Genomic DNA, 144,179 nt, shown 5'->3' on the forward strand with positions numbered 1-144,179 from the left:
ATACTGGCTGATAGCTGCTCAAGTTTACATCCAAATTTGTGAATCAGAATGATTTTAGCACACCATCAATCTCGGGGAATATCTGATGTTTCTAAGGATATTGAATACATTTTCTGCAGGTGTTTTGACACAAAAGGAAGCATATCGCTTCAAAAATGTGTTTGTAATGGCATCTGGACTGGGTGCCTTTTTCATATCAAGATTTTTCAAGAAAAGTAAGATTCCTTGAGTTACGTTTGAATTGGCTATCGCCTGTTGTAATGTGTAACATGCTATTGTGATGCACAGGGTTTTTTTTTTTGTGTGTGTGCGTAAATACTGACTGTAAGAAAGCTTTAAAAGCAGTAGCAATTGATCCAGGCTTTGTGAGAATTCTGTTTGAAGCAGTAATTTGTGTTAGGCAAGCATTTTCATTAGACAAGTACCACCACAACTTGTGAGGACTGTTTATCATTAACTATGGCAAGGTGGTGCCACAAAAATGGGCTTAGCTTCTTGAATGTTATCATGCATGCAGTTGATAAGATGGCATCATGCTTGCACTGTTTAATTTTGTTCAAGATTAATTATTTCGTGTGTCATCTACAGATAATTCCCATTAATGCACTTTTTGTTTTTCTTGTCAGGATGAAGTTATTTTCACCAGGTCTTTATTGTGTGACCATAATTCATGCACGTTGTTCAAAGCCTTGAACTGATTAAAATAGAATTGCAGAGCATTTAGCGCAGCATCATTGTTTGCTCGCTGTAGGCCTTAACATAAATGAAGGAGTGCTTGACAGGCACACATGCAGTTGTGATAGGACACATCATTGAAAGCAATTTGGTGATCTGAAATGCCATTATCAAATGTTAGTCACCCTTGCAACGTGTAGCTCACAAACATGAGGTCAAGTGAAGAGGAAGTATCAATGACTTGCAGGTCAATGTCGGCTGACTGTTGTAATGAAAAAATGAATGCTGTATAAAGTAATAAGTGTACGCTTTTAGCTTTTTTGCTGCCAAGGCTCAGATTGTTCCAATTCATTTCCAGCAAGTTAAAATCGTCAGTCAGGATAACTTCTGATCTGGAGTTTGTGTGCTGCAAAATGAAGTCATGCATTTCTTCTGTAAGACCAGGTGTGGCATTCAGAGGATGGTAGACACCTCCAATAAGTATGCGCTCTCCAGTATCTGTGATTCTGCACCATAACCTTTCATGATGAACAATAGGATCTAAGACTGATGGTATCAGACTTGCCAAGACTGAATACTGTATATTGTTTTTTATAGTGATGGCTACTCCTCCTCTACTTGACCTGTCCCAACGAACTAGTTAGTACACGGCTAGAACCGCTTTGCAGTCTTACACTTGTGCATGTAGCCAAGTTTCGTTTAATTAAGATATGAGGGTCATAAGAAAGGATTAAATTATCAAGTAAATTGAGCATTTTTACTTCACAATGGCACATTAAAATACACAGCCCTTAATGTCTTAGTTTTATTCTGTCCTTTTTTTTTGGTGTAGTTGCACAGTTGTTCTTGATCGAGAAGCATGCACAGGCGTTGTGGTCATGTTTTTTTCTATTCTCAGTTTTTGCACCTGTTCCCATACATAAGTTATGCTATGCCGTGTATTATCAGTTTATCAAAGAAAAGCAAGACTTTCGCGTGTCTCTCCTCTCATTTGCAGCTGACTGCCAAAGTTTGTGTCGCATGTTCCTTATTCTTTTTGAAAAATCCTCTTAAACCAATATTTTGACTACCCTTTAGACTACTTTTTGACTACCAGCTGCAGTGGGGAAGAATTTCGTGAAATCATACAGCTGAAGAATGATGGGGAGTGCGCGAGCTCTGGTAGCTGCCAATTCTATGAGCTCGCTCTAAAGAGTTAAGTTAGAGGCAGCAGCATATTTTTGAATATGTTTTGTTTGACTTTGTTCTCCATATGTGGTGTCTTATCTAGCTCTTTAGTTACACCGTAGATTACAATTATGACAGCTTCTATTTTCAAGGTCTTCAACCTTGTTTATGAGTTCACAGAGACCGTTGCTCATGGCTGCACATTGTTCAATCTGAAGCCTTTTTTGTTCAGGTTGCTGAATATAAACCTATTCATCCTCAATCATGTTAATCTTGTTTAAATGCCAGATATGGCGTGCCTGACTTGTTTTGGATTGGAAACTAGTTACTTCAAGATTTTGTTTGTTTTCATTTGTTAAGTATTTTCCATAGAATTTCAGTGTTGTAATTTGTATCACTTTCAAGTCTAAAGATGGACCCGGGTTACGTTCAAAATCACCAGATTTCATAAGCAAATACTTCAAGACTCATAAAAATCACATACTGCAGCAACGAGAAACTGTCGACCTGGTAGCATCGTTAGAGTAACATCATTATCTTTTACAGATGATACTAAATTTTTATGACTAACCTGTATGACAATAAAGAACTTTATGAGCATGTGTCTGTAATTGCTCAGTGGGCCACCAAGCCTACTGAGCAGATGGATGGGATGGTTCTTCCTTACATCCTCACACTGAGGTGGACCCACTGACGTCACTGAATTTAATGTGTAAAAATGTCGTGGAAGGCTTTCTTCCGTCCATAGTTAGCACGTGTCCTGATGCTTCTTGGAAAGGCAGCCGAGCGGCCATTCATCGAAGCCTTGCTGCCAGATGGAGTATATGTGCCAGAGCCTGTGGCTAGGAAGACCAGCTTGCCACACAGTGAGCTGTATGACAAAAAAGAAGTTTATGAGCAGGTTTCCTGGATTGGTGTCACCAAGCCCACCAGTGTAATATTATCAATCTTAAAGTATTTTTCTGTCTTTAGGCCTCTTATTGCACAAAATTTGGACTTCTGTGCGTGCGGCCATCGGCATGTTTTGTGGATAGCAACTCAGCTAGCAGGCATTAGTCTATGAAAGGTGCAATAAATGCTCTAGTGATTGTTTGCACTACTGTGTTGTCGTTCCTTTGTCCCAAGAGCACAGGTGAGAACCCCACAAAGGATATATAGTAATCAATAAAGCACTAGCTTAAAGGGACACTGATGACCAAAGGAACAGTAAAAAAACAACACTGAATCACTTTAGAATGGTAAATAATTATTTCAAAGCTATTTTCACTCATTTAGCAGTAATAGGTTCATTCTTAAAAAAAGAAGTAAAAATGGAAGATTTTTCTTTTTTTCCCCGACAGAAGCTTAGCGTCAGGACTTGGTGTGATATGTCACGGATATGAAAGTACTATATACTCTCATATTTGGGTCGTTTCGGTGTGAGAAAAATTACTGCAACCTGGTAGGCCAAGTCCTTCATTTCTTTGAGATACCATAAAGTCTCCCTTTAACTATACACTACAACTGGACCTCAGTAAGTACTCAAAATCCATGACATTAAGGCAAGCTGGTGCAAGAAATTCAGGGCAGTGTCGTCACTTGTCTTCTGTTTATGCGCTCTTTCTGTCATAGCAGGCCTCCACTCATCAGAAAAAAAGTTGTTCTGCTAATGCAGAAGCATAATTTAATATTACAGATGAAATTAATGTTCCTGTTTAGTGTCTCTTTAATTTAAGAGTTACTGAAATGAACAAGGATATGCTAATATCCCAACTTCTAAACACAAGTTAAATAGCTGCCTTGCTATTTGATTATAGAATTCACTATTCAGTCGAATACTTCATTCTGTTGGAATATAAATGGACAATGTAACGGATAATGGATATTTGCTGATAAAAGTTTGACACAATGGATAATAACGCTTATTGGAATCTCGAGGGGGAAAGGTTTGTGCAAGTGATTACTGTTCCAAATGATTCTGCAGGAGAGCCATGGTTGCTGCCCAGAGTTACAAGCTCCAGAGTGAACTCATAGGGCAGATCACGTCTGCTCAATAATTTTTAGTCATTCAGCAAGAATGCCTGTCTTATTAGGAAGGTACAAGTTTATTGTCACGATTAGGGTAAGTCAAATTATTATTTGGGCAGTCTCATTGGCCAGTCTTTTTTTTATTAGTGATATTGTCCGCAACATTCCTGTCAAAATACGATTGTACACCGATGACTGCATGATTTACACGAAGTGAACAGTACAGCTGACCAAATTATTTTAAATGATACACTCAACAAAATTGTTCAGTGGTGTGATATGTGGCAAATGTGTATTAACTATGAAAAAATAGTGTTCATAATAGTTACTCACAAAAAAAGACCATTAACCTTTATTGATTCTATCAACAGCAATGTTCTTCACGAAGTACCTCATTACAAATACCTGGGCCTCTGGATAACAAGTAACTTAGACTAGACCGAACACATTGATTATGTCGTAAGAAATGCAAACTGTAAGTTGTTCTTTTTACGAAGAGCTTTAAAATTTACTACTCCTGATGTCCACATACCACATATAAAGCGCTTATTCTCCTATCATTAGATTATGCAGCCATAATCTGGGACCCCTTCACTCGAACCAATATTAACAAGATTGAAAGCATACAGAAAAAGGGTGTGCGATTCATATGTAACAGCTATGGATGTTCTTCTGTTTCTGCCCTTTTAACCAGAGCCAACTTGCCACAAATAACCCAAGGAAACCGGTCATCTAGGCTAAAATTTATGTGTCGAATTGTAAAGGGGCACTATAATTTAGACACTTCAGACATAATAACCTTTTCATCCAGGTATGCCACTAGACAAAGACACCTATTAACAATTGCTCCATTTTGCACACGTAACAACACCTATAAATACTCTTTCTTGCCGCGGACAATAACTGAATGGAACCAGCTTACTAACACCCAAGTTCAACAGCCCTCACTTACCTTGTTTACATCGTGTCCAACTTAGTACTTACCGTATGCCTGCTATTTTAGTTTATATTAGTTTATTTACTCTTATGTATCTATGTATTTGTTAGTTGCATTTTTTGTGATGTTTTCAACATTTGTACGCTTTTGCCGAAATCCCCAAAGTGAGATTGCAGTATCAATATATAAATAAATAATAAATAAGTGTTTGCATCCCTTTTAAAACGATGTGCTATGCCGTAGCATCACACTTTCAACAAACGCAGTATGTGCACTTTGTGACGAGCCATTCCGTTGTTTCATTACTGCCAGCCTTTCATTGAAGTCAGCCACTCTATCTCTACTACCATTGTCAAGGTGCACCAGATAATGAAAAAAAAGCTGATGATTATTTGGGATTTTAATGGCACAGCAGTCACGCAGGCTATAATGTGCCAAGCACACATTTTTCGAAGTGTCTTATTTATTCAAATGTGGTAAAATGGTGTAAATGGCCAAGTAAAAATATAAAAGCATGAAATGTGCTACGGTTTCTGTAGGGTTCCTGCGGCTTTTAAATAATTAAAGGTATCTTCATATGGTACAAGTCGTTCATCCCTCATTAAGAGTGTAGGATGGAAAGGGATTCTTTTTTAATGAAAAATTTTGAATCAAATCAAAAATAGTTGTTTCTCATTCAGAGGCTCCTTAGTTGAAGGGACGTCCAGTCAACGCAGGCACCACGCGCCCGCATCACTTAAAGGGGCCCAAACCACCCCTCGGGCTTGGTGAAATAACATAGTCTGCGAGTAGCATATGCTTCCGTGAACATCTCAGCCAAGTTTTGCTGTTGCACGTGGTGCGTGGAGCTCGCAAGCAGATTGTGAAGTCACCTTTCTCTAAAATGCTCTCTTTTCAATGGCAGGCCACGTCCTCAATCTCTTCTAGACACACTATTTCATCATTCCTTTAGACAGCTGCTATTGGCCGATAGCTGACAGCAAGCTGCGGTCGGCTACATGGCATAGATACCACGGCCACTACAGGGTGCCGCCACAAGTCCACTGGCTAAGTGCACTGCGGCTCGCTGAGCACAACCGCGTTTGGCTTATGTTTAGCACGTCGTAGGCACCAAAGACGGGAGTCGTAGCATCTACGTTAACATTCAAAATGAAATTTGAACTGCATGCCACAGTGACATTTAGAATGCGGAACGTTGTGGGCACGCCCCACTGCGCCATAGCATTCGCAGTGCAACGCATTGAAGAAGGAACAGGAGCGCAGTGGAGGCCGTGTTTGATTACCAATCACTCCGCTTCTTCTGAATGCACTGAAGTACTTTTTGCAGCAAAGTGTTTCTGAAATAGCCTATTTTTACTTCAAGTGCCCTTCTCCACTTTGATAAAAAGTGGTTCAGGGCCCCTTTATTGCAACTAAGCTTTTTTCCTTTTCTTTCTTTTTTTCTTTTGCCATATGGGCTTTATGCAAACTTCATATTTCAACTCATTTAGAAATGAGAAAACATGCAATATTTGAAGATTATTTTTCTCAAAAATTTGTATTTTACACAAATTTGGAGATTCCACAATTCGAGCACCCCTAGACAGCACTGTCAAATAAACTAGAGTCAACATAAGGAGTGCGGTGCCAAATGGCAAAGCTTTTAAATTGCAGCTGTCTTCTGTAAAAAAAAATATCCTTTACCATAGTGATAGAACATGGAAGGCACCTTCTCTGAATGTGGCTGAATGAACTCCATAAATTTTCAAGAGAACTTCACTTTTCCATTGCAGAGTAGCATGTAGACAAAAATGCACTGGCTAATCACACTGCTTTTTCAATAAAGAATGCTCTCTCTTTTACCCGCATGGCACTTTTCATTGATCTGTTCATTTAGGGAGTTCAAATGGTGAAATTTACGACTGAATACAAATATTTGTGCGAACAGACCTTTGGATATCCCAATTGATGTAGTACATTTTCTAACTTCTAAGCAAAGTAAAACAAATTTTGCGTGGAGTCCTTTATTTCATTATTTCATACAAGCATGCAATGATGTTTGCAACTGGACATCTGGTCAACTGGAGAGCTCATAAATAATAAACAACTGCTTTCAGTTCTGTAGTATACTATGAAAGTAATATTAACGAAGCAACTGAATAGCACCTCATGAGATGTACCTATAGTGTTGTGTTCGTTGAAGGTGAAAAGTTTCATAGTACAGCACTGTAGATTTCTTAAAGGAATGGGAACATGGTGAGATTGGCCAAATAATAAATTGCTTTGCATAAATTACAACAACAAATTCCTACATAGGCTGCCTCGAAGCAAAGCACTCTCACTGAATGATTGGAAATTATTAGGCAGACGTTATCTGCTCCATGCATTCAGTCAGTAACTGGCACCATAGGTGGAAAGTTTTCATTTTTCCAGGGGGGGGGGGGGACTGGGGCCCGACCAGCTTTCCGAACCCCATATTATACATACATATATATATATATATATATATATATATATATATATATATATATATATATATATATATATATATATATATATATATCTTGCACTTGAACAAACTTTGTGCGACCTCAAAGAATTGTTAACTGAAGTGACCACCTTATACGATAATTTACAAGACCGCATAGTAGGAGACAGTTCAATTTCACAGCCCAAGTCCTCTCCCACCACCAATAATCTGGCTTCTCTTGGTGGTGTAATCTTCCTTTGTTTATTCGTTGTACACTTCGTTATCACTAATACTGCTTTGCCTTTCCGGCGAAACTGCTGCCTCTCTCCGTCTTCCTTTTTTTTTTCTTTGAGTCCAAGTATAAGTGCTCTTGCGCATGACTGCTGTTGATTCTGATTTAAAGTGAATCCGGCTTGGCCTCATTTCTGTTACTGAGTGAATTATACAGAGTGCCTAAAACTATGATGCATCAAGAGTTAAAAAAGAGCAGTTGCGTTATTTAAACAAAACCTATAGCGCATATTGTTTCGAGTACAGTGGAGTAGCCGCCAGTAATTATTTCGTTCCTGAAATCTAATTCAACAATTGCAGTTAATTATCTCATTTGAGAAGTACTGTCCTAATTATCAAAGTGTCAGTGAGGCATTTGTAGGCACCCTCAGGCACCCCCAAATAACATCTAACTGCTGTGTTTTCAGTGTCGTACTAATTGCATGAAATTTTTTCTGACTGGCAAACAAACCTCACGAAATAAGAAAAATACCACGTGACTGCACTCCCACCTGCATCATAAAGCAGCGTCCTCAAATAAGCTGATTGAAAGCAACTGCATTGCCTGTTGCAAACCCGAAAAGACAGCGGATCACCTTGATAATGGTACAGAAGGAGGACCAACAGCTGGTTGCACGGCTTCGCAGCCATTCCTTCCTCTCATTTCCACATCAAAGTTATTATCCGTCTCTCAAGGCCAACTGATCACATTGATAACGAAAGGCCCTTGATAACGCGGCCAAAGCGCAGCTCTGACTACACACGAAATGCGAAAAGCAATGAAATAGGCATAGCATGTTTCAAGATCGCGCTTTGCTCGCACCGCATCGACAAAGTGCGCCTGCAACTATATTTCGCGCCAGAAACTTGCTTTGGACCAAAGCCAAATTAAAGTGACGGTTTTAGTTTTCATGAGAGTGCATACATGTTGTAAAAACAGGTTCATGGCATGAAATAAAAGCGAAATAAACAGACCGGGAAGCGGCCCACGTGTTAAGAAAAGGCAAAACCGATGCGTTCAAGAAAGTAAATAACCACTTCTAAATGATCTGAATTGGCAATCGGGACGCCTGCACAAAAAACAAACAAAAAATACATCAGATTTCAGTCTGCCCTTATTATATATGGATTCATAAGTGCTGCTGAACACATGCTGCTGCTTAGAGGACGTGCTCGAATAGGTGTCTTTCTGCAGCTACGCAGTACAGAGTCCGCTTTATCACATCTTCAGTGGCTTTCTTGATGACCGACGCTTGAATTCTACAGCAGACATGTGTTATTCTTGTCTTGAACTAATCTGATGCCCGTCTCGATCATGTAAGCACAATCTTTCGCATAACCCCAAAGAAAGAAATCGAGTGGAGAAAGGTCAGGTGACCTAGCCGGCCAATTTACAGGCCCGTGCCTTCCAATCTATCGCGCATGAAAAGTCACATCCAGCCAGTTTCATGCTCGGCTGCTGCTGTGTGCTGGTGCTCCATCTTGCTGATAGCACAGAAGTGGAAGATGTGGCAGCAGGACTTCGCTGAGAAACTCATCCATCACTACTTCAAGGATTTCGTTCATGTAACGCTGTCTAGTCAGTGTATGATCGAAGAAGATGGAACTGATTATAGCACCAACGTAAATTCCACACCCTACATTGAACGACCACTAGTACTGGTGCCGATTGCACTTCACCCAGTGTGGATAGGAGTCCCTCCAATAGCATGCATTATGAAAATTTACCTGGGCGTTTGTGAAAAGTAGCTTCATCTGTGCACATGATGTTGCTCAAGAAGTCCGGTGACTCATTGGTTTTGTGAGGACCCAATTTGAGAAATCTAGACGATTCTACAGGTCCCTATTTTCCAAGCATTGGTGCTGGTTAAGGTGGTATGGGTGAAAGGCTGTCATTTAGAATCCTCCAAACTGATGACTTGGAAATTGGTACCTGGCAGCCACGTCCCGCACGCTAGCATGAAGGTTTGAGGCCATAAATGCTAGAACATCTGCGCGTGGGCTAGGACTCAAAGATGGAGTCCTCCGCCACTGTTTCTGGCAGCTGCTGGTTTGTCTCAGGTTTTCATAATTTCTGATGATAGTTGATGCATTTGCTCTACCACCACACTTCCATGACTGATATATATTTGCGGTCTTCCTCCTGTTGCCATTTGCAGCTCCCAAGGCAAAGATAATCTTTTCCTTCTGCTCATTAGAGAAAGACATAGTGACTGGGACAAAACAAAGCGCACCTTTAAACATTTGCATTGACATTGTCAATTCGCTTTTGTGGTGATAGATTCTGCGACAAAAAAAGAAAAACCACCCGTGCATTTTATCTACGCTAAATCAACAGCTATCACAGCTTGTTTCCAACTAACACCAAATGTGACGTGTTACATGAGCCGAGGCACGGTAGATAAGGCACTAGCTCAATCACTATGTTTTACAGCGAAGCTGTATATGGCGAGCCGATTCGTTTGTCTGTCCCTCTGTCGCCTGTATGCCGAAAACACCTCCGGTGCAACCGCATACGAATGCAAGAAAGAAAAAAAAAGCGATAGAGAGGCGCGCGATTGGCTGTGCCAGCAGTGCCGTAGTTGCTCTCCGTCGTAGCAAAGCGGGCGTGCAGCAGTTCCTCTCCAGCTCCGAAATGGGTAGGCCTCGGATTATATGTACTCCTCAGGAGTGGGCAGCTTTCGATCAGCAATACGGCGAGCAGAACCGTGAACGAGCTCGTCTATGCCGTCCTGATGCTGCAGCCCGAGCACAAGAACAGGCTCATGCAGCCAAGCACAAGCAGCAACTGCGTATCGAGTATCCGGCAGCCTACCAAGCCGTCGTTTAATGAACCGTCGGGATTAACCCAGTGATAAACACCAGGGCCACACATTTAAGCTTCGCTGGTTAACCATCTGTACGGAGTGCTTTGGTAGTGATCTTTCCTTCATTTCCTTCGTTTCATTCTGGCTAACTCAGAAGGAGCCTGTTCGAGGTAGCTGCTTTATGATGCTTGTGGGAGCGCAGTCACAGGGTATGCGCCATACTTCACAGGGTTTATTTATCAGTCGGAAAAAATTTGCATGCAATTAGTATGTTGCTGAAAATACCACAGTTAGATGTCCCTTGGCTGTGCCTACAAATGCCTCATTGACACTTTGATAATTACAATAGTATGTCTCTGTTTAGATAATTAATTACATTTACCCAATTCAATCTCAGTAACTGAAAAATTACTGGCAGCTACTACACTGTACTGGAAACAATATGCACTAGGTTTTCTTCAAGTAACACATTGCTTTTTTTTCGTCTTTGTGCATGATAGCTAATTGCGACACCCTGTATATGTTTATGACCTCTGCATGCAAGCGACGATGTCTCCATCTCTAATAAATGTTGTAACTTACTGTAATTGTTTTTTAATGAGTCGTTAGCTTTGCTTACTGGAAAGAGAAGCGATACTGAGACACATGTCATTCACCTGCACTTCATACGCCGTTGATAAAAGGCTCTGCCGAAGGGGTCACTAAAGTCCACAGGTTTTTTCATGGTCAAAAAAGCACACAAAGCATCTTAAAGCAAGGACAACATACAGAAACATATTAATTTTCTAGGCATAAGCTATCCATACCATTAGAAATAATTGTTAATTGGCTAATTGGCTACCTCCTTCTCTTTAAAAATATAATAAACTTTGTCCTGTGTATATGTTTAAGTATATTGTGTATGTGCATGATGTTTACAGTGGAAACAACGTTGAAGTGAGGAAATACAGATGAGGCAGCCGCCGCTGGTACATTTAATGCGTTTGTCCTCCTATTGTCAGGATCTGCAGAAATAAAGCAGAGTATGAATTAAAATCAGTGTAGGTATGCGCCAAAATGATGCAGTAAGCTATTAGCCACAATAAAATTATAAGTGAAAAGGTTGGGGCGTCAAAAGAAACCTCATGATGTGGGTGACAGAACTCTGGCAAGGACATCTTGGGGGGAGGGAAGGGTACGCTTCGGCATTGCCGGGGTTGGGGGGGGGGGGGGGGGGCTCGGGCGCCGGAAGTCCCCCATAGTTGGTGCCTGTGACTGGCACATCTGCAGCTCTCCTGAAGCAGAATAATGCAGGACAGTTTTCACTTTCGTGGGCCTCCCTCACTCAAGACTCCAATAAGCTAAGTTGTCCCTTATGTTCGAACAGAAACAAATATTATTCGGCAATTTCAAACAGTGAATTCTCAAACTGAATACAAATTGAATAGCAATGACTCTTCAATTTGTATCCAATATTTCAAATACTTGCACACCCCTAGTTTTAATTTAGATTGCATTCCATAAACATGAGACCAACACTGCATCAGCCAACCATTGTTTCTAAAGGAATGAACACGCAGCTCCACCATACAGGAACGCTTATTCCCAACAAATCTTTCTTGATAAATACGTATGAGCAAAATTCTGAGAGAGATCAGCTCTTTACTGGTACCAAACTAATACGCAGAAAATTCCCTAGCGTTTGCAGATATATATATATATACACTTTCTTAGGAAAGAATGGAAAATTGCAACAGATCCAATAAATCCTTGTGCATGGCACTTATTAATTTGGCCAGTAAACTACTGAACTTTTGTCCGTACATATATCTATCAACCAATGTTTGTTCGCAATAGGCAGTCTGGCATTGCTGGCATTGTAGGGTGAGTTGTGAGTACACATATGGAGGGGTACTGCAATCTTTGGCAGAAGGGACACTGCCAAAAGCAGCCCAGTAGTCTATTATATTCCTTTCCTTTCTGTGTATGGAAAATTTTTCTGCATCACGTTTAGTGCTTTTACAAAATGGCGAAAAATGTACAGCTGCAGAAAAGATAGACAATTTAAAATTTTTTAAGGTGATTCATCAAGTTTACAGAATGTGAACTTCATGAAAGAACTCTCTGCAGAAACATCAGATGCGAGAACATCAGCTACTTCATGCATAGCATACTTGGCAAGCACTTATCAATTTACTTGAAAAATGTCGAGGTGTGTGAATGAAAAACAATGACAAAAGTCAACCCACTAAATGACAACAGAGGGAGACCAAGAGCAAACACCAAGCTTTCCATCTTCCAACTCGCTCTAGTAAAACTGTTTGCAGGTATTATTCAAGTTTGCTGCACAAGTCCAATCATAAGTTTCAAAACGTATAAAACTTGTTTTAAATATAATTATTTCCATAAATACTTTTGCTTCACTATCATCTTGACGTGCACAACTGTGCACACAGCTCTTGGTGGGAATATACCTTTCAGACACCATGCACACAATTGTGTACAGCAACATTGTGCATCGACAGCAAAAGCACTGGTGAAAGTAATGATATTTAAAATGTGTTGCATACATTTTCAAACATTTATGATTGGAAATGTGCTCCAATTATGAATAACATAGGCAGAATGTTCTAGCAAAATGAGTGGAAAGCTAGATGGTTGGGTGATTTCTCTCGGTGTCAGTACGTTGTACGTAGGGGGTTCACTTCTTTCTTTGTTTTTCACAATGTCATACACCAGGCATAATTTTCAAGTGGCTGGATAAGTGCTTTTGAAGCTTTTAAAAACACATAATATGAGGTGACATGTATGCAACATCTAACAAGTATGTGAGTCAATGGGTTTCCCAAAACCCAATGGCACAATGAAGCATGGAGGACCCTCATGGGCTACGTTGCGACCGTACAGGGATCCAACAAAGGGAGCAGCAACAGCCCATCCCACTGCTCACTCGGAGCGAGAGTAAGAGCACACACGTTGCCACTCAAAAGATGATGAACTATGCCCAGGCAGGATGAGGTCTAAAGTGATTCTGATGTGCAAATTGATCGTCCAACCTGGGTATAGGGGCAAAAGACCAATCGAACCATCTAGTAGCTGGTTCCCTCCGAAGTTTCCCTCAGGATAGCTGGTGCTCGATGGAGCAGCAGTCACACCTGGTAAAGCGAATGATTAGAGGCATTGGGGTCGAAATGCCCTCAACTTATTCTCAAACTTTCAATGGGTGCGCGGGAGGCCTTCTGGGTAGAAGCCTCCCACTGTGATGAGAGTGCCAAGTGGGCCACTTTCGGTAAGCAGAACTGGCACTGTGGGATGAACAAAATTCCGGGGTAAGACGCCCGAGTCAGGACACTCACAAGGGCCACTTTTGATAAACAAAACTTGTGCTGTGGAATGAACCAAATTCCGGGGTAAGGCGCTCGAGTCGGGATGCTCATGAGTGTCCTGTCTTGGGTGGGCACTGGCAGCGCCAGAGCGTGGCTGCATTGAGAGAATACTCTCACCCACAGGAATTGATGCTATTTGCGTGGTGCGGGGTTCTTTCCCAGAGTGATTCACCTCTGAAGAAAGCCAAGTGTCAGACCGGTGGACAGCAGTGCCCATTTGGATAACTAGTGGGTGAGTAACTGACAGCAGCGGTTTTGAACCCACAAGCTCTGCAGCCGAGGAGAACACTCTACCACAAGGCCATGGATGCAGATAATCCGAGTGAGGGAGTGTGATTTTCGTGCCGGACCCTACCCAGATTTGCAGCTGGTCTCCAAGGTGAACAGCCTCTAGACAATAGACCAATGAAGGTAAGGGAAGTTGGCAAAATGGATCCGTAATCTTAGTAAACGGATTGGCTCTGAGGGCTGAGCCGGTCGGGCTGCAGGCCAGAAGCAGAATCGGCACTGCACCAGGACTGGGCAGGGCTCGCTGCCGTAAAGAGCAGTGCGGCTGAGCCCGGACCAGTGTCGGGACCTTCCTGTGGAAAGCCACAGCTGTGTATTTTTCGTGGGCTTCACACCTGAGGTTTTTGCTTCGGCCGGCAGAAAACAGCCAACTCAGAACTGGCACGGACCAGGGGAATCTGACTGCCTAATTAAAACAAAGCAGTGCGAGGGCCGTTGACAGTGCTGACACAATGTGATTTCTGCCCAGTGCTCTGAATGCCAATGTGAGGAAATTCCGGAAAGTGTGAGCAAATGGTGAGAATGACTACGACTGTCTTGTGAAATTGAGAATTCTCAATTTTTTCTGCAGCTGTAGATTTTCCATGATTCTGAAGATGCAAGAAATGTGGTGAAAGTAAGTTTTCAATCAACATTGTAAAGTGGTGTCTGAAGGGAGTATGCATGCAGCTAAAAGGTCCTGCAGGAGGCACATCTCACCAGCCTTCACAGTTGATCTGCCTAACAGCCATACCAAAGACTAAAGAACTATGCATGAAAGAGCTTGGTAGCCATCAGTTCAACATGCACACTTTGTGGCTTCGGAAGGTACACGGGGCGCCCACTCCACTGCTACTTCAAACTTAGTGCACAGGATGCATCAAGTTGCATGCTTGATTGTTTGTATAAAACAGCACAAGATTAGTTTTCCCAGGTGGTGGCGTACGCTCATCACTGAAACCTAAATGGCTTTACCAACATGACCACCTATAGCTCCTAGCATCTGTGAGGTTCAGTGTTGTGCGCATGGATTCAGCAGCATTTTGACAGGGAGAACAAGTCACATTTATTAGGATGCATTTACATAATTTTCTTTACATGCCACTTCTACTTTGAATAGAGTATTATATTCTACTATATTCATGATGCCTTCACCTCTAACGAGTTGATCTACTTGCATCTACGAGGCAGAAATGTCTGACCTGATGCTACTTTAACTGCAGGCAACACATTGTCATCAAATCCATCAGCATCTTATTCAACATCCATGGCCAGTGCATATCCACACTGACTTGCTTAGTGCCATGAAGCACTGGAAACAAATTACTCCATTTACAAATACAGATTCCTTAATCTACTTCATCTGAGACACTAGTTTCCCTTCATCTGATACACACTCTCCGTTAAGCCCTAAGGATAACCACCAATGAGAAATTTTCAAGTTGACACTCTGAAATTCCCTGAGTTTTACAGGTTTTCCCCGAGTGCCTCTGCAAAATTTTCTGAATGAGGCAGAAGTTTGTTATATGCCAAGACGGACTGACACCATGTTTCCCGATGCTGTCACTCTTTAGTAAGCATGCTGAAACAAAAAAATGACTTAATCCAGTTTGAACAGTAAGGTGTAATGTTTATTTTAGTCAAAAAGAAAACAGAAGCAATGTGTTAGTAAAATGCACAACAAATAAAATATACTTGAAAAAAATGGCAAAACCCATTCCAAATCGAGTCAAACATTTTCAAATACCAATAAAAAGGAGATGCATACACAAGCAAATATTTTTGAATATGAGCTATTTCTATCAATTGATAGCAAGCTCATTGGTATGAGGCCTGAACTGTCACAACTAAGATTCTGTTCAGCAGCTGGAAAGTCAACCTCAACTATCCTAGACATACTCTCAGCCCGTACACAACACCTCAGTGATGGGTTGCACTGCTTTAAAGTTTAGCTTGATTAGGATGAGGGACACCTGCACCTTGGAGTCAGCCAACACTTTGTTTTTTGAGTTCAAGCTTCTTCAAAGAGGCGGTGGCACACTTCCTCTCTTATTCATCCCTCAATGTATGGACCCTTTCTGTTCTCGTCCTCCTTGCACCATGCGTTCGCCCCACGGACCATTTGAAGCATTCTCTTCCTCAGCTGTACAGTCAACGTCCGATTTTTCGGACTCCCTAAGGGGCGCTAAAACGACCGAAAAATCGGGCAGTAAAAAAAATGGATGCATGTCTAAGGGCTTAAATCCCCACAGGTACGTCCGAAAAAGCTCTGGAGGCCTACCAGTAAACTTATTAGGCATATCGGTGCTCACAGTGCGACAGGAAACGGGAATGCATGCATGTATAATTAAGGAATGCATACTGTGTTCAGTGACAATTGCCCCTTCTCACGCTTTTAAAGCTTCACCGCAATACTTTCGCGTATGCTTCACAGCGTAACATTGCTGTATCGAGGTGAAGCTGACTTTCGAGAACCGGCATTACGCAACGCATTGTGCTTTCCGAGCTTCAAAGCCAATCGCGGGGACCACAAAGGCGGAGTCGGTGCCATTGCTGACCGCGGCGAATTCTTTCAATGAAAAACACGACACCTAAAGGCAAGAAGATTAATAGCGAACGTCAAAGCAGCTAAGCCTAGCGTTGCCGCAGTGGCGGCTACGGCTGCCAGCGGATCTGCGTGCTAGAGCGCCGGTCGAGGCGGCGGGATAATCAAAATAGCGGCGGTGTTGGCATTGATTAATGCCGTCTCGGACCTGCAGTCACGGCAAAAAGCCCAAAATATCGGTCGGCGAAGTGTTCTAGTATCTCAACTTTCAGACGTGTTTATACTGGAAAATCGGTCGTTTACTGTACTCTGGAAACTCCTCCAGCCAACGACACGGCGTCAAATACGATTTGTTGCGATTCCTCTGTTACTGGAGCCAGCATTAGTGCGACTTTCGTTCACTTCAAATAAAATTACAGCTACTTTTCTCTGATAGAAGCACAAATTCCCCACATTTTCCCTGAGTATTTCCAGACTATTCAAGTTTCCTGAGAATTCCCGGTCTTCCCCATTGGTAGACACTCTGCATCTGCACTGTGATCTCCTAATGTGTTTGTTTCTTTTCATGTAAACTCACCAAAGCACAGGACACATCTCTCTGGAGGCTTCAGCCGGGGCAACCCTGGCGACATCTGTCACACTGGCATGAGAGCCGACAAAGGAATGCGGCCCAAGTGCCTAGCTCCCGTAGCTACGACAGATGCGCAACACCTGGCTTGGCTGTGCCCTAGTATGTGTGCCAGCAGGCTGAAGAGGCTAAGAAAAATCAGTTTAAAACAGCCGGATGTACCACAAAACCACAAAAAACTGTTGCAGTTCCTGCATGTTGCAAGACCACAAACTTTAATTTCCCTTTCTTATTATGCCCTGCAGCAAATCCTTCAAATTAAAGAGAAAAAAAGAATGCCGATCTGACAGAAGGTGGTTGCTTAAGCTTCTTTTGGGCGAGTGTCTTCTCTACGACTTTCCTGGGAATTGTGCGTCAATGTGTCTTGCACCTAATTTAGCTACTGCGCTGGTACTATGGATTCCCAGATGGGTGGTGCAACAGAAGGTTGCATAACATGAGCCTGAGGTGTAATGATGGAGGGCACTGTTCTACATGAGCATGGCACACATACTTGAGTGAAGTTCTAATGTCATTCACATTCAAATGCACATTCAAAAGAATGTTTTGGCAAATATTCATGAGCAGATGCATTTTAATAACCGACACGTTCCACACCTTTCATAAAAGGTATTGCATGGTCACTTATGGAAAGCGAAACAGGTGGCTCCCTTTGATACATCACAGGCCAAATGATTTGCAAACATATCCCAGCATCTTTGGAGATGAATAAATGCTTTCATGCCACTTGCACCTGCACAGAACAATGGTAAACATGCTTCCAATAAAAATGTTTCTGCCCTTTTTACCTCACAAGTTTTAATAGTGGAAATTAATCTTTCTCAACTATTTTTACTTCTACAGAAATTCTTTACTACTGCCAATCCTCTTCAAGACAATGGAAACTTTTTCTGCATTAGTTGTTGTACAAGTACATTTATATTCTTGACACTAACTCGACTACAGTGCATTTTCCCATCACAAATGGGCAACAAGTGTATGTACATATGTTTCACTGATCTTCCTAGTGAAATCTTTTAGTTTGCACAATCAGCTTTGTCTTGAAAGGACATTTGCTGTAATTCTGCTTATCAAATACATTGGTTCTCACCAATACATTTAAAAGAAGAAACAAAAATTTACTTGAGGGGCAGCAAATGACTAGAATGCTGAAATTTGGCAAGCATGAATACAAGCAAGAGTAAGGCACAACAGTCACACAGTATAACACTGCTCCCACATAATATCCATACCTGTCCATGGCAATGCTGCCATCCCTATCAGTTGGTTGCACTCATTCTATGGCTACCTGTTCTGCTCAACATGGCAAATGGTGGGATAAGAAATATAAACAAAACACAAGTGCTCTTTTATTTGTATTATGTCTCGTCACACTATCTGCTCGTTTGCCATACTGAACAAAAAACGACTAATTCAGCTACAAACTCTTGTGCTGTTCTGCCGTCCTACTACCCTCCTTTAAATGCACCTTTTATTTATTTATTTATTTGTTTGCTTATTTATTTACGATACCCTCAGGGTCAACAGACATAACAGAGGGGAGTGGTATAAAATACAGAGAAACAACCAAATTTTAACTACAAGAAGCAGCACCATTATGTCATCTATGACATGTGAACCCCACCTATCTGCAAGCTTAATAATTTTTAATCATAATAATTACATACTGTCAGAGGTAAAAATTCTTAGCCACTTGGCAATGGTAACCAATGAGAAAGCTTTTCTTTTTTGCTGAAGTGATCAAATTAAGCAAATGTGCAAGTCATATGTAGTAACATGATGTACTACAATGTTGGCTGCTACTCGCATACTTTAATTACCCCACTGAAAATATTACATACAATTTAGCTTTTATATTACCATTTAACTAATTGTATTGTACTAAAATCTATTAATTACTGACACTGATAACTAACCACTAAGCTGCTGAGAGCGAAGCTCAGTTCCTAATATAACCAAACCAGCAAAGTTACCATTCAGAATAAACTAGACTTGGCCAATACATTGTATTTCTCCCAGCGGTTCTTTCAGTATTTACCTATAGGTGACTATCTCTATTGTGATAATTACAAACAACACTATATTCTGCACATTCTACCCTTTTGAAGGCATGGAAACCTCTTCGTGTTACAAGAATAGAGTGCCTTTAAAGACAGGCACTTCAGAAAATGGGACCGCAATTCAGGCTGTCACCACAGATTGACATGTTTGGAAGATATTTCGATTGCAAGGCAAGGACTGAATGTATTTTTGCAATCACATCACATATTTGCAACTTCTAAGCCGCGCAGGTAACAACAAGACAATAAAATTTATGTAATAATGTTTTATGTACTTCTTTGTCTAGTCCTATTACGCATATAATTCTGTTGAGTACACATCTATGTGTTTGTGAAATAAGGTTACTTATGTATAGACACTACGTTGATTAGACATGTAGCTCTGGCATCCGAGTGTTTGCACAATGTTTCCCTTGTGGGCTGGTGATCCTTTTCAGTGCAGAGAGACTTTTTCATAAACAAAAATGAACAAAGTCTTTTTTTAAATATATTGTACAGGTCCAACACACACCTTGAAATCTATGTGAATTGGCGCTTTTGTGAAGCAGTTATTCAAACGTTAAAAATTAGCACATTTCATTCCTCCGTTTGTCGTGTAAAGAAACTGGAAGATGTGCATCTTCTCACACCCGTGCTACACATTGTAACCTATGTGACGACCATCTCAAAGAGTTAGTCGGCACTGGTACAATAAAGTGTACGTGCGGCTGTGGCCCAATGGTTAGAGGCATCGGGCTGCTGTGGAGCGAACCTCGGTACCCTAGACCGACGGTTTATTCTGCCATCAGGCATGTAATTCAGTTTTCTATTTTTAAGTATGAGCTAAACAGCATCACAGCAGCACCCAGCCACTGTCAGGGAAGTCCAGAATGGTTCGCAAATAAAGCTGCAGTAGATAATTGAGATTACAGGCAACAATGCACTGCAAAGATAGCAGGCCACAGACATGTTCCTGGTGAGAAAAAATTGTATGCAGCATTAGTTGTAACATTGTTCTGACTTCAAAAATATATTTTTAGTTGCGAGGCATGCAAGTGCAAGTAGTGAATAAAACTCTGGTAGACACTACATAAGACAATGTTATCAAATTGGTCATCCCCCAGAGAGCAACACAAGTACGCTCACCAGAATGAGAACATTAAGCGTTTTCAGGAAGCTTGAGATTAGGATTTTTACTTTTTTCTTGAAGTGATATTCACTTGTTTGCACTTAACCTACTCTTGACTAGGGATGTGCGAACATTTAAAACATTCGAATAACAAATCGAATAATCAATATTTGTAAGTGCGAACATTTTTCTTATACTTTTTGAACACTTCAATATGTCAACTACACCCAGTTAAACATAAAATTTCAGCAAAAGCACAGTAAATATTCACCCCCGCAGGAATAGTATCAACATAAAACATGAGAACTTGCAATGTAGGAAAGAACACATGTCGCTTAGGCAGCCACGCTTTACAGGCTGTACAGCAATCATTCGCACTCTCTACAGAGTCCTGTGCATGCGAAGATACTACTTGTTTGCTCGTAATACTTCATTTATGCTTTTAATAAGCAATGCTTCATAACATACCGCGTAACGACGGAAGCTTGTTAACATTAAGCATAGTGGGATGTGAACATCATTTTATAATAATTATGATGATGGCTATTATTTGAAAAAAAATTTGGTTCAATTTTGGCACTATTTGATTCATATTCAATTCGGTCTCAAAAATCAATATTCACACATCCCTACTCTTGACCTAACAGTGCTCACAGTGGCATTATTAGAGCCCCACAATATCGACAATGCTTTAATTATGCCTCTGAAAAGAGCACTATGGATTGTTTCAGATTAGAACCGCGGCGCTAAATTGAACTGCTAAAGATTTTGAGGGGATGTGCACAAAACATTGCGACCTGCCTGGTTTAAACCACAAGAAACGTTCCACTGAAGTTCCCAGCTTGTTTTACTTTGATTTTACAGAAGCTGGCTAAATAAGCCTACGCCAAGGAAAGGTGCTCGCAAATTCGAAAATCGCAGATGCGTATGTGAAACGGCAATGCTGCAGTGACTAGCAATGCGAAGTTCGCACTTGCGGAAAGCGCAGTGCAATATCGAGGTACGTGAAATGGGCATTAGTTGAAAAACACGTTGTGTGCAACCGTCTATAGTATTACTACGTAAGTTCGGCTATTACTAAAATTTTACAAGGCAAACGAAGATGTTGAAACAAAAGTGCTGTCCCGACATTCAGGCCTTTGAAAATGCATGCTCGTGACCTTCAAAGAATAACGGACAGCGATATATGTGGGAACATGGCAATTCAAATGCCTAAAAAGTCGTGCAGTCCAGTAATGATAGCTACATATTCCTGGCTAAAATGCTTCAAATTGATCAACTTGCCGCCTTGATTTGCCACCTTTTCTGGTCGTGACGCAATCTACGCTGATGACGCCAGAGAACAAGGTTGCTGTGCATAAAACTCAACCTCTCCAAAGGTGTAGGTTTTACGTAGAAGAGCCACAGCTTGATTGTTTGTTTCTGGAGCAACAAGGCAGTTCTCAGATCAGCCTTTTGTCATGGACTACCAGAAAATCAAGCCGGAACTTCTTAGAGGACATGATGCTAGTAACAAACTTGAAAAAAGGTATTCTGTGGTCCCCTGTTGCTACCGAGCATGCGCGCACAGAACTAAAGAGTATTACAAAATTTACTTCTCAGCACTTTCCGGAAGTGTGGATGCTGTAACGATGTGTTTAACGAAACGGTGCTATCACTCTAGTAACATTTATTTTGATAGAAAACGCCCTGGCACTCATGACATTTCATTAAAAAAAAGCAGACGACCAAATGGTTTAAGGTTGCCAGACTAAACAAGTAACAGCTCTATATTTAGGGAAAGAAAAGTTTAGTGTGCCTTCAAGTGCGCATGCGCAGTTCATTCGATGTCGACCAGTTGGGAAGCAGCGGTGGTGGCGGTTTGTCAGGAGGAAGTTTTGTTTTCCCAAGCAGACGCCGCCAGCCAGCAGGAGGGTCTTGAGCGTGTTGAAATCGTGCTGCTACAGGCCGTCGATTCACGTGTATTTTTCCCGCGGTGTTTTTGTGGGCGCCACGGGCCTTTGCCGGCCAGCGCGGACGCACAGTCCGGTCCCTCCGGCGTGCTCGAGCGCTGCACCGTGACCCCGATTCGCGTTCGCCGAGAAAATGGCGATGGCGGCGGCCCAGGCGACGGCGACGATCAACCCTCCTCGACGCAAGAGCAGCGGCCCGAAGCGTCCTGCTCCTGCGGCAACCCTTGATGACTCGGACAGCGACGGCGCCACAACACCGAAGCGAACCAAGAACGGAGATGGCGGGGCCCCTGAACACAGCGATGGTAAGTGCTCTCGCCTGCCGGCGCGGACTCGCCAGGCTTTTGTCTCCTCCGCGTCGGCGCCGATCGGACATGGACGTGCATAGTCGAGCGGCGCGTTGGTGGAGGCCGCGCTTGCCGGCGCACCCGGATTGCTCGAGTTGGCGCTCGATCTCGTGGGAATTCCTGGTTAACGGCCTTCGTGCGATGTAGCGGGTTAGTTTTTCCGCGTTAACAGCACGTGTGGTCATTCGCAAAAGATGTAACAGGCGCCAACGCGGCTGTGCGAACAGCCGGGAACGTAGTACATAGGGCAAGAACACGGTCGCAGGTCGTGTTTTGTTGTGAGCTGAGCCCCCACGCTTTGCACGCATGTAATTTCTCGACAGATGGGCTGCATAGGTCCATGCACTGGCTATAAATTAATGTTAATCATCCTTTAAAACAACTCATCCAGCTTGCGCCTGACCTAATAGTGCGGGCTTTTCCACGCGCTAGCAGACGATTTCCTTTAACGCGAGCCGCTTTTCATGCTTGCATGGCGGACGGCCGTTCCACGCACGGCGAGCGACGGAGACGCCACAATGTCCGCCGCCGAGATCCTCGCCGGGGCGGGCGGACAAAGCGGCGATGTGGCGGGCGAGGCAGGCGGCGGTGAGCCGTGCGAGCCGCAGGCGGGGGGCAAGGAGACCGGCGCGGCGGCGACGGGTGGGGGCCCGCAGCCGCGTACGCCGATGCCCGATTGGCCTTCCCCGGCGGCGGCGCCGCTCGGCGCTGGCTGCTGCGTGCTACCTCGCCGCCGTTGCCGGGGCTGCGAGCGAGGGCGAGCGAACGATCTCGGGGTGGCGGCGGACAGCGGCGAGCGCGCAGCCGGCGCCGTGGCAGCCTTCCAGGCGCACGGGGAAGCAACCGGTTTCCTGCTCCCCTACTCGCCGGCCGTATCCGGCGTGCGTGCGTCCGTACTCGTGCCACTCCGCCGTGCTTGCTGCTGCTGCTCTCCCCTGATCGCCGTCTGCCTCGCTCGCTCGCTGGGCGGCTGCGCCGCGCCGCTCGCTTGCCGGCTGCTGCACTTCGACGATGACAGGCTTTCCGGAGGGGGGGAGTCGTTATTAATGCTCGCCCCGCGGGGAGCGCGCCGTGCTCGAGGCCTGGCGGGAACGGGCCGGGCGTTCGCCGCGGTGTCCCTTCGACCGCTACTGCTGCGGCGGGTCCCGCCGCCGCTTTCGGCTCGGCTGAGCGCGCCTCGGGGAGGGAGGTCGGGCTGCGTGCCGCAAGCTTTTTCCCCGTTCTCCGGTCGCGCGCGTGGGTTCCCCAGAGCGTCGCTTGGCGATGAGCGCGCTGTCGGGAGCATTTCGCGCCAGTTCGACGCACGGCGGGGCTGCTCTGATTCTGCGCTACCCGCCGCCCTATGTGATGCAGTGGCAGACGCGGTTCGCGTTCCATAGGCGGTCCGCTTTGCGTAATGCCTCGTGCTGTGTTGTCGACACTTCTATCGTTCGTGGTTGTTTCGCCTTGTGTTGGTCGTTGGGCGCACGTGTGTTTGTTTACGTTTTATTCGCGCAACACGCGCTCCGCCGAGCATATGACGGGCCGGACTGGAAATTGCAACAGTGCTGCCACCTTTAAACGCCGCTCTTTTCGTCGTCTGCTCCACACAGAGCAGCGCCGTTCTTCCATTCTGGCACACCTTACTTGCCGAGTTTTAAGATAGCGTGACGTGTCCAAACTACTGCCTACTAAGCCGACTGAATTTGCCGTCGACTGCTTACGTGGCGTCAGGGCGTTGTGGGATGCGAAAGCATCGCAGCGTGTCGTACGAGCCGACCGTCCGTGGTCTTCCCGCTGCTGGGCGGGTGTTGCGACCGTGCATGCCATTGTCTCGGGCGGGATCGACCGTCTGCGGCGCCCTTTCACGTTGGAGCGCGTCGAGTTCTGTTTATCGGTGCCGCTGACGCCGGTGCCCGACACCACCTGCCGCGCGAGGAACCGTTGCGCGCCGCAACTGCCGTTTCGCGGGACTTTGGTGCCGGCGCCGCTCTCGTTTTATGTCTTTCTGATGCGCTCTGCTGGCTGGCTGCTTGTTTGTTTGTTACGCTTCGTTGACGGTGGCAAATTTAGGGCCGCGAGATCGCACTAGCTGCCGTTGGTGTACTGCGCTGTTTTTGCTAAGTGCGACAATGGCTGGCAGCTCCAGCGGCATTCGTTGTCTTCGGGTAGTGAAGGAAATTCGTAGGCAAGATTGTGAACGGTAAAGCACTTATTAAGCGTGCTTTACCTAGGTGACGAGTGACTGTTCGTTTACAGTGGTGCGGTGGGCCTTGGGAAGGTGCACCCAACTGTGCAACTAATAGTCAGATCCGTGGCTTTGACTGTTTGCAGATGGGCAAAATGTTGGTTCTGCAGCATGGACAACTGATCGCCAGCCTGTTTGAATAAAATCAGTGTCTGTTCGCACAAGGTTTTTTTTTTCTTCTTTTTTTGTCTTGCATAGCAGTTTTGAGCATGTTGTGTTAAATCTTCTTCAGTTGTTTTGATCAGCCCTCCGCATTTAATAAATATTTTAAATTTATCAAAAATTGTCAGTAAGAAGGCTGGTGATAGCCATTAATGCTTTGAGCTGATGTACTGGTATATTCCTGAATATTCGTAAATACAGTAAGACTCTGCTGTAAATAATAAGTTTGATCTAAGTTTAAGTCAGGGTTCCTGTAACAGGTAAACGAATCTGGAAATGTTGCCTTGGCTAGACTGGCTCAGCACGGGCACAGAAAATTAATATTTTGACCAACTTCACTGAAGTTTGTTGATCAACATTGGCACATACAAGAACTGAGCATAGGCCAAAAACTTACAAGCTGTTGGTGATACCTGGCTTGAAGCTTTCATAGTGACACAGTGTGACATTTTAGGAGAATGTTCACCTAAACATGAATTCACTGTCACTCTGAAAGGAGGAATTTCTGTCATTTAAGCTTGTGCACTACTGAGGTGTGTTTGCTGCAATGAGTTTTCGAAGTCTCGCTGTGTATCAATAGATGGCATAGGGATACATTCAGCAGCGCTTTTAACTGCTGTGATAGCGGCCCAGTATTGGTTCCCCACTATCAAGTAAACACCAACAAAAGAAAATATATACATTAAGTATAAAATGTTTGCTGAGGTAGATGTCACAAAAAAATATGTTGCTCATTTGCCCAAAGTACAAAGCAACATTGTTGCATGCAGTAAGACTTGTCATTGCAGTATCAGTTGCTGAAACATTTGCGCTCTTCTGTAAACAGTCTGCTTTGGAGAGCCATGTCTGCTGCTTCCCCTTATCCCCGCGAGTCGGTATGTACCAAAGACATTAAGGTCATCATCATGATCACGTCTTGCTAGAATAGCTCAACTTCCTTTACGGCAGAACAGGTTTATCATCATACCTTACTGGTGAAGCAGCACACGGACACAGAGAACACACACCATGTCCGTGTCGGTGTGCTGCTTCACCAGTACGGTATGATGATCAATCGCCAACTAGCCCAACTTTCCACATTACAGAACTGGTTTGTTTTGTTTTTCCACAGTGCACACAAGGGAGGTGGTTGCCCCTCCTTTGTGATCAAATGCTGCTTTAATGTGCTTCATCAATGTGGTAATATACCAGACATTTGTTTTTATGCAGTACACTTTCTTTTCGAACGAAACTGTCATATATAGGCTCCTGCTATTCTTGCGAAAAGGCTACGTGGCTAAGCAGACGTTACCAAAAAAATATAAAGGTTTTGAAGATAATTAAGCTAATTACCGAAAGTGTGCTAATTAACTTTTGAAGTACTCATATTATGGTAAATGTTGTAATTCCAAAACTGAAGCCAAAGTGTAGTGAAGTTAGGTCTGCTTCGCATATATCCTAAGACTGGCACGACTTTCGAGATATGTGACCTTAAGGTGTGCTATAAAATAATTTGGCATTCCAGTTAAGTTCCCAAATAGTGTGCCTCTAACAGTTCAGGACAATCTTAACTGGAATGCTGGGGTGCTTTTTTTATCAGATTTCGGGACTGATATCTTGAAAGTGTTGCTAGTTTTACGATTTCTGCTAACCAGGCATGACTTCTACTCCTCGCATGCACCTTAAGAATGCCAGTTGGTCAAAATTAATCTGGAGTCCCCCCACTATAGCATGCCTCATAATCATGTCGTGATTTCGGCATGTAATACCCCAGAATATAACTACTCCACACCTTTTATTTCACAGTAATAACATTTGTCCTAAAGTGAGTAATTAGCAAAATTGAGAACATTTTCTTGCTGCTAATGCCCTTCTAGCCATGTAGCATATGTGCAATAATGGCAGGGGCCTAGCTAGCTATGACAGTTTGTTTTAAAATAAAGTGTTCCACATGAGAAGAAATATTTGGTAGTACACACATTTTAAAATGGTGCAGCACACAGCAGGCACGTAGAATCAGTTCGGTGTAGAATCAATTCCGTGTCATTTGTGCCTGCCTCTGCATGATTCTTAACATGTTGCAACATTCAAAAATTATTACCGGATGTGACTGAAGTAGCCCAGAGATGCTCATTGTAGTAAATGTATTTCATCAGGAACTGAGCCTTAAAAAGTTCATAACTCAAACCCTATTGAGTGAAGCAGTTCGCTTGGCAGGTTTCTTTAAAGAATTATGAGGCATTACCTGGGACGTAATAGAGCTTACAGCAGGTGAGGTATGTACACTGCTGATTAATGGGAAGCTCTGCTACAGAGGCCATCCTGATAAGAGAGAAGGCAGAGTAGCAGTTTTAGTATACAAGGACAAAATACATAGTCAGAGGATAGCAGTCATTTTAATAAAGCTAAGTAAGAGAGATAAAGGGAATACAGTTTGATGCACCAGTGTACAGGGTGAAGTAGAAAGACGCCATAATGACGTTGAATCGGGAATGAAAAACTCGTGTGTACTGTAGTCAAGAGTGACTTCAGTCTTATAGTGGAGAAGACGCTTGGTGAAGAGCAGAAAATTGGAAACAATGGCACTGATTCTAGAAATAGTAGAGGAGATACGTCGGTAGAGCTCATGGAAAGAAATTGGTCATATATAATTCATTCTTCTGGAAACGAGAAGCAAAATGTGCCTGCAAGATGGATGCAAGATGCTATATTGGAAAAGGTTAGGCATAGGGTTTAATAGGGAATACCTTGACAACCTGCAGCTTCCAAATACATTGTCACATTCAGCGACATTGGAGATGACTTGCAACAAATGGCTGAGGAGTTGAGCGGGCAAAGTTTAAAGGTTGACGGTTAAAAGAGTACCAATGGATATTTTCCAAGTTGTAGAAACTCTACCGCATGCTTCGCACATAAATTGATGACACTTAGCAACTTAGACTTGGTTAGCAGTAGTAGAACATGAGGGGTAACTTTTTTGCAAAATATGACTTGCAATGACCATATCGATAAAGTTTTAAAAAAAATTGTCCCAAGTCGTTGGCATGATACGTCGGTGTAATTTGTTACTCACATTCCGAGTAAAGACTCTTTATATAAAACCTCTAATCTCTTTGTAACCTTACTATAGCCGTTTAGTGTGTGGTACCATGACATTTCACAAACCCACAAAATTAGTTCTACAAGTAATGTTTATCGGAACTATTGAATGTTTTGTATGACTAACATACAACTGATATATACCCGCAGACTGTTATAATCCCTAAATTTAGCTTATGCCAGAATCAACTGACAAGCCTTTAAATGAGAAAGGAAAATTGCAGATATTTGGGTGATCGTGCTAGGCTTCAGTACAATGTGATGCTGTGTGATGTCCGACAAAGAAATTTGAGACCCGCCATGGTTGCTTTGTAGCTTTGGTGGTGTGCTGCTCAACACGAGGTCGTCGGATCAGATCCCGGCCAAAGCAGCCGCATTTCTATGGGGGCGAAATACAATTGGTGCTTAGAATAAGGTGCAGATTAAACAACCCCAGATAGTCACAATTAATCCGGAGTCCTCCACTACAGTGTGCCTCATGATCAGATTGTTATTTTGGCACGTAAAACACCATAATCTAATTTTTAATTTAAAAATGTTGAAAGATTAGAATATTGTTCTAATTGTAAATAAATTATTTGTTTGACTAATATAAGATTTTTATTTTACTCTTACATCCTTTGATGCGTGCGAGTCTTCACTCACCTATGCATTTTCTTAAAGGGCCCCTGAAACGGTTTGGGCAGATTTGGTAGAATCGTAGGGTACAGCTTAAGTAGAACATTCACACCACAATTTAAGTGAAGCGTTTAGTATTAATGGAGCTACAAGCGATTAGAAGTTACCCTCCTCCCTAGCCATGCTTTTCCTCCTCAACTCGTTCGCCGAGAGGTCAGGGCTAAGCTCCACCTTCACTGGTTTTGCGTCACGATGCGACGTCACATCGTCTACTTCCGGTTGTTTCGGAGCCCGACCCCGCCCGCGCAAAACCTCTCCGCTAGCCGCTTGATCGTCGATCTCAAGCGAGAGCTATCGAAGCAGCGTGCGTTGCGAGCATTCTGTCGTACTGCCGAACGTGTCTGGTATTCCAGTAACCACAGGCAAGCTAGTCATTTCGGGAAATGGCTGGAGGCATAAACTCAAGCTGATGAAGGAACTTTAGCATAAACGTACGTGAGTGGGCCTGATCGGTCTGCATGGTCCAGCCACTTGTTGGTGCAGCGCTTAACCAGCCACACAAAACGCTAATATTGCTCTAACCAAGTGTAAAACATTTTAAACATTTATAAAAACAATGTGTTGATGATTACACTCTTGCGAAAAATACACACCAGCAGTAAAGAAGAATACACTTTGTTACTGCTGCTGTGTATGGTTGAGCTCTGTGCCACCAGGTGGCTGCACCATGCAGACCATTCACATTTACGCTTCTGCTCATCCCGTTACGGCACAGTCAAGCGGCCGGACCCTGTCCCCTTGCGCTTGCGTTTGCCCTAATACCGGACTCGCGAAATGCTATTGCGTTAGTAATCTTCCGGTGTAAACTTACGGACACAAACGCGCAAATCCTGGCGCCGATCGGATAGTGGGAGTCCGATGCGCAGCTGCCAGTTCACTTGTATGCTGCCTTGCACAGGGACACGATGTCGCAGCTTGACATACTACCAGTCGCTACGTTTGCAGTCCGCAAGTTAACAAAGTTGAATCATAGTGCTCGCAAAAAGACTGAGGCCGACTCTGACCGCGGAGCTCTCGTTAAAATGGAGTGCATTGTAACACAAGCAGACGACACTTGTTGTGTGCCGGAAGTGCTTAAGTGTACTGAAAAATTGTTCTTGTGCATTCTCTTTATGTTACTTTCTTTTTATAAAAACAAATGAACTAACATTCCAAATATTACGAACATCATTTGTTTACCATAAAGTTGGAAAAATTATCGATCACACGCCCTGGTCAGCCTATCGGATAGCTCGCCCCACTGACGTCGTATGGGTGATTTTCGTCTTATGGGTAGGGGTGGCTTAAAGTTCCACCGAGCAGTGTGCTGCGATCGGCAGCGATTTTTAAAACCTTATAATAAATTACATGCTTTACGCGGAGCACTTAGATGTGTCAATTAATGATCAGAAGGACCTACTCTAACGACTCTGTACGTTTGTAGAAAATCGTCAAAATTGTTTCAGGGTCCCTTTAAGTTTTTTTTTTTTCCCCTCCCATCTAGCTGATATATAACCCAGCAAAATGCTGGATTACATACCAGTTGCAAGTTGGCACTCTTTCTGTCCCTTCTTCTTTCCACTTTGATTTCCTTGTGCCAGAACCACATTTCTAGCTGATAAGTGTTTTTATTTTTACTACAGTGTAATGCGCATGCTACTATAGCTGACTTGTACGTACGAAGGACGCTGTACGCTTGTCCAGCTGCTTTTAGGGGCAGCTTTAACTCTTAACCTGCTCCATCTTTTCTCACGGAAATAAAATGTCATTGTAAAGGTGTAACTCAGTTGGAAATATGTTTTAATTTGATACTAAAGGTGGTATTGCAATGTCGGGTCTGAACGAGAAGAAAAGGGGTTAACCGAGGGGCCAGATTTTTATTAATCATGTCATGAGAAGCCAACAAACAAAGACACCAAGGAAAACATAGGGGAAATTACTTGTGCTTTCTTATTGAATTAAAGAAATGATAAATTAACAGCAGTGAAAGTGGATGAGAAACAACTTGCCACAGGTGAGGAACGATCCCACGTCTTCGCATTACGCGTGCGATGCTCTCGCATTATTCGCATCGCACACATAATGCGAAGACGTAGAATCGTTCCTCACCTGCAGCGAGTCGATTTTTCATCCACTTTCATTGCCATTAATTTATCATTTCTTTAATACAATAAGTACAAGTAATTTCCCCTATGTTTTCCTTTGTGTCTTTGTTGGCTTCTCATGAGATGTCGGACCTGGCGTCATCAGCATTATTGTGACGTCATGATCGAGCAAAATTTGCCCATGTAGCACAGCAATGAGGCTAAATGTGATGACGTTCATAAAAAAGCAGTTCCAAAGTGCTGCGTGTGCTTCATTGTGACTCTGCTCTTGTGTGACAGCCTGAGTGATCGTAGGAACAGAGTGAGCTGATGTACCTTGACTTCAGGGGACGTAATTCTTGGATAATCAGTTTTGGTGATACTATTTATTGCCTTCACAGCTAATCAGCTCATCTAGTTTTGCTGAACCAACCAATAAGCGCGCACTGAAAGCGGTATCGTTGAAAGTGATCGTCTGAGAATATGTCCCCAGGACGCATCCACTTCCTGGGTGCCTAAACTGAACCTAGTTACTAGAAGCAAGCATTACTGTAAATTGTCCAGAGTGCTCCAATTATTGCCAGTATTTTTTTCTAGGGTTACAGAATTTAGACCTTTTTTGTTGCTCATTCCCTTTTTTGCAACACTTGTAGACTACAGCCCTTGCTTTGGCAGTGAACAGGCAGTTAGCAGTATTGCTTAAATAAATAAACTGTAGTTCCCTCAATTTGCAGGGTTGAAATAGAGCTTTAGTTAGTGACTAAGGGTGTGAGTGAATTTTAGGGAACGCGAGTATGTGCGTGGGTGACAGTCGCTGAATGTGAGTAGATGTAAGTATTTATTTTTTTGTAACTCCATCGCAATAAAAAGTGCCCCGTGGGACTGGGATATAAGATGTCAGGCCCCGCTTATGAATCCTGTGCTGTGCCAACGCATGGATGATCTATCCCCCTGCCTGTTTGCTTATGTTGAATTCCAATGGTAGATCCAGATTAAGTTTTTTTAGTCTGTATGGAGCAATCCTATTCCAATGGCAGAATGAGAGCGTGAGTTGTGTGTTCCAATGACAGATTGGGACCAGCCAGCCACCAATTCCGGATCGATCTGGAGAGCAAAAATATTTGCTTCACCGAAATTGGCAGATTTGACCGGAAGTCCACGCGACGTATTTCCTTCGCCCATCTCTTGCTTTCTGTCACGGTCGCCTGTTTCCAGTCACGGGCAGCTATGGATGACCTGGAAAACATGGCCGCTACGTCGCGCCATGCATTTTGCAGCTGCTCTTGGATAGTGGCTGCTCCGACTCACACACTATATGTTCCCAAGTCCAGTGATGATCCTTCCTACACAGAAAACCAAACACACGGAATGCTGGGATGATCCAGATGATAGTGGTGATGGTGATGAGGCCTACCCTATCTACCCCAAGTCTAGCACCCTCTCGCTTGATTTACCTGTATTATGTGCTCCCGCGGGAGCGCACGCATTCCATTTGCAGATTTGACGAGAGCGATCTCAGTTGGAACGACATGCTCCATTTGTGATCCGGCCGGGTGCTCGCGATCTGCCATTGGAGTTGAACGTTAGGCTGTTTGCTGATTAAAGAGACACGCTACCTTCAAGTTTAATGAGATATTCTCATCAACCAAGTGCACAAGAAAAATGCTGAGCAGTCTTGAGAAATGTAATCGGTCACTTCAGCGAGCCTGTATAGTTGTTGGCTTTGGTGTTGCGTGGAATCGGCTAATGATGGTGGAATAAATGTTGCTTCCTTTGTTCATGTAATGTGCGCAGTGGCCTCCCTCAGCTGGAGCGTGGACGAGTTGGGGCAACTGGTGAGCAACCTGGCCCAATGTTTGCCGCCCAATGACCTGGTCAAGTACACCACCATGGTGGAGAAGGTTGACTGGGAGAAGGTGTGCTTTGGCTCCTACACAGCCGCCCAGTGCAAGGAGAAGTGGGCGCAGCTGATGCAGAAGGTGAGAGGCTGCCGTACTCCGTGCTTTGTAGGATGTTGTGTGCAGTTCCCCCTGTTAAGCACCTTCCATTTGCCTTCAGCGGCAGCACTGTTTTGAGCACAGCCCCTTTATTTGTTTGTTTATTTTGCCAGGCATACTCTCTAGTCTCAAGGCTATTGCAGGAAGGAGTGGAGGATTACAAACATCGTGCAATAGAAAGATGACAGTAATAACTTTCTTAACAATATTAACAAAAGGCTTCATGAATGGCAGTCTTGCAGTCTTCGGACTTTTGTGATGCGACTGGAGGCTTCCCAGTGGTTCCATTGATTATTAGTCTTCAGAACGAAAGATTCGTTACACAAATTTGTACAGCAAATCAGTACACCATATTTAAGGTATGGTCCGAGTGCAATGATACATACCAGGGGTAGGGGTGGGGTGGGTGTGAACATTGTTTGGAACTAGATTATAATGATGAGGTTTAGGAATGCGATAGATTACTTTAGCCAGGCTGAATATGCTAGTTAGCTTTGGTGTTCCTTCGAATCGGCTGATGGCGACACAAATTAACATTTTTTTCAATTGCACATGCAGTTTGTGCACTTACCTAGACTTGACTGTGCGTGCTTTCAGCTTCGGCGCTACCGCACGCTGACTGACCTGGTGGGGGATGCAAGGGAATGGCTCAAGCGCCCATGGCTGCCGGGCAATGGCACGGCACGCCGTCAGCGGCACCCGGGCCTTCCCAAGAAACCTTTGACCCCTTATTTCCGCTTCTTCCTGGAGAAGCGTGAGAAGTACGCCCGCGAAAACCCTGAGCTGTCCATGACAGAGCTGGCCAAGCTAATCTCCAACAAGTTCCAGGAGCTTCCTGAGAAGAAAAAGGTGAGAAGATGTGCATGGCCAACTGCTGATACAGGTACAAGTTAATGAATATAACAAGAAGCATAAAATTTAATTTACCAGGCTCTATTTCAGTGAGCATTGTATCGCAATAGCTTCAGGGTGTCTACCAACCGGGGAAACCGAGAATTCTCAGGGATTTTGTGGAATCTGGAAAAACTCTGGGAATTTGTGCTTCTATCAGGGAAAATTAGCTGTAATTTTATTGAAAGGGAATTAACGTCGCGGTAATGCTGGCTGGAGTAACAGAGAGGAATCGTAACGAATGGTCTTTTACACCGCATCGTTGGCTGGAGGAGTTGCCCAAGTACAGTCAACGAGCGACTTTCCAGACGGACGGCTTCGCGGCACCACTACTACATACTCCAAAGGGTCAATGTATAAGAACGTCTTAAATTTTGGACACAAGAATCCTTCGCCGTCCAATTTTCCCGACTCTTTGCTATGACCACAGGTCCAAAACGGCATTAATAAAAGCCACAACCACTGCCATTTTGATAACCTCGCTGCCTCGAACCAGCAGACTTGCACGCAGATCCGCCTCGGACCGCCACACTCGCACGCAGATCCGCGGCAATGCTAGGCCTATCTGCTTCGAGGTTCGGTATTAAGCTTCTTGCCGTTCTGTGCCGTGTTTTTCATTGAAGGAATTTTCTGCTGTCAACAATGGCACCGACACCGCCTTTGTGGTCCTTGCGATTGGCTTCGAAGTTCGGAAAGCACGACGCGTTGCATAATGCCAGTTTCCGAAAGTCAACTTTGCCTCATTACAGCAATGTTACGCTGGGAAGCATAACAAGTGTGGGAAGGGGCAACTATCACGGGACGCAGTATATATTCCTTAATTATGCATGCGTGCGCCTGCCATTTACCTTCACAGTACGAGTACCGATATGCCTAATAAGTGTACTGACAGACCTTCAGAGGTTTTTCAGACGTGCCTGTGGCGATTTGAGCCACCAGGGGCTGTAAAAGACATGCATTCATTTTTTTGGACGCTTTCACGGCCCTTAGTGAGTCCGAAAAATCGGACGCGAACTGTACAACTGTCCAAGAGGATGCTTCAAATAGTCTGTGTGGCGAATGCGCAGCCGAAGGAGAACAAGAAGACAGAGGACGTACACATTGTGAAATGAACGGGAAAGGAAGCATGCCACCGCTTTTTTGAAGGAGCTTGCACTCTAAAAGCAAAGAGTTGGCTGACGCCGAGATGCAGGTGTCCGTCATCCAAGCAAAAAAAAAAAAATCTCAAACAGTGAAATGCAATACTGAGGCATTGTGCGTGGGCTGAGAGTATGTCAGGACAGTTGAGGTTGACTTACCAGCTGTTGCGAGAGAATCTTGATTTGTGATAAAGTTCAGGCCTCAAACCAATTGGCTTGCTATCAGTTGATAGAAATAGCCCATATTCGAAAATATTCTGTATGCAACCTTCTTATTCGTATTTGAGAATTAGACTCGATTTGCAATGGGTTTTACTATTTCTTTTGAAGATATCTTATTCGCTGTGCATTTTACATAACCCCTCTCTTCTGTTTTCTTTTTTGAATAAAATAAACACTACCCCGTACTATTCAAATGGGATTAAGTTTTTTTTTTTTTAATATACTTACCAGAGAGTGACACCATTGGGTGACATGATGTAGGGAGCCCGTCTTGACATAAAACGAGCTTCTGTGCCCTCAGGGAATATTGCAAAGGCACTCAGGGAGAACCTGGAAAGCTCAGGGAATTTGTAAATGTTAACTTGGTAGACACCCTGAGCTTCACTGAAAATGGAAGATCCAAGGCAACATACAGCAAATGAAATATTTTTTGCTCGCAGCTTAAAGCATGTATGTATTCTGGTAGCAAAAATGTCAAATATTCGACAAGAGAAACTTGAAACTGCAAATTCTGGACGCACATGCTGTTTTTGGCCAGTGGCTTGTCTTGGCTGACCTGCTGGCAGCAAGCTAACATGCCGATCCCATGTGATGACACCAATTGCACAGTTGCATAGTAACGATGGTGCATAGTGTGTTCATATGCCACTGCGACATGCTGCCGGTGGGCCATCAAAATTACCAGCAGGCCCTTTTCTTGTCTTTCAAAGGCATTACACTTGCATTTCATTTGCATAAACCTCATCACAGTTCTTTTTTCTCCTCTGCCTTTGATGCTCGTGTGTGCATTTAAAACATGTTGGATATAATAAAAGTATTTTCACATCTGATGCAACTTAGTTCAACAGTCATGACAAGGTTGACCTGTACATCTTTGTGCAAGCATGGGCTGCAGGAAGGATTCAGTTGAGATGTGGGGTGCCTGTCTTCAAGCTTCAACATGTCAGGCCATTACTAGAACAGTTAAAACAATAAGGAGGGCAAGCCCAGTTTATACATCGACCTCCATATGCATGGGCTACCAAACTCTTCTGTTGTTGGTTGCTGTCCATACGCAAAATTTCTCTTCACTTCTGTTTCAAACTTCTTTTGTCTTGTGTGTGTGCCTGTGTTTATTCATTATTATTTTTATTGTTTATTTGCTAGTTTTAAAATCTTGCATTCAATTGCTTTGGAAGTAGGCTAGATGTGCTCATGAGCCTTGGCAGGCTTGGTTGTTTGGTGCAGCATGTTTGCGTGTGGTATGACCATGGTCAGGCTTGATGGAATGTGCCGTCATCTCCCTTGCAGCAAAAGTACAAGGAGAGCTTTGAACGGGACAATGATGTGTACAAGGTGGAGCTCAAGAAGTTCAAGTGAGTGCTTCAGCATTTACCAAAGCATCTTCCTTTGCCCACAATTTTTGTGGCCGTTGATCTTTTCTGAGCAAGCTCTATACGTTCACTGCCACTCATTGTCTTTCAATCTCTTACTGAATCAAGGCTCAAGCTAGGATTGAAGCTCCGTTATTGTATGGAAGTTGCAAAAGGGTCTTCCATTTTGAAAAATGCCACATTGCTATAGCTTTTTCAGGTGCCAATTATGTCCATTGAAAATGAAGTTTTGCCACATTTCTTGCATCTTCAGGATCATGAAAAGTGTAAATGTTATTTGTGTTTTTTATGTTACTTTGGGCAAGAAAGTATGAAGTTCGAAAAGTAGAACGTCATCGCAAACATTATCGCCAATGATCAACAACATAAACAAAGTGTTGGCAAACCGTGATGTGCCGATAACGGCATGTAGTGCTGCATTTGTGCTGACTTGGGCCTCGTGGATATTGACAGCAACAATAGGAGTGCTTCAGAAGCTCTTGGTCTAAATAGTCCACAAAGGCGTAGTGCATTGGTACTACATGGAGAACTGCTAAAAAACAAACAGTGCTGCTATTGTACTCTCCAAAATCACACCGGCAAGCTCAGAGGCCACAGCCGCTGTACGCAGCAGGTATATATGAATTTAGTGCGGAGGGGATGTGTGTGCAAATACTGAATAGTAGAGTTCGAATCTAATCAAAAAAGGAAAGCTGGATATCAGTAATATTTTCAAAAAATTTAATGCTTACAAATTTTGGGCAAGAAAATACAGTGCTGCGCAAGCTTGGAAACCTTGCATTGCATAACAAGAATGTAGCAAGCTATCAGTAACTTGGGTACACACATAGAAATCAAGATCGATGGTACAGTGTACTCTTATTTAAGGAAACACCAAATTAGTATGCCAGCGCTGATTACAGCTCAGTTCTAGTACATGAAGGTCTGGAAAATTATGTTTTTTATTTATCAGTAGAATTTGATTTGAGTAGAATCGAGTGTTTTTTTTTTTCTTCCTCTGAAAATAATTAATTAGTGACTTTCTGTTGTACTGAATACCAATGGTGGTCTCGGTTTATTATCACACGTGTGTTTTGAAGCACTCTTTTCCATAGAAAATTTTGCTTTTTTTCTTTCTCTCTCCCCAAATTACAGAAGGGGGTATCCCAACTTTACGGCAGGTGGGTTATCCTAAGGCCCGTCTGCACGACAAACGAAAAGACCGCACATCACGTCGCTCGATCACCACTCCGCGCATTGTCGGTGCCGACGGTAGAGAGCAGGCGCTGTCTGCGCCGTTTCATTGTCAGGTTCGGCGTGATTTGCCGCCTCAGTTTTGTTCGTCCGCCATCCGCGCAAATCCAAAGCTAGTCATGTGACTGGTTGCTCAAATCTACAAGAGAGACCGATCTGCGTTCACAAATGGCATCGGCAACGAGAGGCCGCTGTACGGCGTGTCACAAAGATGGTCGTCGTGAACAACTTTGTAGCCATTTCGTGCACTGTTTTCATTTGTGAAGCTGTTTGTCGGCTTTTTGAGTGTTTCGCGGCTGCTGCAAATAGTTCTGCGTTGATTCGGCACTAAGCTGTAACTTCGTTTCACCGATAGCCACGAAGCAGCGCCGATTAGGCCAAATGGCCTAGGCGATGTCGCCGTGATGAAAATTCGCTGCTGCCCGATGTGGTAAAGGGGCGCAAGCCATCGCGGAATGCTTGCTGCCAATATGTGCATGCAGGTTAGGTTTACAGCTGTTGAAGCATATCCGACACGGGTGATATGTGTGCCTATCGCATGCTCTTGCACTTCTCGAAATGCGGGTTGCTGTTCTCTCTGTGCAAGTCGTGTTATCATTTCGATCAGTCCTGCCGACCCGGACAAGCCTTGTGCCCGACAGGGGCGGCCGACGCGGCGCTTTGCGTTCAGGCGCAGTGTATGCGATCCTTATAACGGGCCGACGTCGAGGAGTGCTTGCAGTCCGTTACCGCGCAAGTCGGGGCAGCTGATCCGCGGCGCACTTGGTGTTCCTTTTGTCCAGAAGACTAAGTGAAACGCCCGCTTGGGTGGCATCAAGCACGAGGGGCTCCGCGGCATACGTGACATGTGGCATTGCATGGGTTTCTATATTGGATATTCGAGTATTCACACAGTATTGGTCTAGCATCCGGGCTCCCAATCTTTTTGTCATCTTCGAGTGGACGAAACAATGGGCATCAACTATAAAGCAATGACACCAGAGCAACAAATCCTGGCCTGTACCTTAATAATTTAGAGCAAGTATCATCAGCCTAAATTGGAAAATGAACAGGGAAACTTGATCAGAACATGTGTTACAGGTGATTGAATGGGAGCGGAACACACGGAAACCCTGTACTATGTTTCTAAGCATTGTGTAGTCTCTGTTGTTTGTTTTGGAGCCTGCATTAAGCAGCTGTCACGAATGCAAGCGAACCTGAAAGTGCAAGGACGAATTTTATTTTGTGTGTGTGTGTATGTATGTTTTTATTCTTTTACATTTGAATTTGCGCTGTTAATACGTCACTAACTCCCACGGTTTGCTGTAGGGGACATGGCCATGTAATGATGTATTGAAATAAAATTTAAGCTGCTGTGAATGAAGAACTGTTATGAGGATTGTCATGTGAGAGACTTTCTTGCCTCTCTTTAACTAAAAATTTCAGTGTTCAAGTTGGAGCCTTCTTCTTTTTCTCTCTCTCTCTCTCTTTCGTTATTCTTCTTCCTCTCCTACTTGTTGCACTGGGGAGAAAGCATGTTTGGTTCATTGTGACTTACGATGCCTGATGTTTTACTGATAGATCCTGAAACATCATCATCTGCTGATAGAGCCTGTGACGGGAGTCTAATTTTGGATAGACGAACATGCGTATCTATGCTCCAACAGTTGCTCCAAAGCAACCAGTGAAATTCATTATGAGCTTATAGTGTATAGCATGATACCAAAGTTGTCTGTATTAACAGTCAGTGTCTTATGGTAATTTCTGCTAATAATCCAGAGCAGTTGCCCAAATACTCGAGCATGTGCTCAGATTTTGAAAGTCCATGTCTGCCAGTGGAAAACATACTGCTCCACCCCAGATTGTTATGAATGAAAGATTGTGCTCATGTGTCTGATTTGAAAGTGGTATGTAATAGTCACTAGGCCTGTGATCACTAAAACAAGAGTTTGTAATTAGTAATCAGCCTCCTGAACCTGTGCAGGAGTATGTTTTAAAGCATGAAATGGTTTTTGCTCCCATCGTCGGCGACCTTCAAGTGACCTTGAGCCAAAAGCCAGAGCCGTTATCTGGGCACTCAAACGAGCACAAAATGAAATCATCCGGGCAACCGGACAAAACTTTTTAAAAAAGCGGCCTCTGGCCTTCAACCCTTTGTACAGAACCGCATTACATACGCTAGTTACTGCCCAAATGAGTTACAAAAAATATTGCTTCCAAGTTCTTTCTAACATTTGTCCACTATATCACTCAAGCTGTAATTTCTAGTATGCTGAAGTTTTATTTGTCATTTCTAATAGCGGACGTTCAAAAGGCAGTTACAGGGCACCATACACTTCATTGTCATCTTTTGGCTCTGAGCACTGAACGCCAGCGGTCCGTGAGTTCCACGGTGTGGGTACTGCGTCGCTCCAGAGATGGCGCCATTCTTCAGGCACTTCTACTTGCATCAGTGGCTTAGCGGTTTGCGCTGCTAGGCATGAGATCGCGGGATCAAATCCTGGCCACGGCGGGCACATTTCGATGCAGGTGAAATGCAAAAACGTCTGTGTCCCATGCACTGGGGGCACGTTAAACATTCCCTGGTGGTGAAAATTAATCCGGAGTCCCCCACTACGGCGTGCTTCATAATCAAATCCTGGTTTTGGCACGTAAAACCCCAGAATTAAATTCATTCTTCTTCTAGCTGGATAGTGCACTGTGTCTCCCTTGTCTTTCGCTGCCTGTTGTGTGGCCTTCAGGTGATTTTCTTCTGGCTTAGCGGCGTCCATATGGACAAGTGCACAGTATGGCATGGTGCGGTGTGGTGGGGTGTGTGGCTGCAAACAAGCACCACACCCGTTTTGAGATTGTGGCTAGCATCATCTCCAACCAATCTACATTGCCAATTGCCATTTCATGCTTACATCTACGCTCGGTTATGGGAGAGCAAGCAATTTTTTTAGGCAAAGTACAACCTGGATGAAAAGAAGGAAATCTCCAGGCAAAAAAAAGAATGGGAAAAGTTGACGGATCCCACACTTCTGTAGGAGTCAATGTTAAGTAAAGCTTTCTTTGATGTTTGTGCAAATGTTAAAGCAGTTCCTTCATTTCACTCCTTTCTCAACACTCTGCTGCTTCTGTTGCTGATGTCATTTTCATTTCTCTGTAGTTTAACACTCATTGCTCAATGCATGCTTGGGTCGCATTTCGTTCACTCCTTCCTACACACTTGGCTACATCTGCTGCCAACTCCCTTCTTGCTTCTCCGTAGCTGACTTCTTCAATTATTTGTTACAGACTTCTTCACTTCTTGCCTCTGGTTCTGCTTCTCTATTCATATGCGCACCCAGTGACCCAAGTTGTTGTTTACTTGGCAGGACAGCACTCGTAAAGTGTGAGAAAGAGACCAAAGAAAGCTTTTGCATTGATTAAAATAGGGGGGGATGCATACAGCAGGCACTGTCGTGTCACGAATAACAGCTTACTGATTTTCTTGAAAAAGCTAAAGTAGTAGTGTTCAGCTTGGGCAGGTCATGTTATGCATGGGACAGGTAACTTGCAGTTTATCAGAGTAACGAAGTGAGTGCCCAAGGAGTGAAAGTGCAGTTGAGGACAGCAGATAGTTAGATGGTGTGATGAGAGTAGAAAATTTGCAGGCATAGGGTGGAGTCTATTGAAGCAAGACGGTGATTGGAGATGGCTACAAGAGTCTGACCTGCAGTGGATGTGAAGTAGGCTGATCATGATGGTACTTTTTTTATTATTATGGAGGCAGGTAATTTTAATGTTTCTGGTTAACCTATGCTGATGTCAACCTTTTATGCTGACCGTATCCAGTCAGTATAAAATGTGGCCATTATGGATAAAAATCACAGTCAATGTTCACATTGAGTGCTGGACACACTCATCTCAAGAACAGGCAGATTAAAGGTGGCGCACTCTTGAACTTGCAACTGAATCCGTGCTTGGACGATGGATTTAAAGGAGCCACTGCTTCGCTGTGTAGTGGGCTGATCTGACATGTTCGGTTGAACCTGCATAGCTACTTTCGATTGATTGGTTCAGTACAGTTCTTTTATCCTGAGAGACAAAAAACTAGTAATAAATAAGCAGGCATACTTGCTTTGAATAAGCCAGTGAGAGTCGCCGCTAAACTTCTGCATTGCCATTTTACTGTTCTCTAGGAAAGAGAATCCAGATGCGTTTCCCGAGCCAGCCGGTAAGCAGCCCCCTGCCGGTGCTCCTGCCCTGCCGCCCAGTGCGCCCGAGAAGCCGCAGACACCCATCCAGCTGTTCACCCTTGACCGTCTCAAGAAGCCCGACTTTGCCAAGGTAAGCAGCAGGCAAGGCCACTGAAGGACTGCCACAGCAAGTAACTGCCACTAAAATAAAGGGACACCGGAGCAAAGTAACACACATGGACACCATGGCAGTGCACTTTTTATTTTTTTAACTCGTGGCTTTTTTTTTCCAGATGGAGTGAAATTTCCCTTGCTAGCATACTAATACAGCTCTGCAGATAGCAAAATTTTCTGTAGTCATGCTTACACCCCTCAGAAGGTCTATGTTGGTTAAGCACATGAATTACTCAGGGGAGACTAAACCAGAGCTGCACAACAGGTAATGCCATTGGCCCTGAAGGTAGAATAAATAGATGGATAAATAAATAAGTATATGGCCTGTGGGTGTCACTGGGCGGAGTGGCCTGCGACTGAGTGCATTGCGTCACAAGACGTGCTGAGGATAGCAAAGAAAGCGATAATACCAAACATAGACTGCTTTTCTGCAAGCAAAACATGCACCATTGCTCAATAAAAGGCAAGCCTGTGTGGCTACCAGCTAAGTTGATTTTTTACCTTTGCTGGTTTTGAGTTATGCTGTCCTGCTCTAGACATTGCTTCAGGGCTCCTCTTAACACCCTAGCTAGGTTTCTTCATTGCTGAGGTCGCTGCGATGCTTTGCTAAGTGCCTCTGCACCTTCTTACCTCGTTTGGCCCCTAGCTGGACAAGAAAGAGGCCCAAGAGGAGATCCGTAAGCAGTGGGCAGAGCTGTCCGACGGTAAACGCATCAAGTGGATCCGCCGAGCGCTCCAAGACCAGCACCGATACGAAGTGAGTTGAGGTACCGAGATTGGTTCACTTATGAAAGTGTGGATTGATCTAAGGCTTCCAGTGCTTCATTTTAGGGCAGGTTGTAGCTAATGCTCGCCTACCAAGAATGTATTGAAAATTAGGTAACCTTACATTGTCCTTTGTGAGCTGGGGCACCTTTGCTTGGTTGTTGGTCCTCACTCTTTTTCTTCTGATTATTGCGGTAATAACTAGTACTACTAACCTTAGGAAAACTGCATGCAAGTTGTACGACAATCACTGTCCAACATTTTGTTAGAAGCATGCAGCACTCGCAGCAGCTTTCCTGAGGACATGTTACTAAGTGCACTGCTTTGTCTCCTTCCTTTGAAAAGTTCATCCTTCAATAAAAAAAAAAAACAGAGATAAGAATTTGTGACAACATACAATTGTGAGAAGGCATACATCTCTGCTAATCTTATGATGGGTGCACTTTAGTAGCATGGCAGAGACAGTTCACGCAGAAAATGTGGCATCTGTCAAGCCAGTTTTCTTTGCATGGAGATTCTGCCGCTGTCGTGTAAAGAATCTTATAATTTTTTCTAACTTGGCTGGGCAAAAAGGGGAACACATTTGACAAGCACAATGCTATTTAGTAGTAACGTAGACGGACTAGTTCGTATATGTTTATTGGTAAAAAGTACAAAAAACAGGGTAGGACATGGCACTGTCTGTTCGTTTCACTATTGCATACTTTGTGCCCATATAAAGGGTAATGACCCATCTTGGCGGTAGCAGTTGCACAAAATGGAGAGTGATGTTTTCTGGTCTCTTGTATTGGCAGCTGGAGGTTGCAGAGTACAGCCAGGCATATCCGGGCTTCAAGGCAGCCACAGTGAAGCCTATACTGAGCAAGGCCGAGCAGGAGTTCAAGGACAAGTGCGATGGAAAGCCTGAGCGGCCTCCTAAGTAAGTCCTTAGAGTTACTCTCTCAGGTGTCTTTGTTGGAACATACATGAATGGTACAGCCTGGGCACAGATGATTGGAGCGTTGTTGTTGGTTCGCCCTTAGTTAACCTCTGTTGCCACATGTGTCTTCACAGCATCAACTGTAGTGTGTCGTTGTTTGTTACGGTCCCGGCCAATGATATGTCTTCTTCAAAGAAAAGAAAAGGTACCCTTTTGTGTAGGCCTTTCAACAATTTTGTGTGCTGCCGTCTGATAAGTCTCTGTACCTTGCCCTGGTTGCAGCTCCGGCTACAGCCTGTTCTCGCGCATCATGCTGCGGCAGCTGAAGAATGTACCGGCTAAGGAGAAAATGGCAGAGATCTCGCAGCTGTGGAAGAACCTCAGCCAAGCAGAGCGAGATTCCTACAACAAGCAGGCCACCAAGGTCAGGTGTAATTCTGTTTCACTGTTGGCCATTTTATACCATACAACTCTCCCGAATTTTTCGTTTTGTTCGTGCCACGTTCAATAGCATGAACAATGTCCCGTTTTTATTCTACGTTGAGCACTCGGGTGTTTTTTTATCCGAGCTTCGGCATGACGCGAGTCCTAGCTTATACAATGCCACAACGCTCTGATACCGTGCTCAAAATGATGTTGGTGATGATGTGGCTTCATGCGCAAACGCACAGGGCGCTTGGAGAGGCCCTTGCTCTGATCTCTGAGGCTTGTTGGTCTGCTGGGCCACTCGATGGGGACAACGCACCGCCGTGATTGCCTGACGAAAAGTGGAAACACTACGGGTTAACTGATGCGTACGCAATAAGCTGGTACAATTTATGCGGATACAAAACACATTATGTTAAATGGCCACTGAGTTGGGGATTTGACTTTGCTACTTTTAAAACGAAACTACTGTTTAAGCAGGTACGGTTTAATGAGATTTTACTGTACACGGAGCTCTGGCACAATTTCATGCGCACGCACTGAACTGGCGGCAGCGTGCATAAAGGCAGATTCACAAGCGATCAGCTGGCAACTACCACAAACGCATATAGGAAAAGTGTGTACGCACGCATGCTGGTATGAACGGCAAAGCTCACACGTGGACAATGTTCCCAGCTGACTAATTTACGGAACTCGGCTAAACTGACGGCACCACGAAGTCATGATTGCATGCACAATATCTGCACTTCGTGACAATGCATCTTGCGAAACACACTTGCGACCTGGACCCATTTTTCCCACCCATTATTCCTTGTGCTGGAGTTGTAAGAAACAACTTTATTTTACCATTGAAATTAGTTTTTCCGGCACATCCAATAATTCAGTTCGGACAGACCCTATCTGTCTGGAAAAGATCAGTCAACGACTGTATTTACTTTCCACACACAAACTGAAGAGCCAAAAAAAATATTTGGAGGTTAAAAATTCAACAGAAGTGGTAGCGCAAATAATAAGTCACAACAAAGTTTCTGGTTAAAGAAACACACTTGTTTAGAACGACAGAAAGCTGAGCTAGTTGGTGAGGATTCATAATGCAAAGAAGGGGTAAGGCGTGCAGACACGGACGCAAGAGAAGGGAAGTGTTGTACGCTTGTTTATTGGTTGTTTGGTTGGTTCCCTCTGCGTTGCCATTTTGCGATCATTTCTACATGACAGTTTGCATTTGCTGTTGTGCGGCTGTGCGACAATGTCACGTCGGCAGTCGGCAGACCACTGACTTCAAGTGTCAAGTAGTACTTTTTGCCGAGAGCTCCAACAACCGCGCCACTCAGCGCGAGTTTGACATGAATGAAAAGCTGATTAGGGTTTGGAGGAGACAACGGGACCAACCTTTTGGGTGCAACGGGCAGCAGCATGCTTTTCATGGCCCAGAGACCGGGAAGCATGATGCTCTCAAAAAAGAACTGAAGCTTCATGTGGAAGAAGAGTGTGCAAAGGGTCTCAGGCATCCTGAGAGGACATTCAGACGAAAGCCCGGCAGTTGGCGCAACGAGATGGGATCGGCCGGTCAACGTTAAAAGCGAGTCGGAGCTGGGTCCAAAGGTTCATACGGCGCAATGGACTCTCCCTTTGTAATAGAACAACCATCTGTCAGCGTTTGCCAGCACAATGCGAGGAACGACTGGTGGAATTTCAGCGCTATGTTCTCAAGCTGCGGTATCAGAAGGATTAGCTTCACGGACAGATCGGGGACGCTGACCAAGCCACGACAGTCACAACGAAAGGAGCAAAGGACGTCTACCTGTTGACAACAGACCATGAGCACACGATTCACTGTTATGCTATGCTGCAATGCAGATGGGAGGAAAATGGCTCTGTACATCATGTTTCGCCGGAAAACAATCCCAAAGAATGAACAATTCCCTAAGAAGGTGATCATCCGCGGGAATGATAGAGGATTCATCAATGAGGTGATGGTTTGGATGAAGCGACTGGGAGTAGACTTGGACCTTCCAAACATGCTGGTCTTGGACTCATTCGGAGGCCACATTTGCCCGGCCGTCAAGGAGGCCCTACAGAAGGCAAACATCACCTGGTCATCATACCTGGAGTTGTGACGTGTCAACTGCAACCATTGGATGTCGCCGTCAACAAGCATTTCAAAGAGTGTCTCGCCAAGTCCTACAGGGAGTGGCTTGTGAAGGACGATGCCGCCATGACACCGACGGGATGCCGCAAGAAGGCTCCCCTCAGCAACGTCGCGACATGGGTCAAGGATATGTGGGAGGACCTGCCAGCAGAAATTATCAAGGCTGGCTTCGAATGCACTCAATGGCACCAAGGACAATTTCCCCGACAGTTCTGATAAGGATGTGGTTTGTGGCAGCAATTAGTGAGTGGCCGAGCCGAGCTTACTGTAAAAATAAAGGTGTGTCATGTTCCAATTTTTCCATTTCTCAAAGCTATGGGTCGACCTATATTCGAATAATTTTTTTATTTCTTGGAGGGCACTATATATAGGGGTCGACTTATATTCATGCTCAACCTATTTTCGAGTAAATACGATAGTTGCAGGCTGTGTCCTGGGTCAATCCTAACTTCGATGTTCAGTGTTCTGTTACAGCATGGATGCTCCATAACGGCTGTAGCCCTTTATCAGATGACCTCTTTATGGAGCATGACCATGCATATTGCTGGAACAGAAAGCAGTGAGATTATTACTACAGTACCTCCAGTCAACAGGTCTCTTCAGCCGTTTATTGATTCAGTGTGCACCTTTTTGTGTGCGTGCAACCAGTTACTCTTCTCTCTCCATCATTCTCCCTTTACGTACCTTTATCCCCTTCCCTCAGTGCAGGGTAGGAAACTGGACACGCATCTGGTTAACCTCTCTCTTTTAAGTGACCTTTTTCTCTCTCACCTTTTTTTATCCTTGCTTCATGGCACAGGCTAATGCTAAGTACAAGGAGAAGTATGCAGCCTACCTGAGCAACCTTCCAGAGGAAGAGCGGCAAAAGGTCGAGGCTGACTCGGCGCCGCACAAGTCGATCGCGTCTGCCGGCGGGGGTGCAGCAGCCAAAGGAAATTCCAAGGGCAGCAATGTGACTGCGTCGGGCAAGGGAATCCGTGCCACACCTGGCGACGAGAACCAGCCCCCCGCGGGGGAGCGACCAAAGCCCAAGAAGCCCCTGTCGGCCATGTTCTTCTTCCAGCAGGAGAAGCTGGCCGCCATGAAGGAGCGCTGCCCACAGATGTCCCACCAGGAGGTGATGCGGGCGCTCGCCCGAGAGTTCTCCGAGCTTCCAGAACGTAAAAAGGTGAGCTCGGGTCATGTATGACCTTACGGCAGTGTGTTCAGTCTTGTCAGCTTGGGTTTACTCACCACGATGGTTCAGTGTATGTGGCGGTGTGGACCTGAGCACGAAATTATAGGTTCGATTCCCAGCCACCTCAACAGCATTCCAATATGGGCAGCATGCAGGAACCCTCATCGGGACGTTAAACCTTGCGATTTCATTTCAGTTTGATTTCTTAGTGGGGACAGGAGAAGCCGACACATCATTTCTAGCATAGCGACTTCAGCATTTTTTCACTGATCTGAATTAGGAGAGCTGGTTCCGAACCTTTGTTAGACTAAAGTGCCATATGAACAAGAGCCATCTTTACGTTTTATGTGTCTTGGACTCCCAATAGGCACTGCATCACCTGTATGGAAGCTTTTTACATTTGCTGCCATCCGTTGATATACATTGCCCATGCTCCAGCAAACTTGCCTTGACTTCACAGTATGTTTCTTTCTTTGCCAGTGTACCATGTGAAGTTGCATGCCTCCCTTCAAACATTTACAAACTGTGCTTTGCATATTGACGAGCTCATGGCAAAGGCGACTGTTTTTCACAATGAAGATCGTGCTCAACAAGTCGTGCTCATTGTCTGTACTTTTGCCTGCTAGCCTCCACCATGAGGTGTGATTGTGCCCATAGCATGGCAAGCAAAATCCAGAACTGGGCTCACTGGCCAACTTGTGGCTCGGTCAGAGTAGAAGGCTCGACCGAGATGACTCATGAACAAAGGCAAAGGAAGCGCTTACCTTGTCACCTTTCTTCAGGTGTCTTCGCATAGCACTTTTCACTTTCTCGGGTCAAACTGCTGGGCTCACGGTGCTTAGACGGTATCATGCATAGGTCTTGCTGATACCTGCAAGCTTACCTGACCTGGTAAAGCAGTCAGTCAGGATTTGCTGACATTGTAATGGTAATAAACAACTGCTAGCTGCAGTGTCGTGTGTTTCATCGTAGAGGTGCTAAACTGAGAACTAGAAAAATTGTCGACTTGCAGTAAAAAAATTCAGCGGTAGTAGGAGCTATGAAAAACACAAGGTCACAACTGGATGTTCACTGTAAAGCAAGTAAGCTGATGTGGATCTTGTGACCATTCAAATGCAGCAGTATCTGTTCGCTACGTCAACAGGCATGTTGCTACAGCGCCAACTTGGCATCGGGGTGGTCCCCAGCTGATTTGGAAGAAATTTCAAGCAGAACGAGCTCATCTGTTTTACTGTTAAACAAGCAAGAATGGAGTCAGTCTTGTACTGTGTGCTTTCTTTGTACGTTTCAATTTCCAACTTGCTGCCGACCACTTTTGATTGAAATGCTTTTTCTTTGCTTTCCATAGGAGAAATACAAGAAGATGGCCACAGAAGCGAAAGAGAAGGCCATTGAGGAAACAAATGGCCACAAAGTGTAAGCCACCGTGATGTCTTTACTTGCTTAGACAAGATCCAGAATTGCACAATTTCTCAGCGGCCACTTTGCAGTGGATCCTTTAATTACCCTGTTGTCCCTCTTGTCATTTGCAGCAAAGAGGACAAGGTGCATCAGGCACCCGCTGTGCCCAACCTCAACAGGAGGAACCGGCTTTTCAAAGGGGAACCAAAAAAGCCGCCCCAGTAAGTTGGAGAGTGATAGCCCTCTTATGTTCATGCACATTCTCTATTGCCAAGTAACATGCATGTGCAACTATGCAGTGCATGTGCACTGCATAGTTCAGATAGAGAAGCTATTGACTTATATGATATGAGCATGCACAACTTATAGCTAGTGCAGTAGATTCCCCATTAATTGGACTCCAGTTTGGATTTTTCGTTCAATTCTATCACTACCAAAGGTCCTGGCTGGCACCTATGCATATCTATGGGCACAAACTTTTGTCCTTTTGATCCTAAAAGTGGCCTTCGCCGGGTAATTTGAACTTGACCAGTCAGCATACATGCGCCTGACCCTTATGGTGACCGCTATAGCGACCCTTTTTGTGGCAGCGTCAGTCTCGCCGAAGCTTGGGGACAGCAAACACGTTGAACACGTCATATGTCAAAAATGTCTATTTTCGGCCTGCCGTAAGACTTTTAAGCAATAACCAAAGCTCACAATGTCCAATTACAGTATTTACCCAATTCTAACGCAAGCACCCCCCCCCCCCCCCCCCATTTTTTTTTTTCAAGAAAATTGGGTTGAAGATTGTCTGCACAGAGCATTCGGATACAAAACCAAAGCCACCTTCACAACTTCATATGCTTTACCACATAGCACAAATGTACTGCGGCACAGTAGCCATAAAAATTGTGTGGCTAAGGTGACTTCTGGAAACCAGCCCATGGACATATTGCCCATTTTTCTTGCTAAAACGGCCATGCGTTAGACTCCTGCTTTATTTAGAAGCTTCAATGTTATTTCTACATTACTTTTGTAGTTTTGGCACATAGAAAGTGGGTGCGCGTTAGATTCGGTTGCGTGTTACAATTAATCATTGGTGTGTTTTAGCGTTCTTTTCTGCATCTCATTTAATTCGATCTATTTCATCAGTCCCGTTAAGGTCAAATTAACAGAAATCCACTGTATTGTCTTCAGATGTGGCCACTCTAAAATCTAGCTTTATGTACCAAGTATTCACACAAGTAGAGGCACAAGGTATACATAACTTTTTCAGCTAAGCTGCTGGCTTTTTCATATCAATTTATACATGTCTCCCAAGTGTTTGGCTAATTTGGCAAGAAACAATAATGCTGGACTGGTGTGCATGCAGGAGTGGCTACGGGGTGTTCTCAACGGAAATGCTCAGTCAGCTGGTTGACGTGGATCCCAAGAACCGCATGGCCGAGATTGCCAAGCGCTGGAACGCTATGCCAGACTCTGACAAGGAGCGCTACAAGCGGGCAGTCCAGGAATTGCAGCGCAAGTACAACAAAGAGCTGGCGCGATTTCTTGAGGTGCATATTCCCCCCCCCCCCCCCCTCGTTGACTTCCTTTCACTCTCTTTGATGCCCGACTCCATTAAGCCTCAAGAGAGCGTGGAAGGACATGGGTGGCTCACTTTTCAGAGCAGGAGCAATCCCTTGTGGTCTGATGGACAACATGTAAAACTACACAAGCAAGCTTCTCCTCCCATGGCGCACATGCTGTTAATGCCATAAAACTTCATTTTATTTTTCAAGAAAACTGACCCTAATGGCTCATTTTTCCCTGTGTTATGCTTTAATAACATCATTAAAACACGGAAGTATGACCGCAAATGGTGTTAAAAATTTAATTCAATAAGAAAGCGATGATAATAGAACTTCTTTGCCATGAAAGAAGGAAAAAGTGCCATTTGGCATTCTTTGCACGCGAGAAATGATTCAGAAAGTGAGGACATACCTACGACGAGGTGGGCTCACCATAAGCTGAAAAATGCCAATCGCTCATGAGCTGAGGTCATCAAGATCCCTAGGTTAACCTAATGGTGTATCACAATGGATGAAGAATTATTTTTTTTTATCAATACTGCAATCCCCATTGGGGATTTTAGCAGGGTGGGAAACAATATATATGTAAAGAATATTATAGCATAGGCAACGAAAACAATACAAATCAGGTTAACAGAGCTTGAACATAGCAGTGGCACAGCAAGATAACAAATTGTTACTCAATACTTGAAACAAACGCCGAAAGTGATGATTTTAAAACTTGGTCATAAGAAACGGGAGTGCTCTAAAGTGTGCCTGAAATGGGCAAGCAAAAGTGGGGAGCACTGTCATCTAATGGTACAGAGGCCAGCTCTGCTGCACTAAGAGCAGTTTGTGCTGCTCTCACACAAAAACCTGGGTAGCCAAGGAAGCCATGAGACTTGTGTGCATCATGTCCTGTTTACGGTATTTTGGGTCTGCTAGCAAGCTCTGCAGTGGTGACAGCTATTGCATATCATCATGAACTCGTGAAAGAAATCAGGAGGTACAAGGTATAGGTTCTGTGGCAGAGAAGTGTCACTGGTGACACCGGCTTGGGACACATCAATGTTGCACAAAAATACTTGATTTGTAGGCAGTGGAAATTGCGACAGTCAATCAGTCATTTTCTTACTGACGTGCCTGGAATGCTAGGATACTTTGGTCGCATGGTGAATTTGTCCTTGTACTTGCTCTCTTAGCGTGCAGGGTGTGCCTGTGGGAGAACACTTTATTCTTCTCTTGCTGAAATGCTGCTCTTCTCCCTGCTCAATGCCTCTGCCCCTGTTCATCCACTGGAATGCACCATACCACTCAAACTATAGCACACGACGCTAAGAGAGCAAGTACAAGGATAAATTCACCATGTGACCAAAGTATCCTAGCATTCCAGGCACGTCAATAAGAAAATGATTGATTGACTGTTGCAACTTCCATTGCCTACAAATCAAGTATTTATGTGCTCATTGTGCGCTGAAAGTAGGAGCAAGAGCATGGGATGTGCACACAAGTTCCTTGCTTTGTATCCACACAGAGTGTAAGCAACACCACTTTAGTAATGGCATTCAAGCTGTGCGAAGAAACCCACTTGCAGGTTTTTGGCTGCTTATTATTTATTACTTAATTCGTCCTAAATAAGTAGCAGTACCAAATATTGATTCCTTTCCTCCCCCTCTATCTGTATTATTTATCTATTTTGATAAACTATTATCTCTGCAAGAATCAAAATACGATACACTGATACCAGAACTGCAACCATTTACCAGTAGGAGACAGGTTAAAACCAGAAGTGGGTGAATATCGAATATTCAAGTGCAGATGCATGTATATACAGCAAAAATATTTATTTCGTGATAATCGGGTACCGCACTTGTTCTAGCTATACCCGCCATGGTTGCGCAGTGGCTTTGGTGTTGGGGCTGCTAAGCACGAGGTCTCAGGATCACATCCCGGCCTTGGTGGCTGCATTTCGATGGGGGTGAGATGCAATAACACCTGTGTACTTAGATTTAGGTGCACGTTAACCACAGGTGGTCAAAATTAATCCAGAGTCTCCTACTACGGCGTGCCTCATTATCAGATCATGGTTTTGGCGCGTAAAACCTCGCATCTTAATTTTTTGTTCTAACTAGGGAAAAAAAGACATTTATCAGGGACAAGTAGGACCAGTTCACTAATTGTCATTAAAAAGCTACACGAATAGCCTCTCAACTTCTTTAGAGTGTGGTAGCAAGGAAGCTATTCAAGACTGAATGACTGCTGTATGGTCACCGAAAAAATATCGCAAGTTCTGGAAAAAGAAAAGAAAAAGCTGCTGAAAGACTTCTGTGCCATAGACACATGTAAAAGGGCCCGTTGCAAGGAAAACATCACAGCTTGTGGTGTAAAAGAAAAAGCTGCTACAGTGAAACCTCATTACTACTGACACAAAATTAACGAACTTTTCAGATTAACAAACTTATCAGAAATCCCCTGCTGACTGCTTGTAGATTCAGTGTTAAAATGTTTCAGTACTACAAACTTCAGAATACCAAGTTTCTATGTCATGTAAATAACGTCTCAGTATTGTGAACTAATATTTAGAAATATGGAGATTTTTAGATTTCCGTGTATCCATTACGGTAGCCGGAACAGTAGGCTAGCAGACGACAAGGTGCAAAAATCAGATGCTACGTCACATGAGTTTCTAAAACCCAAGGCAGCTCTGGAGAAAACCAGGAGAAACACCAAGAGGGGGCAACGACGCATCAGGTTTTGCGAGCGCATTCTCCACCCAAACGGGTGTCGCCTAGCAACAGAGGTGTGTCTCTTCCTTTTTCTGCCCTTCTTTCTGAGGCCATATCAGCTACCCACGTGGAGAAATGTTACCTCTGTGCTTGCGACGATGCAACACAGTCACACTTCTCGGATGGTGTCATTTACATGAACTTGATGAATTTGTTGTCTTATGGCGCAAGGGCTACATGTTCCTTGGAATAGTTCAGGTGTCTACTTCAGGTGAGACATCTGGAGTATCGATGGCAAGAAACGGGAAAAACAAACAAAAACAAACATTATGCTTTCTAGGTGACATGGAGCTTCTTCATTGTCGGTGGTTTTCTCGGCGTCGGAGTCTCTTTTTTGTGCAAGCCACCCGCTATACGGGGGTGCATGGCAGCAGAATCTATGGAAAATAGCAATAGCGTGGGCTGAGAGCCAACAGTGACGTTTTCGTGGGTAGCTCATACAGTGACAACTGATAAACTGATGGGTTGATGGGTGAAATGGCTAATTTTGGGGCTTTCACTGTAATGACCTTTCAGAATAACAAACAATTTGCCGCGGCCCCCTGAAAGTCGTTATTATCAAGATTTCACTGTACATGACTAAAGTGACAAAAACACTAAATGACAGACTATACAAGCAAAAATCAGAGGTTGTCGTGCAGGCTTCTGCTGAGAAACCGAAAACAAAGCTTGCATTACTTGTTTTGTTTCTGCATTACTTCGAAAACTTTTTTCGTTTCACTTCTGTTAATTGGCCATGTTTAGTTTAACAGACGGAGAAACGGAACCAGACTTTAACAGTCAGTTGTGAAATGTTTAGTTAGCTCGAAATATTATAAAATAAAATCATATTCAGAACTTTGAATAGTCCCGCTTACCCCAGTCAAAACCTATGTCTGCGGCACAATTACGGACTGCTGCACTATGCCTTGTTATCGAGTGTCATTTTCTGGCGTAACGAGCAGAAAAAAATGAAACCTGAAATGTTGATGTCAGCACCCGATTATATATCAGACCCTTGCTACGGTGGACGCAGTCCAATGGGGCAAAATGCAAGAATGCCCATGTTGTAAAATTAAGGCACACATTAAAGAACACCTACTACAGAGTCCTTCAAAGCATAGGCACAGCTTTGGCATGGGGTGTTGGCTGAAGCTTCTCTTGCTCCTCTCGATGTGCAATGCGCAGGGTTTGAGTCCTGAGGATCGGCTCGAGTATGAGGCACGGCGAGCCAGGATGAAGGCCAAGCGCAAGGGTGGGGCAATAAAGGCGGCTGCCACCCGCAAGGAGAAAAGGCGGAAGGCTGCTGCCGCTGCTGATAATGCCAAAGTCAAGGTAGGTGTGTGCATGCACGCAAATATACTGGCTTGCATAAATAGGAGTGCCAGCTATATATGACTACAACTTCTAAACCACTGTCTCGTTTGTGCTAAAATTTTGCATACGGGTAGTAGCATTTTGCAGCAAGTTTATTTTAATACCATGTTTTCTGGCATTACTTGGAACTTTTCTCCACATAAATCCGAACTGTCGTCTGCAGCGAGGCCACTGAAAAATGTTCTATTTTACTGCAATGAAACGGTGTGCCATCTGCCATTGCCACAGCGACAGTGTTCACTGTGACCATGACAGATGGTGTCGCCTTTTTACTGCAGTGTGATCAACACATATTGAGTTGCTTCACCACAAATGACACCAATCTTGGTGTTGTCTGTGGCGAAACTAGAAATTCACTGGCAGTTTAGCTGGAAGAGTTACACATCTGGTGCTTCTATTTTGCAACGCACAGTACTGGCAGATCTAGCCTTGAGCCAACTGCACCGTCCTTCCTGCCTCTGTTCATGAAGTAAGCTGTCGCTGCGCCACTCCGTTGCATAGCGCGTTTGCTGCATGAAGCATAAAAGTAACTGCAAGCCTTTACGGCTTACTGTATTGGAGATTGACCTGTAGACATTGCTGTAAAGCACATTCTACAGTGCAGCCATGACCACAGAGAGCATGCATACAAAATTTGTGACCTAAGTCGCTCAGGAAAGTCAAGCAGGAAATGTAAAACATAATGCATGGTGCTGCAGTGGAGGCACAGCATAGAGATGAAGCATTGTGCTTTTGTACAACTTTGCCAATGTTGGCTTCATCTGTATAGAAGAGCGGCACTTTACTGTATGGAATTCATTTGGTAATTGCAGTGCCTTAGTTGCAGTTGTGGGTTGTCACCTATTCTTAAAGTGGCCCGAAGCACCTCTTGGGCTTGGTGAAATAAGTCTGCGGGTAGTATACGTGGTGCGTGGAGCTCGCTAGCAGATCGTGAAGTCTCCTTTCTCTCAAATGCTGTCTTTTCAACAGAAGGCCCTGTCCTCACTCTCTTCTAGACATACTATTTCTTCATCAGACTTACTATTTCTTCATTCCCTACGGCTGCTATTGGCTGATAACTGACATCAAGCTGCGGTGGGCTACATGGCGTAGATACCGCGACCGCTACAGGGTGCCGCCACGATTCCGCTGGCTAAGCGCACTGCGTCTCACTGAGGACAACCGCATTTGGCTTATGTTTAGCGCGCCGTAGACACCAAAGGCGGAAGTCGGGCCGTCTACGTTGACATCCAAAATGAAATTTGAATTGCGTGCCACGGTGACATTTAGAAGGTGGAGCATTGTGGGCACGCCCCACTGTGCCATAGCCTTCGCAGTGCAATGCATTGAAGAAGGAACAGGAGCACAGCGGAGGCCATGTTTGATTGCCAAGAGCTCTGCTTCTGCTGAATGCATTGAAGCACTTTTTGCGGCAAAGTATTTCTGAAATAGCTTATTTTCACTTCAAATGCTTTTCTCCACTTCGATAAAAAGTGGTTCAGGGCCCCTTTAACACTTTTGTGTCCTCTGAAACAGAGACAAGGGGTCAACTTTTCAGTGTTTCATGCACCAGTTGATTTGCAATGTTTGACCTGAACATCATAGTGCAAAAGGGTCACAACTTGAACTTTATAATATAATCTTGGAAGTCACAGGCTATATGTACTAGAATTTGTAGAAGTCGGTATGTATCCTTGTGCACGAAGCCCATGTGCTGTGCTGCCATGGTGGAGGTTAAAAGGTCAGATAGATTGAGCCTGGGGAATGAAGTTGTTGCTGCTTAATTTAAATACATTAAAGTTGTGCTGCATTTATAGAAAGGGAGGTTTGAAGAGAGCAAAGTGGCTATGGCACGCAGCTGTAGCTGTTGGGGTAGCCAGGGAATGTACGTATAACACTTCGGCAGTCATTCTGTTTTCATGAGGTGTGGTCATTTCCAGTGGTGAGCACATTCCCTCTTTTCCTTGTCATAAGGCATCCTGGATTTCGCAGCACATTCCCATAATCTTCATTGTAGCAGTCCTCATAAACTGTGGCTGCTCCTTGATGCAAAGCTGCGCATACCTTTATCATTTTTAGTCAAGATACACACCTTCAGCATACCTGTGCATATAGGTCTACGGCTGTTTTATCAAGAGCCTGTGAAGAACTTTGTAAAATAGGAAACTGAAAATCTGTAAGCACAGCTGCGCGAATTTGAGATCACATTGCAGTGGTTCAATAGCGAATCCTACTTGCTTTCCTGCACTGCGCAGGGCTGCCTGAGATGCATGTGCCAAAGCTGATTGGCTGAAGGCGGTCATAAGTAGTGTGAGACAATCAATTGAAAATGCCACTTAATTGCAGCTAAACCTCGATATAAAGAACTTCAATATAACAAAATTCTCAATGTAACAAGGTATTTAACTTTCCATAACCTCTTATTCGTAGAACACCATGTATTTAGAACCTCAATATAACGATTAAGAGACTTAGATAAGCTAGTTGGTCGCTGGTTTGATGGAACATGGTTATAACAGCGCATTTTGAGTACAGGGCACAGAATGAATAACGAAGTCAATGTAACGAAGTGTGTTTGTATGCGATTTCAATATAGCAAAAGTTCACTGCCGCCGCAAAGGAATGCCGAGACAATAAATGGAAACTTCCGTGTATACAGATGGTCAAATTTTTGAACTACAAGTGGTTGCTAGCAAATGCACCTCTCAAATTGCGCACTACGCAACATGAGAAACTGCTGAAGTAGAGCCGCATCATGCTCCGTATGAAGTCCAAGTGCGATAAGATCCTATCGCGCCCAGCACGCCTTCCTGCACAAGCAAAGGGAAAGTGGGGTAGGGAAGCCAGCTCGTGGTAATGCACTCAAGTGTGGGTCTTGATTTCTGGAGCGCGGCTTAGCCCATACGCAGCCAAGCACACTGCTATAAAGGTAACCTGCCCTGTGTCCAAAGAATGGGTGTGCAGAGACAGTGTGGCATCATGTAAGCTGTCTTCCCACACGTTTAGTATTACAGGTTGCGTAACCTCGAGTTTTGGTGACCCGTTAGAGTAAGAGGCAAACGAAGCATTCGCTCCCCACTGTCGGTGCTTTTCGTGATAGCGTCGCCCCAGTGTAGGCGACACTATCAGCCGCGAGGGTGGAGCGTACGCGAAAGTGTGACTGGCCTCACTTGATTCGTACCACCGATTGTCGATGTGGCATGAAACTGTATCATTTGTTGCCGACTCCCAAATTAATCAAAATAAGTTGTTTTCTCATTCACATTTGCTTTTTTCGATAATTCAGATAATTCTAGGGCCCCTCCGTGTAAGAAAAATCGATCGGTGACTGAATTTATTTGCATAAAAGGTCAAATTTCAATGCAATGAAATTATGATATAACGAAGCAAATTGCTGATTTTACTGCCTTCGTTATATCGAGGTCTAACTGTACATCAATGTCAGTGTGTCAAGCATTGTTGTTCTCTTTGTCCTGTTTCCCAGGAGGAGGATGCATCAACGGAGGAGAGTAGCTCGGAAGAATCCTCCGATGAAGACGAAGATGATGACGAGGAAGAAGAGGAGGAGGAGGAGGAGGGAGAGGAGGAAGAGGGAACCGAGGAGAAGGCTGGCAAGTCTGATGACGAGGACTCAGATTCGAGCTCTGAAGAGGAGGAAGAAGAGGAAGAGTCTGAATCGGGCTCCTCAGACTCGTCTAGTAGCGACGACTCAGATGAGCCATCTGCCCCCACGTTGCCACCAGTAGTCCCCAAACAGCAAGCCCCGCCCTCCAAGAAGCAGCAGACACCTGTCATCAAGAAGGAAGAGGCACCGAGCTTGGTCTCAGCACCGGTAGTGGTTAAGGTGAGCTCAGCTCATGGTGCCAAAATGGACCTCTTTCCTACCCTCCGCATTAGCTCAGTGGCAATGGCGTTCTGCTTCCGAGTGTGAGGTCATTCGGTTTTATCTCCGGGCATGATGGCCCTGTCTTTATTCGTGCGGAATGTAAAAACACTCATAGATTTAGGTGCACTTTGAAAATCTTTAGCCACAGCTCAGGGTGTCTACCAACCGGGAAAACCGGGAATTCTCGGCGATATTGAGTAGTCTGGAAACACTCAAGGAAAAGTCAGGGAATTTGTGCTTCTATCAGGGGAAATTAGCTGTAAATTTATTGAAATGGAACGAAAGCCGCGGTAATGCTGGCTCGAGTAACAGACAGGAATCGTAACGAATCGTCTTTGACGCCCCATCGTCGGCTGGAGGAGTTGCCAGTGTACAGTGACCGACAAACTTTTCAAACGGCTTCGCGGTACCACCACGTATACCCCCATAGAGTCAATGTATCAGACAGACAGACAAAGAACTTTAATTACAAGGTCCTGAGAAGCTTTGCCCTAGGGCAGAGCTGCGGGCCACTCCCACGTGGGGACGGCTAGGCCGAGCCTAACCGCCGCATCGTGGGCTCTTTGGACAGCCCAGGTTTGACGTGAAAATTCTGAGCTCTGGATGGCAGAGCTCCATTCTTCTTCTGTGATGCGATTGGGTCCCTGTAACGAGGGGCATCGCCAGAGCATGTGTGCGAGATTGCTAACAACCCCACAGTCGGGGCAAGTAGAGCTAAAAGCCTCTGGAGTGATCGTGTGGAAAAGGGCCAGGTTTGGATAGCACTTAGTCTGAAGCATGCGTAAAGTGAACGCCAGAGTTTGCTGTGAGGGGGAGGATAAGTCCTCCTACCCAGGTGATAGTGTGTAGTAATTTCGCTGAAAGTAGTGAGAATGTCCCGAAACTCGAGAACCCCGGAGTCTGAGCTCGATCCTCCTCCCGCGCGGTGGGTTAGTGAGCGCGCTTGGGAGTGGGCGATGTCATTTAGATTGGGAAACGAGTCAAGCTGGGGTTCGAGGTGAGCCGAAAACCACGTGATGGTGTGCGGAGAGATGATCTTGTTGTTGAGAATCTTGTGAGCCTCCTCAGCGATGGATCCTGAAGCGAAAGCCATGACCGCCGATCTCGAATCAGTGAAGATTTGTGATCTGCTGTTGTCTAGGAGTGCTATAGCAACTGAACGTCTGAAATCTCGGACGCAAGAACCCTTCACTGTATGATTTTCCCAAGTTCTTTGCCGGGACTGCCGGTTCGAAACGGCATTAATCAAAGCCACCACCGCGGCCGTTTTGATTACCTTGCTGCCTCAAACCGGCTCTCTCGCATGCAGATCCTGCAGCAATGCTAGGCCTAGCTGCTTTGACGTTCGCTATTAAGCTTCTTGCTGTTGGGTGCAGTGTTTTTCATTGAATAAATTTGCCACTGTCAGCAATGGCACAGACTCCACATTTGTGGTCCTCACGATTGGCTTCGAAGCTCGGAAGAAACGGTGCGTTGTATAATGCCGGTTCCCAAAAGTCAGCTTTGCCTCTGTACAGAAATGTTACTTCATGAAGCATACACAAAAGTATTGTGGTGAAGCATAACAAGCATGTGAAGGGGCTATTGCCATGGGACACAGTATGTATTCCTTAATTATGCACGCGTGTACCCGGTATCTCCTGTCACAGTCCGAGCACCAATATGACTAATGCGTGTACCGACAGGCCTTCAGAGCTTTTTCGAATGTGCCTGTGGCAGTTTGAAATGGGCAGTAAAAAACATGCATTATTTTACAACTGGCTAAATTTTCAGACGTTTTCTCGGCCCCTAGGGAGTTCGAAAAATCGGACGTTGACTGTACAACTGACCAAACAGATGCTTCAAATGGTCCATGGGGCAAACGAGCGGCGGAAGGAGGACGAGAACAGAAAGGACCTACGCATTGAGGAATGAACAGGAAAGGAAGCATGCTGCCACCGTTTTGAAGGAGCTTGAGCTCAAAAAACTAAGTGTTGGCTGATGCCGAGATGCAGTTGTCCCTCATCCAAACCAAAATAAACTCTTTAAAGCAGTGAAACACAACACTGAGGCATCGTGCGCGGGCTGAGAGTATTTCGGGACAGTTGAGGTTGACTTACAAGCTGTTGAGAGAGAATCATACCACTAAGCTTGCTGTCAGTTGATAGAAATAGCTCTTATTCGTATTTGAGAATGTCTGACTCGATTATAAATTTTTTTCGAAAACATTTTATTTGCTGTGCATTTTACTAACCCTTCCCTTCTATTCTCATTTTGAATAAAATAAACACTACTCCTTAGTATTAAACTGGATCAAGTCGGTTTTTTTTTATTATTATTATTATTTTTTTCCACATGTTTACTAGGGAGTGACAGCATCGGGCGGCATGGTTTCAGCCAGTCTTGACATAAGATATAGTTCTGCGTCACTCAGGGAATTTTGCAAAGGCACTCGGGGAAAACCTGATAAACTCAGGGAATTTGGAAATGTCAACTTGGTAGACACCCTGCAACTATGTTTTAACCTCTAGTACAGTGGAATCTTGTGCTCAAACGGAACACCATCCTCGTGGTTGGTTGGTTTTGTATTCATGCAGTTGTATTCAGCTTTGTACAAACTCTCAGTAAATGGAACTCCTGATGAACGGAACCAATTTCCCTGGTCCCTTGAGTTTGCGCTTAAAGAGAGTCCACCGTATGTTGCAGGTAGGTACCTGCCAACGCTGCTTTACTGTAATTTGACGTCTTTTGCGCCTTTTCCTGAACCACAAGTGCATTTCCCTACATTGTGCAAGTTAACGGCTGCACCAGTAGTTAGATTAAGTGCGAGCAGCACTTGTTGCAGCTTGTCCGACGCACATGCTGTCATCACAAGAGCCACTTCTGCATTTCCCATCTTATAAGAAGCAGAAACTGGTTACTGATTACAAAGGCTAATAATAAGCAGCCGTTAGCTCTGGAAACTCTTGCAGTTGAGCTGGGTTATTATCACTGCATCTGTTGGGATTCAGGGCATGACAGCATTTCTGGTCACAATACAGTTGGAACCTCAATACAACGAACAGTGGTATGCTGTACTTACTCGAATCTAGGCCAGCCCCAATTCTAAGCCGACCTCCCGAATGTCCGAAGCCAGAAAAAATTTAAGAACCTACCTCAAGTGTAGACCGAACAAAATAGTGAGGACAGCGTTCACAAAATGACAACAGCATTTATTCAGTATTGCTACGGAACAGTATTTGTGATCACGAAGAGGCGAGCAGTGTGAAGTCGACGATTAGAGGCTAGCGCGGGCTATTGCCTCTTGGCCAAGTGCGGCGTATTTCCCTGTAAATATACTTGTAAATAGCTTTTCGTTTGCGTCTTCCTACATAACAATATGAACATGCCGAGCTCACTCAGCGTTATCATCGCTGATAGCCTCATCACTATAGCCCAGGCCACGCACGCTTGTGGACGTGCGCAAGCTCGCATTGGCGCGCCCGTGCTTGCACAGGAAGTACGGCACGGCTTACACGCATTGAAATGCGGCACGATCTCGGTGAACAGCTCCTCTCCGTTATTGCGCACCTATTTTCCTTATTGCTGTCATCTCCTCGTTGCGGCACGTGCAAAAAGCATCCCCCGTTAACCCTCCAACGACGGACATTTTTCTCATCGACGCCAAAGCCCCACCTGGCATGAACATTTGACGATGCCTTTGCGGCTAGCGCAACTTTTCGTTCGAATGTGGCACTATAGTGGCATCGCCTGTGTGGGTAACGCCACGCTATGGACTACACCAACCACGGCACATTTCGATGACATGTCAGCAAAGCGACACGTCACTCGTGTACTTCAGTTGGCTACTGGCACGGCTAATAGCAGCTGCAATGCTGACTTTTCTAGATGGCGCTACCTATGCACCATATTTATCATTTCCAATTACAAACTGCCGCATTTTTTTAAATCCTCGAATCTAGCCGAACCTAGAGTTTGGTATATGATTATTTGCATAAAACTATCTGCCTAGATTCGAATAACAACAGTAACTAATTGTTGAATATAACAAAGTAAATATAACATGTTTATTACTGATATCAGCATGTAGCAAATATATGCTTATAATGAATATCAAATACAACAAAGGTTCTATGCAACTTTGTTATAACAAGGTTTGACTCCAGCGTTTTGTTGAGGTATGCTGATCTAGCGCAGCAAATAAAAAAAAAGGAGGGGGGGGGCACATCTGTGAGGACCTATCATGGAAATCCTTGAGCCCCTTTGGCTTCCTTCTGCAGGCTCACACAAAGGAGCCGATGAGGCTCAGATGTTAATGGCCTGTTGTTTCAATGGTCATTGAAAGTAGGGGTATGACTGGAACCTTTGTTTTTGACTTATTCTTTTGCATAAGTCATTCTTGGCATCCCAGAGGCACCAGTTGCTGAGCGTGCAGAGCTACTAATTTTTACGCACTAAATCTGCAGTCGTGTAATAAAGCTGCCTTGCTTTTAGGCTGTTGGCAGGCATCATGTTTTCGTTTCATGGAGAGGAAGTTTCGCCTCCTTGGTACATCTCTGTTATATTGCAAGACCAAGTCCCTTACCTGCATGTAGTTGTACACAGTTTTAATACGCCCACTTTTGTTTCTGTCTGTCATTTGTGCTTGTTTGACATTTAGGTATGTTTCCTCTATCTCTCTCTTCAGAACGAGCCCAACACAAACCACGAAGAGGACGACGAGGACGACAGCAGTGAGAGTGATAGTGACAGCAGCTCAGACAGCAGTGACGACAATGACGACTCCGAGTCGGGGTCAGACAGCAAGGACTGAGCTTGCCACAGCTGGTGCCGCACGCTTTCACTGTGCCCCTCCTTGTTGCAAGGACGGGGACAAGACTCCTGTGTTGTGCTGTAGGACGAAACAGTTGTGCAAAGGAGTACAGCAACGTCATTTGTGGTAGACATTCTCGCGCGCGGTTGTCGCCTCAACCGTCTTGCCCTTGCCACGGACTGTTATTAGCCGTGAAGATGCAGTCGTCGGTGCTGCTGAAGTACTGGAACCTCTCCGCGCTCTATCTATAAAGTGCCTGCGAGACTATCTGCGGTGGCTACATGACATTGCAGCGAACGCTACAACTGCGGTGTGTTAGCTCGACTTGTATTGTTGCCGGCCCTGTGTTGCTACAGGCAGAAAAAGAGACTATGAGAAAAAAAAAAAAAAAAAGAAATGTCGCGTCGCAAGCTCGATGAAGGCTTGCTTTGCATATCTCATAGTAAAATACTGAGGAGGGATCCCATCATATGTGCGGTGCTGCCGTGCCTTTGACAATTCAAAGCACAGTGTTTCAAGGGCTGCCGTTATTTGAGAGCATTGAAAGAGTGGTGAAAACTAGCCCGTGATAATGACATTAACTCACCAGTGCATGTGCTCGTACTGCCATGCCAAGCACGCCTTTAGAAACATTCTCGTGCTGAAACGCTTTCTGTATTTCCTCCAGGAGCGAGGCCACTTGTGAAGCTTTTTGTCTATATGGTGTAATTCGTCTAATGGCCACTGCTGACGTTATCACTTACCAATTTTTCGTACTCAGTCAGTGCCACCGATAGCAAGTTTTCGTACCCTCTACACAATGCTGCTTATCTTTTTATGCTTCCACCATACGTGTTACGAGCATGTTTCACGTGGCCTAACTTTTGAATGGTGAGCAGCGGGCTACCATGTGCATTCTATTCAGGCCAGAGAAGATTGAATGGTTAATTTTATCGAGTGCTTTCTTTAGTTCTCCCATTTCCTCAAGAAATGCTAGAATGGAAGTTGTGTGTCTCCCGGCCCGACTGGAAACGCCTCACCATCAATGCAGAAAGGTTTTTCCAGCTGTTTGCCTTCAGTGTTCTTTTAATAGCATTTACTTCCGCAAACCACCTGTGGCTAAAATGGCTTTGTAGCTGCTTCTGAAGCCCAAGGCATCTTATTGGGTGCATGCTGTCCCCAGCATGTCCCCTTGACATATAAATTTTGTGATCTGGCATTGTCAATTACGGCTTGCCATTCTAGTTCGAGTCTTTGATTTAGTTCCAGGTCCCGACTGGCACTGCTTCTTCTTGTGTTGTGCCTTTCACTCGTGCCCTCTAGGGCATTGTACATTTTAATCTGCTCTGCTCTCGAACTTTTTTAGTGGATCACTGGCACATGTTGGGCATTGTGACGTGTGCTTCAGCTTAAGACTTAAACAAAATACTCACTGCATATAAATTTCAGAAAACTGAAGTCGCTTGCATGTACTGTTTTCCCGCATGCACAATACTGGCTGCTTAATGTGACCCCTCGTGTGGAGTCAGGCAAGCACTACTGGCTTTAGCGCCTTGTCATCGAACCCGTTTACTGAACTTTATTTAAGCACTTTCAGTTTCAGATATGCTTGTAGCAGACTCATTATAATGCAAAGCAAGCAAAGGTATTTTGATTTGAGCACTGGAATTGCATTCGGCATCACAAGGTTGGTTCATGTCATTAGCATTCATTTGGAGGCGTCAGCATATTATTCAATGTGATATTGCGCTCTTATAACTGGTATATGCAATTCCTTGGCCGCTTCCAAGGCAGCTATGAAAGGTGGCTGCACACGTGATGAAAACAATTCTTCTCTGTCATTTTCACTGCAAATATAGTGCCACGATACTTACAAAACATTTATTTAATGATTTCTCGTTCAGAACTGCAGGCAAGTACTATAACTATTAAACACAGCACAAGTTGTCCTAAAATTGTGATGTCATTGTTTTCAAGCCGACTGCATAGCTTCAAATTGACCATGTTTTATGGCGCTGCTAAAAGATCTGCGCCTTGGCTGTTGCTTTGTGGATTTAGTCACTTTGAGTGTGAAGTGAGCGTCTATACCATTAACTGCTAACTGTTCATGCTGATGGAAGTGAGACCTTTTTAGATTTTTCTTACTAGTAGGTTTGTGAGCTTATGCATTGTTGAAAAGCCTGAGCTGCACTCCCAAGAATTAATTCAATCAACTTTTTTTTTACATTAAGCAAGAAAGTACTTCAGCACCTATGAAAAAAAAAATGTTTCTTAGAACCAGGTAGCTCCGCCAAGGTAAGAACTCATATTTACCTGGGCTGCAAGTTTCCACCACGAAGATGGACAGTAGCATCATTTTTTTTTCACTTTTGTAAACTTTTGCCCGTGTCCTGTGGGCAACTTTCAGGAACGGTATGTGTGACTTCCTTCCAAAGATGCGCGACTATATTTCAACTGTCTCGACGAGAAGTTGTTGAACTGAGCCCAAAGCCAAAGTTTCATGATGGGGAGGCTGGGGTTTAGTACTATTCAGAAGTTGCTGTGGCTCATCACCCTTGCATGACAAGTTGTTGCAGAATGTTACAAGCAACGTGATTTAAGGATGTGCAGAATCGCACACTGACGGGGGAATTCGATGTAGAAGACCTTTTTGGCTAAATTGCTGGACCATTTACGTGTACTGCCGTCACAGAGGTGGCACTTCATGGTGCATCTTGTTCAACGTCGTGGCTAGATGCAGTACTTAGCTGCTTCCTCATGAATTAAATCAAATTTGCATATCTTAAGTTGCGACACCACATGAAGAATGCACAGTGGAAGAAACAGTGGCATTATCAGAAACCACTCTGCACTCCACTGATCTCCACGGCAGGTGTTTCGCTCCCTTTGAACAGACTGTGCTACCGTCTCTCCCAGCGAGAAAAATTTCATTGTGGTGAAGCATCACCGCAGAATGTTAAAAGTTTATGAACCACAGCATATAGGAAAATGTAGAATTTCGAAGCTCCTTTAACAACAATACGATGTTCACAAATTTGAGTGCAAGCTATAATGCCAGGCTGCAGAAGTGTTCAGCTTTTTCGCAGATCCCGCTGTTCATGAACTTTCCAGGCAAACTGTGTATTGTGGATAAAATAAATATGCATCCCAACATGGTATTAAACAACAGGTACCACAAGGTGCTGCCTCTGTGTGAAAGATGTGCATTAGATGAACCAGTGATTTAGCCAGTAGAAATGCATTGCAGGCTCATGTGGCAACACGACATATGGCCACTGCCATCTTAAATTTCTTCAAAATTTACACTTTCCGAAAGATCACTGGCAAGCTTCACAGCTTTTGTGAGCATTGTGGCCTTTTCTGCTACTAGAGCAAGCTGGTGGTCGGGAATGCTGTATATTCTGAGCAGAGGCTCATAGGTTCCTTACAATACAAAACGGGCCACTTAGTGCAGGAGACAAGTTGCGTGCCTTTCCGTGTGCCCTAGAGAGAGAGAACTGATGCGATATAATGTGCCATCACTGTACGAGGTATGCTTGCATGTATGCATGTGCCATGTTGTATAATTGTGCATATCCCTTCTCCCAGTTTCTTTGATGGGCTTAAGCACAATAGCCCCTGCCTATAGTACCCCCAATCCTTGCGGCATACTGTCGAGTTTTATTGTCGTTTCGTTTTCCTCCTAGAGTTTGTACGAAAGTACAACTTGTGCGTTGTGTAGGCACCCGTAACACAAACTGCCACCATCATTATTCCATCATCACCAACTAGTCTGTTTTCTGCCTTAACAGGGACGCAGAAGGGTGTTTTTTTTTTTTTTTTAATAAATAAAGGTGTCAAAACACTGCGAAGTGTTCTGTGTTTAATACTGCTTTTACTACCACGAAAGTTGAAACAAGATAGGCTGATGTCCCCAATTACAGAACTCCGAAGGAAATAAAAACGCATACACAGCCTTTGCAATGCTAACTGGAGAAATGCCCTTCCTAGTAGCGTTGGCTCAGTGTCAATGGCGAACTACGGCTTGTGCTGCTGAGCTCTTTGCTCTGTTGAGTGAAACATTCCTTGGGTGCAGCGGTCCACATCTCGTGGAGTGGAGCCACGAGGCCTGATACACTCCTTAAAGCTACCAAGATGCCTTCCACGACAACATGCTAGAGGGAAGTGACGCTAGCACCACCCAGTAGAGAGTAGGAGCAGAGAGGGCATCAGCCAATGGTAGCAGCTCGTGGCACAAGCACTCTCTCCATGCTCGGTACTCTTCTGCGCTGTGGCATCAGTCGAGAGGCTCAAAGGCAAAATCCTCGACTGGCAATCTGTGGGTCTGGAGTTCAAATCATCGAGCAGCACTGCTTGCCTTCCACGTTTGTGACTTGTTGTAAGGCGCTGTGGGATTCCTGCGATGGTCACTGGCAGACACCAAACAACAAGGGGAGGTCGGCCCAAAATGGCTGTCTGTAAGTTGCCATGAATGTGGTCATTCCTGTGTACTGAAATGCCACGATGTCAAGGTCGACTTGAAAGTCGCTCATTTTTGTGTGCCACATTTTGCTCAGTACTTCTACACGCTCCATTGTTGTCAGTTAAAGAGAAGACTGCGAGTGCCACAGATGCAGTGTTGCCTCCATTCCCGATTAAGCATTCCTTGCCACTACGCTTTTCAATTGTTCTGGTGCCTTGTGTCCAGTGCAGAAGGCTTTAGTGGCGACTATACGAAAGAGCTAATACCTTCAGCTGACACAGGGTAACCTCTAATGTGGTAGTATTTGCTTCAGCACACCAAGCACTGCACTATGCATCTCCTTTGTAAAATTGAGCTGCTCAATGCAATTACTGTAAATCCTGCTTAGCACATTGCTCATGCAGATGTAGCACTGACAGAAACTGTGAAAGATGAACAGTACCACTTTCGCATGTTTACAGCTCAAAAACCATGAAGACTGACAAACACAACACAAGCACTAACTTTTAATAATGAGATGAAATGACTTATTGGAACGAATAGACTCTGTAGAAATACACATGCTACTTTCAGGCAGACGACGCTTGTGCAAGAAAATTCCTCCACCTTGCAGATTTCCACAGAACTGATTTGCCATATTTAGTGCCCATGCACTTCAAGTTGTCAAAATCTGCTGGCCTCCTGATAGAGTGACTGCCCCAGATAGGCACTATTCCTGGATTCAGTTCTCAAACGAGGACAAATTTTTCTTCAGCTGCAAAATTTCCTTCCTGAAAAAAAATTCACAGACGATTACAATACTCCCTAATGTGAAATTAAAGTGCAGCTTTATATGCGTTTTGATTTCACAATACGTTGGCTGGCACAGACAATCTGTCTCATGCGGCGCGTTACAAATGGAGCAAAGTGGTACGACTGCCTCGCTAATCAGGAGATCGTGAGAGGCAGTGCATGGGTGCGATTCAAAGCAGCCGCCGCAGACAGAACTCCGCTCATTGTTTCCACACAGACGACGTGCGCTGCTCTGATGCCATCTTGTAGCCATCGTTGCTGCAAAACACGTCATGCACAGCACTGCGCTTTTCTTCCCACGATTTCGCCATACCCTACTCCTTCGCTTTCTGCCTCATGGTTCCGCTGCACCCTCCTTTCCCTCTTTCCTACACACACTCTCTTCGCTATCGCTGTATTTCATCATTCGCTCGGTTACGAGGGACAACGCCGATGCTCTAAAACCTGCATGTGTTTCCTTTTAACTTCCTGCTGCTTTCAGGTGAACCACAATCTTTTCCTATCGTGAAGCTTTGTGGTTTTGTGCTATAAGTGTATGAAAATACCACACCAGCAATGCTGAACTTTACCTCATAAAGAACGCCAAGGGCAACAATGTAGTTTTTTCACGAAAAAAAAAATTTAGATAGCAATGACGGCAGACTACCAGCATCGTGAAGCAACCGAGTTCATGAGCACATGTGCCACCACATGCTTCTCAAAATACATATACATAACAATACAATATACACATGCAACACATACAAATACATAACACAGCTTCCAGTGAAGGCCATCAGACAGATGCGAGCCCACCGAACACCTACACCAATATGTTGCCTATTTTACAGTGTAAGTTATTGGCTCATTCCAATGCCATTTCGATTGGCGATAGTGTCCGTCGCAGCTATCGCAAAGAGAAAGACAATTTCTTCCTTTATAGCCTAGCATGCCGCATAGCATCGATATGTGTTCACTTTGTGTTGCAGTGAAATATCAGAGTGCAGCGTGCCCATTCCTGTGGTGACGTCGGCATCGTTCCTTGGCATAACCGAACAAACAATCACAGCGAAAGATGAGAGCAAACATGGTGCACAGCAGGGCTGAAAAAAAGCGGCGAGAGCAAAGAGGCGCGAGGAGGAAATTGGGGAGGAGGGTGCAGCAGAACCATGATAAAGCGAGGGAGTGTATGGCGAAAGGGTGAGGGGAAAAGAGCACTGCCGGCGGCCACCAGGCATGCGGCGAGTGCGGATAGAAGGTGCTGGCGTGGGGTTCGGACCCACAGCGCATGCGCTAGTTCGCCTGTGGCGCCATTGCCACTCAAGAATGTGCTCCACCACGGATCCGCCCAAGCCATGAGTTCTTGTGTTCTCGTTCACTTTCTGAACAATGAGCAATGCAGGCGATCGAAATGCCGCTGCTGTTAAACAAGCTGCCCGAGCAGAGGCTCAGCGCCGCCGCCAAGTGCACCCTGTCATTCAGAATCAAATTCTTTGCCACAATATATCGCGAACTTAAAGCAGCTAAGCAGCTGTGCTCAAAATTTGCATTAGGGAGCTTCATAATCGTCGGTGAAATTTTTTATGCGAAGCATATTACTAGAGCTCAACCCAGCTCCTCAGGCGTGGCGGTGTCGCCTTCAATACCACGTGACACCGTGACGTCACGACAGAGGAGAAATGGGGCTCCAACTCGCGCCGTCGCTCGCGCCGTCGCTGCGGTATATAAGCAGCTGCGCTTGTTTCTAGGTGGCTTTGGCTCAACTCTTGCAAATGGGCTGGGTGGGAATCGAACCAGGGTCTTCGGAGTGTGAGACGGAGACGCTACCACTGAGGCACGAGTACGATGCTTCAAAGCGGTACAAAAGCGCCTCTAGTGAATGCGATGTTGCCTTAGAAATGAGCTGTTTCTAAGGCTCAGGCGTGCGTCGCTTGCTCAGGCGCACATTTCGTTGCCGCGCCGAACGCTGCGTTGCTCGACGCTCACCGCGTCCAATGCGGGGCGCGTAGTCGCTGCGCCGTAGCCCATTGTCTTACACCCCTTGGCGGGTCGACGGGAACGCTGTCGCGTTCCACTCTTGAAGGCGAAGCAGAGTAACGCATGAGTTGTTTCTTCGTCTAGCCGAACCAAATATAGCCAAGCAACAGCAGTTCACCAGGCTAAACAGTGGTTCAACAACTAAAATAAAGGCTAGTATGCTTCGCATCCTGGGCTTAACCTTAGCTAAGCCACAGCCATTTTTTTTGTGGTGCATATAAAGTCATATGCTTATCCAAGTGATTCTCATTTTAATGTTTTGCGCATGCCCACGTTTAACTTTCACGTTGGGGTGATGCATCCTTTGAAAGGGAGGAAAATACCACATCTGTAGTGCAGCAAGGACAATGACGAAAAGACATGTCGCCATTTAGAAGAAACATAGTGAACAAGAAGTGACTATTACGTGGTATTAAACAGTCCATTCTTGTTACTGTTCCTGCAGGCTGAGTGTTTGGACCCTCCAGTTTCCCCTTGCATCGTATTGTGACATGTATCAAAGGATATATGTGAGATGTACATGGCGTAGTCTTACGTAGTCATGGCACTGTCTTAAAATTAAATTGTGGGCTTCAACGTCTTGAAACTGCAAATTGGCTTATGAAGGACAGTGTAATGGAGGGCTCTGGATTAATTTTGACCACCTGGGGTTTTCTTTAACATGCACCCAATGCATGGTTACCTGTGTTTTTGCATTCCACCTCCATTGGAATCTGGTCACCAAGGCCAAGATTGAACCCGCAACGTTTCATGCTCAGCAGCACAATACCATAGCCCCTGTGGCAAGTAGCAATCTCTCTTCACTTCTTAAAAACATTCCTTGCTTGAAACAATTGACCGCAGTACACATACAGCAGAAAAATACAATCACAACCACACAAGATGCAGAATTGTTGTCTTGATCAAAACAGAAAGCAGACACCGGACATGTTTGCAAGTCAAAACTGCTCGCTTATTCAAGAACAAATAGGAACACCACGAGTATCTCCAGTCTTGAATACAGCAGTACGTTTGACAGTTCTGGAAGAGCTGCAGTTGCTTGTGTTTGCCATCTTTATCTTTCCATACTTCTGCTGGTATAAGCAAACCACGAAATAAATACGTCAGTTTCGAATTTTAAAAAAATTTGTACTAAATTAGGGGGTTTTATGTGCCAAAACCACGATCTGATTATGAGGCATGCTGCAAAGGGGGACTCCGAAAATTTGGACCAACTGGGGTTCTTTAAAGTGCACCTAAATCTAAGTACATGGGTGTTTTCGCATTTTGCCTGCATTGAAATGTGGCTGCCATGCCTGGGATTCAATCCCGCAACCTCGTGCTTCTTAGAAGCCCAACACCATAGCCAAGTTTGGAAATTAGTTAACCACTATACTTCAGTGGCCAGCCAGTTAGTGGGCGGAGGGCACGAACATCATGAAAATACCTACCGGAGCAGCTTGGTGGCTATACCAGCATTCTGTTGCTCAGCACAAGGCTTCGGGTTTAATTTTCAGTTACTGCAGCCTCATTCTAATGAGGCCGGAGTGCAACAATGCTCAGATATCGAGATTTCAAAGCATATTAAAGAACTCTGACCTAATTTTGACCACCTGGGGTGGTCGAAGTTAGGTCATCTACCTAGGGGATGCACAAAGGGATATTTACTCTCCCTGGTTAAATCTGACCACTAATAGTGGTCGAAATTAAATGGGAGACCCCTGCTCCAGCATCTTGATATGTATATGCCTAAGCATACTTTGCCTAAATGTAGCCTCGGTTGCGATTCCGGCCTCCAAATTCCTCTTTCCTTTTTTTCTTCTTTTCTCTCTTTATGAAAAAGGTAATGTTTGCAATTGGTTCAATCAAATTTCAGCTTAATCTTCTGCAGCTTGATGGATGCTTTGGCAACTGACTGTGAAATGTCTGTTCCCAGTGGACACCTTGGCTCAACCCTAAGTGAACCGAGATCCTCAACAGCCGATTCTGGCGAAGCTGCGTGCAGTTCCAGCCCATTCCAGGCAATCATGAGGCCATTGTCTGAGCACAGCCTGGCAGGTGTGGCCACAAACCTGGCCCCCAGATGGTCACACAGCTGTGCCAGTGCATCTCTGAGCACACCATTGCATGCCACACCACCTGCAACCACGACGGTTGGGGCCACCCTGTCTTGTCTCAGTTCGTCGGAAGCCAGTGGAGGCAGCAGGCCCTGCCGTGAACAGAACTCTAGCGCCCTCTGGGTGCGTCGAACCAAATGCTGCACCACAACTCGCTGCGCTGATGCACATACATCGCGCACTTCAGGGACCAGGGCATCTGCCTCGATACCTGCCAGTTACAAGGGGGGAAATAATGCAAAAAAATGACAAATTTAACAAATTTGCTGGGTCCCAACAGTGTGTACTTTGCAATTGTATACGTTCATTATGTTAAATAAACTTTCAAACTTTCAAACTGTTTATCAAAGCCCCCGTTGCAATAAGGCAATAAGGCGGCTACTACATCAATTCACGGTGGTCTGCAGGACTACATCATCATCAGCCTATTTTTATGTCCACTGCAGGATGAAGGCCTCTCATTCCCAGCGATTTCCAATCACCCCTGTCTTGCGCTAGCCAATTCCAACTTGCGCCTGCAAATTTTCTAATTTCATCACCCGACCTAATTTTCTGCCATCCTTGACTGCACTTCCCTTCCCTTCCCTTGGCATCCATTCTGTAACTTTTATAGTCTACTGGTTATCTGCCCTACACATTACATGGCCTGCCTAGCTCCATTTCTTTCTCTTAATGTCAACTATACTATTGGCTATCAATGCTTACTCTCTGATACACACCACTCTCTTCCCATCTCTTAACATTACGCCTAACATTTTTCATTCCATCACTGTTCGCATTGAATTATTCAGCTTCAAATATAATTTGCATGGTACATATTACAAGAATGCAGTACTCTGTAATATATATGCAGAAATATCAAAGTGCGTGGCCATATGAGGAACCTCCTATGCAAGTAGTATTAGGCAGGAAAGGTGCAGGCAGTGGAACAAACGTTTGAGCTCGTGATAAAAATATGGATGGCCTACCCCACGTTTACCCTTCCTTCCACTAAGCCTACTCTTCTGTGGAACATTTCACCATTGAGCTGAAAATGGATAAATGAATTTATAAATAAATTATCTAGTCACTACAGGAGGAGTAAAAGCAGGGCTCTGAGGACAAGTTTTAAGGAGAACCAAGCAGTAGAAGGTTTGCTAACAACGAGTGGCAGCATTTCAACCACTGAATGTGACTTTTTTTCCTTAAATAAATACCTGCTCGTAAAACATGAAAGCATGATTTAACTGCCTTCTGTGGTCAAAATCAGTGAGGAAACTCCCTGCTGTTTTGCTTTTAACAACTGTAAGTGCATGCGCTTCATCGTGATGATGGTGGCTAAGCAGTCAAATTGCAAGACCATAAGATATGCCCTAACAAAGTGAAGCATTACAAATGCTATTATAAATATGCGAGACAGGAGTAGGCCAAGGATAGGCAGTAAGGTAGGCTGCAAGACTGGTCCTGCGTGACTTCTATGAAGTTGTGCTGTTTCATATGCATGTACAAAAGGCAATTTGTGCAGTTTTTCCAGCCAAATAAGATTTTTCTTCTATCAGCCTCTCACTAACTCAAACTGCATTCTCTCATCTCTACACGTAAGAGAGACAGAGCTGCAAGCAAATGAGCTACAAGTAAACTACATACGCTTGCGGTTATAAAAGCTCCGAGTACTAAGTTCTGTGAAAGATTTTGAGCACTGCAAATGTTCTGAGCTCACCATGTTGCTTCTCCAGACGCAGGATTTCTCTATAAACAGAGTTCTTCAGGCCCGCAAAAGAGAAGTCGCAGCTGCGGTAATCCATCATCGGCTCTGGGAATGGGAAGGCATGAGGGTTGGCCCCACGGGCCAGCAGCTCAATCGCTGCACCTCCACTGAGGCGACTGCATTCAGGCAGGTTGTGTACCTTCAATCGACGGGCCACCTGAATCGTTCAATATTACAGCAAAAATGTGACGCGCATCATTATCATAATATTTTTATGTCTGCACTTGGAGACCTCAAATAACACCTGTCCTGTGCCAACCAAACCCATCATGTACCTACAAGTTCACTGACCCCACCACTCCATCGAAGCCTCTGTTAGATTGTGTTTCCCTTGGCACCAATTTTAATTATTTAGATTACTCCTTGATAGGTTAGTTGGCTCATATTTTACTGAAAAGATTAATGCGCATAAAATGAAGATGACATCCAAAGTAGAAAAATGTAGGCGGGACACGTGAGCATTCATTTTCCACTCATAATTCCTTTCAATTCTACTGCTCTAAACAGACACACCAGTACCTGTTCTGCACATTACGTGTGATATACACATTAGAGTTAAAGCAGACCATATAGATGCTTGGAAACAAAATTTATACAAGCTTCTTCACCAGCAGACTAATTAATGTCCAATGCAAGACAAAGGCTTCTCACAGTGATCGACAATGACTCCTGTTTTGCATCAGCTGGCCTCGTCCTATACCGGCAAGTTTACCAGTCTCATCACACCGCTCAATCCTCCATTGTTCGCGAATGTGTATCCCTTCCTTTGACACTTTGTTGTTATAGTAGACAGCTGGTTATCTGCTTCACAGATAAATGAAAAAGATATCTGCTTCATTTTACTGAAAAAAATTATTAATTTGAATAATAATAACACATTGTAAAAACAGTTGCTATATGCTTCATAGCTCACAGCATCTAGAATAGAGCACTACAGAACAAAATTAGCAAAAAAAAAAGGTGAGGAAACAAAACAGAGCACTAAACTGTGCAACAAGATGAAAGGTTGTCAAGATATGCGAATTACCAGCTATGGCATTTGAGTGGTGTATTGATATTGACAAATTGAAAGTCGCTTCTAGAAAAGTCGTTTTTAAATATTAAAACAGGAGCAGTTGGCACTAATCCAAAGAAGCCATATCATTGGAGCTAAATAACAAAGCCAGTGTGCATCAGAGACCAGATAAATGCTGGCGACAACAAACCATAGCATTAAAATTGCTGCATATTTTGGTTTACATGTTTCTGATGGTTATTTCTCAAGGTTTACTTTAGATAAGCTATTGAAATACCACGTAATATGAAAGTCAGCACCATTTAAGTCATTTCCTCACTATCTGTGGAATAATTGTTAATTTTAACATATTTTACACACTTGGTCAGGTTTCCACATTTTAGGAAGGCAATCTTAACCTCCCGGTTCCGTCGTGGGAGACGCCCCCTCCATGAGAGCCCAAAACTCTCGTGGCCTGCAGGACCTGAATAAAGTTGATTTCCTTCCTTCCTTCCTTCCTTAGTTCGAATCAGCTTGCCATTTTGCTAAAAATTGGCAGTTTCTTAAAGAACGTTCTTGAATTTATAAAAGTTGCAATAAAAGACTTAATGTGAAAGAAGACAATAAGAGCCCATGCCCTAAAACATTCTTTTTGTATTTCATACTGCAGTTACTACCACACAAAACAAGTAAATCAAGATATTCCGGTTAGATCAACTACCGTAAACTGGTCTAACAAGTACACCCAGTGACAAAAGTTTATGCACCACAGAATCTCCAAAAACATTCAATTCCCGAGCAGCCTGTAGCAGTAGCCAGTAAAACTGTATACAACAATGCTGTTAGCATATTCTAGTCGAGGCCCGAAATGCAAATACCAGACTGCATTGTGAGGTTGCGGAGATACTCAACTTTTTTTTCAGGTCTCGTACCCCGCAATATTTTGTCACTGGGTGTACATTGTTGCAGGTTTAGTGAATTGAATGACATGAACCATCTCACTCAGAAGCAAGCAGTTATTGAGTTTCACATGAAGTACGGTCTTGCAATTCAGTAACTTGTAGACCATGAACCAACTTTAAGATTTCTTCTCTCTGCTGCATCCAACAGCAATAAAATTTAGGCAACAGCAGGCAATTCACCTGGCGCAAGACTGAACTTAAGTGTAAATTACAAAAGTGTCATTCCATTTATGCTGCAGTTCAAGATCATAACCAAGGTAATTTTTGTACTAGGTGATAGCAGGAATTCGCTCGTGCTTCCCAAATTAATGGTCGCCAACATTTTTCACTTGCTAGTGTGAACAGCTTTTGACCCTACAAACACCTGATTACAATTTACACCCAGACAATCATAACAGTGTCTTTCAGGATTCTCACCCAGAAGGCCATAAGCTTTTAATCTTTAAAGTGGCTAAGACAATTTGTTGGAGTGGGTGCAAAACCAACAATCTCTACATTATGTGTGCAATGCTCTACCAATTGACCTACATCGGTGGCTGTCACCCTGTCCACTTTCTTGGGTATTTGTTTATGTGAATTAATGCTAGCTCTAGAAGTGCTAGGCAGCAAGATTCACTGTCATGGCAGTGAATTTCGAACATCCTTTCAACTGCATCCTTTCAACTACCAAAATGCAATATACACGTAAGAACACTGAAAGAATATACACAAAGAGACATCAGTTAAAAATCACAGGGTAACATATTGCAATACTGCAAGGATGACTGACAGTAACCAACACAACAAAGCACGTACTTCAGGTTGTAGCGAGTGGATAACTGAAAACTTAAAAGATCAGAGCTGATAAAGGACAGAAGGTGATGGGGTTAGCGACTTGCATCAAGCTGAACAATAATTGCAGATTGATTAAAGGGGTCCTGAACCACTCCTTGGGCTTGATGAAAAAACACAGCTCACGGATAGCGGATATTATACGATGTTGTGAACATCTCAGTCAAATTTTACAGTCGTGCATGTCACGTGGAGCTCGTAAGTGGAATGCGAAGTCACCTTTCTCTCAAACACTCTCGTTTCAAGAGAAGCATGCTCCTCACTCTTTTCTGGACACTTTATTTTGTAATATAGCAGATTCCCATACACGGCAGCTATTGGCCAATAGCTGACATCAATCAAGATGGGTGTTTGCACCAGTGCACTTCTTCCTATTGTTTCTGTGTATATTTATTGATGAGGTTTTAATACACAGGATGAAGTAAGTGAAAATCCACTTTTCAGTTATGATCACAATTGTGTACTTCCAGAAGAAAACAGCTGTCATCCACTCAGGCACGGCCATGGCCACATGCGTAAGAATCAAACTTTGGCCACCCTGCTTATCAATGTTGTAGCCGTCAGGTCTTGCTAATTTTGGCTATTTTTTAACACTCAACAAGCCTCGAACCACTCGAAACTTAAGGTCGGACAACATGCATGTTTGCCAGCACACGCTCACTCCTGGTCGTTCCTGGTTAGATGTCTTGGCAGACTCCGCTTCATAATGAGTGATTGACAGTGCTTCAAAACGTGCAAGTTGGATGTTGCAACTATCTGTCGGTCAAGCTGGTGCAGGACAAAGCCGGTCCGTACCATGTAGTACCACCAGACTGGAGCAAACGAGCACGACCCCACATCCAAGCCCTGTCACACACAATTCAAACACTGTGCATACGCACTACAGTTGCATGCAGCTGCAGTCTGTTACATAGCGGAGATACCATGGTCACCGCAACGAGTCCGCTGACTGAGCACACTGCGGCTCGCTAAGGACAACTGTGTTTGGTTGGTTTGGTCGTAGGCACCAAAATTGGAAGCAGTGGCAACAATAAAATTCAAACAGCGCTAGACGACAGGACCAGAAAGAGGAGGAGACAAACACCTCTTTATGGTCCTGTCGTCTAGCGCTGTTTGAATTTTATTGTTACCATGGGACACCAACTCGCCCAATCCACTGCCCTTCTGAAGCAGTGGCGTTCAGGTGAAAACCCAAATTCAAATTAGAACTGGCCGCCATGATGACGTTCAGTAGGCGGAGCATTGTGGGCATGCCCCGCTCCACTGTAGCCTTTGCAGTACAAGCCACTGAAAAAAGAATGGGAGCACAGCGAACAGGATCATGAGAAACCGTCTGATTGCCATTAACTCAGCTTCTTCTGAACGCATTGAAGTACTTTATGTGGCAAAGTATTTCCAAAATAGTCTATTTCAACTTCAAATGCATTTCTGAACTTTGATAAAGAGTGGTCCAGGGTCCCTTAGTCCAATCTTAGTCCAATGCTCGTCCACAAATGTCCTCAGTCCTGTGCCTTCCCACAAGAGGTGATGTACGGTTGGAGTTACCTCCCTTGCACACATTTAAAATGCGGAAGTGATTGCAGGCAGTCGGGGTTGCTACGTTGCCATGCCATTTCTATAATTAATTAAAGTTGATTGAAAACAAAAGAGATGGTGCAGGTGGACTGTACGAAGGAGCTTCCTTTAGCACAACAAGCAGATAAATAGTGTATGCCATACATACCTTGTCCAAGGCCTCTCCTGGAGCATCATCAATGGTTTGCCCCAACAGCAAAAAATCATCGATAGCACGTACCACTGCCAGCTGGCAGTGGCCACCAGACACTAGTAGCACGAGGTAGGGAAACTCCACCCTGTGAAATATATAGATCACAGCAGAACCTGTCGCAGGGCAAGTTGGTACGTCTTAATTACACCCTGATGGGCGCAAACACAAGCACACGCAATGCACAGCGAAGAAAAATGGGCAACACACACACAGAGGCACTCTGTTTGTAGATCACAGTCTGGAGTGGGTGATTTAGAAATAACACAGACATAAATCATGAAAAGAGATGTTCCTAGATAGATGCAAACAACAAAGAAAGAAAAGTTTAATGAGAAGAAAGGCGGAGAGATTGGCCTGAGGCACATTCTTCTAGCCAGTTACTCCGCACCGGGGGAAAAGGAAAAGAAACAAAGAAAAATATGGGCGACAATGAAGACAGAGGGAAGGGGCGAAACACATAGTTGGCAAGTCTCCCCATAACCTAGATCTACAGTCATGCCATGGGCCTAATATAACGTCCTCCATTATCGGTTGGCTGTCATATGTCAATCTTCCATGTATTGAAGGCAATAACATAGAACGTGAACAAAGCTGCAACATTGGTGCTACTGCTTGGCACTTGAAACAAAGAAGGCTCAAGACTTGGCACTGCAGCTTGAACAAGTCAGAAAACCTCCAGATATTGAAAATTAATTCAGGGCACCCTCTTCAATGACATGCCTGTTAGTCCGTGTTGTTTTGGGCCATTAAAGAGCAACTGCAACGAAATTTCAATTTGGTCAACTTGGTCATAAGTTAATAGTATACACTATTGAAGCAATCTTGTCAATACTGAAGGGCTACACATTGCATAATTTTTTTTAATAGCAGGCTTTAAATAATGCTTTATCAGACAATGTGGGTACTGTTTAGCAGATATCATACAGGTCCCTGAACATAGCCTCAGATTTCAGCGCCACTGTGGGCACTGCCCCGTCTCCGAGATTTCACGCCCAAGCAACGCATGTTTCAGCTTCTGTATAATTTGTGGAGAGCGTAATGCAATTAGCATTCTTAGGGTACTTGACACACTTTCCAGGGTCTGAATGACTCTCTGCCTATCTATATATCTGTGTCTCTAACCGCCCAAAAGTCATAAGAGGAATAAAATTTATGCTACTACTACCAACCATTGTCCCACCAACTTTGGTCATAGGGAGTGGATAGTGCATGGTCTAATGGGTAGCGTGAACGTCGACATGAATTCTGACTTTTTTTTTTTTGCCACACAAGAAATGTCTACATTTGGTAACATTTCACGATGAATTTACTCATATTTAACAGGTAAATTTCGCACGGAGGCTGCCATATTTCCACACCATTTGAAACTAACCTTCTAGTGTGGCCATCATCATTAGCAGCAGCAGCCTATTTTATGTCCACTGCAGGACGAAGTTCTCTCCCTGCAATCTCCAATTACCCCTGTCCTGCGCCAGCCGATTTCAGCTAGCACCTGCGAATTTCTTAATTTCATCACCCCATCTAGCCTTCTGCTGTCCTTGACTGCGCTTCCCTTCTCTTGGCACCTGATCAATAATCCTAATGGTCCACCGGTTACCTAACCTACGCATTACATGACCTGCACAGCTCCATTTCTTTCTCTTGATGTCAATTAGAATATTGGCTATCCCTGTTTGCTCTCCAATCTGCACCGCTCTCTTCCTGTCTCCCTTAACGTTACACCCAACATTTTTCATTCCATCACTCTTTGTGCGGGCCTTAACTTGTTTTTGAGCTTTTTTTGCCAGTCTCCAAGTTTCTGCCCCATACGTCAGCACTGGTAGAATGCACTGATTGTACACTTTTCTTTTTAATGATAATGGTAAGCTTCCAGTCATGATCTGACAATGTCTGCTGAATGCGCTCTAACCCATTTTTATTCTTCTGTAAATTTCCATCTCATGATCAGGGTCCCCTGTGAGTAATTGACCTAGGTAAACATACTTCACAGACACTAGAGGCTGAGTGGCCATCCTGAACTTGTTTCCATGCCCGGCTATTGATCATTATCTTTGTCATCTGCATATTAATCTTCAACCTCGCTGTTATACTCTCTCTGTTAAGGTCCTCAATCATTTGTTGTAACTCGTCCTCAGTGTTGCTGAACAGGACAATGTCATCTGCAAATCAAAGATTGCTGAGATATTCGCTGTTGATCCTTACCCCTAAGCCTTCCCAGCTTAATAGCTTGAATACCTTTTGCAAGCACACAGTGAATAGCATTGGAGAGATTGTGTCTCCTTGTCTGACCCCTTTCTTTATAGGTATCTTCCTACATTTGTTGTGGAGGATTAAGGTAGCTGTGGAATCTCTGTAGATACTTTCCAAGATATTTATGTAAGCGTCTTGTAATCCTTGCTTATGTAATGCCTCTATGACTGCTGGTATCTCTAGTGAATCAAATGCCTTTTTGTAACATATGAAAGCCATATAGAGAGGCTGATTGTACTCTGCAGATTTCTCGATTACTTGATTGATGACATGGATGTCATCCATTGTAAGGTATCCCTTCCTGAAACCTGCCTGTTCCCTTGGTTGACTAAAGTCCAGTGTTGCCCTTATTCTATTGGAGATTATCTTGGTGTATATTTTATATAATACTGGAAGCAAGCTAATGGGCCTAAGATTTTTCAATTCTTTAAAGTCTCACTTCTTGTGGATTAGTATAATGTTGGCATTCTTCCAGTTCTCTGGGACCCTTGAAGTCGCTAGACAGTTCGTATAAAGGGCCGCCAGTCTTTCAAGCATTATGTCTCCTCCATCTTTGATTAAATCGACTGGTAGTCCATCTTCTGCTGATTTTCCTCGTTTCCTGTCTTGCAGGGCCCTTCTAATTTCATCGCTAGTTATAGAAGGAGCCTCTGTAACCTGTTCATTACTACTTCGAATGGAGGTATTGTGGCTGCTTTGGATACTGTACAGGTCAGTATAGAATTCTTCCGCTGCTTTTGCTATATCTTCGAGATTGCTGATGACATTACCCTGCTCATCTTTCAGTGCATGCATCTTGGTTTGTCCGATGCCAAATTTCCTTCTCACTGATTTCAGGCTGCGTCCATTTTTTACTGCACCCTCAGTCTTTCTCACATTATGATTTCAAATATCCCTTATTTTCTCCTTCTTGATTAGTTTTGACAGTTCCGTGAATTCTATCTAATCTAGTGAGTTGGACACTTTCATTCTTTGTCGTCTCTTTATTAAGTCCTTTGTTACTTGAAAGAGCTTACCAACTGGTTAACTTGGTGCTTTACCTCCCACTTCAACTGCTGCTCCTGAAGCCAGCCTAGTTACGGTTTCATTCATTGCCTCTATGTCATCTTCATCTCTCTGTTCTAAGGCTGCATATTTTTTTGCAAGTGCCAACCTGAATTGGTCTCCTTTTGCCCTTACTGCGTCTACGTTGTCCTGTTTCTTCTTGATCAATTTTACTCTTTCTCTCTTCAAATTGAGGTGAATCCTAGCTCTCACTACCCTATGATCACTGCACCTTTACCCTACCTAACACTTCTACATCCTGCACTATGCTGGGATCAGCATAGCGCAGAAAGTACGAAAGCAATTTCATTTTTTGTTTCACCATTAGGGCTTTTCCAGGTCCACTTTTTGTTCCAATACTTCCTGAAGAAGGTGTTGATTACTTGCAGCTTATTTCTTTCAGCGAATTTTACCAACATCTCTCCTCAAGTAGGCCTAGAATCCACACCATAGTTGCCAATTGCTTGTTCACCAGCCTGATTTTTCCCCACTTTTGTATTTAAGTCGCCCATGACAACAGTATACTGAGTTTGCACTTTTCGTATGGCTAATTCAACATCTTCATAAAACTGTTTTATTTCTTCATCATCGTGACTGGAGGTTGGAGAGTAGGTTTGTGCTACCTTTATTCTACAACTTCCTACTCAGCTTTACTATGACTACTGCTACCCTCTCATAAATGCTGTATCAATGTTGCCGGCTATGTCGCTATGCATTAGGAATCCTACTCTGAACTGCTTCTTACCTGGTAGTCCCGTATAGCAGAGGACGTGGCCATTTGTCAGCACTGTATAAGCCTCACCAGTTCTCCTAACCTCACTAAGGCCAATAATATCCCAAACAATGCCTGACAGTTCCTCAAAGAGTCCTGCTAGGCTAGCTTCACTTGAAAGGGTTCCGGTGTTAAACGTTGCAAGTGCAGTACAAAATTTCATTGCAGTTAGTCCTTAAAGTCCATCAATCAATCGCCAATTATCAGATGTTTGCCCAGATATTATAAATTTAAAATAAAAGTGAGACAGCTGAGAGCCACATTGGCTCAGTGGTTATCATGCTGCTGAGCCCGAGGTTGCGGGTTCGATTCCAGCCGTAGCGGTCGCATTTTAGCGGTCGCATTTCATGCGGGCAGAATGCAAAAACGCTCATGTACCGTGCTTTGGGGCACATTAAAGAACCTCAGGTGGCCACAATTAATCCAGAGCTCTCTCGCTATGGAGTCCCTCATAGCCCACTGCACAGCCTCAAGACCGCAAATCCCACAATTAATTTTTTACGGCTGACAGTGGCTGCACTTGCTTGTTCTGCAGCCGAACAGCCGTTGCATGAGCCTCCATGTGGTGGACAGGGACAAGTGGTTTGCCATACTTGCGGGCCAGGTTGCAAGCAAAGTCGAAGCCCACACGCAATGAAAGAGCCATGCCGGGGCGCGTTGTTACTGCAATGGCTGTCATCGCCTGCAGAGGTGTTTGCACACAAGTGATGTCACAGAAAACGGTGATAGTTATCCAGAACTAATGGTTATTTGTGACTGCTACATGTATCAAGCCAGTACAATCAATCTTTGTTATAACAAAGTTGCATAAGACATAAAAACTCCTTTTGTTATATTTTATATTCATTACAAGCATATATTCTTTACGTGCCGATATTAGTGAGAAAGCTTTTTATATTTATTTGCGTCTTTACATCGAATAATTTGTTATATTTGTGTTAAATATATTGAATTTTGACTGTATATCTACTAACAAAGCAATGAGCAACTAACCATGTACTGATGCGTACTATCATGGACAAATTAAATGCAAACAAGTTAGAGTTGACTAGAGTGCATCATCCATTTTTCCTTCTGCCACATCATATAATGTCTGCATATCTCTCGCTTGAACACAAATTTTGGCCATACACCATTTTATAGCTGGATATAAAGTATGGTGAAATCACACTCCTGATTTATCACTTGTAAGAGGTTTGTATTTTCCAGTTCCCCTACCATTTGTAGACAGCCATACTTTTACAACAATGTAACCCTTACGCTGATTGCAGTTTCTAACATTTTAGTCACCTGTACCTATGTCCCTGAACATGCTGTAAAACAATACTGTTTAAGATTGCAGCAGCTTAACATATATAATCATCTAGTCCATTCACAGGATGCATCAAAACTTCATAGAAATTCGCACATATGTTTATTACACAAAAACAATTAACAATTCTTTTTGTATATACATTCAGACATCTTTCCAGTGCTGTCAAAATAATTAGCTTTATTTCCACCTTTCTGAACAGTGATTTTCATTTAGAATCATATTCCTCACATAGTCCTGGCTGTCCGCCACATCTTTGTCTTAGAAGTTGGTACTATCATGTATTCGATCATGTATTCCGTGTATTCCAGTCACTCTGCATCTTTATAAAAATTTTAAAAGATTCATTCAGCCAGGAGCAACATGTCACAAATAGCTTCAAAGGCACATAAGATTAGAGGTAAATGCAACTACATGTTACTGGAGTCATACACCGCAGGATAACATTATATTAACCACTGAAACCAGCTCGATTCTCTTATGACAGATATTTTGTCTGCTAAGCATGTGGGTCACATGACAGGTATGTTGCAGTCCATGCCAGGCATAATGGAAATATCTTGAGCAAAAGAAATGGGTGCATGCTCTCAGTGATATCTCATTTTTCCTTTAAATTGAGTTATGGAAAACTTATTTATATTTGCCACAGCATAAGTTTTTCGTCTCACCTCTAATGGAACAGGACATTGCTTAAGAGCGTCTTGAGCAACTTGGGCAATGTTTTCCGCATGCATGTCTCGTGCAATGGGAGGAATGATGCCGCCATACCTTGAAAGTTGTTCAAACAAGAGATGTACGCGTTACTGCGCGAAGTTCACATGGGTGCGAACAATGAAACAATAAGTTACAAAACAGACAACAGTGTCCATAAAACAATTGCACCGGTATATACAATTATAAGCAAGCGAGAAAAAAGAAAAGAAAAGACAACAGAAGCACTAGTGTAAATCCACAAGACAACAGCACCGGCACATACAAAATGTGCAAGTGAAAGCACACGCCCTTCATTTCTAGAAGAGCAAAGCCACACGTTTATTCTAGAAATCGTCGCTACATTCCTGCGTACTACAACTAACGTGACTGAGCTGCACGAGGTACATGTGCTAGCTGTGTCAAATGTGACACTCTAAAACATGCGCCAGAGAATTATCACCAAACGGTTGGTTATTATAAACTAAGAAACAACTAAGAAACAATTTGTGGTGCACCCAAATTCACGTTTAACTACTCAAAGATGGAGATACTCACTCAATGTGCTTTGCCAGCTGAGAGTGGGCTGATTCGCCGAGGATGCTTCCCTCGTCGTCGACGATACCAACAGCTGTGTCATCGCAACTTGTCTCAATTCCCAAAACAATCGATCTGTTGTTTGTACTGTAGGCGTGACGACATTCTGGTTGCTTGGAGAATAGCGCACGTCGGTGTGACGAACCGTGACCACTAAGCAACGAAGATTGCAACTCATGACCAAACATTACACGACACCGACGACGGAGAACGTGGCGGATCATTTTCGTTATTGACCCCATACCCTGCAAGCTATAAAACACATAACACTACAGGAAGAAAGCATTAGGTGTTAACTTTTCCGATCTATATGCGCGAGACACTCATAGTACCACAACACAGGCGTGCATGTGCCCTGCATGCCACGACCGCCATAGCGCGTCCATAGCAACGGTCGTCAAGCAAGACTTTTTAAAAGCGTGTGATCCCCTGCGACCCATACATTGCCCCATAACGCTGATACAAAATAATTACAAATGAGAAAATTATATAAAAGAAAAACTAAATTGAAATGATGCTTATATCAACGTAAATTATGTGGGTAGGTACTTCCTGCTCTTTCCTATTCGTTTCTTCGCACTTTTTCAAATAATGTTTCGAATTCTTTAATTGAGAACACGCGTTTAATACTATGCGTGTTTTTATATAAACATTCTAATTTATAATTACAATCTAGAACAAAAGAAGATCTGGTTACTGTGGCGAATACGATATCCCCACTTCAGCGGAAATGACAGTGGCGGGAAAGTTGATTGTAGGCGTTCTGTGGTAGCGGTTGTCGAATTCGTGAGTGTCGATTGTACGTGGTCACGGGAGTTTTGGCCATTTCCCAAAGGAAGAAGAGCTGCTTTCCGCGTTAACAAGCATGGAAGAAGGCAAGAGGCTGCTAACATGTGGTGAAAACTCGTTAAACAGCACTGATACCCTGCACAGCCGCACTGGCCATGCGTGGATGCTGACGACGAAGGTGGTTCATTCGTCAGGTGCACCGAGAAGGTTCACGAGGATATTTACTGGCAATAACGATGTAGGTGCAAGTACGACGAGGGTCACAAGGTTGTAAGCTTAGATGACGTGGACGCATCTACACCGTGCTAGTGTGGTTTGTGACATGTTGTAGAAGGCAAACGTAAGGGTAAAGCTAATTTCAGTTTTAGACACACTGTGTTTCAACGTATTCTTTGTGGAAAACGTCCTTGGCATATAAAACAAGACCTTATAAATACGTCGCATGCTGACAGAGCTGTATCGCCTCGGCAATCGTCCGGGGACTCTTCGCCACGAGCATCTGGAAGGCATGGTCGTCGATGCCTTTCATGACGTGTTTGATCTTGTCAGCTTCGTTCATAGGTAAGTTGACGCGCTTGCAGAGCGAGAGCACGTCTTCAATGTAACTAGTGAAGTTCTCGTCCTGTCGTAGAGCTCGACCACGAAGCGCTGCTCAGCACGAAGCCGCGAACGGCGGGACAGCCGAAGACCACTGCCAAAGTTGTCGTGAAAGCCGACCACGTGGTAAGATCGGATTCATGATTGCGGAACCATAGTTTTGACACTATCAGTCAAGTAAAATATCACATTATATAGTGAGCTTGGCGTGGTCGTCCCACTTATTATAGGCGCTTACATGGTCATATTCGGCGAGCTAGTGGTCCACGTCGTGGTCGTCTGTGCCGTTAAATATAGCAGGATCGCGCTGCCAGATGACGCCAGAGCAGACGATGGCCGGGGGCACGAGAGCAGCAGCCTCGGACGATCCCGGATCCTCTATTTCAGTAGCTGGTGGTAGCGTCCGACTGCAGAGTTCCAGGATGTCGATGAGAAACCCAGCGCCTCCACCAAATACAACGAGGGTGTTCGCCCAGCAGCACTAGTCCTAGGCTTGCAGCGGTAGGCTGAAACAAGTCGGTGATGATGATGATGAAGCCTCAGTTAATGGCACAAACCCACTGAGGGGGATAGGCCACGAATGGGGTGGTAATATAATTCAATAAATGCGAAACGGGCAAGCAAGCGCTTCTCGTCGTCTTCGTCTATTCACCAGCACCATGCCCATTGCCCAATGCCTTCAGTACACAACATAAAAAATAGTCCTTTGCCGTGTCCCCGTGGCTGCGAGTGCAATTATTTAAGCAAAAAATTGGAGGACGCTTAATTTTCGCCTTTTCAAAGATCCGGGATCCCTGACTGCTTCTCACGCTTCCCGGCAACTGCAGCTTATGTAATGGTAATGTTTACCGGGAAGCGCTGGCGGCGAACTCTACAGACGAACGCGAGCTTTCTGGTAGTACCACAGAACACCTATATTGTAGAAAGGCGGCCTGTTGCGTGGGGCCGCGATGGATGGATGGATGCTATAAGCGTCCCCTTTGGACCTGGGTTATGACCTGGGTGGTGGGTTGCGCCACCAAGCCCTTGCCTAATGTCCTACGTAGGTTAAACAAGAAAATAAAAAAAATCCACGATGAATTCCCATTACCAAATTTTCTGACCCCGTATTGTGAACTTTATTTTTGTACGACTTCGTTTTTTTTTTTTTTGCCGTTTCCCTACTTTTCTTCCACCAATCTTCCAATCGCCTCTTACTAATCTTTATTGCGGACATGTTTACTTTCCCCCTGCTCTCGCTGAACCTAAGGACTTCAAGGAGGCCAGTGGTGCCTCCTTGAAGTCTGGAAGAACTCGGGGAAAACTCGGGGAATTTGGGCCTCTATCAGCGAAAATTAGCTGTAATTTTATTGAAAGGGTCGAAAGTCGCGGTAATGCTGGCTCGAGTAACAGACAGGAATCGTAATGAATCGTCTTTGACGTCCTGTCTTCGGCTGGAGGAGTTGCCAGTGTACAGTCAACAACCGACTTTCCGTATTCCCGATAATTTGGACGGATTCGCGGCAGCACCACGTACCCCATAGAGTCAATGTATCAGAACGTCTGAAATTTCGGACGCAAGGACTCTTCGCCGTCCGATTTTCCGGATGTTTTGCCGTGACCGCAGATCCGAAACGGCATTAACGCCACCACTACTGCCATTCTGATTACCTCGCCACCTCAAATTGGCGCTCTCGCACGCGGATCCGCTGGCAGCCATAGCCACCACTGCGGCAACGCTTGGCCTAGCTGCTTCGAGGTTCGGTATTAAGCTTCTTGCCGTTCTGTGCCGTGTTTTTCATTGAAGGAATTTTCTGCTAACGACAGAAACATTGAAAGAGAAGCAACATGTTCGTTGGAAGGGAAAAAAGAAACAGGGAACAGGGAAAAAGGAACAGGGAGATATGAGAAGTGATTGTTGAATGACAGAAAGCATCCCGAGAGCACAGGCAGGCAAAAAAAGCACAGTTGCTGCAGGATGAAGTAGCCAGAAAATGGGAAATATACTGGGAGAAAAAATCTGTGGATCAAATACTGCTGCAAGCAAAAATAAAAGGTGAAAGTGAACGTTGGTTGTCAGAAATTGAGAAAAGTTGAGAAAAAGAAGGCCACACGTAGAATATTTTGGAGCCACATAAAATTATTAGGCAGGAAGTCTGGAACAATACAACAGATCCAAGTTTCTTGTTTGTAAACAGAGCGCAATGCAAATTTTCTTTGTTTGTTAGTTATTAAGAACTTATTAATTTTAATTTCAAAGGTTTCGCGTTACGCTCAGAGTTTCTTTGTATTGTTTGTTGTATGAGCCAGTTACAAGAGTGCGCAGCCAGTTTTGCGACAATGGTGGCTCGTTGTCGTGCTGATGTTTGCATATTAGAGTTGACATTGGAGGTTTGTAGAAATAAACCATTTTGGTTAATTCAATGATTATAGAGTAGGTGCGTTTATCGGTCACCATAGTAGAATTTTGATTTGCTGAATTGCGTTTGGAGGAGTAACTTTTTTTTTTTTTTGCGCGTGCAGATAGTGTTCATTTTATTGTTTTAAATGCCACTTTATGAACCAGTTTATTAACCACATAGTGAGCAACTCACTTTGCAGCTTTTATATGTTTGATCATTTTCAATGTGCTCTCAGTCTCTCAATAACCGTGGCTTTCTCGGGAACGAGAAACAGAAAACGTTAGGCATTAGGTTGGTTGAAATATGCACTGAAGTTTGTTTTTCTCATTTGTTAATTTTTGGGAATCTCGAACAAGGGCTGCAGGTACGATTCTGTTAAGGTTTTATGAGAAGAACATGTGAACCTGGCAGTTCTCATGGTTACTCAGGTGCTCTCAATTTGTTGTGCCTTGGGCTTGGCGTCGTTGATTTCCAGAAGGTGTCACCTGGCCAGCCTAGGAACAATAGGCGAAACAAAGCAGATACGTGGGGTATACTGGTCTTTTGGAGATACTTGGATAATGCAACCCCTTCGAGACCTGCTGTGGTGGCGGGCGGGCTGTTATGATCAACCTCTCAAATGTGGGAAAGATTCAAGCGGGCATTTCCATGTCGAGATGATTTGCCTCGTCCTAAAAAGGCTGTTAGGATCAGCCTGGGCTTCGACCTCTTAAGTGTGGGAAACAGTCAAGCTGGCATTTTCATGTCGAGATAATTGCCCTGTTTCCCGAAAAAGCGTCACCCCTCTACACTCCGGACAGACATAAAGGGGAGGACACAAAGGAGAAGACATGAAGGGACAGAGCTTGTAGACTTCATAACCTGACAGAAGCACTGACACTTCCACAAGTTCCCCAAGTTTTCTAAGAAGGTTATTTAAGAGGGTCATTTAAGGCTGCCCATGTTAGGCAGAACCACTCAAGACTCGGATAGAGTCACAACCATGTACCAATGAAGTGAATAGATTCTTTTCAACTTTTTTTCATCATCACGATGCCGACCTTCATCAGTATTTCCTGACTCTTGTGGTGAAGACACACCTCACCCACTTTAGATTTTATCACTGGTCATTCAGTGAAAGTTCGACAAGTAGACGACAACAACTGTAGCTCACACAGCAACGAAAAAAGCAATTTATGTTGTTAAGGGACACAAACATGCCATTTATGCATCTGTCTACGTGGAAAGTCAGGCTATCCTGTGTCTGGTTGATACGCGATTGTCTGTTGCTATTCTAGCAGAAGAACTGTGTCGCCATTTTTTCACAAGTACTTGCCCTTTGAAACCTATCTCATTACAGTTTTTCGACTACTCCAAGCCAAAAAAAGGAGTTCAGGGATGCTTTATCGCGTCACCTACATTCATGGCAGAATGCTTGCATTCTTCTGTATGTTGTGTCTAAGGGCACCACTGTTCTGGGCCTAGATGCCATTGTGACACTACAAATGAAGATTGAAGGTACATAACTTCAGTGTCTTGCATTGACCTCTAGCACTCCTGTATTGCCATCTGAGCTATGTTTGCCCCCAAAAGTACTTCAGTGCATTCAGCAGAAGCAGAGTTATTGGCAGTCAAACATGCCCACAACGCTCCACCTTCTGAATGTCACCGTGGGGCGTGAAGCTCAAATTTCATTTGGATGTTAATGTAGAAGCCATGACTTCCGCCTTTAGTGCCTATGACGCGCTAAACATAAGCCAAACGCAGTTGTCTTCAGTGAGCCGCAGTGTGATTAGCCAGTAGACTTGTGGCGGCACCCCGCAGTGGCTGCGGCATCTACACGGTGTAGCACACTGCAGCTTGATGTCAGCTATCGGCCAATAGCAGCCGTCTAAGGGAATGACGAAATAGTGCGCCCGATGACAAAATAGTGCGTTCAGAAGACAGTGAGGACAGGCCTTCTGTTGAAAAGAGAGCGTTTGAGAGAAAGGCAGCTTCACGATCCGCTTGCGAGCTCCACGCACCACATGCAACAGCAAAACTTGGACGAGATGTTCACAGCAGCGTATGTTGCCGGCAAACTATGGTATTTCACCAAGCCCAAAGGGTGGTTCAGGGTCCCTGTAAGGTTCACGAGGCTGTTTCACCTCATGCCAGCAAGCTCCAAAGGTTGCCCTTTACTGTTCATGAGCAAATGTCTGATGAATTACAGAAACTTGAAGCACAAGACATTATTGAGTGCGTTGACACCTCTGAGTGGGTTTCGCCAATAGTGGTGGTTTGGAAAAAGGATGGATCAATACGAATGTGGGTAGATCTGTGAGAACCCAATAAAGCTATAACTGTTGATAGCTTTCCACTTCCACAGACAGAAGAGCTGCTGCAAACTGAGTTGGCGCCCAGCGATTTTCGAAGCTGGGTTTAGCGTCCGCTTACCACCAAGAGAAACTCTCGACTCTTGAGAGTTGTGATCTGACAACCTTTATTATGCATGATGGGCTTTTTCGTTTTAAGAGTGTGTGCTTCGGCTTGGCTTCAGCTTCGGCTTGGCTTCAGCTTCATCAGCATTTCAGAAGATGGTTCATTTCATACTTAAAGGATGCAAAGGTGTGCTTTTCTACATGGATGACATTATTGTCTATGGCCGTTCTCGAGATCATCTCTACAATCTCCGCACCGTCTTGCAATGGCTTTCTAAAGCAGGCCTCAAACTTAACGAGAAGTGCATTTTTTACATTTGATGGGGCATGTTGTGAATGGCAAAGGACTTTTTCCACTAGCGTCATTTATTCAAGCAATAAAAGAAGTGCCTGCACCCTCAAATGGAGATGAAGTTCATTCTCTGCTCGGACTGGCGGGATTTTACTCCAAGTTTGTTCCACATTTTTCAGATGTCGTGGCACCTTTATGGGCATTGCTTCGAGGCAACGAACAATTTGCTCGGATGCCAGTTACTGGACAGAGTTCTTTCCATTTAATATCGCTACTGACAACTTGCAAAATCCTACATTTTTTTTATCTGAACCTTCCCATTATCATCAGGTCAGTGCGCCTATTTTGTTACAACTACACCATACAACAATCCCACATAATGGTTACAGGCAGTGTTATAAAAGCAGTTCATCATCATTATAATCAAAATTAAAATGGTCTTCACTGTGGGAGAATGCTGCTGTCACAGTTAACGAGTTCAGAGCTGAAGGAATTGCTGAAGTCTGTTGACTTTTTTGGTTTCACATTTACTGTCATAAAGGGCACCATTTTTTCCAGCACACCTTTCCAACCGTGCCTGCTATCGTGTCTGCTGGATATTCGACAATGTGCGAAAAAATATGGGGTTTCCTTAATCACTCGACTTGCACTGGGTGCAACCATTTGCGACGTGGACATTTTTGGCCTGCATCCCTTTGTCGCAGCTCAAGCATGCTGTTGCTAAATTGAAGAATTCTTCTAAAATTTGTAGTCTTTAACCCTTTCAGTGTCGTTTTTTTTTCTAGAATATTATAAAACGAATGCAATGGTATGTTTTTAATTATGCAGAATGGAAAAAATAACTTGAATAATAACAAATGCACTCTTGATATGGCCCTCACATTCCTCTCTGACAAAAGGAATATAACATGCAGAATACACATGCCATTGTTCTCAGTATTTTTTCACAATCTCAGGGTTTCTTGTTTTTTGATTACTGTGGCAGAAAGAGCCGTATTGAGTAAAAATTGAGAAATGTTTTAAATTTGCCAAGTCTAGTTTAGTACAAATAGAAAATTTACTGGTTTTGTAGTCTTGCTTAAAATCAACATTTAGCACCCTGGGACTATGCACTCCTGCAGGTATGTTCCCATTCCATTCCCATTCAGTCTGCCAGACTGGTGCCATCATTCCATTTCGGGTGTTTGAAAATGTGGAATGATTTCAGAATCACTCCAACTCTCAAGCTGTCACTCCACTACTCTTACTGAATTATGGTTCTTCCATTTATTGGCCCACAAGCGCATATCCAAACTAATCAAACATTCTAAGTGTCTAGGTTGGCTTTCTCAAGAAAAAGACAAGTTTACATGGTTTAATTAGTCTTGACATCAACACTTGTGAATCATTTAGATGGCCCACATAGAGCCAATTTCCTCAACATCAATTCAGCCTTTCTACGGTGCCATCTCTATTTGTATCGCCAATACAGTTAACCCAATAAAGTGGCACATGACCGAGTTTTGCTGTATCAGCCCGAGGATTCCACATGCCTGCTAGGCAACAGCCATGACGTGTAAGCTGTAATTTGCATTTCGGATCTTGAGTGCCACAAGTCTCACTACAATAATTTGCTTGCATGAGCACAGATGCAGGTGAAGGTGATCGTAGCGATTGAAAATGAATTACATAAGAAAGGAGAAGCAGTATTCTCAGAAGACGACTTCGGGGATACTTTCACTTTTGAGTGACTAGCGCCGGATGTGTTGGCATCTAACTGCCAGTGTTCCGAGTACTGGGACTCAAATACTGTCACTCATAGATGTCAATGCATCCACCGCTATTCGCATGAAACCTCACTAAAGTGAAAGCACCCCCAAAAGCGACTGTCCAAGAATACGGTCCCTGGTTGTGCATTCAGTTCTCAAGCTCCCAGAATCAAAACTTCACCCCTATGGCATATGCAGTTAGCATGACCAAATGCATGAAAAAGCTTGCTGGTTGAGTAAGCCCATTGTGCCTAGGGCAACAATGATCGTGCTGTCATCCTTCCATTATGTGGATAGGCCCAACACCAACATCGTGCAAACTGAGGCTGATGGACCTGCAGAGATTAATACATGGAGAACAGTGCCGTTTCACAGAATTCTCTTTTAATAACTCTATCATTACTAGCATCAACACCTTCCTACACGCACACTGTCTCCATACAGAAGACAACGGCCTCATCGCTCCATTGCTGATGTTTCCTCGTAGTTCTTGGGTGTTTTCTGCCGCTGCCGGATTTGAACAAAATTTCTTTAAGTCTCTGCAACGTAATCTCTGGGTTTTCGGACACCTGCGCAGCTGATAGCTCCACTGTTTCAGCTGGGCCCGTAGATGACGAGGGAAGGATGGTGGGAGAGAGATGCTCATGTCGCAGGACGTCAACGTTTCTTCTACCTACGTGGCATAAATTACACAGAAGAAATGTCACATTTGAATTATGTTTGCTCAGAGCAACATCAGGTGTGGCCTCTCGAGTAGATGCTTGAAGTGCTGGAGCCACTGTGCACCAACGGCGCCATCGACTACACGATGATCACAGCTCAGAGTCACTGACATCACCTTGGCCGTCCTGTACCTAAGGGAGACAGGGAGAGAGAAAGAGAACATGTCAGACACATGGGACTTATTTTAGTTGGCACATCAAACAACAGAAAAACGTGTACTATACTCACAAAATCAAACATCAATTTAGGGCTAAGGCCTGTACTTGGTTTCCAGGCTCCAGTTCGTGTGACCAGCATAATTATAGCTTGTACACTTAAATAAGAGTCCACGTCACCTTTAGTAACCAGATTCGTAGCAGCATGACATCGCACTCCTGAGTAATTGTGCGTTTGGGGCGTTACACATCAATGTTTGCCTGTCGTGTTTTATTCCATGAGTAAGCTTTTTACTCAGATGGCTCTCTTGTGCCCTTCATCTTGATCATTCCCATTCATTTTTCAATTTTGCCCGCACCATTATTATTCAAAATACAGGACAAGGAAAAAGTTGGGAACTATTTTTATGGTTGATAACTGAAGAAGGGGAAGAATCCGGCTTTTTGGATGCCACTGTGAACTTCTGGGTGCCTTTCTTAGAGCGCAGCTCTTAATGGCCTGTTCCTGCGGCGAGTGTCGGCTGCTGCAGCGGTGTAGCCGAGCGAACGTGGAGTGGCAGATGAAAGATGAGAGCTGCGAACGGTGGAGAACAATGAGAGCTGCCCCTTCAGTGACGTGCGCACAGGAAACTGGCTTCATGCGGACATGCCCGATACATACTCCTATCTGGTCTCAGCCGGACCGTTCATTTCGTACTACTACTGTCTGCTCACATCAGCTCTCTCTCGTGCTTGTTTCAATTGTCACACTTTGTGATTCTTTTGTAATCTGATTGTTTGCGCGACGCAAATTGTGTAGTACTTTCTCGAAGCCAAGCAGCACCAGCGATTACATTGAAACCTTCGATGTGTCACGTAAAAGAGCCGACGCGCTTGACCGACGAATCATATTTTCAACGACTGTCAACTCTGCTACATGTCTTTCTCAAAGCCTCAATATATCGTGAAATGAAAACACGCATAGAGCTTCGCTCAAATTTCGCATTAGGGAGTATCGTAATCATAAATTTCTTTACCACCACCACCAAAAATATTTCAAACAAGCTAGAAATCCAACAAGTCCTAAACGTTTTATTTTACAGTCTTATTTGCAATGTTCATGCACTCAGAATCACTATGTGCATCGACAGCACTTTGGCATCTTCTGGCCGGAGGCACGTTCACACTTATCTGAGAGGAAATTAGATGAATGAAGATACTACTACTATATTCGAAATGCACGGCAGCATTGGAGTAGTAATTCTACTATGGAGCATAAGGCACCGTCACACAACTGAAATATCATCACAGGACTTGTATACAGCAAGCTTGCCTTCAGTAGGTACATTGTTCCGACATATCCCGAAGTGAAGCCACAACTGGGGTCACTCATTAAAGAGAACTCTTAGAATTTATGAACTGTTGAAATATGACACTTAATTTCCATAACATGCAGCCATATTAGAAAGCAATGCAGAAAGACTTCTTGCTTATCTGTTTATAGCTAAATCATGTTTATCACAGCTAATGTTGGGTAAATGGCATTGTTATAAGTGCAGTAAGATTAGGTTAGGCTTGAACACGATTTTCTGCAATACAGAGACATTCATAGCCTTTACAGTGCATAACCTGCCAAATTTTAAAAAAACATATCATAGCCATAGTAATGAACAACTGGTTTCAGTGCAAGATGAGAATTACATGAAGGCAATCACACATTTCTAAGTGTCTTGGCGATTTTTATGACGCCAACTGTACGTCTGAGCCAACAGCTTTTGCGCGGTGCAAGAGCACACAGTTTTATGCACAACTAAATTAGTGCTTACAGAAATCTGCTGAGGGAGCAGTTGTATGACTCAAGACTATCGGGAAATAGTGATGAAGTGCCTGGTAATGATAGCTGCAGAAAGGCAGCGCTGAAGGGAATCAAATGTGAACTTTGGGGGAAAAAGACCCGAGGACACCTAAGCACGTCTTATGAGTTGTGAATGTGGAAGCATTAATGTCTAATTGATTGCTACTGAGCAGTCTTTCGAGTTAGGAACTCTTCACGGGCAAGCGAGCGCGTCTTGATTTGGCTTTATCGAGGTGCAGTCAGAACGCAGGCGAGAGCTTACGTGGACAAGGAACATGCTGATGACACAGGCTTCTGAAAGCGAGGGTGACGCAACGCCCCAGCGATGTCCTCTCCCCTCACGCAACGCCTGACGCACTGGTGTTTTGTTTCGCCCGCCCTGCTCCGTCGAGGCTTGCTCGTGCGATGGCGTCGCAGCCAATGTTAACTCTGTCGAGCCGCACTCTGTTGAGCCATTTGACGCTTTTGGTGGGCACGGCAGCACCGCAACCGCCATGCTGTCTAACCAGCGATTTTTGTTCCTCGAGCAGGTACTGCTGCTTTGTGCATCGTGTCAAGCGCAAGCCCCGGACATGTGCATCGTCGGATCGGCTGCTGACGCGGCCGGTATCAGCGTTGGAACATTGGACAGCCTCAAACCCGGATGCCATGGAACGACGACTGCTGTCTGGGACAAGCCTATAAAGCTGGCACCTTTGGGAGTCGGCTTCAGTGGGCACGGCAGCACCGCAACCGCCATGCTGTCTAACCAGCGATTTTTGTTCCTCGAGCAGGTACTGCTGCTTTGCGCATCGTGTCAAGTGCAAGCCCCGGACATGTGCATCGTCGGATCGGTTGCTGACGCGGCCGGTATCAGCGTTGGGACGTTGGACAGCCTCAAACCCGGATGCCATGGAACGACGACTGCTGTCTGGGACAAGCCTATAAAGCTGGCACCTTTGGGAGTCGGCTTCAGTGGGCACGGCAGCACTGCAACCGCCATGCCGTCTAACCAGCGATTTTTGTTCCTCGAGCAGGTACTGCTGCTTTGCACATCGTGTCAAGCGCAAGCCCTGGACACGTGCATCGTCGGATCGGCTGCTGACGCGGCCGGTATCAGCGTTGGAACGTTGGACAGCCTCAAACCCGGATGCCATGGAACGACGACTGCTGCCTGGGACAAGCCTATAAAGCTGGCACCTTTGGGAGTCGGCTTCAGTGGGCACGGCAGCACCGCAACCGCCATGCCGTCTAACCAGCGATTTTTGTTCCTCGAGCAGGTCAGTTACTATACCAAATTTGGTTACAGAAACGACAACCGTTTTGTTGTAGTGCTGCCGTGCCCGAGTGTGCTTTTTTCCGAATTTGCATCTATGTGCCTCTTGTTGTCGGGTGATGTAGAGCTAAATCCCAGGCCTGACACTAAAGTTTTGTTGAAGGAACTTTGCGATGGGCAAAAAGCAATTCAAAAGGATCTAGATAGCCTCGGAAAGCGGCTCGAGTGTGTAGAAAAGAGCATTCAAATTGTTAGAGATCAAGCAAATAGCATAGTTAAGTTAACAAAAAGTGTTAAAGAACTAAACGAGACCGTCGTGAAGCAACAAGAGAGGTTGACAAATTTAGAGGACAGAAGCCGGCGAAACAACCTCGTGGTCTTTGGAATCAAAGAAAGCGAAAAAGAAACCGCTGATGACCTTAACACAAAAGTTCTAAGTGAAGTTTTTGAAGAAAAACTTGGTGTGACGTTGACTACGGTAGAAAGAATTCACAGAATTGGCAAGAAAAATAGTAAGCACCCTTGACCAGTGATCTTGCGACTTTATGACTGCAGAGAAAAATCAAAACTGTACCAAAACTGCAAGAAACTTAAAGGAAGCGGCATTTCGATTGGCGATGACTTTTCCAAGGAAACACTGGCAAAACGCAAGCTGCTCTGGAATTCGGCAAAACAGGAACGTGATGATGGTGAACGAGTCCACCTTAATTATGACAAGTTAACAATAAACAGCGACGTGTTTGCCTGGGATTACTCTAAGAACCGCCGAGTACGAATACGCCGAAATAACCCTCCGCCGGCCGAAGGCTCAGAATGAAGCCATGTGAGCCTAAAGTGTTCTGATTTTCGATTAATTAACTTCAATGCTAGGAGCCTTACGAATAAAATTACTGATCTAGAATACTTACTGGCTAGCTACGATCCACATATTGTCACTATTAGTGAAACATGGCTCCGTCCCGAAATAAAAGATCATGAAATTATACCCCCCGGCTACAAAATATTTCGCAATGATCGAGAATCGCGAGGAGGAGGTGTAGCCATCATAGTGAAAGAAAAGATTCAGTGCGTACAGATGCAAGGCATTCCGAATCACGAGAGTGTTTGGTGTCAAATAAACTTTGAAAATTCGTCATTTATTATTGGAGCGTTGTACAGGCCACCAAGCGCGCACGTATCATATTTAGAAGATTTACAACGCCACTTGGAGGGACTTAAACCCTCGAAATGTAAGCTGATTCTCGCGGGTGATTTTAACCTCGGGGGTATTGACTGGAATAATTTGACAATTGATGCGAAAGAGCGGGCTTCCTGTGAAGTTCTTCTTGATATCGCCTTCAATCATGATTTGACACAGGTTGTTCGTGAAAACACACGTATAGCAGGATCAGCGCAGTCTACACTTGACTTAGTTTTTCTTGATGCGTGTCTGGATAATTACAAAGTACTAATTCAAAGTGGACTATCTGACCACAAACTTATTTCTGTTGAACTTAAAACCGATCTTACTTCAGCCCGATTTAAACAAAAAACCACATTTGTTCGCCAGTATGACAGAGCCGATGACACGAGCATTATCGACTACTTATCATTTACGTTGGACAGTTTCAGAGCGGAAAGTGACGTCAATGACTTGTGGCTGCGGTTTAAAGATATTGTCTCGCATTGTATCTCAACATTTGTACCGTTGCGAAAACAAAGACAAAAGAAACAAAATCCATGGGTAACCAGAGAAATAATTCATTTAAAGAGACAGATCGCCCGCCAAAGACTGAAGAGAAAAAGGAACCACGAGAAAATAGCTCTATTATCACGGCAGTTACGAACTAAGCTTTACACAGCCAAAGAAAGGTATTACACCGAAACCTTGTGCAACTTTATGGTCTCCTCCCCACACCGTTTTTGGCGTCACTTATCACAGCCCGAAAATAACCCACATAGCATTATCATAAACGGTTCGGTTCTGCACGATCACGGAACGATAGCATCACATTATAACACGTTTTTTCAGTCTGTTTTTTCCCCGCAGTCTGGTGATGATGCGTCGCAATATCAGATGTCTGATCATCGTTCTTCAGAAATGCCGGACGTAAACGTAACGTACAAAGGCGTCGTTTCCCTCCTGCTAAACATTAACAAAAAAAATCTAATGGTCCCGATGATATACCAAATGCTTTTTTACGTAAATATGCGGAATGGGTTGGACACTATCTTACGATCATTTTTAAAGCGTCACTTCAACAAAAACGCGTCCCAAATAACTGGTTAGTGGCCAAGGTTGTTCCAGTTTTCAAATCTCAGGAGACCAGCAAAAAATTGAAAATTACCGCCCCATTTCCTTATCTTGTGTATGCTGTAAACTTCTTGAGCATGTAATATCAAAATCAATATACACCTACCTGGAAGACAAAAAGCTTTTATATTCCAATCAGCATGGTTTTAGGCGAAACCTTTCGACAGTGACGCAACTGGTTGAAACAATTGATGATTTTGCGAGGGCTTTGGATAACAAGGGGCAAATTGACTGTATTTGTCTTGACATGTCCAAAGCCTTCGACAGAGTCCCTCATTCAGAACTCATTGATAAGTTGGTTCATCTTGGCATAAACTACAACGTAACACAATGGATTCGTACATACCTAACAGGCAGAACTCAGTACGTAGAAATTAATGGCTCCAAATCAGAATTATGAGATGTCACATCGGGTGTTCCACAGGGGTCTGTGTTGGGTCCAGTCTTATTTCTTGTTTATGTTAACGATATTGCGCAATGTATTAACAAAGACATAAGGGTGCGACTTTTCGCAGATGATTGCCTCCTTTATAAACAGATAAACAACCAGGGCGATTCGAAAATTCTTAACGAAGCTCTGCAGGTGGTTGAACATTGGTGTGAAATTTCAAAAATGAAAATTAACAGAAATAAAACTTTTGTATTTCGTGTCACAAACAAGACAAAACATGTTGTTGACTTTAACTACACCCTGGGTTCATTTACACTTGCCGCAGTTGATAGCCTCAAGTATTTAGGCGTAACTATCTCCAAGAATCTGAGTTGGAAGGAGCACGTTAAAAACATTTGTTCGTCAGCAGAAATGAAACTCTGGTTTTTGCGTAGGAAGCTCAAGCTTGCTTCGAAAGACGCTAAATTAACTGCCTACCTATATCTGGTAAGACCCACACTGGAATACGCCAGCATTGTTTGGGACCCTTATGAAACAGGATTGATAAACATGATTGAAAGAGTCCAACGAAGAGCTGCTCGATTTATTCTGTCTCGTTACTCGCAAACTGATTCTGTTACAGAAATGCTGCAATTACTTAACTTACCCTCCTTAGCCGAACGACGCCATGTAGCCAGACTTAAGTTTCTTTTTTTACTTTGGAAAGGGCATTTCAACATAAATACTACTCCCTATTTAACACCAAAACAAGGCAGAACCTCAAGAGGTACACATGAACATAATTTCCGGATATCTCAACTGCACATTAATGCATACGCCAATTCTTTCTTCCCCAGAACAATAAACGTGTGGAACAGACTACCAATAGCCATTATTCAATGTGATAGCGTAACGCAATTTGAAAACAATCTGAGGCAAATCATGTCCTAAACAAAATTATGTACATTATGTTAGATTAACACAGATTGTGTTTATTGTCCCTGCATATTGCTTTTGTATTTGTGCTGTTACTAGTTTTCTGGTTCTTTTTATGAATGTATGCTCAAAAAGAGTGTTTTATGTATAATTTGCGTGCACTGTGTATAACGTACATTATGTTTTTCATTTTTTGTGCTGTACCCTACCCCTGTTACGGCCTCCGGGCCAACAGTATGACTAAATAAATATAAATAAAAAATAAAAAAGCACCAATACTTAGAGCAGGGGCTTGAGTGAGTGCATAGGCTGTGGCCATTGTTCATTCAGCTTGGCCAACTGTGACATTAGTGCAGTGATATGGCTATTCAGGTAGGGCTCTAGGCATACCTCAATCATGAGTGTATGGCAATGCTGCTAAGAGCTTCTCTATACACAAAATTCACAGTGCTCATAGTATGTGGTTTCTGCCGTTTCCATATTGCTGGTAGCTGGCATGTTGTCACCAACGTCCTCATTTGGGAATCGACTGCCGCGGAGCTTGCTGCTATTCGTTGTGCACTTCGTGTAATTTCTGAAGAACTACCCAAGAAATGGAGCGTGTTCGCTGACTCCAAGACTGCTCTTCATTGTTTGGTTTCTGCCTTACGCCGAGGACCCCACGAACAACTAGTTCTAGAAATCAGACTGCTGCTTCACCACCTCGTCGAGCAAGGACACGACATCACGTTGCAGTGGATTCCAAGCCACTGTGGCATAATGGGCAATGAACATGCCGACGCAGCAGCACGATCTGCACACGACGAGGGCTTGCAAGACTCCATTCCATTCTCAAGAACAGACGCTGCAACGAAAATTCGTGTGCTTTCAAATGAAGACATCAAAACTTTATGGAACACACCCAGCTTAAAGCATACACGTCTACACCGACTGGACCCATCCCTTCGACTTCGACCCCCATCTGGACTCTCTTGACTCGAAACAGCAGTACTTAGCCGACTGTGGCTTGGTGTCGCCTACACAAGATCCTTCGCTTTCCGAGTCGGTATGGACGACAGCGCGGCTTGCAGACACTGCGGCGGCGAAGAGACTATCGAACACGTGCTTTGCCACTGTCCTCGATACAGCGCGCACCGGCTGTCACTAGCGACCGCGTTGGCACGCGTTGACAACAGGCCACTTTCAGAACAGTCAGTTTTGGAATGCCGACGTGAACTGTCTACGCAGCAAAAGTCGGTCAAGGCTCCGTTGACTTTTCTACGTGACAGTGGCCTATTAGAAAGACTATAATGACCCAATTTTGTCCCTTTTCATATTTTTTTTCTCATGCTTCTATTTTTGTCACGCTCTTCTTTCCGTCTTTACTTCCCTTTTCCCTTCCCCTAGTGCAGGGTAGCAAACCGGACGTTTTAAGTCTGGTTAACCTCCCTGCCTTCCTCTCATTTGCATCTCTCTCTCTCTCTCATTTGGGAGGTAATCTCAAGTTGGGTGCCACAGCTAGGCATGCTGCATATTTTATTAGTGACTCCTGCCTCTGTTACTGACACAAATGCTACGGCACATTTCTAGAGGCTTACTTCTCTTCATTACACAGAGCTGTGTGAGAAACAAAGAAAGATAACAGTGACTGTTTACGCTTGACAAACCATGCATCTTCAGCCACAGTTGCCATTTGTTCCACTAAAACTGCCACTAAAGGTAGCCCTTGCTGCTGTGATGGCGTGGTGAAGCTTGTAATAAAACCTGCTAACTGGAACCACACAGGAGCGCATCACATGCCACAGTAGGATAGCAAAGAAGTGAACATACCCTGTACTGCTTTCTTCGTCTGGTATAAGGGCATCTTCTGTGGCGCCAACTGCTAATATGCAAGCCTGCACGGAGGTAAGAGAAACGCATGGCAAGGTATTAAGCAATGCCAACTGATTTGAAGACTGCATTTGCTCATTCAGAACAATCATGCCATTTAATTGCAGAATTAGAAAACAGTGCACATTCAAACACCGGAAGTTGATGTATACATGCGAGCAAGAGTTAGGAGATCAATAGTGCCACAAATTTCTTTTTCTTCGCAGCCTAGACATAGTTGGAAATTACAGCATCATCAACAACAACAAAAAGTAATTTCTTTAAGAACAACTATTCAACATTGAACTTGCACTCGTAGGTTGTACTACTATATGTAGTTGATTTCAGCCAGCATGCCCAGGCTGCTTAGGCCTTTAGGTCTAACCAGCGCCGCTTCTTAAGTAGCTGACAACCAAAGTTGAGGTTTTGTGCCTAGTCGACATGGTGGTAAGTTTCTTCAGGGCTGCCACATTCGTGGCATTGCGCGTGCGGCATCTGAAATTTTCTTTATTTCCAATATATATGTTGGTGCTAGTGGCAGGTAGCAATGCCGCAGGGAGGGGGGAGTCTGAAAAGTCACCAACTGTGTTTGACATTTTTGCTACCAGAATATAGATCTTTTGAGGCATGTGCAAACTACGATTTGCTTTGCTGCTATAATCGATACCATATCAGATTTTGTTACAGCAGGATAATGCACTCCATCAAATTAAAGCATGACCAAACAAATGTTAGACTGACTTGTAAATATCCGACAATTCATAATGTCAAGGCTCAACTGTACAGCAGACTGTGCCTTCAGTAACCAGAACATGATCGCAGAGGACTTTTTATTTCATGCCGATAGTGTAATGAAGTTCTCCTTTAGTTGCAAAGCAGAAAATGGCAAACCTGAGGGGGATTGATGATGGCTGAGAAGTTCTTGACGCCAAACATTCCCAGGTTCGACACAGTAATGGTGCCTCCCTGCAACAGACCAAACAGCAGCCTGTTCAACTCTGACGTGGCAGGTGGTACTTTGGTGACAGCGCCACGACTTTAAAGTGTGCATTATAAATTACTTTATAATGTCCCTTGGCCAGCTCTCTTTCCTTTGATTTGAAGTACCATGAACAGCAATCTTTAACTAAACCTGATTTCACAGCATCGTTACAACTTGGTCTAACCTTAGTGCTCTGATATAAACTTGTGTAGTTTGCAGCATGGTTAGAGTGCTGAATACAAAAGGAAATTCAACAGACAAGCCGCATTGACTTTTAAAAAGAATGTAACATTACTTGCAAGTACGTGCATGCTATGGGCATATACAGAAACAGTAGGTTTATTTTTTACTTTGCCAAAGATGCATAATCTGATCCCTTTCCATGCATCTCTATGCTCACTAATACCAACCCAAAAAAAAGCAACATCTTTTGAATTTTCGAACTTACCAGCATTAGGAACATCACAAAATAACAGAAATGTGATTTAATGAAATTTTACAACTGCAATGCCTTGCTTGTGCATATTCAATACATGCACCAGCTGTGCTCCAACAATAATAAAACCTCCGACCATGTTGCTTGCTGCAATACTGGCATGCAACTGTGGGAGCATAAAATGAAATTGATCGCAAGAGTTTAAAGTCTACATAGGCACACCTTTCCTTTGTTGTATACTGGCTGTGCTTGTCACACTCATCTGCAATGTCACGTTGGCCAGCCACAGATTAAACAGCCACGTCCCAGCAGAACTTTCTTCTGAATAATTATCCAACATTATGTAGTGCTGCCACGAAAGATCAACTGATTAATGGGCAGGGTGAACTCTAAATTTGTTGAACATAAAAATGCAGCCAAGCCTGCCCAAAACATAGAAAAGGGTAAGTACTCATCACTTCACAATTTGCAGAGTTAGGTGGATCACCAAGATTACCTGAAACTCATGAGGCTGCAACGTCTTCTCCCGCGCCTTTGCAGCCAAAGCCTTCGTTTCTTGACAGATTTGTGCAAGCCCCTGAAAAATGATTTGCCACAAATGAACATTTGAGACGCTTTTTGTGAATGAGGGTTTCCTTGCTTTCAAGCTTGAATTTTTCATATTGCAAGAATGCAAAAACTAGCCTAATGATACCTGGTCCTAACCTGACGCACGTTCTAAACTATCCTGAAACTTTCATTAACATAGCTTCCTGCTGATCTGATTAGTTTTTCTGGAAGTTAACTAAGATATGTGAACTATCAGCCAGATTTACATAGGCAACTAAAGTAATACAGGCTTATAGTAAGGCCAGTCAAGCCAGACGCATTTTACCAACTTTTGTGAAGCTAAACAATGGGCAACAGTCAGAAGCAACTGGGCAGGTAAAGCCGTGCTTCTACGAAAGGGAATAACCTGTTTCAGGGTCAAGTTTTATCGACGTTCAAAAGAAATCAAACAGGTGTGAAATTCTGGATTAATAGAGTTGATGTCAGGTATGTCAAATTATTGTCTCTGTCGAACAATCGTAACATTCCCTTGGAAATCCCAGGCAAAGGTTTAGTGCTGTTGTATGCATAAATCAAACTCCTATTTGCCGAAACATTCAAATATACTAAGTGCTGCTCCTTGCTCCCGCAAATGCACTTATCCTAGCGGGACCATCAAACGAAGCATTGTTAATGGACATACAGGCCACGTTAATGTGCGATTCACAGTACAGATGCACTGATAATGGCGCAGTGCGTATCCATACAGGCTAGTTTACTTCCACACTGCTTCCATATCTACCTTATTCGTAATAAAAACATGCAACAAGCACTTTGACACACATGAGGCCCCCCACACTCTCACGCGGTCGGGCAGTGTGGGCTTTCAGGGTTAGTGTTGCGATCAGTATATCAGAGGTATCAAAGGCTATTCCGCAGCTTGAGTGACTTGCAACATTTTTGAGTAAAAAATAAGGTAGAAAAACTATTGCCCATTCGACACAGCTTCAGAGAAGCAAATCTGCAAGTTCTTGCTTTTGACTATCTCGGAAAACTATACAAGATATTTCAAATAGCCATAATTTATATTCCAAATTATTAGGCAATCTACTTCGAGTTTGATACATCTGAAATCAACATCAACCTTACAAAACCTCATGGTCCCGTCAAGTGAAAGTGAACAAAATCTACCACAATGAGAACTAAGAGTTAAGTACAAATGTGATGAGAAGTATTATGCACTGTCTAGGAAAAAAAAAAAAGATTTATTGGGAAAACACACCTTTTATCAGTGCCTAAGAAAAACAAGACCGCCATAAATCTAAACAGATTTTTGGCTACACAGTCATTTTTGCTTGTATGCCGATTAACTTCTGTCAAAAGTTAACCAAAGATAACTACAGAGTGGTAATATCCAAGAATTAGTTCTGTGGCACTGGCCGATAAACAGCTAAACCTCCATATAACGAAATTCTTGATTTAATGAAGTATTTAAGTTTTTGTAACTTCTTGTCCATAGAACACCACGTATTTAGAACCTTAATATAACAAAGTGTGTTTACAGATGATTTCAGTACAACAAAGTTCCACTTCCACCACAGAGAAATACCAAGACAATAAATGGAAACTTCTGTGGACCCAGATGGCCAAATAGTTGAATTACAAGCGGCTGCTTGCGAATGCACCTCTCAAATCGTGCACCCTGTGATCAAGACTGACCGCCAAAGCAGAGCAGTCTCATGTTCAGTATAAAGTCCAAGTGGGATAAGATCCTTTCGCACCCTGTACACTGTGTGCTCGTGCCCAGTGTGCTGTATGCTTTGGGCGCAAATGAAAGTGTAGGAGGGTGAGCTGAGAAGGATAGTGGCTTGATAAGCACTGTCTTCGTGCGCGAGCAAGGGGAAGCGAGAGGGGAGCGAGCTTTCGGTAACATGATCAAGTGTACGTGGGGGGGGGGGAAGGGGGGGACAGTTGTATGTCTTTTTTATCTAGAAGAGCCATGGCTGCGCATGGCGAAGCTCATGCACGGCCCACCTGTGCGCCCTGTTTTAGAAGTAATCCGCCGCATGCACAAATAGTGCGCATCCCGAGATGGCATGGCATTAGTGCAGGAGGTTATGTATGATCTTGAGTTTCAGAGTGACGTTAAGGCTAGAGGAAGACGAAGCATTTGCTGCCCGCTGCTGGTGCTTTTCATGATAGTATCGTCCCAATGTGAGCATCAGCCATAGGGGTGAAGTGGACGTAAAGCGTGGCTGGCTTAGCTTTGTACCGCTGATGTGAAGATATTGTCGACACTGCATTAAATTGTAATGTTACGGAGTGATCCGTACATGGATGAACATGATGCTAGACAGAGTGACGATGACGAAGATGCTTGTGCGTGGGACAGACCAGCCAGCTTCTCTAGCCCAACATTTCTTTTTAAATGTTCTGTAAATACAGCAGAATATCGTTCATATGTTTTAGAAAAAACCATGAGAAACAGCGTACTAATGGGGAAAATGCACAATCTAAAGCAACTAAACAAATTTGACAGACTCAACTGCTGTTGACATCTACATAATTCCAAGCGTCGCGCGAATCCTTGTGGCACGAGACACCGACGTGTGTCGAGCTGGCGGTGTTCCGGCGCCCAAGATGGGTTTTGTTGTTTTTGTATTGCGTGTTGTTTTAAGGGGGCGACGGGAAACCGATACGAAATCGAGCTGGTGGGTGACGCAGGATGCTGCAGAAGCGAAACGTGATTTTCACATCGCGCCGCCTGCAGCAGGGAAAGGCGGCGCATTTGGATTATCGTCTACTAAAAGCGTGCGGTACGCTACCAATGGCACTACACACCATGCGCTGTAAAACAGATAGGTGAAGATGCTTACCAAAATAAGTTTGGTGGTGATAGCTGTGAATGCGGTGTGCAACGATCCGGGTGGAAATTAGCTGGTACCGGAATAAGAAACTGCGCGCTGTTGTTTTCACGTGAAATGGGCGGCTATATACTGCTCTCGATCGTGCACACTTTGTGCCCTTTCTTGTTCACATGGGATCCAGCGGCCGGAAAACGTATACATTCGCAGTCTGCAGCAGGAAACGGCGGCGCGTTTCAGTTGTCGCTTATTAAAAGCGTGTGCTACGTTTCCGATGGCACTCGCACTGTGAAACAGATAGGCGAAGTCTTGCTTATCGCAATAGGATTGGTGGTGACAGCTGTGAATGCATCGTGAGATGACCCCGGAGAAGATTTGCTGGTAGGTACCAAAATGAGAAACAGTGTGCGTGCCGGCGTTTTCACGTGAGACAGGCGGGAAAGTATTGCAGTGAAGCTGCTACGGTGGGCAGCTATTTACTGTTCTCGATCGCGCGCGACCTGCGCATTCTTGTTTACATGGGACTTAGCGGCTGGAAAATGTACCATACGATTGCAGTTTCATGACATACTGAATGCTGGTGCTGAAAAATTGTGTTTTCCAAGAACGTTTGAACCAGTAAAAAATTAGCATAACTCTATTGTCTCATTTCTTGTGTTCTTGATTGCGAACGTTAGCACTGGACAAACTTGCATAATGGGAACATATCAACAAGGTTCTACAGTATACTCTTCGACTACACCTTGCCTCCGTCACACTTTGTTTGAGGTGTGCAGTAAACGGATCAGGGCAGAAAACGAAGCTGCTTGTTCGGGACCCCACAGAAAGGGAACATCCTTCTTCAAGAGTTCAGCAAGAGCGCGGACAATGCCTGCAAAGTTCTGGACACGGTGATGAAAGTAAGAACATAATCCTACAATACTTCGCATGTCTTTGGCTGAGCACAGCATGGGAAATCATTGCATTGCGTGCACCTTCTCAGGGTCTGGTTGAACACTGGCAGCACCAACAAGGTGACCGAGCATAGTTATCTGGTGTCGTGAAATTGCACTTGGCAGAGTTCAGCTAAAGAGCAGCTCCATGGAAGACAGCAGGAACGGCTCATGAATGGGTGAGGTGGTTGTCAAATGTGGGTGAATAGACAATGACATCGTCTCAATAGCATAGACAGATGGAACACTTTATCCCTGCAGCAGAGAGTCCATCATATGTTCAAAAGATTCTGGGGCATTACACGGTCCAAACGGCATGACCTTGAATTGGTACAGGCTAGCTGGCGTAATAAAGGCAGCTTTTTCGCGGTCCATAGGATCAACTGAAATCTGCCAATAGCCAGACCAAAGGTCGATGGACAAAAAATATTTGGTTCCATGAAGGCAGTCGAGGGCGTCATTGATGCAAGGCAAAGGTTAAACGTCTTTAGGAGTTACTTTCTTCAAATGCCGATAATCAATGCAGAAACGCCAGCTGCCGTTCTCTTTCATGAGAATGACACGGGAGGCTTATGGCCTATATCAAAGTTCGATGACGTCTATTGTAATCACTTTGTTGACCTCTTGTAATCATTTTGTCGACCTTGCTCCGGATGACTTCATGTTCGTAATGGGATACGCAATATGGATTTTGGCGTATAGAATTGGCATTACCAGTGTTGGTTGGATGAGTCACGACAGATGTTCAGCCCAGAGGGCGATCGTCAAAATCAAAGCTGTCGCAATAGGACGCGGTAGAGATCTTTAGCTTGCACCTGGGTCAGATTGGGAGCAAAGTTGGCAGCATAACATCTGCATCCAAAGCGGTAATCTTTAGAGATCAAGAGCAGAAATGGTGGCCAATGACATGCCTTGCAGGATAACCTGAGTCAACAGGCTGACCTCAAGAAGGGGAACGACCACTGTATTGTCAGCAATGGAAACAATGGTATGAGCAAGGGCAACACTGCTGGCTAACAGAAGGTTGACAATTGGAGACAAGATGTAGTTGCCATCAAGAATATCACGTGAAGACATCAAAGTAATGCATGCAGAAGCTTAAGGTGGCAAGCGAATGTGATGGCGCGAGCATAAGTATGGTGGTACTATATCAGATGGAGTATCGGGAAGATGAGGCAGCTCAAGCTGAAGAACACCAGTTGCACAATCGATAAGGACAGAATGAGTGGACAAAAAAGGTAAGCTGAGGATTAGGTCATGGGGGCACTGACTCTCACCGACTTTCATCGCAGACTCTCAAATTAAACAAAATTAATTTTTTCTCATTCAAATTTGCTTTTTCTGGTTGCCCGATAATTCAGAAAGTATTGCAGCCCCTTCCATGCCTTCCATGCAAGAAAAATCTATCGGCTACTGTACTTATTTGCAAAAAGGTAGAATTCCAATATAGCAAAATTTCGATATAATGAAACAAAGTGCCGATATTACCGACTTCGTTATATAGACGTATAACTGTACTCGTAAGCTGTTTGACACAATGCAACGTGGTTAGGTAAAAGCCTTTTTAATGGTAATGACAGGTAATCAATGAATAGTATAGCAAAAATTGCAGCTTTATCCTAATACAATGTAGCAAGCATGATAACGAGAGCTGTATGCACAGTAAAACGCAAACGATCTTGAGCAGTTGCACTATTCTCTGCACCAGTACTCTACTTTGACTTTGACACTATTAAGCCTGGGCCTTCTGCAAACACACCTTGGAGTCTTGGCACACTGTAGACTTAAGCTAAGGGCCCTCCTCGCACAAGTACCAGAAAACTGTTCATAGGTCTTGATACATAAGCATGTTTCCTTTTAGTTTGCCATGATGAACTATCTAGTACTCCTACTCTCCAGACAATGTTTGCATGATGTGAGGCCATCCAATCCTCTGACAATGCAGTCCACGTAAGCACTGCTAAAGCTAGGCTTGCCTGAGTCATAGCCAGGGTCAAGACATGGGTCTTACGTGACATTCAATGATGATGATCACAGTCTGTCAGCAACTTATAACAACGGTGACAAAATACGGAAACACGAGAAAGTGCCTATAACAACTATAAGTATAAAACCAATTGAAAAAATTTGGGGTCCATACAAATTACAAAATGCCATATTGTGACGCTGATCAGTGGCCTGTTTCCCTATCAAAATTATTATTATTAGTATTTTAACAGTGCAAGGCAAAAGAGTGGAAGAGATCAAAATAAGGAGACAGTGAAATATAAGGTAGCAAAAGAAATGCACGTCACCTTTTTCTCAGCTCCAAAAACAATGGGTGTGATGAGTCCTTCTGGAGTGCTTACTGCCATGTTGACATCTACAGACTTGTACCTGCACACAAGAGCCAGGTTTTCATCAATGAGACCATTTGTCATTAACAAGTGAACTTGTACCCCGTTACATGGGATTATTTAATGTCATTAATATCAAATTGAAACATATAATATTGGTTCAGCAGTTCACAGTGATTAAATGTTATTATATAAAAATTACATGTGCATTTGTATAAGGCAATTAGGCAAGACGTGTTTCTTAACTTGACCATAACTATCAACCGAAGAACGTCAGCGAACATCTACAAGAACAATGAAAGAGAACAACATCAAAATTATAAATTTTATTATGGGGTTTAATGTCCTGAAGTTGCACAATGGGCTATGATGGATGCCGCCGTGTGGCTCCAGATTAATTCTGACCACCTAGGGTTCTTTGACGTGTGCTGAAACCACAGTACATGACTGCTTCTGTATTTCGGATGCGTCAGAATGCGGTTGCCGCAGCTGAAAATAAAATCTACGACCTTCTGCAGCATGACGCTGTAAGGTGCAGTGTGACCTCATAAATTTGAACTCCAGATTATTGGTTGGCGACCGTATTGCTCGGAAATGTGCACGGTACAGCGTGCAATACAGTCGCTAACTGATCATTGGGTCCAAATAAATGGAGTCTGAAACATTGAATTCGCCAGAAAATAAGCCTCTGTTCGACAAGTGGCCTGAAAAGCTGGTCAATGCATTCCTGCACACATGTGCATATGGCTGTATGCGACGTGGTCAGTCTTTATTTTCACCAATGTCATGGCTGTCACTGGAGACAAATGAAAGCATCATCTCCAAATGTACCAAATCTCCATACCCTCCAACTTAAACAGAAGCCGACCGCACTCGGATGGCCATATGATCATGGGTTTCTTTGGAACAGTAATTTTCCTACAGTTCCCTCACTAGCCGATCTCTTCAACGAAGACAGCAAGGATCGAGTAGACTGTGCTGCAATTTAACTTGTAAAGGAACAAACGTGGACATGTGGAACTTGCGCAACAAGCCACAAATGCAGAGAATGTAGTCCTTCTCAGCGGCTTGGATTAGCATGGGCCATTGTTTGGGCAGAGTTAGATCAACAAGGTGATTAGGCGGGCAATTACTTTTGGTTTCGAAGAGGCACCGGTGACCATGCCTGCAACATATCAAAATATTGCTTTTCTGCTTAACTCGGTGGCCAAATCGGCACATGGCTGTGCAAATGGAATGTCAAGGAATCAGAATTCTGGAGCAACACACCGTAAGATGTCTGAAATTTGCTCGAAGCTGTCCGAATCATCCGTCGGTGACTGTGCTGTATCAGCAAGGCCTAGTGCCTTACCATGCGTTTTACCATGCAAGAAATATACACATTTCAGGTGAAATGTGAGTAAATACTATGCAAAGCAGCTACTACAGCAGTACAGAGGGGGAGGAGGGTCACGAACTAGCAAAGATGTCTCATGCGATGCAAACAACTCACTCTCGGATGAAGGTGTCCTGCCAGGATGAGTTGGCAGCTGGCACTTTCTTGGATGCCAGTGCAGTTGCTTTGATCACAAAGTCGTTCACGGAGATCTTGACGCCATCCTTCTCCATCATCTTGTTGAACTCTGCACGAAGCCTGGAATGGACAAACCAAAACATGTGCTGCATCGCTCAGCATGTCGAGTAATTTAGACCTCTTAATTTATTTCTCTATAGCCCTGATGGGGGCATTGCAAAACACTTTGCATATCTTTAGCCAGGCACTGCGCACTGTAAAAAAAAAAATCAAAACAAACAAATGTGTGTTTATAAGTCACAGGGTTGTGACAACGTGTAGGAAGGCAAGACATGATAACTTGGAAAAGTGAAGCAATTTGTTAGGAAAGCTTCTGCACTCTATCCTTTTATAGACATAAGAGAATGGATCACTTTGTGTCAGAAAAATGACGAGCGCATTCTTGACCAAGTATTATTCACGAAAAGTCAAATCTGAAAGCTGACAAGCACATCACGGGGGAAAAAAAAGTGGAACATGTCCACTTAGGCTGTTTTCATCAAAGAGGGCATTACATTGTCTTATTGTCCATTTCTACTTCATGATAGGTGCCTGTAAAATGATGAGGAGCAGCCTGTGCACACTAGTACAGTATAGAAGCTTTTTGCGGAGCAGTTTGCTGCGGAAGAATGAGATGGCACTTTTGGCGGAGCACCGTGCATTGCCTCAGCAAAAGCACATGAATACGAAATCATTACTGCTTCTGCCCTGCTACTGTGTGATCAACTGTTGGCAATGCAACTGGGCATTTGCTAATGCACTGAGCTCTATTTATGCTGCAAAATGTGGAATGGTAGGTGGCAGACGTGTGCATCAGTTGGCTGGGAAATAGTGACTGGCACATTAAGGAATGAAATGAATCTGTGTGACCAAGTTCACAGACCGCTGCTACATAAGGACCGCCTGTGTTGGTAGCTCTTTTCCATGCACGGTTTTCCTCGAGGATGAAAAAAATTAGCTCATTTGCCAGTGTTGTATTGTTAACCTCTAAAGAAAGAACTTTGACCCCGGAACGTCGGCAAGTGTGAGTACCGCTTGTTGCACAGTGACAAGGGGAGTAGCACTGCTTTCTGGCGTAGTAAGTTTCTCGCGCGTTACTTGCACGCATCCACCACAACTCGCACTCAAACTTACACCCACTCTATCACCCATGTATCAAGAAAAGGTGAATGGGGGCACTAGTGAATCAACGTGCAGAAGCATGGGCCAAGGCAACGTGCTGAAACAGCATGTCGATGTTCGAAGCTGAACGTCTTCTGACAATCGACAAAGTAAGTGAGTAAGTAGCAATAAACGTCTTCGCTACAAGCTATTACAAAGTACAAAACATCTATTTTCCAGGCCTTCTGTGCAGCAAGAACAAATCTACCACAACAGAGCACACCCATGAGTTGAGTAGGCAGAACATAAACAGACAGTGACTGCACCAAGGAGTGTTACCGAGTCACAAACATGACAAGTTGCCGCTTTAAAGTGAGTGGCAAATAAAGAACGAAGAGCAAGAAACATTGATCCTGGTTTAATCCGCAAGTGGAAAGTTTGGCCAGCCTAGAATACACTTCCAGCCATGCTTCCAGTACCCACACCATAAAGGAATGCTTGACTATTCTGAGTTTTGAGATGCTACCTATTTTGTCGTGATATTTCGCATATTTTGCACCGGACACATTAAAGGGTGGCAGCTAGCGTTTTTGCACAGTGACAAGATGGCATGCTTGGGACTATCATGCTCACGGACATTGATGTGTCTTGCGCTAGTCATGCAAAAGCATGCTTGACACTGCGTTGAAAACGTGATTGCTCCTAGATGCTGTGCTACAGTAATGCGAAGTTCAAGGTGGAGATAGCTCCAACATCGGAAAGTGATGACCCAAGAACATGGCACACCTTTCTTGGTTACTTGTGGAATAAAGTAACTTATTTTTCGGTGAATACGGTATTTCGGACTTTCAATTATTCAGACTTTACGACCTCATCGAGTCCGAATTATTGGTAGGCGACTGCATACGCTTCTCGTGTTATTTCAACAAGGCAAAAATATATACAACTATCAGCTTAGGTAAACAAGCCACACTGCCATTAAATGGCTCAAGGCCAAGACAAGCCAAAGATGAAGAATTTGTTTGCAGTCACTGACCACTTTTTCAGGCCTGCTAGATTATTTCAATGTACATGCGGCACTGCCGCATTCTCTGTTGAACTTATCTAAAATGGGAACTTAAGCTTAAAAGACTGCATGACGTCTTGCTTGGTTTTACTTACATGACCTGCGCACACTATGCCGTAAATATGTTGGCGGTGAAGAAAGTCAATGCCATTCCGGTTTACCCCCATGGTCTCGCTTTTACTAGCAAGGTGGTTTCTTGATCCTTCTACCTTGGAGACCATTGGAGTATGATTCTTGGTGCCATGGGGCCACCCATCAAATACTGCTAATGTACACCACCAAAACCAGTCTACATTTATATATTTAACTGTTTATGCCATTGGGTAAACTTTCAAAGTTCAGAAAAAAAAAGAAAGGAAAAAGTGACTTGGTCGCTGCAAATCTACATTCACTTGACAATGACTTTGACAACACCCGGTGCTGGTTAGGCCTAACAACCAAGGCAGTGTGATCGTGATGAAAATATGTTGCAGGCCTGCATGGTAGCAAGCAGCACACCGTTGCAAGAAGTTCGCCGCATATTGAGTGGATCATCAACAATTGGGCCTGAGATCACGCGCACGTATGAAGACAGTAGAAGTGGCATTCGGGTCTGCAAGTGACGAGCCAACAATTTCAGCAAGCACGCCTATAAGTTTGTTTCTGTGGATAATGGACGAAACAGATCGAGCTTGCATGTAAGCAGCTACAACAATTTGTGCAACACAGCCTAAACTGCTAGCACTGCGCAGTAAAGGTTGTGCTTCATGGCATCACGATGATGCGCAACGCACATCAGGCTGTGTAACGTGGACTTCAGTCAGGCTGAACCACAAAACTGAGCAAAAGTCCGTAAATGTGTACAAGAACAGCTCTGCGCTGCTGCTATGGTACAAAATTTGAACTTGAATTTTTTGCATAGCTATACTTAATTAAAGCACTTAAAGAAATGCTGATTCCCAAGAAATTTGAGACTCTCCATCTTTGCAGAGACAGCTTTTTTCTTTAATTTTGTTAGCTTCTGGCTGTTGTATCAAGGTATTACGCACATTCTACAACTATTTGAACTATTCGCTTCAAAATGTCTTATGCTATTACTATTCACTCCAAACCTAAAAAATGATATTTGCACAAGTGAATGTGCAACTTATGTAATCAGGTGAACAATGACACAGTGAAATAGTGTAAGGATTTGAAATGGCTATAACAGAAACTGCAATTTCTTTTTCCATAGAAGAACTACAGTTGGGTCTGGTTGTTTGTACATTCTGATGATACCTGCCACCAGGTTCTGACATCTGCACAGGCAACGTGCAATTCCATAATATGCTAATTTCTTTGTTTTTCACCACTATTTGAATTCTTGTATGCATCGAGATCTTTTTACCAATTGTATTTTGTTAAAAATTGTACCATATGCACCCCCTCATCCTATTGCCTCTTTGTAGGCCTGTGAGGTCTTTCTAAATAAATAAATAAATAACAGTGCATAACCTCATACATAACAGTCACTATTTTCACTCTGGTAATACATTGCAGAGGACACCGAGTTTCTCGTGTTTACATGCACTCGTAATTCTGTTCCTAAAAAGGGCACTTACTTGAGGACAGCATCCATCTTGATATCGACACTGAGGTAGTAATGTGGTATCGTCTGCTTTGACTGAAGCAACCGCTTTGCGATCGTCTGAAAGCACAGCAGAGAGGACGCAGGTTTACAAGCCAAGAAGTTTTGCCCTTTGTATACAAACAGCCAGATTTAAAAAAAATTGTTTAGAGCTGACAGTAATTGCATTTATATTTTATATTTTCTTACTTTAACAATGGAGGAAATTCCAAGCAAGAGGCCATGCACATACATAAAAAAGAAAGGGCACATTGCTTTTCTAAAGCATGGAACGTGGTTCTCAACAGGCAGCATTTTCTAGTCAAGCATTCCATGGCAAATAAGAGGCCACATAGATATGAAAAGTAAAGAAAACATAGTCTTCCATTGTCAGAAATGTGGAACTAAAGGTTCAACTCCCCTCAACAATAGTGTTTTCTATGTCACCATACATACGTTTGCACTTGCTAGCCAAACTGGATGCTTGAGGAGTTTCCTTGCAATGCAGCTTCACTGCAATGTGTTATGCATCACTGTGAAGCTGCACTATGTTCGTGCAGGAAGCAGTAGTAAGGGCGGTAATGACTGAAAATGCAAACAAGCTAATTCCTCCAGAAGCATCGCATTGTGCCGATAATTATACGACATGGTTTATGTAAGAATCTGATCATTGTTATGCACTGCTACACATGTAAGTCATAAGCACAATTAAAAAAAAAATGTTTTAATTGGGTGTGTCGTTTACGTGCTATTATGGATGAGGTGCATTTATTCAGCACATGGAGTCTAATGGGGATGATTGTTCAGATAACAGCCACTGGTATCTGCTGCTAATACAGTCGAACCCGACTATATCGAATCCTTTTACATCGAATTATTCTATATATCGAACAATTTCTGGACACGGTATAGTTACAACGAGTATATATAGCAAAAATTACGCTTACATCGAACAAAAATAGCAGCGACTCCCGATATATCGAATGTCGGTTGGCAGAAAGTGCCCCTGGAAGTTGGCTTTCCCTCGTAGTGACAGAAAAACTCGGCGGCGCGGCTCCAACCAACCGGTCTCCTTAACGTGACCACGCTGCCTCGGACGAGCCATCGACATCCCCCTGCTAAATATGATCCTGGCCCGCCCGCAGCGCTTGCTCAGACAGCCAATCAGAGGCTCTTGTGCTCTCGTTGTGCAAGACGCCGAAAGATGCCGAAAGTGCGAGTTGTCTTGCTGCTTTTCTGGTTCATTATGTGCGTGCTATGTGGGCCTTCTCCCACAGTGTTGCTGTGATGAAGCAGCAGAATTCGCCCTTCGTCGTGAAGCTCGAAATCATAAATCGGGTCAAACGCGGTGAGAAGTCGGATATCCCCTAAGCGTACAAGATTCCGAGGAGCACTCTCATCACGATCATGAAGAATAAGGGGGAGATTTGGGCTAAAGCGGCCAAACTCGCGACCCGATGCCTGTGGCGTGCACCGTGCACTAGTCCGGTGCTTCTACACGAATGCGGAAAGTTGCGGCCCCAGCTGCTCCAACTCCTTAGACAATCTGGAAAGGTGCTTGCGTCGTAGGCAGCGAAATTGCTGCAGCAGAAGAAAATATAGGACTATTTCATGCGAAACTAAGCTAGCTTCATTAACAGAAGTAATATTATAAATGGAATGTGCTTTTATGACATCCAATTATTTAGCAGGCTTATATCGAATTATGCTCTATATCGAACTGATAGGCATTTTTTTGCAAATTCGTTATAGCCGGGTTCGACTGTACCTAAGATTTATTTTCTCTTCTTCATCTCGTCCTGACAGTAGCATCACGATATGTAGCGGTACTTACATACGCAAGAATAATGATACCTTAGTGATACTGCCACCCTATTTCCAAGGTGTGCAAAAGTAGGCCAATTTAAGCTTTTGTTTTTTGATAAACAAGCAAAAACAAGCATGCTGAGAAAGACTAGAAAATTAAATGAAAGCGTAATAATTAGCACAGCTCAGTTACTGCAAATGAAAGTGACAAATGCAGAGATGCAGTTTACAAACAGAAAAACCATGAAACCCAGATTTTCCTGTAGAAAGAGTGCAGGTCTCTGGGAGAAGGAAATGCAGCTATATAGAACAAATATACAGAAATATATAGAACATTGCCATTCACATGTAGTCTTCATATACACACCATGGCTAAAAATTGAATTTCTTGTGCTTAACACTGTTGAGCCATTTCAAAAAGATAAAACAAGAAAGAAGGGAGACAGAGAGGGGTAAGAAAAAACAAGTTAAATAGAAAACTGACTCAGACCTAAAAATTTGCAGTAAACAGACGAAGCTTCGATTAGTAGCATTTATACACAGTAGCAGGCATGCATACTGCCGTGGCTGCTTAGTGGCTATGATGGTGGGCTGCTAAGCACTAGGTCACGGGATTGAATCCCGTCCATGGCGGCTGCATTTCGATAAGATCGAAATGCAAAAACACCCGTGTACTTAGATTTAGGTGCACATTAAAGAACCCCAGGTGGTCTAAATTTCTGGAGTACCCTACTACGGCGGTCCTCATAATCAAATCGTGGTTTTGGCACGTAAACCCTTATAATTTTTTTCAACAGGCAGGCATCAATTTAAATGCAAGTATTTACTTTGAAACAATGTCCTTGCATAAACCTTTACACCCCTTCACCCCACTGTTATAAAATATGACAACACTTTTCCTTCATTATCTCATATAGTAGTAATGAATAAGAAGGATGTAGCAACACCAAAGAGGCGACGTACCGAAAGATAAGAAAGAGCTATTGTCGACGCAATCTGAGTTTCCCCGTGTTCACGCCAAATGCACGCAATGTGCGTGACTACAGCCAGCATATCTGACAGCAGCTTGGCAAGTTTCAACATCGGAAGAATAGTTGGGTTCACTCGTCGTGTAGCGTCGAAAGTCACTGCCTCTTCTCGCCTTGCAACGTTTTTTGTACACCAAGTTCCTGTTTTGGGTATGTGTTTACTTGTGTTTACGCAATTGCATTACGTAAACACATGCATGCTACATCTGCAAGGATATCGCAGTAGTGACTTAATGTGGATTACTTGTTTTAAATAGATTTGAAGATAGGGTATGAAAAAACATGGAAAATGTGGGAATTCAAAGAGAGAGAGAAAGAGATAGACACATAGATTAGATAACTTACTAATTTGCTAGGGCAACCACAACATACCTGACGCATGCTGGTGAGCGATATGTCCTCGTACTTGGCTGCAGCACCCCCAGCTGCTGCCGCCCTTGGCATGGCTGCAGCAGAAGCCAAATCTTGAGCCACGATCCTTCCTCCTGGCCCACTTCCAGCAGGTATTTGCTACAGCAAATGTTTCAATTCTGTTACTATGTCATTACATTTTATATGCAATAACGAAAGTCCTGTTCAAAGACATCAAGGCAAATCTGTTTAAGGGAAGTACAGAGCAGAGTTACGAAGTGGCAACTCTGGAGTTGGAATGATTCCGAACACATTCCACAGTTTGAAACACCCAGAATGGAATGGGAACTGAATTATGGCACCAGTCGGGCAGATGAAATGGGAATGTAATGGTAGCCCGAGGTTACGGAATGGAGTTGAAATCGAATAGGCACATAGTCTCGAAGCGCTAGCTGTTGATTTTAAGTGAGACTACAAAACATAACTTTGCCAATTAGACTACACCATAAGCTTGGCCAATTTATTAAATTTTTCAATTTTGACTCGATACAGCTTTCAGTATCCATTTATAGGTGACCTTAGTGGCCCTAATTAAAAACAAAATGGTATTTTACACTTCTGATGACCCAGAAACTTTTCTTCGTTACATTGTTGAAGTGCATTTAAAGGGCCCCTCACCAGACCCCATAGCAAATTTTGGTTGTATGCTGGAAGTTGTTACGTGTCTTTTAGGAAGTGTTCAGCCGCAAACATTTTTCAAATCGGTTCATTAATATCCGTGATAGAAATATTTCAGTGATGCGAACCTATGATTTCAGGAGGCGAGCTCCACTGCCAAGTGAGACCCTCTCTACTTGCTCCGTCTAGCCTCCGCAAGTGAAATTCCTTCCCTGCATTCTCCCATACTGGACCTCGAGGATCGCGTCATGGGCCCCATCTTAATTTCTTTTTTTCTCCTCGTTTTTCTTGCGGCGCGGCGCACTTTCGCTGATGGCGCCGCATGCGAGCTGTTGTGATTGACTCGTTTTGCGCAGCGCACGAGGACACTTGACTAGCGGTGTAAGTCTGTGCTACACGAATATTGAGGCGGATACAAGCGGATCATAGAGCATGATCGTGCACTGGAACTTATTAGAAAATGACATAGTTTCGGTGTCTGCACACGCGACTGCACAACGTGGGAACAAGCAGACAAAACGGAAGTACATCTCTCTTGCTGCGGCGTGAAGTAAAACAAAAACATGCAGACATTCGGTTTGTGCGTTCTAGTATTGCTCTAAGCTTTATTTCATCTATTGAAGCAACATATTACACAAATAACGGATGTTGCCTTGAATAATTCTCGAAGTCACGCATCACCACGAGCGACGTCACAGTGCAAACACGTGTACGTAGGTGCACTGGCATGTGTACATCATCCTCCAGCTTGGAGCACGGCGACCGCATGAAGGGAAAACGGCGTACGGTTTGAAATTTCAGGTCTTCCCACTACGTGTAGTGATGTAATACTTTACAGACACGGTCATTATCACGCAATGTATGCTCTGCGCTTGTCAGCTCAATATAGCCAGACCTGGCGAGGGGCCTTTTAAAGGCAGCAACATTTAGCTAGTCTACTTCTTGAGTTCTTGTTAACAAGTAATGTTAACTCCTTATTTTAGTGACCTGCTTAAAACTTCTAGTTTAGGAGTAAAATTGCCAAGAAATATTCGGTTTAACAAGAGTATGCTTGACCTATGACAAGAGGATGAAGGCCAAAAATCAGCCACGTCACAAATGACTGCACCATGCATGATCCAGTCATTTGGAAGGCGTGCCATGTTTTTTCGCACACTGTCGAGTCTCCATAAGGCGCGATAACCAGCATTCAGAGAGATGTCCTGGAAAATGGCGCCCGTTAATATACCAGTGACTGTGAAACAGGCAGCAGACTTCAGTGGTTCTTTTGGGTCTGAATTAATTTACTGCGACAGCAGCATTCTCCTACAGTGAAGACCACCATCTTAATTTTGCTTGCCTTCTTTTGCCTTAAATAATAGCGCCTACCCACCGCAAGGGACAAAATATAAGATATTTTCTACTTTGCTTTACTTAAATGCTTAATTAGAGAGATTACAAACAACAACACCCTGAAAAAGTAAGAGGCCATAAAGTGTGTTCATTCCTGTGCGAGAAAATACTATCTAACATTATTTGGTATTTTATGAAGACTCCACAAATGTGTTTTTGTTTTTGTCACTAGGCATGCAAGGGGGCAAAACTAGTAAACAACTATAGAGGAAGCATTTAATTTACTGGAATTGAAGGAATCCAACAGAACAGCTCAGTCACTCCAGAAGTCGGAATTGTCCAACTCTCAACATTCTTAAGAGTTGGACAGGAGTGGAAAGTTGGAAAAGGAGTGGAATTATGGGGACCTTCACTATCTCTAATATGGTGGAAATGGAATGGGGGGCTCTATGCAACTCTGATACCAGAGGCACACACACAGTAAACTACATAGGGCTGCGATGGTTCCTACTTTCTAATTTGACACTGTTAACTTTGCAAAATTCAATAAAATGTTCCTAGTCCTCAGGTGCTTGAAATAGTGTAAGTCAACTGTGTGTTGCTGTTGTTCTTCAACAATGATGGTATACTGCTCCTATTCAATGGTTGCTGTTAAGTGTTAGATCAAACATGACAACGTACAGTCATCAATTGATCATTCAGACACCGTGGACAGCTGCATAAAAGTTAGAATAACTGGGAGTTTGGAATAATGGATTCGCCAGAAAATAAACATCTTTTAGGGTTTTCACCATGCTGGGTGGTGGAGGGAAGTACTGCCCTCCAATCTGGTTTCCTGATCACCCCTTTGAAGAGGAACTCTGCAATCAGAATGGTCGATTTGGTCAAACTTTCCTATTTTTTCTTTTATGCAATCCTCGTTTGTTAGTTTATACCTGGGGAAATACTGGGAAGAAATGTGGAGCGAAAATTGAGAAAATTGCACTTTTCTAGCCTGCTGTTGACAAAAATCGGGTTGAAAATCAACTGTAGGAAGGTGCCACCGCACCGTGGATCATGTAGCTTTCCATAGACGCGCTGCCGCCGTCTTAGTACCATCATAAAGAGGAGAGGTTGGAGCTTTAGCAGTGGTGTATTTCACCATGCAAAAGCAGCAGCATAAGAAACAGCAAAAGGAGCGAGCAAAAAAAAGGAAAGACTAGTGTTGCAACGAATTACTGCTACCATGAGTACACAGGAAGTGCTCCTATTGGCTGATGTAGATTCAATGCGCTGGTGCACTCTTCGCGTACACTTTTCGACAGTGGCAAGCTGTGCATTTCCTTGTCCCAACAGCGTTTGGTGATCATGGCAGACTGTGTCACTAGCTCGTGTTTGTTTTGTTAATGCATCCAAAATGCGAAATTGTTGAATGTACCATCTGAAATGATAGAATAGCCGCATCAGGGAAAAAAGAAAAAACTTATTTGCGTGTGCAAGCACATCCCTCATCTTCTCTCCCTGCCTAGTCGCAAGATGTCCAGCCTTAGTCTTTTGATCCTATAAGTGCACAAGAAATTCTGTCAATGCATCACCGTATGCACTTGCACTTAGATGTGATGTGTTCAGTCTGTATTTCTACCACTGCCATGCTGTTGCTACAGACAGTGAAAATAGAGACTTTTAGCGTGTCCGGTATTCGGGCAAGCGCGGGTGGTTTTCCGGTTTAGCGGGGGCGTCAACGTGAGCGGCCAGATTGGTGGCGCCAGCTGGTAGCGCAAAGCTCAACCACACAAACACAGAGCTAATTACTATATTCTGCTTAGCTGCTGGCGTAAATTTTCGACAGTGGCGTAATCGTGTTCACAATTACGCCGCTGCCAAAAATTTGCACGAGTGGCGAAGCAGGATATGGTGAGTTACTGCAGTTTTAGCTATGCGTTTGTCTGGTTGAGCTCTACAACACCAGGCGGCTTCACCGCTCCGGCCGCTCACGTTTACGCCCCGACCATCCGGTAATCCGCCCAAACCGCTCCCGTTTACCGGAATAGTGTACAAGCTAAAAGTCTCTAATATGGTCAAAGCATGGACCGAGTTTCCATCCTGTGGCAACTTGAATAGAGGCTCAATGCGTTCCTAAAGCCAAATGATCCCGTGTCTTTTAGCAACAGTCGTTGCCTGGTAATTCCCTTGCTTTATAGCCAGCCTCACCAGTGCCGATGTTGAGGCTGGAGTACGCACCATTTGAAGCTACTTGATAATACTGAACAACAAAACATTTAACGGCAGTTATGATACTTGCTAATATGAAATTTGAGCTCAGCTCTATACAGTGGAATCTCATTGATATGGTTCTGCATAATACATTTTTCAGGATAATATGTTTCTTTTTTTTTTCCTGGCCAACATGCCATAGGAGTAATGTATTTTCATACGGTTATCGTGATCGTGTTTTCACCTGAAACTGTATAATACAACTGCAGAAATGGGCTTTTACTGGTATTTCTAAAGCTCATAGTTTCACATTCCAGTGAAACTATGAGCTTAAATAACAAACGTAGCTTAAATAACATTCCAATGACCCACGAACAATGTGCTAAGCCCCAGGCACACTGGAGGAAAAATGCGGCGTGCTGCCAGCGATAAAATGATGCTGAGGCAGTGCAGCCACACTGACTGGTAGTGTGCTGCTGCTCAACTGAATGAAGAAACGGCAGCTTCTCTTTTTAACTTCCAGAAAAGCTTTTTTACAGACACTTAAAAGAAGTTCAGCACAGACTGAAGAGCTATTTCAACGTTGCTAAATAAAAGTATACTGGCTGCGGTTCGTGTGGCATTGAATAATGCTGCTCCGCATAACATGTTATGCAGAGCAGCCTCACTCGACTCCACGTGAACCTCTGCTATTGAGTTTGTCACCGATTATGCCTATTTTCATACTTTTTGAGCTTGCTTTAGATCATACGATTTTCGGATGATACATTTTATTTTTCGCTTCCTGTGAATATTATATCAACAAGACTCCACTGTACATGTTTTCATTTCACGACACGTTGGCTGGCGCAGACAACATGTCTCATGCGGCATGTTGAAAACGGATTGAAGTGTGGAGCAACTGCCTCGCTAATGTGGAGATCGTGAGAGTCAGTCTGTGGGTGATGCATGGACACAATTCGCAGCAACTGCCACAGACAGACCTCCCAGACGACGCACGCTACTCTGGCGCCATTCTGTTGGCCTCGTTGCCACACTATGCTTTCCTTCTCGCACTTTTGCCATGCCCTCCTCCTCAGCTTTCCTCCTCGCATATTTCATTCCCCGCTGTGCTCTGCGATTGCTCTTTCATCTTTCGCTGTGCTCGTTCGCTCGGTTACGCCGAAGCTCGCCACAGGAACGGGTGCCTAAGAGTTGTGCTCTAAAATTTGTAACAGCAAACAATAAAGTTGCCCAAAACTGTGTTGCTATTTAATACATAAAGGAACAAATGCTAGATGCGTGCAAGTGGGATGCGCACAACAAATATGTAAATGCAGCCTTGAAAACTTGGTGATTTGGCATGGCTTGGGTCACTTGTGATTTGGCCATGGTTGGCAACTACTGGATCGACCAGGCATTGCTACGTTGAAACAAGAACATCGCTCTTTCTGCTTGTCTTGGCAGCTGAATTAACACACTGTCATGTCGGGTGGAGTCTGAGTTATCGAAGTGTGTGCTGTAAAGAATTTGAAATTTTGGTCCTCCTTATACTATCAAAATAATCAAGCATGTCTGAATTATTAGTACCTCAATAATTGTTCGGCAACTGTACATGTATATGTCTGGTACACAACTTCCTATATCTTAGACATATTCCATTGTGGAGGGTGTCTTATCATTCATCCTGTTGCTTTAAAGCACGAAGCTCTCACTAACAAGAAAGTTCATGAGCACTAAAACATTTGTCTGCATACCAATAGCCACAGATGAAAAAAATGTCAGGGCACACCGCCTGCACATGTGCAATTTAAACTGGTTATATGTTTTTTAAATGCCTTGCAATGTACAGATAACCTATTCACACTACTAAAGGTTGCTTCTCCTGCACTATGGTTTTGCCGTAACATGAAAGCAACCTTGTCACGATAACACCACCAACAGCAATACTTACACCCAGGCTAATGCCTTGCTCTGCTGCAAGGCGTTTTGCGAGGGGGCTGGCAAAGATGCGGCCGCCCAAGCCCGTGGTTGGAGTGGCTGCTGGAGCAGCAGGTGAGGGGGTGAGGGGTGGAGGTGCTGGTGCTGGAGTCGGAGCTGCAGCAGCAGGCGGAGGCGCTGCTGCCGCTTTAGGTGGGGGCGGCGCCGTGGCGCCGTCGTCCACAAAGTTCTTGAAAGCGGCGACATCCTCCTCGTTGTACACCAGAATGCATAGGAGCTGCAAGGGGCACAGAGCGTGGTTGTGCTTTACAGTAGCCTGAAAACAAGCAATCTCGACATCTCACTTGTGTAAATGACCAAAGCAAATTCGTTTTTTTTTTTGGAAAGTAAAGTGCTAAATGCCCCACTTTCACTCAAACCTGCAGAAAGGAGTGATTGCACTGAGGGCTCCAGGTCAGACACTCATCAATACAGGGAATTGAAGCACATTTCACACAGACTCAATGAATTAAAAAAAAAAGAAAAACAAAAGAAAGAATCCAGGGAGACCTGAGCAACTTCCTGTGGCTACATATCATAAATGGCTCAATAGCTGCCAGTACCACTTATTCCCCTTCAATAAAGAAATCAAGGTCTTTCAAGGAATGGACAGAAAATGGGTCCGTATGTGGAAAAGCCAGATACAGTTGGAATTCATTATGCCAAAGTTCGATCCAACACAAAATATGTTTGTTATATCCTATATTCGTTACAAGAATTTATTCATTGCATGCTCATATAAATGAGGAACATTTTATATTTACTTTCTTATATATTATATTCCTTTATATAGAGGTTCAACTGTTTTTACTGTGATTGCTCTGGAACTGTTCATGGCCCTATAAGTTCATACCATTTTTCTTTCTCCAGCCATGTATAAAATAGCCGTTTGACATCACTACACAAGGTCTTCATGTGACTATGCAAAACGTACAGCCAAACCTCTATATAACGAAGTTGTACTAGCAGCGACAAACTTCGTTAAATCATGAATTTCATTAATTTGAGGTTTTAAATCTTCAGCAGTAAAAATAATTTCAGAATGCCCATAACAATTCTCGTGGATAGCATTTTGTCAGTAATCACTTATAAGCGATTCCCAAGAAGATCGGGTCATAGATGTATGCGCATGCGGTGCAGATCGTGCCAAGAGCAATTCATCCCCGTGGCTCATGGCGTCCGAGATTAGCGTGTTGCGTCGAGCGGTGCCAAAAATCTTGAATGCCATGGCAGACCATGCTTAGTGCCTGCAGCTGTTATCAGACGGTGCCCTCAAATGAAAAACAAAAGTGCAAAAAGATATGGATATTCGTCCTGAGAAAGAAATTAATGCCGCAGTTTTGCCATGAAGGCGGAGCATTGATGGTGACAGCAAAGAATCAACTACACGAACTGTGGTTCAGGGGTAGGACTCCAGTGCCAATTGCGCCATTTTGATACAAAGTAAATTCCTGCACCAAACTGAGCCAAACACAGAAAACTGACGGAAACTGCACGATGCTGCGCCAGAACGGCTTCAGCATGTGTGCTGCGGCCGTAGCTGCGAACAGCGAGTGGATTCATTCTCCGAAAAAGAGTGCAGCCGTTTATAAGCCACGCACCGTGCGACAGCGCCTCCCACACAGAATTTGTTCGCTTATAAACTGGAATTTTCGGCGGTTCCGGCAAATGGTCTGCGCAGCTGTACTTGGGCTTCTTTACTTAGAGTGTACTAGAATACTGTTGAGTGAGGCCAGTAGCGTAGTGCTTCCTATAGCTGAGGCGTAAAACAACAAAAAGTAGGCTCATGGCGCTGCGAGTGACTTAAATATTAGGGAAGCACACACTGTAGTGCATTCAGTGGGCAGACGTCTCTGTCCTCAGGACCGCTATAACGTAAAACTATACCAATCTGTTTTTATGCACATATAGGCGAGGCCTGAGCCAGTTTGACCTAATGGCGGCATTGGAATAAAAAGTTGCAGTTTTGCCCGAAAGGCGAAGCACTGATTGTGATAGCAACTTAGTAGACAGATATACAAAGTAAAGCTAGCAGCGTTATCGGCCGCATAAACATTCGCTTACTAACTAAATTAACAAGCATGGTGTTACATGTGCAAAGCAGACATGAACACATCTCACTTGATGACCGTGGACAATTGCTGTCAAAATGCTGGCATGAGGAGGAGCAGTAGCAGCAGTGAGCGAATGGGCCTTGGTGCTGCTTGTTGCTTTTATGCAAACTAAGGAGTAAGAACACAGTGCACATGAAGCTATGAGCCCCCGGCACACCCAGACTCTGAGCTCATTTCAGACTGCTTTCAAGACAAGGCCCGCACGGCCATGCCCTACCCAGCAGCCGCCGAAGTAGAATGCTCCCCATGGTGCCTTGCATACGATGGAAGACAGCGTGCATTTGCCTTGCTTTGCTCCCTTGTGCACATGATATTGAGGCGCCATTGTTGGCTCCCCCTCGCACACTTTCACTAGCACATACCGTACAGCAAATTGCGCACGGCGATGATGTTATCGCCCCTGGACTTTATACGGAGCATCATGGCGATGCCGACTCCAGAAATGTGCCTGGAGTGCCCAGATAATTGCTATCACTATAAAAACAGATTGGAATAGCTATATGTTACATCAGCCCGTGATTGATCGCGGCTCTCTGCATCTGCGGTGACATATATTGACCCAGAAATTATGTTACCGTGTCGATAGGACCGCATAATTTGAGATCATTTTATGCTATCATCATGAGCATAGGCACGGGAATCTATAGTTGGATTCTAGTGTCACTGATGTTCTCGGCTCTTGTTGTTACGCAACAAATGTCATAGTGCTGTTTCCTACACGCTGCGTCGCGGCACGCATGCTTCAACGTCGTTTCTGCTGCTTGAACTTTTCAGCTGATGGAGGCTTGCAAATAACTTTGTCCTTGGCTGACATTTTATATTTTGCTAGATTTATCAACCATACAGACTCCGATTACATGCTTAGAATGGCCGAAAACTTCGTTAAATTGAAACAGTGTCACAAAGTTACTTTGTTAAATCGCCAAAAGAAAAAACAGTTTTCAATGAAAAATCGGGAAATAAAAATAGTTTGTCACATTAAATTTTGTTAAGTCGAGGTTTGCTATATTGAGATTTGACTCTTCTCTGCTCACATACAGTGCGAACAGTGCCAGCAAAAATGATTTTCCCAATTTATTTTTCACATGCAAACGAAACTGCAATAATAAATTAATTTTAATTTATTTGACATACTAATTCAAAAAGCTTCATGTTTGCATGTGGTGGGCTGCTTATTCTCATGCATTTTCAGAACAAGTGAAGTACAATATATGTGCTGTAAAATTACTACCTCTTGCCTGGCAGAGCCTATGGGTCGTTCTTTTACACCAAGAGATCGAATGATAGCAAGGGTTGGTTTCTTCAATCTATCAAGTTTAGGTATCGTGTCGTAGGCGACTGAAGACTGTTCTGCCAGAAAGTTACTCCACTGCATTCCACAATCATGTTTTGGGCAATGATCACGGTCTGCTACAGTTGCCTCCGCAGTCACCTGAGCTTTCCCCATTGTGACATTTTTTTTCTGTTGGGTCAGTTTAAAAACTGCATCCGTTTACAACCTTCCCATCCAATGTTGTAGTGAAGACAGACATAGATCAAGGTTGCTGTGGCCAAAACTGACAAGAAGATGTCCCAGAATGTGCGGGCAGAAGTGAGCTACATCCAGAATTTGTGGGAGGCAGGAACAGTAACATCAAACATTTGTAGGCAAAGAATAAAACTTGAAGAGTTTCTTCTCTTTCTACTTGAATGTGCTTTGATATCCTATGTTTTATTCTGTAAGTGGTGAGAAAATGCAAAGATAATTTGTATTATTTTGTATGTTTATGAATGCATGTTTTGGATTAACTACAGACATTAACCAATTTATGAGCAGCTACATAATGGTGCATAGATGCAGTTTGCTTGCATGCTAGAGGCACTACGCATGCTGGTTATTATGATTTTTAAGGTGCAGTGGGCATGACTGGCCATAGTGTCCCACAGGATATGTACTGCCTTACTGGCCTTTAGCTGGGGATGTATTCACAGTTGCAGAATTTTGGGAATACTTTCACTGTGACGTCACCTAGCGTCCAGCGTGATGCCTCATTGCAACCAGGCATTCCGCCTGGTTGCGGCACTGGCTTAGCACTGGCTTGGCCAATCAGCATCCACTGAAAGCGATATCCTCGAAAGTGACTGATATGGAACAGAGCAGCTGTTCTTGAGACAACATACGAACATACTGACAGCTAAGTCAAATTCCAGAAACTGTGAACATTTGGATAAATTTTCTGACTTCCGTGAAAAACCACCCAAATCATGCGACCCTGTAAGTTGATGCAATTCTAACCTTCCCAAGGGGCACGTCCTTAGTGCCAGCCGGGATGAGGACCTTGGCCAAGTATCCCTCCTCAGGTGTCTCAAAGCCCATGGTGGCCTTGTCCGTCTCAATTTCGCAGAGCAGGTCCCCCTCGCCCAGCTTGTCACCTTCCTTCTTTTCCCAGCTCACGATAGTGCCCATCTCCATGGTTGGTGACAGTGCCGGCAGCTGTACCCGTAAGTGCCGGGGCAAATCTGCATAGGGACAAAATGCAGACATGAAGCAATACTTTCATCATAGGTTAAAATAGCTAGAATAAAAACCCAAGCCAAGATAACACTGAGTATAGCGTTACGTTTGTGCTCATTTGCTTGTCCAAGTTGCTTTGGTTGACACCTCAAAACGCAAGAGTCAACTAATTCAGATTTGATCTAATATGCAGCAGCATGAGCTTACTACATAGGGTGGCAAAACTTGTACACTGTTTGATCCTATAATTTATAGCCGTAAACTTGCAATGACTGCGTCAGCTGATGCCAAACCATCAGCTGTGCCACAACCATTGAGTACCTAGATTAACTATGCAAAGACAGTCCAGGCGCATATTGTCTGGATTTTTCTCAAGAAAAAGTTCAGCCGTGTGGCAGCAGTATAACTCGCTAAGTAATTCGACAATACAAAGTATTTTTGGTGAAAAATCATCCAAGAGTAACTATGGCACACGGGCAGCCGAGTTTCCAGACTAGTGCAGGTTCCACGTTATTGGGCAAACAACCAGTCTGTATTCACTAATCGCGCACAACACTTGGCATGCCACATAATGCATTCGGTAGCATAAATGCTACCGAATGCATGCAGTATATATACTGCATGCATAGACTGATGCGACTGTGCCATTCGTTAATTACCTGCGCTGTACATCCGTCGCGCCACGCCATCCTTGAACTGTTGCTTCGGTTTCAGGAGGATCCTAGAACTCTGTGCGATCAGCCTGCGAGCAGACACGGAAACAGCGTGTATTCAGATATACGGGTACGTTCGCGTAAAACCCAGAGCGAAAGCGATCACGCAGTCGCACGAAGCGACGTGGTGTGCGACGCGGAGATCATCAAAACTGTAAGATCTTGCTGAAGACAGTTTCACCAAACTTGAATCCGAGCATCAGAGCTGTATCGTAGCCAAGAGCACCTTAGCGCGATCGTAAAGGCGGGTCAACGAAACTTGCGCACGGGCGTGTTTTGTTTTCGCAGCAATAGCGTAAACGAAAAACGTGGGAAACGTCCGTATAATGCAAACGAGAAGGACGTAGCAGTACCACCGAATAAGGAGTTGTAGTAAGACCGCGGTGACTACATCGAAGTGACCTTTTAGACGCTACTTTTTTTTCCTCACCGGTTTCTGGGATTTACGTCCCTCCTTTCCAGGCACAGCACGCTGGCGGCTCGGACGAAACGCTTGCAGCGGCTAGATGCACGTCCCAGTTCGTTACGCGCGACCAGAACAGTCCGCAGCATTGCGTTGTTTCACTCGCAGCGCGACAGCGTGATGTTTGTCCGTCTCCGACGCCCGCACCGATCTTCACGAGCGATGGTAGAGGACACGGCCGGCGGAGTTTGCTGCTCGTCAGCCGACGACCGCGATTGTTTGCTAGAAGAGCCATAGATGGCGCAAGTAGCACCGTAAATTTCCACTATCATCACTATCAAAAACACAAATTGTGCAACAAAATATAATTATTTAAAAAAGTATGGTGGGTTATGGCATTAAAGGGCCCCTGAAACGGTTCGGACAAATTTTGTAGACGCGTAGGGTACAGCTTAAGTAGAACATTCGCACCACAATTTGAGTGAAGCGTTACGTATTAATGGAGCTACAAGCGATTAGAAGTTACCCTCCTCCCCATCCACGCTTTTCCTCCTCAACTCGTTCGCCGAGCGAGCGGGGCTACGCTCCGCCTTCACTGGTCCTGCGTCACGATGCGACGTCACATCGTCCACTTCCGTTTGTTTTGGAGCCCGCCCCCGCCTGCGCGAGACCTCTCCGCTAGCCGCTTGGCTGTCGACCCCAAGCGAGAGCTATCGAAGCAGCGTGCGTTGCGAGCATTCTGTCGTAGCGCCGAACGTGTCTGGTATTCCGTTAACCACAGGCAAGCTGGTCATTTCGGCAAATCACTGGAGGCATAAACTCAAGCTGATGAAGGAACTTTGGCGTAGACGTACGTGAGCGGCCTGATCGGTCTACACGGTCCAGACACTTGTTGGCGCAGCGCTTAACCAGCCAAACAAAGCGCTAATATTGCTCTAACCAAGTGTAAAACATTTTAAGCATTTATAAAAACAACGTGACGATGATTACACTCCTGCGAAAAATACGCACCAGCAGCAAAGAAGAATACGCTTCGTTGCTGGTACTGTGTATGGTTGCGCTCTATGCCACCAGGTGGCTGCACCGTGCAGACCATTCACATTTGCCCTTCTGCTCATCTCGGCTCATCCCGTTACGGCACAGTCAAGCGGCCAGACCCTGTCCCCTTGCGCTTACGTTTGCCCTAATACGGGACTCGCGAAACGCTGTTGCGTTAGTAATCTTCCGGTGTAAAGTGACGGCCACAAACGCGCAAATCCTGGCGCCGATCGGATAGCGGTAGTCCGATGCGCAGCAGCCAGTTCGCTCGTACGCTGCCTTGCAGAGGGACACGATGTCGCAGCTTGACATATTGCCAGTCGCTGCGTTTGAAGTCCACAAGGCAACAAAGTCGAATCATAGTGCTCGCGAAAAGACTGAAACCAACTGTGACCGCGGAGCTCTCGTCAAAATGGAGTACGTTGTAACACAAGCAGACGACACTTGCTGTGTACCGGAAGTGCTTAAGTGTACTGAAAAATTGTTCTTGTGCATTCTCTTTATGCTACTTTCTTTTCATAAAAACAAATTAACTAACATTCCAACTATTACGAAGATCATTTGTTTACCATAAAGTTGGAGAAATTATCGATCACGCGCCCTGGTCAGCCAATCGGATAGCTCGCCCCACTGACGTCATACGGGTGATTTTGGTCATATGGGTAGGGGCGGCTTAAAATTCCGCCGAGCAGTGCGCTGCGATCGGCAGCGATGTGCATTTTTAAAACCTTATAATAAATTACACGCTTTACGCAGAGCACTTAGATGTGTCAATTAATGATCAGAAGGACCTACTCTAACGACTCAGTACGTTTGTAGAAAATCGTAAAAAGCGTTTCAGGGTCCCTTTAAGACTATTCAATGCCATTTTTTATACATTTGTAGCTTACTCTATCAAAAACTTCAAAATAATTAGAAAAGGAGTGGCGATGGCGGCACGCTTACGTCGGCACTTCGAGGTAGAGCGCCAAGTTCAAAAGAACTTCATTTTCTACATGCACGACCCCAGCCGACTGGGCAGCCAAGGCACTTATTTCTGGAGAAAATACTGAAGCACACCCTTCCATTTTCATCATCATCATCGTCAGCCTATTTTATGTCCACTGCAGGACGAAGGCTCTCCCCGTAATGCTCAACTACCCCTGTCCTGCCCCAACCAATTCCAACGAGCGTCTGCGAATTTAATTTCATCACCCCACCTAATATTCTGCAGCCTTAATGGTGCACCGGTTATCTAACCTACGCATTACACGACCTGCCCAGCTCAATTTTTTAAAAATCTCAATATCAGTTAGAATATCGGCTATCCTTCTTTGCTGTCTGATCCGCACCGCTGTCTTCCTGTTTCTTAACGTTACGCCTAAATTCTTCGTTCAATCGCTCTTTGCATAGTCTTTAGCTTGTTCTCGAGCTTCTTTGTCAGTGTCCAAGTAACACGTCCTCGGTGTTGCTGGGTGCAGAGGTATTCTAAGGGTGCAGAGATATTTGTCGTTGATCCTTACTCCTAAGCCTTCCCAGCTTAATAGCTTGAATACTTTTTGCAAGCACATAGTGAATAGCAGTGGAGAGATTGTGTCTCCTTGTCTGGCCTCTTTCTTTATGGGCATCTTCCTACTTTTCCTGAGAAGAATTAAGGTAGCTGTGCAATCTCTGTAGATACTTTCCAAGATATATGTGTAAGCGTCCTGTACTCCTTGATTATGTAATGCGTCTATGACTGCTGGTATCTCTACTGAATCAAATGCCTTTTTGTAATATATGAAAGCCATATAGAGAGGCTGATTGTACTCTGCAGATTTCTCGATTACTTGATTGATGACATGGATGTCATCCATTGTAAGGTATCCCTTCCTGAAACCTGCCTGTTCCCTTGGTTGACTAAAGTCCAGTGTTTTCCTTATTCTGTTGGAGATTATCTTAGTACATATTTTATATAATACTGGAAGCAAGCTAATGGGCCTAAAATTTTTCAATTCTTTAACGTTTCCCTTTTTTGTGTATTAGTATAATGTTGACATTCTTCCAGTTCTCTGGGACCCATGAGATCAATAGACAGTTTGTATAAAGAGCCGCCAGTTTTCGAAGCATTATGTCTTCTCCATTTTTGATTAAATCGACTGTTATTCCTTTTTCTCCTGCCACTCTTCGTTTCATGTCTTGCAAGGCCCTCCCAACTTCATCGCTAGTTGTAGAAGGAGCTTCTCTAACCTGTTCATTACTACTCCGAATGGAGGTATCGTAGCTGCTCAGGGTACTGTACAGGTCAGTATAAAATTTTTCCTTACTATGCAGCAATATGGCAGCAAAACTCCTGGAGCAGTTTTACATCCACTATTAATTATAAGTAATTGCCATCCAAAACTACTATGAACTGAATAATTTCTGGCCTCTTTGTGAATAAAATTCAATGTTACTTAGTGCTCCAAGCTTTTTAGAGAGGCTAGTTAATAACTGCACATCTTTTGCTGTCAGAAAAACGAGCAAAAAATTTGCAGTAACAAGAACGCTAGAAGACAGTTTGAAATAGTGTTACTCTCTGCTATGTCACAAATTGTCAGCTAAATGGCATAGCTGACAGCAATACAGTGTTGTGGTGGTGTCACCGCTGTCTATTACACAGCAAGTCCCACAAGCTAGCCAACCACAGGCCCGCTCGAGAAAATTCGCATAAGTTTATTGAGAACTAATGGCAACTAATAATTTTTTATACGAAGAACCAGTAGTTTATTTGCTTACTGATGACCAATAGAACATATTCCATTGGCACGAATAGTTCCACTGAATGTTTGATGCCAAATTTGTAAAGCTTACACTAATATGGACAAACGCACAATGATGTGTGTGAGAGAGCAAAATTAGGCTTACCAAGTAATGCCAGTGGTCAGTTTTATGGCAGATTTTGAACTTAGATGAAATATCTAAGTGCTGCTCTCCACTGATCATACCAAATTACAAAGAACTTTTATTTGAGGGCACAAATTATAGTTATTACTATTTTGTTAACTGTTTTACATGCCTTATACTCAACAGTGACTTCCAATTGCAATTCATTAGGACCAATTGACACATCAAGCCTTATTTAAACTAACTAGAATTTAGTTCCAATTCCAATACAAATTCTGGCACAATATGCATGACTTAGTCTGCTACTACAACTTGCAAGCCAAGAAAGCTCTAGCTGTAACAGTCCTAATGCAGAGTAAGCCTCATAAATATTGTCTCGTACATGTATACCCTGCTGTAGTATACACGCCGAATGAAGATCCAGGTGTTTGCACTTTATGAAACATAAGCGGCGATGCGCGGCGCCGAGACGAACCTCGTTCTCCTTTTCTTCAGTCCTCTTGCTGTGCCACACCATGTGGCATTACCCCCTCTTCAAAAAAAGAAGACGGAAAACACACATTGGCTTAACGTGAGAGCGCCGAGATGGCTTAGGACGAACACATAGGCTATAGTCACAATCACTGTGGTGTGCGATATAGTCACAAGGCACTGAGGGATGAGCAACAACAAAAACTAACCTAGCGGCTGTAAACGTCGAACACTAGGGGCTATAGTACGGTTTCAACCGCACAATGTGCGCAACCTCAGATTGCGGTTGTCGACGTTGGGGAGGCTGGCTTCCGTCAGGAACAACTTTGTAATTCACGTTACTAATTCGCTGCAACACTCTGTAAGGTCCAAAGTAGCGACTCAAAAGCTTCTCGGATAGTCCTTTTTGGCGCACAGGAGTCCAGACCAGAACTTGATCGCCAGGTTGAAACTCGACTTGTCAATGGCGGAGATTGTAACGGTGCGTACTGATACTCTGTGGTTTCTTTATGTGCACTCGGGCAAGCTGACGGGCTTCTTCCACGCGTTGCACGAAAAGTTCAGCATCTTGGGTGAGGTCGAGATGATCGATGTTGTCGCATGGCAGCATTGCTTCTAACATAGTCTGCACTTCACGGCCGTGAACGAGGTAAAACGGCGTGAAGGGTGTTGTTTTTTGCGTAGCAGTGTTATAGGCAAACATTACATAAGGGAGTATCTCGTCCCACGTCTTGTGCTGTACGTCTACGTACATAGACAGTATGTCAGTCATCGTTTTGTTCAGTCGTTCGGTCAAGCCATTTGTCTGCAGATGATAGGCAGTTGTCTTTCGATGGGTCATGCAGCTGAGTTTAAAAACGTCTTCAATGAGCTGTGCTGTAAAGGCTTTGCCTCAGTCTGTGATGACGGTCTGTGAAGACAGCTTTGCCACTTCAGACCAGAGAGAACGGTGTCCATCATTTGCTGGAAAGTTGCTGGAGCCGAACAGAGACCGAAAGGAAGTGCTCTGAATTCGTAAAGGCCATCTGGAGTGACGAAAGCAGCTTTTCCGCGGTCTCGTTCATCTACCTCAATTTGCCAGTAACGGCTCTTTAGATCGAGAGACGAAAAATACTTAGCTCGCCGCAACCTGTCTAAAGAATCATCGATACGTGGTAGTGGGTACACGTCCTTCTTGGTAACATCATTGAGGCGTCGATAATCAACACAGAAACGAAGCGTTCCATCTTTTTTCAACCTGTCTAAAGAATCATCGATACGTGGTAGTGGGTACACGTCCTTCTTGGTAACATCATTGAGGCGTCGATAATCAACACAGAAACGAAGCGTTCCATCTTTTTTCTTGACCAGAATGACCGGGGTGGACCACGGGCTGTGTGAAGGCTGAATGACACCATCATCTAGCATCTCCTTGACTTGGGCTTGAATTGCCTCAAGTTCTTTCGGCAAGACACGATAAGGCTGTTGTTTTGATGGGGCGTGCGTCGGCGGATGTTGCTATTCGGTGCTTCGTGATTGGTGTTTGGCCCACCTTAGTAGACCGAGCGAAGCACGCGCGGAATTCGTTCGAGTTCCTGCAGTGCGCTCTTTTGGTCGTCCGTAAGCTCGGAGTTTACATCGATGTCTCTGAGCGAACCGTCATCTGCGTCCACTTCAGAAGCAAAGCACTCGACGATGTTTGTTGATGGTTCGGCGTAGGCAACGACAGTGCCACAAAATATGTGCCGATGCTCAAAGGTAAAGTTGGTAACGAGGGCCACTGTCTGGCTATCACGAAGTTCCACAAGGCTTCGCGCTACACAAATACCTTGTGCCAGCAATATAGAAATGTTGCCCTCTACAATGGATTCACCATCTTGTAGTTCGTTGGACTAGACCGGAACCATAACACTCGCACGGATCTGTGTCCAATGGCGTCGATCTGTGTTGTTGCCCTTTGTGTCGAGAAAGTGATGCAGCGCTCGCGGAGGTCAATGGCGCCATATTCCCGGAGAAAGTCCATCCCAAGAATTAAATCGCGGGAACACTCGTGTAGAACCAGACAAGTGGCGAGAAAAGCAGCACCACAAATTTCTACTCTGGCCGTGCTAAGCCAAGCAGTGTGACGACTTGGCCACCTGCCATACGAACTGGTGCCCCATTCCCCCAAGGCAACGTAACTTTTTTCAGAATGCTCGCCAGTTTGCCACTAAGAATAGAGTAATCGGCGCCAGTTTCTACAAGTGCACTCATTTTTCTGCTGTCTACCAACACAGGTATGCCCAGTGAAATCTTGTTCGTGGAAACTGGTTCTGGCGTCACCGCGTTTTCGTTGTTCTGTGGTAGGCATGATACGAGGCCTCCAGCGCGTCGAGTATCAGCGGCCCCATCTCGGAAGTTCGCTGACGTCAGTTTTCCCGGAGTGGACTTGGTGATCTCCCTTGCATTGTCCTTGAGGTGGTATCACGAGCAGGGAAATATCGCCACGGTGAGGGTGAGCGTGACTGCCGCTGTGATGTGCCCAGCCTGCGCTGCTGTTTAAGGAATTCTACGATGTCGGAAGGCCTTTGGCCGAACCTAGGTCAAGGCGAATCGATAGGAAAACCCCGCAGTTCGAGTCATCAGCAGGGGCACTCCTGATACACATGACCAGCTTCACTGCAGTGATAGTACAGCGGCCGTTGATCGGGTGCTCGCCAAATCTCTGATTTCCTCGCAGGTGTTCGGCGGTAATCGAAGTACGGTAGCGGAGTTGCACCAATTGCAACGCGACTGGCGACGCAACATTAGTGGGCGTGAAAGCTTGGGCGGGGCTCAGTAATGCTTCTGCATAAGTCTTGCGCCGGGACTCGCTTGGCAGAGGTGGTGTTTCACTGCTGGAAAGAGATGCCTGCAGTGCCTGCTGTACTTCATTGCATACGACGCTGGCAAGGAGAGGTGGCGATGTACCATGGTGCTTCTGCAGCTCATCGCGAACCACTGAGCAAATCAGCTCGCAAAGCAAGGCGACTTCACACCCGAAGCCTACCAGCGTATCCGGAGCGCAGGCGGCATTTATTTGTCGGTTGTACATGTTCAACCGTCGCTGAAGCGTCTTCTCGATCGCGGTGGCTTCGGTCAGGAATTCCGCAATAGTCTTGGGTGTATTCCAAACAAGACCGCCAAATAGCTGTTCCTTTACGCCTCTCATCAGAAGGTGCACCTTCTTCTCTTCCGACATGCTCGGATCGGCACGCTGAAAGAGATGCGTCATGTCCTCCACGTACATAGCGATGCTCTCGTTGGGCTTTTGAACGCATGACTGAAAGGCTCGCTCCGCTTTTTCCCGGCGATCGGGGCTGAAGTAAGTCTCCAGTAGCTTGCGGTGGAACTCAGGTCAGGATGAGAGGGCACCTTCGCGGTTTATAAACCACGTGCGAGCACCATCCTGGAGGCTGAAGTAGACGTTCCTGAGTTTGGTGTTGTTGTCCCACTCGTTAATCGCAGCCACGTGCTCGAACTACACCAGTCAGTCTTCCACGTCTTCAAATGTGTCGCCATGAAAAGCCGTCGGCACTTGGGGGTTCAGCAGCGTTAGGTAAGTTGGTGTCACCCTTTCCGTAGAAGTCGCAGTGGTCACAGTCATTACTTTTTCCCGGAGGTTTCCAAATTTTCTGGCAAAGCCTCGGATTCGCCATATTGTGCGGTGAACTGGAGTCAACTCCAATTGTGGGGCAAGGTTCTTGATGCCCAGTGGGGTCTTCTGCATAACTTGAGTGTACCCAGCACCTCCACCAAATTGTCGCGTATACCCTGTAGTATACATGCTGAATGAAGATCCAGGTGTTTACACTATACGAAACGTAAGCAGCGACGCGCAATGCCGAGACGAACCTTGTTCTCCTCTTCTTCAGTCCCCTTGCTTTGCCACACCATGTGGCAATAAATTTAACTGGTCTATAAGCAAGCACTGTCACACTGTATATGCACTTACACAAATTACAAATAGACTAATATGTACCCAATGCATATTCCTATTGTACTGACAAGAAACTAATACAGATTTTACTAGAATAATATAAATATCAAATACAAGTATTTATTGGGTAATACAAATGTGTATTGAAATTTTCCCTAGGGAGAATGAGAAACATTTATCAAGAATAATCTGGCCAGTGGCACGAGTGCGAGATCATGACTAGATGCTGTGCCCTTTCTCCATGACCAGGTCCAAACACTGGGGTTTTAGGTATCGAAACCAGGATATAATTATGAGGCATTACACAAATCCAAACAAACAGACACACACAAGAAACCAAGGAGAAACATACCTGGCTGTGAGATAAATGGACTGCTATTCTGGACTTTCAAATACTGCCACATTTTAAAATTTCCTTGTTTCAAGCAGTCAGAGCACGTAACCACTGCCTGATTCAATCAGAGTGGGCAAGGCACTAAATTATCCAGAATAGGGTCCTAGGTGATGTTTGCATTAAAATACAATGTTCTTGTTTGTGAATTCTGATTGGACCATGCTCTTCCCAGCCACTAGATGGTACCAACATAAAAAGGGCCTCCAAATTCACCCACATTATTCGTGACACCATATGGCTTTGGTGGAGTGGGCGGTTTCTGCCTTGCAATATGCCATAGGTGCATTTTGTCTGTCAGGTCAGGAGCATGCCTGCCCTCACATGGCAGAAAGCCAAAAAAGAGCAGGTGTTGTAGCCCCACACTATCAGCAAAACGGCTAGCCAAGTGTGATGGCACTAAATCACCACAGTTATTCTTTCACTATGCAAGAACACATAACCTTCTTTACCACATAACACAAGAAGCAAACTTGATGGTTTGACATCACAAAGGTTGCACAGCATGTCATTTGTGCCATAAGGGATACTGTTCCCAAAAGGGATATTGTTCCCAAAAGGAATATTGCTCACTAAGATTGAATCAATTTTGATAAGCAAGGTTCTTTGACATGCACTGAATTCTATAATGAGCATTGTTGCATTCCACACTCATCCAGATGTAGCTGCAACAATCAGGAAATGGAACATGTGACCTAGTGCTCAGCAGATTGCACAACACAAAACATTACTACAGCAAGCAAGCTTAATACTTCCAGCCGAGACAAATGAGTGCAATATTGCAATTCGTGATAACATTAACAACAAAGATTGGCTATCCATTTGTCAGAACTGTGGGCATGCCACATATGAGATGCAAGACATCTTGTTGGATGAATACTAAATGCAGGCAAATGGCAGAAGCAATCAAATACAAGCACCCTAAAAGAACAAAAATGAACAGCACACTACACATGAGTAAACTTTTAAAAACAGTGTATTGTCAACAATGAATCAGACAAAAAGTCAAGTAAATGCCAAGACTAGGCAAGCATCAACAACACCACATGAATTCAATCATTCTTACAAAAAAAAAAAAAAAAAAAAAAGAGCAGTGACTAATGCACAGGACTTGAGCGTTAAAAATACTGTTTTCAACAATGCAGCAAACAGAAACAGGTGTAAAACCAACTAACAGCAGATTATTTTTGTCAGACGAGATAATGCATAGGCGATATCCATGTCAATCTCACAATTACTCATTCCTAGGCATTAGTATAAGGATTGTAGGTAGAAGAAACATTACAATAAATTTAGGGGTCATGGCAACTGGTAACCAGCAAATTTTATATTAAGTAACTCAAAATTTCTTATTTGTGTCAAAAGAATCTGAGCACGACTAGTTACCTGCAGTGACTGCACTGCGAACCGCAATGAGAATTCGTTAACACTGTGCACCAAGCAAACATGTAATTCTAGCTCGCACCAGCAATGTTTTCTGCAATTAATGCTAAAAGTACACACAGAAACAAACTTCTTACTGCGCATATGAGTTCAGTGAATAAAAATATTGTTACGGTTAATGTTAAACCGGCTTTATTCAAGGGACGAAATGGATGGTAAAGTCAAGATGGCGTCCTGAGGCTGCACCAGCTCACTTCTTCTTCCTCTTCTTCTCGCCCGGCTCATGCCGTAGCAATCCCCGGTTGCCAGACGAAGCCCGCTGGGCAAGTCCAAATCACTCGGAAAGCGTAGGGTGAAACCGCTTAAGACGGGCAACATGTACTAACTGGGTCCGGCTAGACCGACGACCAGTCGACGTCAAGCGTGCCACTACGTACGTCAAGTCACTCAAGCGATCTACAATGACGAATGGGCCCGTGTACTGAGGTAAAAACTTTTCGCATAAGCCACGTTTACGTTGAGGAGTCCACAACCACACAAAGTCTCCTTTGGCGTACGAGACAGACTGGTGTCGGCTGTCATAGCGCTCTTTCGATCGGTCTTGCGATGCCACAGTACGAAGACGAGCGATACGCCGGGCTTCTTCGGCAAGACAAAGCGTCTTGGCAACAGAGTACTCGCTGTGAAAGTCAAACGGTAGTATAGTGTCAATGCAGCTTAGCGGTGAACGTGCGTAAAGGAGATAAAAAGGACTGTAATCGGTCGTCTCATGCTTTGCAGTATTATACGCATAGGTGATGAAGGGGAGTACGTCATCCCAGTCCTTGTGATCGGAAGATACGTACATGGCCAGCATGTTAGTTAGAGTTCTGTTCGTACGTTCTACAAGCCCATTTGTCTGAGGGTGATAAGGCGTTGAATGACGGAACTGCGAACTGCAGAGACGAAGCAGTTCTTCTACGCCGTCCGCAACGAACTGACGACCGCGATCGCTAATGATCACACGGGGGGGACCATGTCGAAGAATAATGAATCGAAGCAAAAACGTTGCAACGGACGCAGCTGTTGAAGATGGCACGGCCGCCGTTTCCGCGTAACGGGTCAGATGGTCGACACATACGATCACCCATCGGTTGTCGTTAGATGATCGGGGAAATGGGCCCAGAAGATCGATACCCACTTGTTCAAATGGCAGGCGAGGCGGCGGCAGAGGTTGGAGAAGACCTGGCGGAGCGGTCGTAGGGCGCTTGTAGCGTTGACATTGTTCGCAACTGGCGACGTAGTGCTTGACCGTGTCCCGCATTCTGGGCCAGTAAAAACGCTCCTGTGTCCGGTTCAAAGTTCTTATGAATCCTAGATGGCCAGAGGTCACATCGTTGTGCATGGCTCTCAGTATGTCCGTTCGCAGACTCTGCGGCACCACCAGAAGGAAGCGTGCGCCTTTAACCGAATAATTGGTCTTGTAAAGCAGGCCGTCACGGACACAAAATCGACCGGTGGCTCCAGGACGCGATGCGGCCACAAATAGAGGTTCCAAACCAATATCATTTTCCTGCTCTGCTTTGAAAGTCATCGAGTCTGGGAATGTAGAAGAAATGGGAGCAAAACAGTCATCAAAATTGTCTTCGTCACACTCCGTCGTCGTCAGAGGAAGGCTGGAGAGACAGTCCGCATCTGCGTGGCGACGCCCGGACTTGTAGGAAATAACGAAGTCGTACTCCTGCAGTCGAAGAGCCCAACGTGCCAGTCGTCCACTCGGGTCACGGAGATTCACCAACCAGCACAACGCGTGGTGGTCAGTAATGATAGTGAACGGGTGTCCGTAGATATAAGGTCGAAATTTGTGGACAGCGAAAACAGCTGCCAAGCATTCTTGCTCGGTCACAGTGTAATTGCGTTCCGCCTTAGTCAAAGAGCGACTAGCATAAGCCACAACGTGTTCAGCTCTTTGATGACGTTGCACAAGTACGGCGCCGATGCCTATGCCACTGGCATCAGCGTGCACTTCCGTAGGTGCGCATGCATCGAAGTGACGCAATATGGGCCCTGATGTTAGTAGAAATTTTAGCTGACGGAACGCGTCGTCGCAAGCCGATGTCCAGTTGAAAGGGACGGCTTTTTGGAGAAGACATGTTAGGGGGTACACCACGTCGGCGAATCTTGGGACGAAGCGCCGAAAATACGAGCACAGGCCCAAGAAACTCCTCAACTCCCGCACTGACTTCGGTGCTTCGAAGGAGCTGACTGCCTCAATCTTCCGTGGATCTGGCCTCACACCGTTTTTGTCGACCAGATGCCCAAGTACTAACGTCTCGGTTTCTCCAAAACGACATTTCTTGGAATTTAGGATCAAGCCGGCTTGTTTGACACAATCCAGAACAAGATTGAGACGGCTGTTATGTTCACTCAATGTGCTGCCAAAAATCACCACATCATCGAGGTAGCACAAACAAATTTCCCATTTAAGTCCTCGGAGGATAGTATCCATGAATCGTTCGAATGTTGCTGGCGCGTTACAAAGGCCGAACGGCATAACGTTAAATTCATAAAGACCGTCTGGTGTCACGAAGGCCGTTTTCTCCTTATCGTCTGGGTGCAT

General features: G+C 44.3%; 3 protein-coding genes and 1 long non-coding RNA gene across 5 annotated transcripts; 1 reads left to right on the forward strand and 3 right to left on the reverse strand.

The window, feature by feature from the left end:
* Positions 1 to 1,613: 1,613 nt before the first annotated feature.
* LOC142579581 (uncharacterized) lies at positions 1,614 to 22,119 on the reverse strand. 2 transcript variants are annotated; one of them, XR_012827421.1, is made up of 3 exons: positions 17,715 to 22,119; positions 17,067 to 17,245; positions 1,614 to 2,713 (listed from the first exon to the last, which is right to left on the reverse strand). It is a non-coding gene; the product is annotated as an uncharacterized LOC142579581 (long non-coding RNA). The 2 variants fall into 2 exon arrangements; XR_012827422.1 differs by lacking the exon at positions 1,614 to 2,713 and adding an exon at positions 10,654 to 11,316.
* Positions 22,120 to 22,158: 39 nt separating this feature from the next.
* On the forward strand, positions 22,159 to 63,597 carry LOC142579579 (nucleolar transcription factor 1-A-like). The gene is made up of 15 exons (XM_075689944.1): positions 22,159 to 22,542; positions 32,587 to 32,771; positions 33,387 to 33,638; positions 36,332 to 36,396; positions 41,793 to 41,940; positions 42,610 to 42,720; positions 43,523 to 43,647; positions 43,930 to 44,071; positions 47,022 to 47,390; positions 48,748 to 48,815; positions 48,932 to 49,021; positions 50,155 to 50,338; positions 54,286 to 54,432; positions 57,938 to 58,297; positions 63,006 to 63,597. Exons 1-15 carry the CDS (start codon positions 22,371 to 22,373, stop codon positions 63,129 to 63,131), a joined length of 2,544 nt encoding a protein of 847 aa, XP_075546059.1. The 5' UTR covers positions 22,159 to 22,370; the 3' UTR covers positions 63,132 to 63,597.
* Positions 63,598 to 71,258: 7,661 nt separating this feature from the next.
* Tcs4 (Threonyl-carbamoyl synthesis 4) lies at positions 71,259 to 85,836 on the reverse strand. The gene is made up of 6 exons (XM_075689945.1): positions 85,405 to 85,836; positions 84,825 to 84,924; positions 83,369 to 83,526; positions 78,734 to 78,863; positions 74,176 to 74,380; positions 71,259 to 72,687 (listed from the first exon to the last, which is right to left on the reverse strand). Exons 1-6 carry the CDS (start codon positions 85,683 to 85,685, stop codon positions 72,221 to 72,223), a joined length of 1,341 nt encoding a protein of 446 aa, XP_075546060.1. The 5' UTR covers positions 85,686 to 85,836; the 3' UTR covers positions 71,259 to 72,220.
* An 8,175-nt stretch (positions 85,837 to 94,011) lies between these two features.
* muc (dihydrolipoamide S-acetyltransferase muc) lies at positions 94,012 to 131,799 on the reverse strand. The gene is made up of 12 exons (XM_075689946.1): positions 131,544 to 131,799; positions 131,060 to 131,142; positions 130,182 to 130,405; positions 125,767 to 126,030; positions 119,652 to 119,789; positions 116,441 to 116,526; positions 112,634 to 112,774; positions 111,100 to 111,181; positions 104,978 to 105,058; positions 103,955 to 104,029; positions 103,025 to 103,089; positions 94,012 to 94,503 (listed from the first exon to the last, which is right to left on the reverse strand). Exons 1-12 carry the CDS (start codon positions 131,663 to 131,665, stop codon positions 94,374 to 94,376), a joined length of 1,491 nt encoding a protein of 496 aa, XP_075546061.1. The 5' UTR covers positions 131,666 to 131,799; the 3' UTR covers positions 94,012 to 94,373.
* Between the last annotated feature and the right edge of the window lie 12,380 nt (positions 131,800 to 144,179).

Source organism: Dermacentor variabilis, chromosome 4 (assembly GCF_050947875.1).
Source record: "Dermacentor variabilis isolate Ectoservices chromosome 4, ASM5094787v1, whole genome shotgun sequence".
NCBI lineage: Eukaryota > Metazoa > Arthropoda > Arachnida > Ixodida > Ixodidae > Dermacentor > Dermacentor variabilis.

Coding starts and splice junctions, on each gene's coding strand:
- LOC142579579 (XM_075689944.1), top strand. CDS start 22,371: ATGGCGATGGCGGCGGCCCAGGCGACGGCGACGATCAACCCTCCTCGA. Junction 44,072..47,021: donor ACAACAAGCAGGCCACCAAG/GTCAGGTGTAAT, acceptor TTCATGGCACAG/GCTAATGCTAAGTACAAGGA. Junction 48,816..48,931: donor GAAACAAATGGCCACAAAGT/GTAAGCCACCGT, acceptor TGTCATTTGCAG/CAAAGAGGACAAGGTGCATC.
- Tcs4 (XM_075689945.1), bottom strand. CDS start 85,685: ATGGGGTCAATAACGAAAATGATCCGCCACGTTCTCCGTCGTCGGTGT. Junction 84,925..85,404: donor CAGCTGGCAAAGCACATTGA/GTGAGTATCTCC, acceptor ACAACTTTCAAG/GTATGGCGGCATCATTCCTC. Junction 78,864..83,368: donor GCTGTTCGGCTGCAGAACAA/GCAAGTGCAGCC, acceptor TATATTTCACAG/GGTGGAGTTTCCCTACCTCG.
- muc (XM_075689946.1), bottom strand. CDS start 131,665: ATGCTGCGGACTGTTCTGGTCGCGCGTAACGAACTGGGACGTGCATCT. Junction 112,775..116,440: donor AAGATGGATGCTGTCCTCAA/GTAAGTGCCCTT, acceptor TGTCCATTCCAG/GCTTCGTGCAGAGTTCAACA. Junction 105,059..111,099: donor TTTTTGGAGCTGAGAAAAAG/GTGACGTGCATT, acceptor ATCATTTTTCAG/GGGCTTGCACAAATCTGTCA.